General features: G+C 38.3%; 1 protein-coding gene, 1 long non-coding RNA gene and 1 pseudogene across 5 annotated transcripts in view; all 3 read left to right on the top strand.

Moving 5' to 3' along the window:
• The first annotated feature begins 25,711 nt into the window (after positions 1 to 25,711).
• Positions 25,712 to 112,779, top strand: CYSLTR1 (cysteinyl leukotriene receptor 1). 4 transcript variants are annotated; one of them, XM_077989488.1, is made up of 4 exons: positions 25,737 to 26,251; positions 63,491 to 63,573; positions 102,230 to 102,316; positions 110,468 to 112,779. In XM_077989488.1, exon 4 carries the CDS (start codon positions 110,495 to 110,497, stop codon positions 111,506 to 111,508), a length of 1,014 nt encoding a protein of 337 aa, XP_077845614.1. In that variant the 5' UTR covers positions 25,737 to 26,251; positions 63,491 to 63,573; positions 102,230 to 102,316; positions 110,468 to 110,494; the 3' UTR covers positions 111,509 to 112,779. The 4 variants fall into 4 exon arrangements, with proteins under 4 accessions (XP_028697784.2, XP_001100982.2, XP_077845614.1 ...); XM_028841951.2 differs by lacking the exon at positions 63,491 to 63,573 and having other exon boundaries at positions 25,712 to 26,251; XM_001100982.5 differs by lacking the exons at positions 63,491 to 63,573; positions 102,230 to 102,316 and having other exon boundaries at positions 25,735 to 26,251.
• LOC706771 (E3 ubiquitin-protein ligase XIAP pseudogene) lies at positions 50,078 to 51,750 on the top strand (annotated as a pseudogene).
• Positions 112,780 to 134,751: 21,972 nt separating the features above from the next.
• LOC144338776 (uncharacterized) overlaps positions 134,752 to 144,179 on the top strand; it is a 13,082-nt gene continuing 3,654 nt past the window's right edge. Inside the window, exon 1 of the long non-coding RNA XR_013413156.1 lies at positions 134,752 to 134,906. This is a non-coding gene — a long non-coding RNA (uncharacterized LOC144338776). The remainder of the gene's footprint in view (positions 134,907 to 144,179) is intronic.

Raw genomic sequence — 144,179 nt, 5'->3', positions numbered from 1 at the left:
AAAACAACCGGTACCAGCCATTGCAAAAACATGCCAGAATCTAAAGACCATTTAGGCTAGGAAGAAACTGCATCAACCAACGAGCAAAATAACCAGTTAATATCATAATGGCAGGATCAAGTTCACACATAACAATATTAACCTTAAATGTAAATGGACTAAATGCTCCAATTAAAAGACACAGACTGGCAAACTGGATAAAGAGTCAAGACCCATCAGTCTGCTGTATTCAGGAGACCCATCCCACATGCAGAGACATACATAGGCTCAAAATAAACGGATGGAGGAAGATTTACCAAGCAAATGGAGAACAAAAAAAAGCAGGGGTTGCAATCCTAGTCTCTGATAAAACAGACTTTAAACCATCAAAGATCAAAAGAGACAAAGAAGGCCACTACATAATGGTAAAAGGATCAATTCAACAGGAAGAGCTAACTATCCTAAATATATATGCACCCAATACAGGAGCACTCAGATTCATAAAGCAAGTCCTTAAAAACTTACAAAGAGACTTAGACTCCCATACAATAATAATGGGAGACTTCAACACTCCACTGTCAACATTAGACAGATCAACAAGACAGAAAGTTAACAAGGATATCTAGGAATTGAACTCATCTCTGCAGCAAGCAGACATAATAGACATCTAGAGAACTCTTCACCCCAAATCAACAGAATATACATTCTTCACAGCACCACATCGCACTTATTCCAAAATTGACCACATAATTGGAAGTAAAGCACTCCTCAGCAAATGTACAAGAACAGAAATTATAACAACCTGTCTCGCACACCACAGTGCAATCAAACTAGAACTGAGGAATAAGAAACTCAATCAAAACCGCTCAACTACATGGAAACTGAACAACCTGCTCCTGAATGACTACTGGGTACATAAGGAAATGAAGGCAGAAATCAAGATGTTCATTGAAACCAATGAGAACAAAGATACAACATACCAGAATCTCTGAGACACATTTAAAGCAGTGTGTAGAGGGAAATTTATAGCACTAAATGCCCACAAGAGAAAGCAGCAAAGATCTAAGATTGACACTCTAACATCACAATTAAAAGAATTAGAGAAGCAAGAGCAAACACATTCGAAAGCTAGCAGAAGGCAAGAAATAACTAAGATCAGAGCAGAACTGAAGGAGATACAGACACAAAAAACCCTCCAAAAAATCAATGAATCCAGGAGTTGGTTTTTTGAAAAGATCAACAAAATTGACAGACTGCTAGCAAGACTAATAAAGAAGAAAAGAGAGAAGAATCAAATAGATGCAATAAAAAATGATAAAGGGGATATCACCACCGACCCCACAGAAATACAAACTACCATCAGAGAATACTATAAACACCTCTACGCAAATAAACTAGAAAATCTAGAAGAAATGGATAGTTTCCTGGACACTTACACTCTTCCAAGACTAAACCAGGAAGTTGAATCCCTGAATAGACCAATAGCAGGCTCTGAAATTGAGGCAATAATTAATAGCCTACCAACCAAAAAAAGTCCAGGACCAGATGGATTCACAGCTGAATTCTACCAGAGGTACAAGGAGGAGCTGGTACCATTCCTTCTGAAAGTATTCCAATCAACAGAAAAAGAGGGAATCCTCCCTAACTCATTTGATGAGGCCAACATCATTCTGATACCAAAGCCTGGCAGAGACACAACAAAAAAGAGAATTTTAGACCAATATCCCTGATGAACATCGATGCAAAAATCCTCAATAAAATACTGGCAAACCAGATTCAACAGCACATCAAAAAGCTTATCAACCATGATCAAGTGGGCTTCATCCCTGGGATGCAAGGCTGGTTCAACATTCGCAAATCAATAAACATAATCCAGCATATAAACAGAAACAAAGACAAGAACCACATGATTATCTCAATAGATGCAGAAAAGGCTTTTGACAAAATTCAACAGCCCTTCATGCTAAAAACGCTCAATAAATTCGGTATTGATGGAACGTACCTCAAAATAATAAGAGCTATTTATGACAAACCCACAGCCAATATCATACTGAATGGGCAAAAACTGGAAAAATTCCCTTTGAAAACTGGCACAAGACAGGGATGCCCTCTCTCACCACTCCTATTCAACATAGTGTTGGAAGTTCTGGCTAGGGCAATCAGGCAAGAGAAAGAAATCAAGGGTATTCAGTTAGGAAAAGAAGAAGTCAAATTGACCCTGTTTGCAGATGACATGATTGTATATTTAGAAAACCCCATTGTCTCAGCCCAAAATCTCCTTAAGCTGATAAGCAACTTCAGCAAAGTCTCAGGATACAAAATTAATGTGCAAAAATCACAAGCATTCTTATACACCAGTAACAGATAAACAGAGAGTCAAATCATGAATGAACTTCCATTCACAATTGCTTCAAAGAGAATAAAATACCTAGGAATCCAACTTACAAGGGATGGAAAGGACCTCTTCAAGGAGAACTACAAACCACTGCTCAGTGAGATAAAGGAGGACACAAACAAATGGAAGAACATACCATGCTCATGGAGAGGAAGAATCAATATCGTGAAAATGGCCATACTGCCCAAGGTAATTTATAGATTCAATGCCATCCCCATCAAGCTACCAATGAGTTTCTTCACAGAATTGGAAAAAACTGCTTTAAAGTTCATATGGAACCAAAAAAGAGCCCGCATCTCCAAGACAATCCTAAGTCAAAAGAACAAAGCTGGAGGCATCACGCTACCTGACTTCAAACTATACTACAAGGCTATAGTAACCAAAACAGCATGGTACTGGTACCAAAACAGAGATATAGACCAATGGAACAGAACAGAGTCCTCAGAAATAATACCACACATCTACAGCCATCTAATCTTTGACAAACCTGAGAGAAACAAGAAATGGGGAAAGGATTCCCTATTTAATAAATGGTGCTGGGAAAATTGGCTAGCCATAAGTAGAAAGCTGAAACTGGATCCTTTCCTTACTCCTTATACGAAAATTAATTCAAGATGGATTAGAGACTTAAATGTTAGACCTAATACCATAAAAATCCTAGAGGAAAACCTAGGTAGTACCATTCAGGACATAGGCATGGGCAAAGACTTCATGTCTAAAACACCAAAAGCAATGGCAGCAAAAGCCAAAGTTGACAAATGGGATCTCATTAAACTAAAGAGCTTCTGCACAGCAAAAGAAACTACCATCAGAGTGAACAGGCAACCTACAGAATGGGAGAAAATTTTTGCAATCTACTCATCTGACAAAGGGCTAATATCCAGAACCTACAAAGAACTCAAACAAATTTACAAGAAAAAAACAAACAACCCCATCCAAAAGTGGGCAAAGGATATGAACAGACATTTCTCAAAAGAAGACATTCATACAGCCAACAGACACATGAAAAAGTGCTCATCATCACTGGCCATCAGAGAAATGCAAAGCAAAACCACAATGAGATACCATCTCACACCAGTTAGAATGGCGATCATTAAAAAGTCAGGAAACAACAGGTGCTGGAGAGGATGTGGAGAAATAGGAACACTTTTACACTGTTGGTGGGATTGTAAACTAGTTCAACCATTATGGAAAACAGTATGGCGATTCCTCAAGGATCTACAACTAGAAGTACCATATGACCCAGCCATCCCATTACTGGGTATATACCCAAAGGATTATAAATCATGCTGCTATAAAGACACATGCACACGTATGTTTATTGCAGCACTATTCACAATAGCAAAGACTTGGAATCAACCCAAATGTCCATCAGTGACAGACTGGATTAAGAAAATGTGGCACATATACACCATGGAATACTATGCAGCCATAAAAAAGGATGAGTTTGTGTCCTTTGTAGGGACATGGATGCACCTGGAAACCATCATTCTTAGCAAACTATCACAAGAACAGAAAACCAAACACCGCATGTTCTCACTCATAGGTGGGAACTGAACAATGAGATCACTTGGACTCGGGAAGGGGAACATCACACACTGGGGCCTATCATGGGGAGGGGGAGGGGGAAGGGATTGCATTGGGAGTTACACCTGATGTAAATGACGAGTTGATGGGTGCTGACGAGTTGATGGGTGCAGCACAGCAACATGACCCAAGTATACATATGTAACAAACCTGCACATTATGCACATGTACCCTAGAACTTAAAGTTTAATAATAATGATAAAAAAGAAAATAAAAAAAAGAATGCCACAAGAAGAGAAAATTACAAGCCAATATCCCTGATTAACATAGATGCAAAAATTTTCAATTAAATACCAGCAATTCAAATTCAACAGCTCTGAAAGATTTATACACCATGATCAAGTGGGATTTTCCCTGTGATGCAAAGATGATTTAACACATGCAAATCAGTAAATATGATACACCACATTAACAGAATGAAAGATAAAAATTATATAATAATTTCAACAGATACAAAAAAATGACAAAACTTAACATCCTTTCATGATAAAACCTCTTAATAAAATAGGTATAGAAGGAATGTCTCTCAACACAATAAAAGCCATATATGACAAGCCCACAACTAAGATAATACACAATGGTGAAAAAAGATCAGAAACAAGACAAGGATGCCTTTCTTGCCACTTCTATTCAACATAGTGTTGGAAGTCCTAGCCAGAGCAATTAGGCAAGAAAGAGAAATAAAAGGCATCCAAATTGGAAAGAAAGAAGATAAATTGTCTCTCTTTGCAGATGACATGATCTTATATATACAAAATAAGCAACAGAAGCCAAGATAGTGGACTAGAAGCAGCTCATGTACAACACCCTCACAGAGAGGAAACAAAAGGACTAGTGAACACTGACCTTGCAGGCCAATAATCTCAGAAACCAAGTCAAGATCCATCAAAAAAGCAGTGGGAAACACAGAGGAGAGAGGAGTAAAGCCTGTTTGAGCTCAGTGCAGAGCCAGGAGCCAGGAGACCCTCCCCAACATGGGAAAGGTTGGGTGAGTGAGACCCCCCTCCCAAGGCATTCACACTCGCCACAAGAACCTGTGCAAGACTGGGAATGACAGAATCTCCATGGCCCCCTTCATACACCCCACACTTTCCATTGTACTTCTGGACGGAGAAAAAGAGCCACCTGGATTTTCTGTGCAGTCAACCCTTGAGTCCAAGGGGACTTCTACAAGCCCTGGGTTTGGAGCAGACCAGCACCAGTGCCATAGCGCCAGTAGAGGCCACAGTCATGGTACGTGGGAGCAGTAGGAGCTCTAGACCCCTCACCAGACAAGACTCGGTGCTTGCTTTCAGCCCAACAGTACCACTTCTGCATGTACTCAGCCAGCAGTCACAGCTTCCTGTTGTTCTGGGAAGGACCTGGACAGCAGAGTGGGAAATACCACCTATATCCACCACTGGTAGCCAGTCAGACAATGCCTGCTGGAACTTCTAGTCCAGGAATCCCACTTCTGTTTGAATTCAGCAAGTGGGCACAGCCTTCTGTTGTCCTGAAAAGCATGCAGATGACAGGGTGGGTGACTCCACCTACCCCTGCCACTTATAGCCAGGCAGGCAATACCTGCTAAAGCTTCTAACCCAGCAGTCCCACTTCTGTGTGGACTCAGCCAGTGGGCACAGCCTCCTCCTTTTGTCCCAGGAAGCACCCAGAAAACAGGGCAGGTAATTCCACCCCCCACCCCCTGTCTCTAATAGGCAGTTGAACCATGCCTGCTACAGCTTCCACCCCAGTGGTTCTACCTCTGCCTGAAGTTGCCAGTGGGCACAGCCTCCTGTTGCCCTGGAAACACCAAGACAGCTGGGAAGGCAACTCCACCCTCCTCTCATAGCCAGAAGGATCACACCCACTAGAGCCTTCAGCACAATGGTCCTGCTTCTGCCTGAACTTTGCAGGCAGGCACAACCTCATGATCCCTCAGGAAGCACTCAGACAGCAGACTAGAACTGACCCAGCAAGGACATAATCTGTCTACCAATTGTATCCCCTACCAGATAAAGCCCCATAGACTAGAACACCCAGCAAAAGAAATGCGAGCACAGAGACAATAATCAGAGCGTATCCTCTAAGACCCCGGTGTGGACTAAAATTAAAGCCAGGTGACTGAACCCACCTTATCAACCAACAATCAAACCCCCAATGAAATCAAAAATGATAAAAGAAAAAAACTCAAAAGGCAGAAACTTTGAAAACAAGGAATATAAGCCCACACAGATGAGGAAAACAAAATATGCAAGAATTTTGGCAACTCAAGAAGCTACAGTGTCTTCTAACCTCCAAGCAACTGCACTAGTTTCCCAGCGATGGTTCTTATCCAGGCTGACATGGCTGAAATGTCAGAAATATAATTCATAATATGGATAGGAACAAATATAATTGACATTCAGGAGAAAGTTGAAACCCAATCCAAAGAACTTAAGAAATAAAAACAAACACTAGAGATAAAAGTTGAGATGATCATTTTAAGAAAAAAAAAAAAAACAGATGATAGAGATGAAACACTCACTTCAGTAATTTTATGATATAATAGCAAGTATTAACAGGAGACTCAATCAAGCCAAGGAGACTCAATCAAGCCAAGGAAACAATCTCAGAACTTGGAGAACAATTTTTCAAATAAACTCAATCAGACAGAAATAAAGAAAAATCAAAAAGAATAATAAAGAGAACATATAAGAAACATGGGATTATGTAGAGAGAAAAAATCTATGACTCACTGGCATCTCTGAAAGAGAGGGAGAGAAACCAAGCAACTTGGGAAATATACCCAAGGATACCATCCACAAAAATTTCCCCAACCTCACTAGGGAGGCCAACATTTAAATCTAGGAAATGCAGAGAACCCCATCAAGATACTATACAAGATAACCATTCCCAAGACACAAAGTCATCAGATTCTCCAAGGTCAATATGAAAGAAAAAATATTAAAAGCAGCTAGAGAGAAGGAGCAGGTTACCTACAAAGGGAACCTTATCAGGTTAACAGTGGACTTCTCATCAGAAACTCTATAAGCCAGAAGAGATTTGGGGCCTATATTCAGCATTCTTAAAGAAAAGAAATTCCAATCAAGAATTTTCTATCAAGTCAAAATAAGAATCAAAAGTGAAGAAGAAGTAAGATCCTTTTCAGACAAGCAAATGCTACATGCATTCATTATCATCAGACCTGCCTTATAAGAAGTCCTTCAAGGAGTGCTAAATATGGAAAGGAAACACTGCTACTTGCCACCACAAAAATATACTTAAGTATGAAGACAATGGACACTATAAAGCAACCACACAATCAAGTCTGTTTAATAACCAACTAACAATACAATAACAGGATCAAACCTACACATATAAATATTAACCTTGAATTTAAATGGGCTAAATATCCCAATTAAAAGGCACAGAGTGGCAAGCTGAATAAAGAGGCAAGATCCAACTGTATGTTATCTACAAGAGACCTATCTCACGTGCAGTGACATCCACAGCCTCAAAGTAAAGGGATGGAGAAAATTCTACCAAGCTAATTGAAAACAGAAAACAGCTGGAGTTCCTATTCTAACTTCAAACAAGTCATACTTAAGACCAACAATGATCTAAAAAAACAAGGGCATTACATAATGATAAAGGTTTCAATTGAATAAGAACACCCAACTTTCTTAAATATATATGCACCCAATACGAGAGCACCCAGATTCATTAAGCAAGTTCTTAGTGACCAACAAAGACACTTAGATAGCCATACAATAACTGTGGGAGATGTGAACACCCCACTGATGGTATTAGATCATTGAGGCAGAAAACTAACAAAGATATTAAAGATCTGAACTCAACATTTGACCAAATGAACATCTACAGAACAGACCAAGTAGACTTCTACAGAACTCTCTACCTCAAAACAACAGAATATACATTCTCTTCATCTGCACAGGGCATTGACTCTAAAACTGAACACACAATTGGCCATAAAACAATCCTCAGCAAATTCAAAAAACAAAACAAAACAAAACAAAATCATACCAAACACATTCTTGTACCACAGTGCAATAAAAATAGAAATCAATAATAAGAAAATTATTCAAAACCATACAATTACATAAAAATTAAACGACCTACTCCAGAATGATTTTTGGGTAAACAATGAAATTAAGACAGAAATCAAGACATTCTTTGAAATTAATGAGAACAAATACATAATACATCAGAATCTCTGTGACACAGACAAAACAGTAAGAGGGAACTTTATAGCACTAAATGCTCACATCAAAAAGTTAGAAATATCTCAAATTAACAACCTAACATCACACATAGAAGAACCAAGAAAGCAAGAGCAAACCAACCCCAAAGCTAGAAGAAGACAAGAAATAACCAAAATCAGAGTTGAACTGAAGGAAATTAAAATGAAAACAAAAAACAAATTTAAAAGATCAATGAATCCAGGGGTTGCTTCCTTGAAACAATTAAGATTTTTAGATTACAGAACACTAGTTAGATTAATAAAGTATAAAGAGAGAAGATCTAAATAAACATAATCAGAAATGACAAAAGGGACATTATCACCAACCCTACAATAATATGGAAAACCCTCAGAAACTACTACAAACACTTCTATACACACAAATAGAAAACCTAGAAGAAATGGATAAATTCTTCAAAAGATACAAGATCTCAAGATTGAACCAGGAGGAAATTATATACCTGAACAGACCAAAAATGAGTTCTAAAACTGAGTCAGTAATAAAAAACCTGCCAACCAGAAAATGCCCAGGACCATGTGGATTTACAGCTGAATTCTACCAGATATATAAAGAAGAGTTGGTACCATTCCTACTGGAATTATTCCAAAAAGTTGAGAAGGAGGGATTCCTGTCTTAATTCATCCTGTGAGGCCAGCATCATCCTGATACCAAAACCTGGCACAGACACAACAACAAAAGAAAACTTCAGGCCAATATTCTTGATGAACATATATGTAAAAATACAAAAAAAAAAAAAAAAAAAAGTACCTGGTGTCTTTTATTAAGAATTTACTCCCCCCATTTCTCACAGAGAATAACAGTCGGGAGTCATTGTCACAATATAATAGAAATGTTAGCAACCAGATTCATGTAAGGACTAAGTGCTCCTCATGAATTGCATTAAGACTCTGTACTGCTCATATTACACTCCATCCTCTCTGTAGTTTGCTGGGTAGTGGAGGGGGTAAGCTAAATCGTAGTTTCTGACAATAACTGGGAAGGATTTTTCTTAAATAACGATGGAATTGGTATAATTGGGATTGAAAACCAAAACTTGGAACTAAGATAGAGAAGATGGAGTGTATGTAGAAGGGCTGTTAAAAATGTAAACCTTGGTTGCATTATTTGTGGAGGCTCAAACTTGTGAAGGTTAAATACCATAATTTTTCCATTTGTTCTGCATTTTGATTCTGAAAAGAAAGCTGGCTTTGCCCATTTCTTATTAAAAAAACTTGTTGTAAATCCAGTTGTCTAATGGGATCTATATGAAGTTAGCCATGTCTGTATGCCCTTCTCCCACAAAATACTGTATAACTAGTGTGCTTGTAGTAGTTAACTCCACCATCTTTGTAAGCTAATGAAATTGTGAGTCACCCATTTATATCTTAATTTTTAATCATGTCAGTTCTTGAATGGGTATCTCCTTAGCCTGCTGATTTCTTTTTCTTTCTAAAGAAAGTGGGTGGAGAAATTAATTTAGACGTTTGTTTGCAATAAAAAGAATTCATTTAAAAAAAAAATTCTAGGAAACAAAATCCACCAGTACATCAAAAAGCTAGTCCAACATGACCAAGTAGGTTTTCTCCCTGGATGCAAGATTGGTTCACCATACACAAATCAAAAATAGTGATTCACCACATAAACAGAATGAAAAACAAAAACCACCTTATCATATCAATAGCTGCAGAAAAAGCTTTTGATAAAATTCAACATCCCTTCATGTTAAAAACCCTCTACAAAGGAGGCATTGAAGAAACATACCTCAAAATAATAAGAACCAACTATGACAAACCCATAGCCAACATCATACCAAATGGGCAAAACCTAGAAGCATTCCCTTTGAGAACCAGCACAAGACAAGGATACCCACTGTTACCTCTCCTATTCAACATAATACTGGAAGTCCTGGACAGAGCAATCAGGCAAGAGAAAGAAATAAAAGGTAACCAAATAGGAAAGGAAGAAGTCAAGCTACCTCTCTTTGCAGATTATATAATTTTATACCAAGAAAACCCTGTAGTCTCTCCCCCACAGCTCCTATCTCTGATAAACAAACTTCAGGAAAGTCTCAGGATACAAAATCAATGTACAAAAATCAGTACCATTTCTATACATCAGCAACATCCAAGCTGAGAGTCAAATCAGAATGCAATCCCATTTACAATAGCCACAAAAAGAATAAAATACCTAGGAAAAAAGCTAACAAGGAAGATGAAAGATCTCTACAATGAGAATTACAAAACACTGCTGAAAGAAATCAGAGATGACACAAATGGAAAAACATTTCATGCTCATGGATAAAAAGAATCAATACTGTTAAAATGACAATACTGCCCAAAGCAATTTACAGTTTCAATGCTATCCATATCAAATTCCCAGTGGCAGTCTTCACAAAATTAAGAAAAAAACATTTTAAAATTCATATTGAAACAAAACAGAGCCCAAAACCCAAGGTAATCCTAGGCAAGAAGCACAAAGCTGGAGGCATCAGATTACCAACTTCAAACTATACTACAAGTAACCAAAAGAGGATGGTACTGGTACAAAAATAGACACATAGAACAATGGAACAGAAAAAGAGAGCCCAGAAATAAAGCCACAGACCTACAACTATCTGATCTTCAACAAAGTCAAGAAAAACAAGCAATGGGAGAAGGAGTCCCTATCCAACAAATTGTGCTGGGATAACTTGCTACCCATATGCAGAAGAATGAATCTGGATTCCTTTCTTAATCCATATACAAAAAGCAACTCAATATGGATTAAAGACTTAAACATAAGACCTAAAACTATAAAAGCCCTGAAAGATACCTAGGAAATACCATTCTGGACATAGGCCTGGCAAAAATTTCATGATGAAGATGCCGAAAGTAATTGCAACAACAACAACAACAAACAGACAAACGGAACCTAATTAAACTAAAGAGCTCCTATACAACAAAAGGAAAAGGAACTATCAACAGAGTAAACAGCCAGTCTACAGAAAGGGAGAAAATATGCATTCAACAAAGGTCTAACATACAGAATCTATGAGAAACTCAAACGAATTTACAAGCAAAAAACAAGCAACTTCATTAAAAAGTGGTCAAATTAAATGTGTAGACATTTCAAAAGAAGACTTACATATGACCAACAAGCATATGAAAAAATGCTCAATATCACTAATCATCAGAGAAATGCAAATCAAAACTACAATGGAATACCATTTCACACCAATCAGAACGGCTGTCTTTAAAAAGTCAAAAAATAACAGATGTTGGTGAGGTTGTGGGGAAAGGGGAATGTTTATATGCTGTTGGTGGGAATAAAAATTAGTTTAGCCATTGTGGAAAACAATGTAGAGATTTCCCAAAGAACTTAAAACAGAACTACCATGTGACCCAGCAATCCCATTACTGGGTACATACCCAAAGGAATGTAAACCATTCTTCCATAAAGAATATAAACCATTCTTCCATACACATAGGCATGCCTATGTTCATCACAGTACTAGTCACAATAGCAGAGTCATGGAATCAATGTAAATGCCCATCAACAGTAAACTGGATAACAAAAACATGGTGCATATATGCCATGGCAGCTGTAAAGAAGAATGAGATCATGTCCTTTGCAGCAATAAGGCTGGACCTGGAGGTCATAATCCTAAGTGAACTAAGGCAAAAACAGTATACGAAATACTGCATATTCTCACTTATAAGTGGGAGTTAAAACTTGAATACACATAGACACAAAGAAGAGAACAACAGACACTGGGGCCTCCATGACTGTGGAGGGTGGGAGGAGGCAGAAGATCATAAAACAACCTATCTGGTACCATGCATATTACCTGAGTGATGAAATAATGTGTACATCAAATCCCCATGACACATAATTTACCTATATAACAAACCCGCAAATGTACCCCTGAACCAAAATTAAAGTTAAAAATAAAAGAAAATTTTTGAAAAGGAAACCATAAAGAGTCCATGAAAAAACTGTTAAACAAATTCAGTAAAGTTGTAGAATATAAAATCAACATACAAAAATCAGTTGTATTTCTACATACTAACAATGAACCCTCTGAAAAAGAAATTAAGAAAACTATCCTGTTCATGACAGCATCGAAAAAATGAAATACTAAGGAATAGATTTAACAAAGGAGGTGAAAGATCTGTATAGTGAAAATCTATACAACATTGATGAAAGAAATCAAAAAGACAATTAAATGGAAAGATAGCCTATTTTCATGGATTGAAAGAATTAATATTGTGAAAATATCCATAATACCCAAGTGATCTACAGATTCAGTGCAATCCCTATCAAAATCTCAATGGTATATCCACAAAAAAATTTTTTTAATTCTAAAATTTCTATGGAACCACAAAAGAGCCCTAATAGCCACATCCTGAGAGAGAAGAAAAGGGCTGGAAAGATTCCACTTCCTAATTTCAGACTATATTACAAAGCTATAATAATCCAAACAATATAATATGGGCACCAAAACAGACACATAGACCAATGGAACAAAATAGAGTGCCCAGAAATAAATCCAAGCATATAAAGTCAACTAATTTTTGACAATGTTGCTATGAATACACAAAAGGGAAAATAAATTCTCTTCAATACGTAGTGCTTGAAAACTGGACACCCACATGCAAAATAATTAAATTGGACCCTTGTCTTACATCACATACCAAAATTAATTCAAAATGAACCACAGACATAAATGTAAGACCCTGAAACTGTAAAAATCCTAGAAGAAAACATTGGTCTTATGAATTATTTTTTAAATATGACACAAAAAGCACAGGTAACAAAAGCTAAAATAAATGAGTGAAACTACAATAAATGAAAACATTTCTGCACTGGAAAGGAAACAATCAACAAAAGGAAAAGGCAGCCTAGAAAATGGGAGAAAATACATGCAAACCATATATCCAAAAAGGGATTAATGTCCAAATTATAAAATGAAGTCATACAACTCAATAGCAAAAAAACAAATAACTTGACTAAAATATGGGCAGAGAGCCTGAATAAACATTTTTCCTAAGACATAAAATGGCCTCCAGGTATATGACAAGGTACTCAACATCACTAGAGAAGTACAAATCAAAACCATAATGAAATATCATGTCACAGTTATTAGGATGGCTATTATTGAAAAGACAAGAGATAATAAGTGTTGGTGAGGATGCAGAGATAAGCAAACCCTTGTACACTGTCGCTGGGAATGTAAATTGGTACAGCCATTATGTAAAACATTATGGGTGTTCCTCAAAACATTAAAGATAGAACTATTATATAATCCAGCAATTCTACTTCTAGGGATATATCCAAAGGAAATAAAATCAGTATCTCAAAGAGATACCTACCTGCCCCCATTTTCATTGCAGCACTATTCACAGTAGCCAAAATATGGAAACAACCTAAATGTTATCCACACTGGATAAAGAAAATGCAATATATGTATATATGATATATTTATCTATATATATATAGTGTGAGTATATATACCATAATATACATAGTATATGCTATATACTAAACTATATACTACGTAGTATATGCTATATACTATACTATATACTATGTAGTATATGCTATATACTATACTATATATGCTATATAGTATACAGTGTACACACACACACACACACAATGGGATACTATTCAGCCATAAAAAGGATATCTTGTCATTTGCAACAACATGGATGAACCTGGAGGACATCATGCTACTGAAATAATACAGACAAAGAAAGGCACATAATGTATGATCTCACTTGTATTTGCCATTTAAAACAGTAGAACGTATACAGAGTAGAAGGGTGGTTGCCAGGGACTGGGAGGGTGAGGGAAATAGGGAAATGTTAATCAAATGATACAAACTTTCAGTTATAAGAAGAACAAGTTCTGGGGACCTAATGTACTGCATGAATGATGATGGCCGTGTTAATTAATTTGATTACAATAATCATTATATAATACATATGCATTGTGTAATGCATATACACAATTTAAGTTAAATCATCGTGTTGTATACATTGGATATATACAATCTTTATTTGTCAATTAAATACTTTAAAATTAAAAAAGAAAAAAGAAAATGAGCAAAGGAGATGAACAGATATTGCACTAAAGAAGACATACAGATGACAAATAAGCACATAAGATGTTCAACTTTATTAGCCTTTAGGAAAATGCAAATTTAAACAATAAAATGTCACTAAACACCTGTCAGAATAGCTAACATAAAAATAGTGACAACACCAAATGCCAGTGAGGATGCACAGAAATATTGCTGGTGGTAATGTAAAATGATATAACCACTCTGGAAAGCACTTTGGCAATTTCTTACAAATCTAAACATGCAACTGGTATACAACCAAACAACTAGACTCTTGGGCATTTATCTCAGAGAAATGAAAGCTTATGTCCACACAAAAATCTATACACAAGTGTTCATACAGACTTGTTTATAATAACCCCAAACTAGTGACAACCAAAACGTTCTTCAATGGCTGAATAATTAAACAAACTGGCATATCAGTATCATGGAGTAGTACTCATAAATAAAAAGAATCAAACTGTTGATCCACATGACTTGAAGTTCCAGGGAATTATGCTGAGTGGGAAAAAAAAAGACAATCCCAAAATGTTGTATACCATATTATTCCATTTATATGACATTCTTGAAATGATAAAATTATCAGAGCAGAGAAGAGATTAATGGTTGCCCAGAATTAAGGAGGGATATGGTGAGACACAAGTGGATGTGGCTTTACAAGGGCAACATGGATCCGTGTAGTGTTGAAAATCTTCTGTATCTGATTACATCAATGTCAATAACCTGGTTGTCTTATTGTGCTGTAGTGCTACAAGATGTTATCATTAAGGGAAACTTGGTAAAGGGCACACAGCATCTCTCTGTATTATTGCTTAAAACTGCATAAGAATCTTCGATTATCTCAACATAACATTTTAATTTTTAAAATTTTAGAAGAAACTGAGACAGAGAGAATTTATTTAATGTTATAGAAATCAATTTATAATGTATTGTTAAATAAAAATAGGTTGCAGGCCGGCCCCGGTGGCTCATGCCTGTAATTCCAGCACTTTGGAAGGCCAAGGCAGGTGTATTACCTGTGCTCAAGAGTTTAAGACCAGCCTGATCAACATGGAGAAACCCCGTCTCTACTAAAAATACAAAATTAGCCAAGTGTGGTGGTGTATGCCTGTAATCCCAGCTACTCGTGAGGCTGAGGCAGGAGAACTTCTTGAACCCGTGAGTCGGAGATTTTGGTAAGCTGAGATCATTGCACTCCAGCCTGGGCAACAAGAGTGAATCTCCGTCTCAAAAAAAAAAAAAAAAAAAAAAAAAAAAAAAAAAAAAAAGGTTGCAAAACAATATATATAAAAAACTCATTTTGATGAATATTTTATGTATATATTTGAAGAAATAAAGAATAAAAGGCTATACACATAAACTTTAAGAATGGATGGTATCATGGATAATTTTTATTGATTTTATTTTCACTTAGTGATATTTTGTAATTTCTTATAACTAAAATAAAATAAAGTCATTTTAGAAAAAAATTTATTTACACCGAATCATTAGTGACTTCTCAAATCCACTTCCTTCAGTTGAATCTCAGTCAGCATAAGAATAGAAGCACTGGTTATAAAAATAGGACAAGTTTGTTGAAAGGTATGAAGTTCATCTTTTGAAAATTAAACATATGGCAGTTATGAAGCATATCATGCACAGAACAAAATAAAAGCAATGTTGGTCCAGGTTTTGAAGAATTATAGTGACCTGTTATTTTAGAAACATAGTATGGATAGAAATAGCACAATAACTTAAATCAAGAAAGTAAAGTGGACTTAGAATTTTTTCTTAGTTTCATTTTATTGTATTTCATAAAAATGTTTACAATGATGATATTTTAAATGGATAAATCAAAGCATATTTTATTTATGTAGGGTATATTTTTAGTTATAATTTAAAGAGTATGACATGACATCTAAAATAACGACTATAAGGCAGAATTATTCTCAGGTGCATGTATAGTAAACATAATTAAGTAAACAACTGTACTTTTCAGTTTGTAGACTAGACATTTTCTTTTAACTAAAATAATCTTTACCTGATTGCCTCATATTCTTTTTGATTTGCATTTGGAGGATGTAAAGCCACCAGGTGACCAGTAATTCTAAATGATATTTTCAGTACTTCATATGCAGCTGTACAAAAGATTATATTTTAAAGAAATGGATATAGTATAGATTCTAGAAACATTAACTGTAATGAACATTTAAATAATCATCACAGAGATCAGATATAGTATTAATTTTCTAAAGAAAATAAATTTCCCAGATTGAAGTTAATGAATGTATTTTTGTTGGTATACCAAAATAAGTTTCCAATTAAAAAGTAGAAAATACGCATGAATGAAGTATAATGTGATTAATCAATTAAAAGTATTGGAGAAATCATTTTTTTACCTCAGTATGTGTAAAGCAAGCACTAAAAGTGATGTTGTGATAAGTATCTCATACCGAAAGAGTGTGATGGTTAATATTGAGTGTCGATTTGATTGAAAGATGCAAAGTAGTGTTCTTAGGTGTGTCTGTGAGGGTGTTGCCAAAGGAAATTAACATTTAAGTCAGTGGACTGGGAGAGGCAAACCCATCTTCAATTTGGGTGGGCACCATCTAGTCAGTTGCCAGCGTGGCTAGAATAAAGCAGAAGGAAGAACGTGGAAGGACTTCACTTGCTGGGTTTTGCGACCTTAATCTTTCTCCCATGCAGGATGCTCCCTGCCCTCTAACATCAGACCCCTAGTTCTGCAGCTTTTGGACTCTTGGACTTACACCAATGGTTTGCCAGGGGCTCTTGGGCCTTTGGCCACAGACTGAAGACTGCACTGTCTGCTTCTCTACTTTTGAGGTTTGGGGACTCACACTGGCTTCCCTGCTCCTCAGCTTACAGATGCCTGTTGTGGGACTTCACCACAACAGTGATCCTGAGAGTCGATATTCCTTAATAAACTCCCTTTCATACACACATCTAGCCTATTAGTTCTGTCCCTTTAGAGAACCATGACTAATACAAAAAGACAAATAGAAAATGAGCAGAAGCACTGGATGCCTGGGCAGCAGAAGGTATAAAAGGGAGAAAAATAGCTATTAATAAAAGAGAAGTCAGGAAGAACTCATTTCAATTATTTTCTAATTGTCTTCAGGGTGGGCCCTGTTGGACTGACAAGTTTAGAGTTAGTGTCACACATGTAGCAGACAAACCATACTTTCAAGAAGACATACACAGGGTGGAGGAGATATTTCGAGCCCTTTTTCTGCATTTACAAAACACTTCTGACTGACTCTTGTGAGAACCTATTACGTGCAACAAGACTATCTGAGGCACTCTTCAAAGTCTGAAAGGAGACAACCATTATGCAACATGGAGTACTTATTTATGTAGAATGCTACCAGCACTTCCTGCTTAAAACAGGAAGGAAGAGAAGAACTGACAGTTATAAACCCAAAATGAGTAAAATGAGGCCTTTTAATCTCAGGAACAAAAAGACAGACTCTTACAGCTACCATTTTGACTACTCATGACTGCAGCTTGTTTGTTAGTTTGTTTAACTTATATTGGACTCAAGACATCCTGGAGATTGAATAATTGTCGGATTCCAGAACGTGCTTCATTTAGAAATCAATGTTAGAACCATTTCAGAGGAGAAAAGATGCCAATAATATCTTGCTGCAAAAAAAAAAAAAGTTCCATGTTATCTAACAAGAGCATTCCATAACAGACACTAAGCTGATAAATAATAATCTTAGAATTTTATACTGCATTCCCATTTTCAAAGTGCTTTCACAGACCTCATTTCATCAGTAGTGAGAAACATAAAAGCAATAGTTGAGGTTCTATGTTAAGAGATGTGACAAAAGTTATCAGTTTGAGTGCCTGAACACCATAATCCTTCACTCCTCATCCTGTTAAGTGTGTTTTCCTATTCTCCTGGTTCTATTATTTCTGTAAAGGAAAATGTTCAACCAACCAGTAACCACATATTTGCCCCCCGAGCAGTACACAACACACAACTTGGCCCACGGTTTTTCTGTATGGGTGAGAAATAAATTGTTAGGCACAACTTCACGGAACAAAAGGCAATTTATAAACTGACAAAATGAATTTGAGGCTGATTCACAGATGCATGACCCAAATCAGAAATGATGAAACTAAACAAGCCGAGCCCTTGTTCCATAACCATAGCTATTATACTTCTAGGGATTCAGCTCAGCCCTATGAGACACATATTTTTTGTGTGTTCTCTGAAGTCCAGGAAAAAATATCTTCATTTTTGTTTGTTTTAGTCAAGGTCAAAGCCTTGATCAGGCAATACAGGCTCCAACTGGCCAGTTGTGAGGAGCTCCTGAACAGAACAGGGATGTACATATTTATTAGGAAATAATCAACATCAAGAAAAGCACTTCTGATCATCTGTAAGCAAAACCAAAAGAAAAATCACCAAAAAAGTATAAAGCGAAAGGCCTGTGGAAATATTATCCCCCCCAAAACATCAAGATTATATTTTGTATTCAAATTTGTAACCAATGTTCCCTGAAGACTCACCTGTACAAACTACCAAGTCAGCAGAGTTAAGATGTAGGAAAGTTCTTAATGCTACAAACTGGAAATCATTCTTTCAGACAGTGTCTAATTCCAGTCTGGCAACTTTAAAATATAAATAACTCTGAGAGAGCAAAACCATAGTGTAAATAAAAATAAAGCTACATTTACTGGAAACATAATTTGTGCCAGGCACTGCTACATTTAAGGCTTTTAACCACACCATAAGGTAGTCAAATTATTGGCCCCATTTTACAGACAAGGAATCTGGGGAATCAAGGGCTGAAAGTTGCATAACTTGTCCAAAATCACAACCAGTAAATGGTGAAACAAAGATTCAGCCCAAATCTATTTACCTCCCAAGCATAAGCTATTAACAACTAGGACATACAACCTCTCAGAATACTGTTTCTTCTGCAGAACTCTACCTCCTCTAGGAGAGGGGATGCTGAAATGAAAAAACAAAAAGAGGGAGTAGGTGAAAATATATTTGATTTGCTTCAAAAATTTTGCCCCAAGCTAGTACTGTTGGTATTTTTTGAAAACCAGGATGTTTCAGCAAGAGAGGTGAAGCTAGGTTAAGGGCTGGGCCCTAAAATCAAATATTTAAATCAATTTCCCTTGGCTGGAGGGTTAGCTGGTCCCTGCTGAAGTAAAGGAAATATGCCAAAGACAACTTCAGAGCATGTCTCTGGGGAATTTCCCCTGTTACAAGGAAACAACCGAGAGGTTGTTTTTACAGCTATTTACAGATCATAAGCACTTTCATGTGCATTAGCTCACTGTTCCCAGTGCAGTACAGGGTGGAGAGCATTATCCCTTTAGTCTTATTAATTACAAATGAGAAAACTGAGACTCACAAGGTTTAAGTGACTTGCTCTGCCCCAGGTCATACTAAAAGTGATGGAGCCAAAATAAACCTAGGTCTTGGGATTCCAATTTCAAGCCAAATGAATGTTTTCCGTTTACCTTCAGCGAACTCCAATAGCTAAGGCAGTTTTACAAATAGTACTTCAGTTGTCCCTAAGCCTTGTTCTTACACCACTCCCTAACACACAAAAACAAGCAGGAAATACATACAAATAACACCTGGCAGATGCTGCCATTGTGGTAAACATGGTTCCATATGTTAAAGTGGTCCTTTGCAACTAGATACTCAATGGCAATAATTCCCTGCCCTGGTAGTATAACACCCTCCAAGACCCCAAGTTATCTCAAAGTTACCCAAATATGTCTCTCCAAGAAAATATTTATAAGAAGGCATGCAGTATTTTGGGTGAGAGGAGGCATTGGGTAGGAGAGGAGGATGAACACATAGGCAATAAAATAATTTTATCTGAATAATACCTTATAGTTTATAAAGCCCTTTCATGTCTTTCATATTATTTGATTTTTAAATTCTGTGAAATAAACAGAGCTGAGATTATTGTGATCATTTTTTCTAATAAGAACACTAAGACTCAGAATGATGGAATAATCTATCCAAGGATGGAAAAAAAATCATCTTGAGATAGCCTTAAGGCTTTTGAGGGATCCTCTCTGGATTCAGTTTCCTCATCTATAATATGAAAGGGTGGGACTAGATTTATTTATTCAACAAATCAAACAAAGCAACACTACAACTAATTTGCATCATGTTTCCTCATGTGTAGAATAAGAGGAAGACATGGATGCTCTCCCTGGTTCTCTTCAGCTCTAACATTCTATGGAAATAGAATCTGCAGGACTCTAGAACTCACCCAGATTTGCAGGGCAAGCTGAAATTTGGCCCAGGCTCTCTGTCTCCCAAGCCTGCCTTGTGAGTAAGAGTTGGGGGTTGACTCTATAATCTAAACATCTTCTCTGTATCCTTCCCATGCCCACCAACCCAGGGCGTTAAAGTCACCATTACCTCCATCTTCTCATTGTATAATCCATGGTATGTTTTTCACATCCAATTCTCCCATCGATAGTGGATGACCTCTCCTATGACAGTCAGTCTTTGGGCCACTTCTCTTTAATGAATCTGAATTTTTTCAGAATTCTTTTTTTTACTTTTATATTTAGGTTCAGGGGTACATGTACAAGTTTGTTACATGGGTAAATCATGTGTTGCTGAGGCTTGGTGTACAAATGATTTTGTCACCCGGGTAGTAAGCATAGCACCTGGTAAGTAGTTTTTTGACCCTTGTCCCCTCCCAAACTCCCCGCTCAAGTAGTATCCAGTGTCTATTGTTCCTATCTTTATGTCCATGTGTATTCAATGTTTAGCTCCCACTTATAAGTGAGAACATGCATTATTTCTAAACTTGACACATTTCTAAGTCATTGTAGACAGTCTCCCTAATTAAGGAAAGGCCTAGCTCTCACTGAAGGTCTTTGCCTACTTCCTCCATTACTGGTCCTCTCTTGTAGCAAAAGATGAGGTAAGAGCAACTGGCTCCAGTCTAACTGGCTCCAATTCCTAGGCTTGGAGACCGTGAAGCAGGTTTCCTGACCACACACACCCAGAAGACTCTCTGTCACCTCATCTGCCAAAATTTCCTCCAACCCAGCCCACCTCCCCATCCATAGCCATCTCCAGCTGAACTCAGGGGCAAACACTAAGCAGCAGGAAGTAAAGCTGGAGCTCATCATAATCATGACACCTCTCATTTGTATAACTTTTTTTATTTTATTTTTTTGTTGTTGTTATTTTGTTTTTTTGTTTTTTTCATTGAACCTTTATGTATATTTTCTCTTTTGGTCCTGTCAGGAAAGAAAGGCAAGAACTGCAAAAATTTATGTAAAGGAGCTCCCTCATCCATGCTAACCAGGTCCGACCCCCCCCCCAAAAAAAACACTTTAAAGCCCACAAATAGTCACACACACTCAATGTGCTTGAACCATGCTCAGAGATCCACACTGAATATAAATAAATATATAGAGGTAGAAATAAATCTGCTTCCTCTTCATTAGACACCAAAAAACCTGGGTTCTTCTCCCGACTTTGACACTTAGTTATATGAACTTGTACTGATATTCTTTACCCCAAGCTAGGTATTAATTTTAACATCTGTCCTAACTTTGTGCTGTTCAATGCAGAGCCACATTCACATGTGGCTCTACTACTGAGTGTCTGAAATGTGGCTAGTGTAATTAAAATACAGAATTATTTATTGTATTAATTTACATTTAAATCTAAATAACCGGGTGTGGCTAGTGGTTACCACATGGCTAGTGGTGACAGCACAGAATAATGTACGGGGTAATGTAACATTACTTAGATGATCTGTACCATCTCTCCTAGGTAGTCTATGCTATTTTGTTCACAGGGTTCATTCAACCTCATCCAGCACTCTCAGTTAGAGGGCCCTTGCCTCACTAAAAATGACAATCCAGGGTTGTTTTATACCCATGGAATAGGCCCTGGGGCAGGAAAAAGGAAAGTTGTAATAGCCATATTTCCACAGCCAGCCTGACTTTTTTTTTTCATTGTCTCCATGTTTCTATAAGCTGGAACTGAAAGGTGAATCATAGCTATCCTAGTCTCTGTGAATGAGTGTGATAAAAGAAAAGCCTTAGACAAATTAAAGTTAACAGAGTTTAATTGAGCAAAGAACAATTTGTGAATCAGGCCATCTCCGAACCAGAAAAGGTTCAGAGAGGCTCCAGCGCTGAGGTATGGTTGAACATCTATAGATAGGAAAAGGAAAGTGACGTACAGCAAGTCAAAGTGAAATACACAAACAGTTGGATTGGTTACAACTTGACGTTTTCCTTATTTGAACATGGTTGGAACAGTTGATTACCTTTGTTTGGTCAACCTTAATGATTGACACAAGAGTAGGTTACAGTCTGTTTATACTTCAAGTTAGGTTGTAGTTCACTATGTACGGAGAAACCTTTAGGCTGAACTTAAAGTATTTCCAGAAGACACCTTTAGACTAAAATTAATTTAACAAGCATATATGTCTGTATAGAGCTGGGCTTTGAGTATAGTCATGCTCTTTACCCTTCCAAAGTGCAATTAGTATTGGCTGTGAAAAAATTTCAATCCTGGAGAAAGAAAAATTACTCTTTTTGATTTTGTGGTAAAATAATGGCATCTTGAGAGAGCCTCTTTCTAGCCTGTTTTTTCATCTATAATATGAAAGAGTTGGACTAGATTTATTTACTCAACAAACCAAACAAGGCAATGAGCTAACGGCTGAGGACACGATGATGAATCAGACATGTCATACCCTCAGGAATTCAATTTAATATAAAGTCTGAACCAGATGATGATTTTTCATTACCTCTTTCAGCTCTGACTCCACATAAGCTATGGATCCTGTCACTTATGTGTGAATACTGTTGCGACTGAAAATTATTTATCCTTCTACCCAAGTCTTAGTTCATTGAGACAGATTTCCCATCCAACTACGTGTTATCCCCACTCTCCCTCACCACTCCCTATTTGGTCTTCCCTATCTCAATAAGAAAGTAAGAACTGAAGGAGTCTGGGAAAATGAGCAAGAGTAGAGAGACAGCAGCAGATAGGTATCATTCTGGGCTCTTCAACCTTTCCTAAAGTGAAAGAGAATGTGAGAGTAGATATGTAATGAAGATGGATGGATGGGAAGAGAAAAGATAAAGAGATGAAGAAAGGATACAAGGAGTCTGATGTCATTTATAGCAAATGTGGTGTAAATTGATCCAGCTGTACAAGGCAAAGACCCATTTGGGAATGGGTGCATCACTGCATTTCCCATTGTTCAGGAACACAGAATTAGCTAATGAAAGAAACAAGTAGGGGAGCACAAAGAAGAACCACAAGAAACACCCTCTCTGCCACAGCTATTTTGGTGCCAACTTGAAGCTCAAGGATTGAAGGGGGCCTGCCCCTCCACACCTGTGGGTATTTCTCGTCAGGTGGGATGAGAGACTGAGAAAAGAAATAAGACACAGAGAAAAAGTATAGAGAAAGAACAGTGGGCCCAGGGGACAGGCACACTCAGCATGCGAGGACCTGCACCGGCGCTGGTCTCTGAGTTCCCTCAGTATTTATTGATCATTATTTTTACTATCTTGGTGAGGGGAGTGTAGCAGGGCAACAGGTGGGGAGAAGGTCAGCAGGAAAACATGTGAGCAAAGGAATCTGTATCATGAATAAGTTTAAGGAAAGGTACTGTGCCTGGATGTGCACGTAGGCCAGATTTATGTTTCACTTTACACAAACACCTCAGTGTAGCAAAGAGTAACCGAGTAGTATTGCTGCCAGCATATCTCGCCTCCAGCCACAGGGCGGTTTTCTCCTATCTCAGAATAGAACCAATGGGAATGGTTGACTTTACACCGAGACATTCCATTCCCAGGGAGGAGCAGGAGACAGAAGCCTTCCTCTTATCTCATCTGCAAACAGGCCTCCTTCTTTCACTACTACTCTTCAGCAGAGACCCTTTATGGGTCGGGCTGGGGGATGGTAAAGTCTTTCCTTTCTCACGAGGCCATAACTCAGGCTGCCTCAGTGGGGGAAAATCTTGGACAATACTCAGGCTTCCTTGGGCAGAGGTCCCTGCGGCTTTCTGCAATGTATTGTGTCCCTGGTTAATCGAGAATGGAGAATGGTGATGACTTTTACCAAGCATACTGCCTGCAAACATATTGTTAACAAGGCACATCCTGCACAGCCCTAAATCCATTAAACTTTGATTCAATACAGCACATGTTTCTGTGAACACAGGGTTGGAGCTAAAATTACAGGTTAACAGCATCTCAAAGCAGAAACAATTTTTCTTGGTACAGATCAAAATGGAATTTCTTATGTCTTCTTTTTTGACATAGACACAGTAGCAATCTGATCTCTCTTTCTTATCCCCACAAAGGATCTAGTCCCTTTCTCTTTTCTTCATTTCTTAAGTATGAATTGCCCTTCCACTGTAGCTCAAAATGGCTATAACATTTCAGACTGGAGGAAAAGTGATAATTCACTCTTTGTCTCACTTATAAACTTTCCTATAGATCTTTGGGGATCCAAACTCAGTTGAAGAAATACTAGTTTGAATGTCAGTTTAGTTACTAAAACTCCCTAGGAGAGGATTAGAAAGTCTAGTCTTGAATCCAAATGTTATCATCCCTTCTAATGTGGTTGGATAGCCTTTTCCTCCAACTATCACCATCACCACCACAATCCAGAACTCTGTGAAAAGAGATAAAGATTCAAGGGGCCTTAGAGCGATTGTCCCAGGTTGGTTGTGAGGTAATTCTTGTACCTAAAGATACAAAGTTTGGGTAAATGACTTTGTCCCTACGGCAGGTAGCAAGCCAGAAGGCTACTGCTGGGCTCATATTTTACAAGTACATAAAACTAGTTGTTAGTTATGGGGCATGTTTACAAAGTGTTAAAATCAACATATTTATGCCCATCTCCATATAGAATCTTCTTAATATAACTCAAGATAATTGATGTAACAAATTCACATCAGGGTCTTCTCAATTTGGTTTTTAACAATGAAGTGCTTACCCAGGCTTCAATCAGCACATACCAGACTGCTATGTCCCTATTCTCCAGAAGCCATACTGAGCACCCCAGAGCTCTAACACCTCAGAGCCTAGCCAAAGACCAAGAACACTTGCCTGATCCCCCAAATTTCCAACACAGGACCACTGACAGCAAGCCCAGTCATTCCAGATCATCTTCAGTGGGACAGAAAAAGAAAAAAAAAAAACAGTTTTAATCCAATGGAGGCAATTTATTGTTATGAAGACTTCGGGAAACAAAGCTCAAAAAGTAACCAGAAAGGAAAAGGCGTTTTAGAATGTGGATAGAGCCACAGGTGTCATTAAGGAAAGAGAGTGAGAAACAGAGAGATGAAATTTACGTTGCTTAAGATCAAGTTTCACATAATGCCAGTTATATTAGCATATACTGGCATGATTATCTTTCCCCACTTACAAATAGTCTAATGACTCACAGTCATAGAAATCAGAGAGAACTAAGCTGAAGAGAGAACACTCCCCTCTGCTTCCCATCTTAAAGCAGCAGAATAATTTCCTGAGAATTCTATTCCTGAAGCTAGGAAGAAAAGCTTATTTATACATACACGCAACCTGCAAGCCTCCAGTTTCTATTCTTCCTTCCTCTCTGACCCTTCCCCTCCCCCACTTTGCACCAGAGAAGTCAGACTCCGGGAGTGCTTTAACAGTTTGAAGGCTAATCTGAAAGAGGAAGAAGAATCTGTATATCTGTATATATTGGCTAGCAAATGTGCCCTGCCCTCTCTCCTCTGAAAAATAGCAGCAACCCATCTTTGCAAAGAAGCTTGCCTATAGAGCAGGCACTCTGTGAATGGACTGTGCTTTTATGACCCTACAGGGTATCCAGATACTGTGCAGCTCACCAACAAGGATTAGTTGCAAGGACTGGTAGATCAAATTTACTGAAGACTTGGAGCTTGCTGCTGAGAAAAAACGCAAAGGACAGTAAACTGTGGACCTTGAAGTTAGCAGGTAAGGAAACTCAGTATTCAGTACTGAGACCAGAACAGTATGTAGTAAAACGTTACTGATGGTAAATTTTAGCAAATTCCCAGGAGTTTGGGGATAAGTTATCTGCCTTGCTTGCTTTAAGTTTGGGTGCTAGTATGAATTCTTTCTGCTTTATTTCTTAGCCAGAGATCTGATTATATGATCAGTCTGTCAACAAATATTGCTCAGTGCTTCTTCTAGGGCTCAATGTGGCAATATACAGAGGAGACACACTCTGCAAGCCTCTAGCACCTTTGCAATTAAGCCAGAAATGTGAGATATGTTTTCAAATCCCATTTTGAGCGTTCAGTGGAGTTTCTCTAATGTAGTGATATTTTCCTTCAATATGGAAAATAAATATGTAGTGATTACTGAAGGTAAACCAGTGGAGAGTAAAATTTTCATAAGGTAGTTTCACATTTATTATCCCACCCGAACCTTTCAACACCCTATAATTTAGACAAGGTAGGTGTTACTGTCCGTGTTTATGAAAGAGAAAATAGACTGAGAGAGGCTAAAAAAAATTCTTGAAACACACCGTACAACTAGAAAGTAGCCAGTTCTGGCCAGAGACTGTAAAAATAAAGCTCTCTCAACTATAACTGAATAGAAGAAAATTGCACGATCTATTTAGCAACTTAGACTCATCTGGCGTAGACTAAGTTTACACAGAGCCAAAAATTCATACATTTTAATAAAATCTTTAGCCAGTAACATTTTTCTACTTAGCGGCAAAAAAGCTGTTTTCAAGAGGAAACAAATGGGTTGGTGAGCTCCACCTACTGAATTCAGTGGTTCTGCTTTCCAGTATTCTGATTATTTTGAAACCTAGAGAGAAGCTATGATACCATACGTCTAACAAATGATTATTTTAAAAGAAACTGTAACTAAATCTGAACTAGACTGTACACTATTTTAAATACAAAAAAAAATGTATTTTTACAATGCATTACAAAATACAAAGGACTGCATTACATTTGAAATACATTAGGAAAATTTGTTCCTAGACAATTTTAACTTTATTGCAAGAAGTCTTAATCATTCAAAAATGGTTTCTGTTGTTGTTTTACTATTAATGGCTTAATTAGAACTAAAAGCTATCTGTTTTTACATCATAAACAACTTCAAGTGCTATATTTACATTCATCCATAAATAAATAAAAATTATTTATTTTTAATAAAAAATTGTTCCCCTGTTCCCCTAAGTATTGACTACACCAGCCAATCAGGGTTCCTCCTAATGAAATAAGTCAGTTTGGGAGTCAGTAAGCACACAGATAATGGTAGGTTAAGAAAAGTTTGCAATTTGCTTTTAGACTTAATCTAGCATGTTAGTGTATTCCTAACCCAGAATCATCAATTCTCATTTTCCACTACCTTCCCTTAATGAAATTTTGATGCATTTAGAAACTATTTATCTGTCATAAAAGCAAGATTCTTCCACAGTATAGAAAATTATAAGTTTGTATTTTCAGTATAATTGGCCGATAATAAAGGGAAGGTGCTGATTCTTAAGGTACATACCCAACCTTGTGAATTCGATACTGTGAATGGTAACTATCATAATCTCCCAAATAACATTGCCCAGTATGGACCTCTACTTTGGTCCATTTTGTTGTTCTCATGTTCTTAACACCTAACAGTGGCTGCTCTAAACTATCTTGCTGCGTGGATTTCAATGGGAGATAAACTGGGTAACTGGGATCACTGGGAGTTCACCCTAGCTTTGACATGTAAACAGCTGGGTGTTCTCTGGCAAGTTAATGGCCATTAGTATTTCTTGGTTCTTTTGTGTATCTAATGCAGTAATGAGCTAATAGGAATATTTTCTAAATCTCTTAAAATGATAAATATAAAATCTGAAAGCAATTTGAAAACACAAACCACCATCAGAAGGATTTTGTTTAAATTCCATTCATTCCAGTAGGATAAAACACATAACAAAACTGATTGCATGGGGAGAGAGTAGAGCTAGATACTTTCTACTCCCTAGACTGTATTTCTAGGTCAGGGACATCACTCTAAGTCTCAGCAACTTCATCCTACTCTTAGGACCTGTCAGTAGCATCAAACACTCTGGATTATAGTTGTCACTAGCCCTACAATACTTATGCACACCCTCAATGTGAACTCTAAAAGGAGTAAAACTATTTAAGAGTAGTATTTAAGAAGTATTTCTGTGAAAGCACTATCCACTTTTTATTGTTACTACTTTAACCAAGCCCATTGATTCTTAGGATTATATGCTAAGGATTAAAATAGTTTTTTGCACCAAGTTTTGAATGCAACACAATATCCCACTACTCTTTCATAAAACCACTAGTTCAATCACAGATTTGGTTATAATACAAATCATGTTTTTAAAATATGTATGTGTAGTTGTGTGTGTGTGTGTGTGTGTGTGTGTCTAAAATAAAAAGACCTAAAGTCACTTTTATCTCTCACTCCAGTGTTATTTGCATTTCAGGCCACATGAACACCTATGTGGTATGATTTAAGGGTCAGTGAGAAAAGTTTTCCCAGTTCAATCAGATATGAACAAACTGTTGAAAGATATATTTATATCAGTCAACCCTACAAAAGATAGATTAGTCAGTATGTCAATTTGTTGCTTTGCAGTGCAGAAATAAAACTGTTGACTGTGTGTGGTGGCTCACGCCTGTAATACCAGCACTTTGGGAGGCTGAGGTGGGTGGATCACAAAGCTAAGAGATTGAGACCATCCTGGCCAATATGGCGAAACCCCATCTCTACTAAAAATACAAAAATTACCTGGGTGTGGTGGTACCTGCCTGTAGTACCAGCTACTTAGGAGGCTGAGGCAGGAGAATCGCCTGAACCCAGGTGGCAGAGGTTGCAGTGAGCCGAGATAGAGCCACTGTACTGGAGCCTAGCGACACAGTGAGACTCCGTCTTAAAAAAAAAAAAAAAAAAAAAAAAAAAAAAAAAAAAAAACTGCAAGGAAGCCTGATAGACTCATAGCAAGAAGTACATATCCTCATCCTTACAGAAAAGGCAATAAAGTCATTCCTTTTACCTAATTTGATTAGATAAATCCAGACATCTTAGGTCCATTAATTCATGTTACAATCAAGGTGCTAAAACACCATCAGATGACAATTACTTTTGCCTTTAATTAAGAATTCTTTATGGATTAGTAGAAAAGGCCACTGTATAAATTATTCTATACTGCTGCTTCATTCTGTCTCATCCCACTCCATCTCATCATGACATGACCTCTCCTTTCTTTGTGCCCCACAGTCCTTCTTCTAGACTAGGGGTGGGGGGTACATAGGGAAGAAAAGAGAAAGAAAAATATTTTAAATTTGGGGGATAAGTTAGGAAGAGGTCCTTATAGAAATAGAGGAAAAGAGACAGAAGAGTAAACATAAGCCCTTGGACATTTAACACATAGTTGATTTTCCTTTTGATGAATAAAATGTCATTATCTTGTTTAGAGTGCTTTCAGAATCAATATAACCCAGACATTTGAGCTCCTACTTAAATGTAACTGATAGAAAAGAAACAGGAGTTCAGATCTAGACTTAGGGTCCTTGAGCTAAAGAAAAAATAGGAGATATTTGGACATTGTTTTATTTTTCATCAATCCCTTTTCCCTAAAAGGGAAAGAAAAATCCAATTTTGAATAGCATTTCAAGATGTCTAAAGTATAAGACTTGTTAAGATTTCTCATAAATTTCACATTAACAGTGTTTGTTTCTAGAAATGGTTGTCTTTGTGTTGTCATGGATTCAACAAGCTCAATGGAATTGAGCTAATACTAACAACACTCAAACATCTCAGATGTGTCTTACATACTTATTCCAAAGTTCCTAGAAAATGTTCAGGCCTCAGAAGGTAATAAAGCTTCTTTTCATTCCAAATTGGTTACCATTTGTGGTTGATCTGAATTTGAATTCTTACTTAAGACAAAGGGCCTTAAATAAAAAGCAATCTCATAGAGAACAATTATTTGGCAAGAACCAGACATCTAAATGCCAAGATAATAGAAGCAGGCCTCAGAGTTAGCTGAGAGCAATGACCTCAGAACATCAGAGGATTCCAAGCTGCTAGGAATTAGGTAGAGAGTTATAGAGGTATTCCTGGAAAAAGGCCCTCTAGTTAGTGCTTTACAAGAAGTTCAAAAGTATGTATGTAAGTTGCAACACATTTCTATCATCCAAACTAGGGGTGAAAGTATCCTGCACTATACACTGTCGCACGCACTCATGCACTCCTCAAGATCTCTATTGCCTTTTGGTAACTTTCATTTCCCTTAAGGTCTGGTCTTATGCATCCTTTTAATCTGGTTATACAGGATAAAGCATTTTTGGCACAGTACAATGGAAGGAGACACACTGTCACTAGTTCTGAATGCCACAGTCCAAGGTCCTTTTTGGTTTGACAGTGTCATATAAAGTTTAGATTCCAACTGTCTGACAACAGAATGGCCTGAATTGATGGGTTTGACGTTCTCCTCTTAAGGAGAATAAGAGACTACAGAAGAAACACCTGAGAACTGTCAGCAACGAAGTATCAGTCCCCCCATAGTTTTAAATACCAATGAGAATACATATCCTTGGAAATGTATTCCCAAAAAGCATATCCCTGTGAGCAACACATCCCTGGAAATATAAAGTAAGAAAGCTACTTATTGTAATGATAGGGCTAAAGTGATCACAGACAGAAGGGTCATTCTGCCATCTTCCCCCAAATCCTTCACTACGATGGAAGAAAGTCACTGGGATTATTAGTATAGCCTGATGGTTTGTAGATTAAGTCTCCATAGAGAATGAGTAGCTTTACTCTAGTCAATCAATAAACAATCACTCAATAAACATCAATTCCACATTTTCCTATGTGCAAAGAGAGATATGACTGTGGGGTGGTGTGGTCAAAGTAGGTGAGCCTTATATGAATAAGAAAGAGAGTAATAAAAATTTAAATTTTAAAGAGCTTTGTAATTTACAAAACACTCATATTTGTTGACTCTCCTATTCATTCAGATATTGATTCAACAAACATTAATGAGTGCCTACTGTATCAAAAGATTAATACAGCATTGTCCCTAACCTCCCTGAGCTCAGACTTACAGGATGGCACAACCAACTTTTTTTCATTTGACAGTAATAGGCTACATGGAGAGGAGGAAAGAGGGCACTGGGGAGTTGGTCAAATAAAAACAGTGCTCCACTGAGCTGCACCCTCTTAAAATATGTTTTCTGCATCCTGCCACTGCTCAGCAGCAGAAGAGGAAGTATCAGTTTTAGGAACCCTGAGTCCCAGCCTCCCCACTTCCTCTTCTGCTTTGGCCCTGCCTTCATCACCCCACTCCTGTTGGCAGTCCTCCAACACATACAGACTATCTGGTGCATGCTAGTATTTACTAGAAAGGTAAAGGAAATCTTGGCAGACATATAACTTAATAGAATCATAAAAGTACATCCAGATACTGATTTAATCATATTGTCTCTGCTGTTGGTTCAATCCAAAAATACCCATCAGTCTCATTCAAACCCTATAATCAAACATATCCTTGAGTCTTTGGATTTCCATTAGTCTCTGACCTATGGCACTTTTGAACTCTCCTCCAGCCCCACCAGACCATTTATGGTTTTTTGTTTTTTTTTTTTTTTTTTTTGAGACAGAGTTTCACTCTTGTTGCCCAAGCTGGAGTGCAATGGCGAAATCACGGCTCACCACAGCCTCTACCTCCTTGATTCAAGAGATTCTCCTGCCTCAGCCTCCTGAGAAGCTGGGATTATAGGCATGTGCCACCATGCCCAGCTAATTTTGTATTTTTAGTAGAGACAGGGTTTCTCCATGTTGGTCAGGCTGGTCTCAAACTCCCGGCCTCAGGTGATCCACCCACCTTGGTCACCCAAAGTGCTGGGATTACAGGCATGAGCCACTGCTATGCCTTCTTTGTTTTAAGATCTTTGCCTCCCTTTCTGCCGAAATGTGTAGATTCAATCTGCTCCACCCTCTTTCCTTTCTTCTCTGGTGATTTGTAAAGTGTCCATCCATGAGCCATGGTCCCCTGCACTCTGCGAATTTTCAGGTTTCTTTTAAATAGATTCTACCCCGCTCAATGTATCCACATTTTACTATCACTTTACATCATTATTTAGATTCTTGCATAACAGCACCTGTGCTTACACACACACAGACACACACACACACAGAGAGAGAGAGAAAGAGAGAAACATGCTCCTTCCTCTGATCCTAGACATCCACCCTGGAAAATTACATACTCTATTACTCAACAGCTCTTAAAACCACACAGTTACTCTTCAAAGTTGCCCAATTCGGAGAGGAAAAGAGCAAAAAATGAATAAAGCAATTCACTGCCACTAATGAGCTATGAGCTTACTGTCTAAATGGGTGTGACAGGCATGTAAGCAAAAAGAGTAATTACAGCACTGTAATAAACGAAAGAATAGAACTATGCACATGGGAGTATTCATAGAGAGTGATAACTTCAACATAAATCTTGAAGTGTAAGTAGAAATTTGCCAGGTTCACCTCTTGATTATTTAAGTGTGAAAGAGGATGCATAGATCACCGTGAAGTAGCTAAGGCATAACAAGATAAGGATGCTGAACTAAGTCGTTGAAAGAAAGAAAGAAAGAAAGAAAGAAAGAAAGAAAGAAAGAAAGAAAGAAAGAAAGAAAGAAAGAAAGAAAGAAAGAAAGAAAGAAAGAAGAAAGAAAGAGAAAGAAAGAAGGAAAGGGTCAGGAGGCATTGCAAAATAAGAATCAACAGGACTTGATGAGGGATAAAATAAGGATAGGGTGGAGTCAAAGATGACTGCCAGGTCCTATGCCTGACTGACTGGAAGACTCTTACTGTCATTGAAGAAACAGAAATATAAGATGGGGAAGTTAATGTTGAAGAGAAGGTTGTATTTGTCTGAAAATATGCTTGAAATTTTTTAAAAGACAAGATATCGAAGTAGAGCAATCTAATAAGCAGCTGAAAATGAGAGACTAAAGTTTAGGTAAGTCATTTGTGGCTGTAGTGGACAGAGATTTGAGTCATCTGCATGAAAGTTTTCTTTTTATTTTTAACTTCTTAAGTTCAGGGGTACATGTGCAGGATGTGCAGGTTTGTTACATAGGTAAATGTGTGTCATGGGGTTCGTTGTACAGATTTTGTCACCAAGGTATTAAGCCTAATATCCCTTAGTTATTTTTCCTGATCCTCTCCCTCTTCCCACCCTCCTACCTCCAACAGGCCCCAGTGTGTGTTGTTCCCTTATATATGTCCATGAGTTCTCATCATTTAGCTCCCATTTATAAGTGAGAACATGCGGTATTTGATTTTCTGTTCCTGCATTAGTTTGCTAAGGATTGTGGGCTCCAGTTCCATCCATGTCCCTACAAAGGACGTAATCTCATTCCTTTTTGTGGCTTCATAGTATTCTATGGTGTATATGTCACACATTTTCTTTATTCAGTCTATCATTGATGGGCATTTAGGTTGATTCCACATCTTTGCTATAGTGAATAGTGCTGCAATGAACATATGTATGCATGTGTCTTTATAATAGAAAAATTTACATTCCTTCAGGTATATACCCAGTAATGGGGTTACTGGGTTGAATGGTATTTCTGTCTCTAGGTCTTTTAAATTTAATTTTAATAGTATTGGGGGAACAGGTGGTTTCTGGTTACATTGATAAGTTATTTGGTGATGATTTCTGATATTTCAGTGCTCCCCTCACCCAAGCAGCGTACACTGTACCCAATGTGTAGTCTTTTATCCCTCACTCCCTTCCCACCCTTGCCTGAGTCCCCAAAGTCCATTATGTCATTCTTATATCTTTGCATCCTCATAGCTTAGCTCCCACATATAAGTGAGAACATATAAATGTTTGGTTTTCCATTCCTGAGCTAGTTCACTTAGAATAATGGTCTTCAACTCTATCCAGATTGATGCAAATGCCATAATTTCATTTATTTGTATGGCTGAGTAGTATTCCATGGTGTAGATATACATTTTTATACAGTCATTGATTGATGGGCATTTAGGCTGATTCCATATTTTTGCACTTGTGAGTTGTGCTGCGATAAACATGCATGTGCATGTGTCTTTTTCATATAATGACTTCTTTTCCTTTGGATAGAAACCCAATAGTAGTATTGCTGGATCAAATGACAGTTCTACTTTTAGTTCTTTAAGTAATCTCCATACTGTTTGCCATAGTAGTTGTACTAGTTTACATTTCCTCCAGCAGCATAAAAGTGTTCCCTTTTCACCACACCCATGCCAACATCTATTATTTTTTAATTTTTTAATTAATTCTTGTAGGAGTAAGGTACTATCTCATTGTGGTTTTAATTTGCATTTCCCAGATAATTAGTGATGTTGAGTATTTTGTCATATGTTCATTGGTCATTTTTATATCTTCTTTTGAGAATTGTCTATACATGTCCCTTTTCCACTTTGTGATGGGATTATTTGGTTTTTTCTTGCTGATTTATTTGAGTTGTTGTAGACTCTGTATATTAGTTGTTTGTCAGATGCATAGTTCACAAATATTTTCTCCCATTCTGTGGGTTGTCTATTTACTCTGCTAATTATTTCTTTTGCTGTGCAGAATTATTTTAGTTTAATTAGGTCTTATCTATTTATTTTTGTTTTTGTTGCATTTGTTTTTGGGTTCTTGGTCATGAAGTCTGCCTTAGCCACCATCTAGAAGAATTTTTCCAATGTTATTTTCTAGAGTTTTTATGGTTTCAGGTCTTAGATTTAAGTCTTTGATCCATCTTCAGTTGATTTTTTGTGTAAAGTGAAAGACAAGGATCCAGTTTCATTCTTCTACATGTGGCTTGCCAATTATTTCAGCACCATTTGCTGAATAGGATGTCTTTTCCCAGTTTATGTTTTTGTTTGCTTTATTGAAGATCAGTTGAATGCAAATATTTGGCTTTATTTTGGGGTCCTGTATTCTGTTCTGTTGGTTTATGTGTTTATTTTTATACCAGTACCATGCTGTTTTGGTAACTATAGTCTTGCAGTATTGTTTGAATTTGGGCAATGTAATGCCTTCAGATTTCTCCTTTCTGATTAGTCTTGCTTTGGCTATGCAGGTTCTTTTTTGGTTACATATAAATTTTTGGATTCTTTTTCTAGTTCTGTGAATAATGATTATGGTACTTTGACAGGAATTGTGTTATATCTGTAGATTACTTTTGGCACTGTGGTCATTTTCACAATATTGATTCTACCCATCCATAAGCATGGGATGTGTTTCCATTTGTCTGTGTTATCTATGATTTCTCTCAGCAGTGTTTTGTAGTTTTCCTTATAGAGATCCTTCACCTCCTTGGTTAGGTAGATTTCTAAGTATTTAATTTTTGCTGCTGTTGCAAAAGGGATTGAGCTCTTGATTTGATTCTCAGCTTGGTCATTGTTGGTGAATAGCAGCACTACTGATTTGTGTACATTGATTTTGTATCCTGAAACTTTACTGAATTCATTTATCAGATCTAGGAACTTTTTGGATGAGTCTTTAGGGTTTTCTAGGTATACAATAATATCATCAGTTAACGGCGACACTTTGACTTCCTCTTTACCAATTTGGATGTCTTTTATTTCTTTCTCTTGTCTGATTGCTCTGTCTAGGACTTCTAGTACTCTGTTGAATAGAAGTGGTGAAAGTAGGCATCCTTTTCTTGTTCCAGTTCTCAGGGAGGATGCTTTCAAATTTTGCCATTCAGTATAATGTTGGCTGTGGGTTTGTCATAGGTAGCTTTTATTATCTTAAAGTATGTTCCTTCTATGCCAATTTTGCTAAGGGTTTTCATTCCTAAATGAATGCTGGATTTTGTCAAATGTTTTTTCTGCATCTATTGAGATAATTATATGATTTTTGGTTTTAATTCTGTTTATATGATATATCACATTTATTGATTTGTGTATGTCAAACCATCCCTGCACCCCTGATATGAAACTCACTTGATCATGCTGTATTTTCTTTTTGTTATGCTGTTGGATTCAGTTAGCTAGTATTTTGTTGAGGATTTTTGCATGTATGTTCATTAGGGATATTGGTCTGTAGTTTTCTTTTCTTATTATGTCCTTTCCTGGTTTTGATAGCAGAGTGATACTGGCTTCGTAGAATGATTTAGGGAGGACTTTCTCTTTCTCTATCTTTTAGAATCGTTTCAGCAGGATTGATAACAATTCTCCTTGAAATTTCTGGTAGAATTCATCTGTGAATCCATCTGGTTCTGGACAATTTTTGTTAGCAATATTTTTATTACTGTTTCAATCTCCCTACTTGTTATTGGTCTGTTCAGAGTTTCTATTTCTTTCTGATGTAATCTAGGAGGGTTGCATATTTCCAGAAATGTATCTATATCCTCTAGATTTTCTAGTTTGTATGTATAAATGTGTTCACAGTAGGCTTGTATTTTTTTTTTTTTTTTTTTGCATTTCTGTGGTATTGGTTGTAATATCTCCCATTTCATTTTTAGTTGAGTTTATTTGGATCTTCTCTCTACTTTTCATGGTTAATCTTGCTAATGCTCTGTTAATTTTGTTTATCTTTGTGAAGAACCAGCTTTTTATTTAATTGATCTTTTGGGGTTTTTTGTTTCAATTTTATTTAGTTCTGCTCTAATCTTTGTTATTTCTTTTCTTCTGCTGGGTTTGGGTTTGGTTTGTTCTTGTTTCTCTAGTTCCTTGACGTGTGATCTTAGATTGTCTCTTTGTGCTCTTTCAGATGTTTTTATGTAAGCATTTAATGCCATAAGCTTTCCTCTTAGCACTGCTTTTTCTGTATCTGCAAAGCTCTGATAAGTTATGGCACTATTATTCTGTTCAAATAATTTTTTAATTTCCATCTTGATTTCATTGTTTACCCAAAGATTCTTCAACAGCAGATTATTTAATTTCCATATGTTTGTATAGTTTGGAAGGTTCCTCTTGGAGTTAATTTTCAGTTTTATTCTACTGTGGTCTGAAAGGATACTTGATGTGTTTTGATTTTCTTAAATTTTTTGAGACTTGTTTTGTAGCCTATAATATGGTCTCTCTTGGAAAATGTTTCATATACTGTTGATAAGAATGTATATTCTGCAGTTGTTGAGTAGAATGTTCTGTAAATATTTCTTAAGTCTATTTGTTCTGGTGTATAATTCAAGTCCATTGTTTCTGTGTTGACTTTCTGTCTTAATGACATGTCTAGTGCTGTCAGTGGAGTATTGAAGTCCCCCACTATTATTATGTTGCCATCCATCTCATTTCTTAGGTCTACTAGTAACTGTTTTATGAGGTTGGGAGCTCCAATGTTAGGAGCATACATATTTATGATTGTGATATTTTTCTGTTGCACTATTTTATCATTATATAGGGTCCCTCTTTTCCTTTTTTTTTTTTAACTGTTATTGATTTAAAATCTGATTTGTCTAACATAAGCCTAGCTACTCCTGCTGGCTTTTGGTTTCTATTTGCATGGAATATTTTTCCACTCCTTTACCTTAAGTTTATGTGAGTATTAATATTTAGGCGTTAGATGAGTATCTTGAAGACAGCATATACTTGGTTGGTGGACTTTTATCCATTCTGCCATTCTGTATCTTTTAATTGGGGCATTTATGCCTTTTACATTCAATATTAATATGGAGATGTGAGGTACTGTTCCATTCATCATGCTAACCTGTTGCCTAAATACCTTGTTTTGTTTTGTTTTGTTTTCATTTTGTTAGTGTTTTATAGGCCCTTTGAAATTTATGCTTTAAGGAGGTTCTGTTTTGATGTATTTTGAGGTTTTGTTTTAACATTTAGAACTTCTTTCAGCGTTTCTTGTAGTGCTTGGTAGTGGAGAGTTCTCTCAGCATTTCTTTATCTGAAAACCACTGTATATCTCCTTCATTTATGAAGTTTAGGTTTGCTGGATACAAAATTTATGGCTGAAAATACTTTTTCTCAAGGAGGCTAAAGATAGGACCCCAATCCTTTGTGGTTATAAGGTTTATGCTGAGAAATCTGCTGTTAATCTGATAGGTTTTCCTTCATAGGTTACCTAATGTGATGATCTTTTTGCAATTAACTTCCCAGGAGTTCTTTGAGCTCCTTGTATTTGGATGTCTAGATCTCTAGCAAGACCAGGGAAATTTTCCTCAATTATATCCTCAAATAAGATTTCCAAACTTTTAGATTTCTCTTCTTCCTCAGGAACACCAATTTAACATAACCTCAAATTTCGTGGAGGCTTTGTTCGTTTTTTTATTCTTTTTTCTTTGTCTTAGTCTGATTCATTAATTCAAAAGCTGTGTCTTCGAGTTCTGAAGTTCTTTCTTCTACTTGTTCTAGCATATTGTTGAGAGTTTCCACTGCATTTTGTATTTCTCTAAATGTGTCTTTCATTTCCAAAAGTTGTGATTGTATTTTCTTTAAGATATCTATTTCTCTGGAGAATGTTTTATTCATATCCTGGTTTTTTTTTTAATTTAAGTTTATTTTCACTTTTCTCTGGTATCTCTTTGCATAGCTTAATAATGAATCTTCTGAATTCTTTATCTGGCAATTCAGAGGTTTCTTCTTGCTTTGGATCTATTGCTGCAGAACTAGTGTGAACTTTTGGGGGTGTTATAGAACTCTATTTTGTCATATTACCAGAATCACTTTTCTGATTTCTTCTCATCTGGATAGACTGTTTCTTAAAATTGTTATTGAATTTATTTTTTATTGAACTGTGGTTTTTTGGATTTTTGGGGTTTTGTCCCTCTTAAGGATCTGACTTCAATGTTTATTTTACCCTAATTTGCTTTTGATGCTCACTCTGTATGAGATCCTTAGTTATAGTGTCTTTGTGCATTGGCTTTTCCCAATGCTGGTTGTAGTAGTTAGATTCTTGGTGTGTGGTCATATTTACTGTCTCCTATGGAGTTAAAATGGCAGGGATCTCTCAAAGCTTATCACATTCTCTCATGATATACACTTTATTTATTCATTTAATTTTTTCCACGTGTTTTATTTACTGAGTTGATGATTCAGGTTTCAGGCCAGTCAGGGAGGTAACCCTGGGTAGGCACCAGTTGTGGCTAAGGCAAGCAGGTAGATGTAACATCCAACAGTGGGCCAAGGTCTCAGCCTTGAGGAAGGTGTCTGGGGGACCTCTCAATTAGATGTGCTAAGGTTTTATCATGATGAAGAGTGGGAGCTACCTTACCTCTTCTGCTAGGTCTTCAGGAAAGCTATTCACTTCACAACCTCACTCCTGTTCTAGTGTTTCAGTTATTCAGATCAGACAGGCATTTCCTTTCATCTATAGAAATGTTGATATTTCAAGTAGGAAGGAATTGTGACTGCCTCTTTTGCAGGCCTGAATCTGGAGTGTGCTCCTTCTGTGGGGCTGTGCCCACCCTGGATTTTTCCAGAAAGGTTGTCTATAGGTGACTCCACACTGCATTCCTGTGGGAGAAGCCCCAGCTGTGTCTGCAGTGGAGTGCCAGAGGGGAACAAGAACCCCTTCTCCAAGTCCCTTCATGATCACAGAGATTACCAGCTTGTTGGGGTATAAGTGCAGACTTCCCCTACTGCACCCAGCACTGCAATTGTGCCTCTGCTGTGAGAAACTACCCACCAGTGGAAAGATCTGAACTCAAGTCCTGCTGTTCAGATTCTTTTGCACTACAAGGTGATCCATTGATGTGGTGTTCTCTCCCTTCCCCTAGGAATGGGGCTTTATGAGAGCCAAACTGCAGAGGTTGTTACTGCTCTTCTGGGTCTATCCACCCAGTAGAGATACCAAGCTCTAGGGTGGTGCTGGGAAATATCTGCAAAGAATCCTGTGAGGTTATCTGTCTTCAGGTCTCCCAACCATGGATACCAGCACCTGCTGTGGTTGAGGTGGCAGGGGAGTGAATTAGACTCTGTGAGAGTCCTTGGTGTAGATATGATTAGTGTGCTGGCTTTCTCAAATGCTGGTTATGCTAGCAGTGAAGTTGTACAGTGAACACACCCAAGACCTCTGGTTAGCCGGGACATTGCAGGTGGTGATATTTTCTGTTGTTTTCTTCTTCCCAGGAGCAGGGTTATTCTGCCACGTGTTCCTGTAATGGCCTGAATTGGTTGGCCTCCAGCCAGGAGGTGGTGCTTGCAAGAGAGCACCAGCTGTGGCATTAGCAGTGGGATATAAGCTTGCCCTATGTTGGCTGTGGGAAGTATTCTCGTTACTCAGGTGATGGGCAAGTCCATAAAGCTCCCAAGAGTGTATGTCTTTTGTGTTCATCTACCAGGGCAGGTAGAGAAATATCATCAGCTGGGGGTAGGCTTAGGTGGGTGTGAGCTCAGACTCTCCTTGGGCAGGGCTTGCCAAAGCCTCCGTGAGGAATGGGAATGTGGTTCTCAGGCCAACAGGATTATGTTCCAGAGGGGATTATAGCTGCTTTGATTGTGCCATATAGTTCACCAAAGAAGTGGGGGATAGTTGGTAGTGAAAGGCCTCACCCACCTCCCACACAGTTGGCAAGGCCAGCCTCACTCCCATAGTGCTCCGCTAATGGTGCCAAGCTTAGATCCAGGCAGCTTGCTTGTGCAGAACTCAGAACTTGTCCAAGACCATAAACTTCCCCGCTGAGCAAGCAAACTTGGCATTCAGGTCTCACCCCTCCCTATCTGCCCACAATGTTAGCTGTGGCTCCTGCATTCATATCTTCAGCAGTTCCCATTTGCTCCCTGGCTTCTGTTCAAGAAAGTTAGTGCCCAGTTGTAATTGCAAAATTCAGTTGGAAACTTCTTACACCCTGTGACTCCTCCCTAATTCCACTGGGTGCCTTTCCCAAAGGCCCCTGTGAGATATAGTCAGGGATGGCTTCACTGGGCTCAAGCTGGATAATGGGAGTGCCTATAAGGCTCTTCCCACTACTGCTTTTACTTTTATATTTCACATGGCACCCTAAATCCATTCCAGTTCTAGGAAAGGTTAAATCCTCTTGTGATCTGGACTTTCAGATTCCCCAGTGGGGATGTCTGTTCAGAGGCAGGTTTTCACCCAATCACACTTTGAGAACTCACAGTTTTTCACCTAACTCACGGAATTTGTAGTGGCATGCCAGTTCCTTCAAAGGATCTCTGAATTATTCTGGTTTTCCCAGTATGTTCCTGCAGTGGTTCTTGGAGCAAAAGTTTGTGGTATGAGTCTCCGTACACTGTTCTGTCCATCCAAGTGAGATATGCACATTAGCCCTGTTTTCTATCTACGATCTTCTTCGAAAGTTATCTTTTTAAACCAGGAAAGTTGATAACTATTCCAAGGGAAAGATAGAAGCAAATAACTGAGGACCAACTCTTGACCTTTCACAGATTTTGTCTGCAGTGATTACCTCAATTGACTCTCTGAAAAATGTGTCATTAATGAAGGGAAATCAAAAGGAAGAGTGAGAATGAGGGTGGCAGTATGGTAGTAGAACTGGTCTGATGGCCATAATGCCTGGGTTCTACTCCCAGCCCTAGCTATGTGCTCTTAAAGAAGTCATTACCACTACAATCTCATCACCAGGTTTTGAATCTTGCTTTTTCACATGTTAAAAGTCTATTGGTACAAGATCTCAAAGGTCCCTTCTGACTCAAACTGGCAACTATCCTTAGAATAACAAATGGCATGTTCTACTGACATGAGTTAAAAATATAATGTTCTCTATAAAGAAAGACATAGAATCTCACTAGTCATTTATTGTTTTCCTGCTGTACATGCAAATTACTATGCAAAGTGCTATAGAGAGAAAATGAGAAAGTGTAAGGGGAAGTAAAATACTTGAATGAGAAGATGTGAAGACAAAATTCCTCCTTACAAGGAATTTGCAATCTAGTTGAACCTACTGGCCTTACTTTCAGCTGATTCCCAGTAAATCATAATTCAGCTTTTAGACATAGCTATAACTTTTGTTGGATGAAGAACAAACAGCTTAAATTTCGATCTTGTATGAAGTTCTGCTCATTAATTTTTGCTTTGGTAGAATGTTCTGAAAAAACAATTCTCTTACTTTTTCAAGAATTACACCAAAAGAAAGAAAAGAAAATAATATAATAAATGGCATATATGTCTAATGTGCCTCAATAAAACAATCCTGATATGAGTTAGTCTGATTAAACACATTTATTTGGCACCAAGTATAATGTTCCTTCCTAAGTTCTGCAGAAATTGTACATATTAATTAGATCTGACATTGATTCTCTCAAAATAATAACAGCTATTTATGACAAACCCACAGCCAATACCATACTGAATGGGCAAAAACTGGAAACACTCCCTTTGAAAACTGGCACAAGACAGGGATGCCCTCTCTCACCACTCCTATTCAACATAGTGTTGGAAGTTCTGGCTAGCGCATTCAGGCAAGAGAAAGAAATAAAGGATTATAAATCATGCTGCTATAAAGACACGTGCATACGTATGTTTATTGCAGCACCATTCACAATAGCAAAGACTTGGAATCAACCCAAATGTTCATCAGTGACAGACTGGATTAAGAAAATGTGGCACATATACACCATGGAATACTATGCAGCCATGAAAAAGGATGAGTTTGTGTCCTTTGTAGGGACATGGATGCAGCTGGTAACCATCATTCTTAGCAAACTATCACAAGAACAGAAAACCAAACACCGCATGTTCTCACTCATAGGTGGGAACTGAACAATGAGATCACTTGGACTCGGGAAGGGGAACATCACACACCGGGGCCTATCATGGGGAGTGGGGAGGGGGGAGGGATTGCATTGGGAGTTATACATGAAGTAAATGACGAGTTGATGGGTGCTGATGAGTTGATGGGTGCAGCACAGCAACATGGCACAAGTATACATATGTAATAAACCTGCATGTTATGTACATGTACCCTAGAACTTAAAGTACAATAATAATAATTTAAAAAATTAAAAAAATAAAAAATAAAAGAAATAAATGGTATTCAATTAGGAAAAGAAGAAGTCAAATTGTCCCTGTTAGCAGATGACATGATTGTATATTTAGAAAACCCCATCATCGCAGCCCAAAATCTCCTTAACCTGATAAGCAACTTCAGCAAAGTCTCAGGATACAAAATTAATGCGCAAAAATCACAAGCATTCTCATACACCAGTAACAGGCAAGCAGAGAGCCAAATCATGAATGAACTTCCATTCACAATCGCTTCAAAGAGAATAAAACACCTAGGAATCCAACTGACAAGGGATGGAAAGGACCTCTTCAAGGAGAACTACAAACCACTGCTCAGTGAAATAAAAGAGGACGCAAACAAATGGAAGAACATACCATGCTCATGGATACGAAGAATCAATATCGTGAAAATGGCCATACTGCCCAAGGTAATTTATAGATTCAATGCCATCCCCATCAAGCTACCAATGAGTTTCTTCACAGAATTGGAAAAAACTGCTATAAAGTTCATATGGAACCAAAAAAGAACCCAAATTGCCAAGACAATCCTAAGTCAAAAGAACAAAGCTGGAGGCATCACACTACCTGACTTCAAACTATACTACAAGGCTACAGGAACCAAAACAGCATGGTACTGGTACCAAAACAGAGATATAGACCAATGGAACAGAACAGAGTCCTCAGAAATAATACCACACATCTACAGTCATCTGATCTTTGACAAACCTGAGAGAAACAAGAAATGGGGAAAGGATTCCCTATTTAACAAATGGTGCTGGGAAAATTAGCTAGCCATAAGTAGAAAGCTGAAACTGGATCCTTTCCTTACTCCTTATACGAAAATTAATTCAAGATGGATTAGAGACTTAAATGTTAGATCTAATACCATAAAAACCCTAGAAGAAAACCTAGGTAGTACCATTCAGGACATAGGCATGGGCAAGGACTTCATGTCTAAAACACCTAAAGCAATGGCAACAAAAGCCAAAATTGACAAATGCAATCTAATTTAACTAAAGAGCTTTTGCACAGCATAAGAAACTACCATCAGAGTGAACAGGCAACCTACAGAATGGGAGAAAATTTTTGCAATCTACTCATCTGACAAAGGGCTAATATCCAGAACCTACAAAGAACTCAAACACATTTACAAGAAAAAATCAAACAACCCCATCAAAAAGTGGGCAAGGGATATGAACAGACATTTCTCAAAAGAAGACGTTCATACAGCCAACAGACACATGAAAAAATGCTCATCATCACTGGCCATCAGAGAAATGCAAATCAAAACCACAATGAGATACCATCTCACACCAGTTAGAATGGCGATCATTAAAAAGTCAGGAAATAACAGGTGCTGGAGAGGCTGTGGAGAAATAGGAACACTTTTACACTGTTGGTGGGATTGTATACTAGTTCAACCATTATGGAAAACAGTGTGGTGATTCCTCGAGGATCTAGAACTAGAAGTACCATATGACCCAGCCATCCCATTACTGGGTATATACCCAAAGGATTATAAATCATTCTGCTATAAAGACACATGCACACATATGTTCATTGCAGCACTATTCACAATAGCAAAGACTTGGAATCAATGCAAATGTCCATCAGTGACAGACTGGATTCAGAAAATGTGGCACATATACACCATGGAATACTATGCAGCCATAAAAAGCATGAGTTTGTGTCCTTTGTAGGGACATGGATGCAGCTGGAAACCATCATTCTCAGCAAACTACCGCAAGAACAGAAAAGCAAACACCGCGTGTTCTCACTCATAGGTGGGAACTGAACAATGAGATCACTTGGACTCGGGAAGGGGAACATCACACACCGGGGCCTATTGTGGGGAGGCGGGAGGGGTGAGAGATTACATTGGGAGTTATACCTGATGTAAATGATGAGTTGATGGGTGCTGACGAGTTGATGGGTGCAGCACACCAACATGGCACAAGTACACATATGTAACAAACCTGCACGTTATGCACATGTACCCCAGAACTTAAAGTATAATCATAATAAAAAAATTTAAAAAAATAAGTTACCCAATCTCAGGTATTTATAGCAGTGTGAGAATGGACTAATGCACTGTCCTTCTACCCTCTATCTCCATAAGTTCAATTGTTTTGATTTTTGGATCCCACAAATAAGTGGGAACATGCGATGTTTTTCTTTCTGTGCCTGACTTATTTCACTTAACATAATGGACTCCAGTTCCCTCCATGTTGTCACAAATGACAGGATTTCATTTTTTTATGGCTGGATAGTGCTCCATTGTGTATATGTACTACATTTTCTTTATCATTTCATCTGTTAATGGACACTTAGTTTACTTCAAAATCTTGACTACTGTGAACAGTGCTGCAAAAAATATGCGAGTGCAGATATCTCTTTCATATACTAATTTCCTTCCTTTTGGATAGCTGTGGCATTGCTGGATCATATGGGAGTTCTATTTTTACTTTTATGAGTAATCTCCAAACAGTTCTCCATAGAGATTGTACTAATTTACCTTACCACCAATGGTGTATAAGGGTTCCCTTTTCTCCACAACTTACCAGCACTTTGTTATTGCCTGTCTTTTGGATATAAGCCATTTTAACTGGGGTGATATTATATCTCATTGTAGTTTTGATTTGCATTTCATTGATGATTAATAATGTTGAGCACCTTTGCATATGCCTGCTTTCCATTTGTATGTCTCCTTTTGAGAAATGTTTTTTCAAGTATTTTGCCCATTTTTAATTATATTATTAGATTTTTTCCTGTAGAGTTTTTGAGCTCCTTATATATATATGGTTATTAATTTCTCATCAGAAGTAGCTTGCAAATATTTTCTTCCATTCTGTGGGTTGCCTCTTCACTTGCTTGATTGTTTCCTTTGATAGGCAGATGCTTTTTAACTTGATGTAATTCCATTTGTCCGTTTTTGCTCTGGTTGCCTGTGCTCTTGGGGTATTACTCAAGAAATTTCTCCCACACCAATGTCCTGGAGAGTTTCCCCAATGTTTTCTTGTAGTAGATTTGTAGTTTCAGGTCTTAGATTTAACGTTTTGATTCATTTTGATTTGATTTTTGCATATGGGAAGAGATAGAGGTCTAGTTTCATTCTTCAGTACATGTATATCCAGTTTTCCCAGTCCCATTTATTGAAGAGACTGTCTTTTCCCCACGGTATGTTCTTGGTATCTTTGTCAAAAATGAGTTCACTGTAGATGTGTGGATTTGTTTCTGGGTTTTTAATTCTGTTCCATTGGTGTATGTGCCTGTTTATATGCAGGTACCATGCTGTTTTGGTTACTATAGCTCTGTAGTATAATTTGAAGTCAGGTGAGGTGATTCTTCCAGTTTTATACATTTTGCTTAGGGTACATTTGGCTATTCTGGGTCTTTTGCAATTTCACATAATTTTAGTATTTTTGTCTATTTCTTTGAAGAATGTCATTGGTATTTTGATAGGGATTTTATTGAATCTATAGACTGCTTTGGGTAGTGAGGACATTTTAACAATATTGGTTCATCCAATTCATGAATACGGAATATCTTTCCATTTTTTAACATCTTCTTCAACTTCTTTCATCAATGTTTTATAGTTTTCATTATACAAAGTTAATGGTTGGTTAAATTCCTAGGTATTTAATTTTATCCATGGCTATTGTAAATGAGATTACATTTTTGTTTTATTTTCAGGTTGTTTACTGTTGGCATATAGAAATGCCACAAATTATTTTATGTTGATTTTGTATCCTGCAACTTTACTGAATTTTTTTGTCAGTTCTAATGGTTTGTTGGTGGAGTCCTTACATTTTTCCAAGTATCAGATCATATCATCTGCAAACAGGAATAATTTGACTTCTTCCTTCCCATTTTGGATGTCTTTTGTTACTTTCTATTGTCTGATTGCTCTAGCTAGGACTTCCAGTACTATGTTGAATAATTGTGGTGAAAGTGGGCATCCTTGTCATGTTTTAGATCTTAGAAGAAAGGCTTACACTTTTGACCGAATTAAATAAGATACTAGCTGTGGATCTGTCATATATGGCTTTTATTAGATTGAGGTGTGTTTCTTCTATCCCTAGTTGTTTGACAATTTTTATTAAAAAGGGATATTGAATTTTAGCAAATGCTTTTTCTGTGTAAATTGAAATGATCATATTGTTTCTGTCCTTTATTCGTTGATATGATGTACACATTGAATGACTTGCATATGTTGAACCATCCTTGCATCTCAGGGATAAATCCCACTTGGTCTTGATGAAGGAACTTTGTAATACACTGTTGAATTAGGTTTGCTAGTGTTTTGTGAGGATTTTTGCATCAATATTCATCAGAGATATTGGACTATAGTTTTCTTCTTTAGATATGTGTTTGGTTTTGGTATCAGGGTAATACTGGCCTTATATGTGTTCATAGACACTTCCTTCTCCTCTATTTTTCAGAATAGTTTGAGCAGGATTAGTATCAGTTCTTCTTTAAATGTTTGGTAAAATTCAGCAGTGAAGCCATTGGATCCTGGGCTTTATTTTACTGGGAGACATTTTATTATGACTTTGATCTCATTACTTGTTATTTATCTGTTCAGATTTAGGATTTCTTCATGGTTTGTTCCTGGTAGGTTTTATGCATCTAGGAATTTATTCATTTCTTCTAGATTATCCAGTTTAATGACATACTTGCTCATAATATCCACTGTTCATCCTTTGAATTGCTGAGATATCAGTTGTAATGTCTCCTTTTTTATCCCTAATTTTCTTTATTTGGATTTTCTCTTTTTTTCTAGTTGGCATGCCTAAAGTTTTGTCAATTTTGTTTAACTTTTCAAGAAACCAGAATTTTGTTTCATTAATCTTTTGTTTTATTCATTTCAATTTTATTTATTTCTGCTCTGATATTTATAATTTCTTTTCTTCTCATAATTTGGGGTTTGTTTGCTCTTGCTTCTTTAATTCTTTTTTTTTTTTTTTTTTTTTTTTTTTTTTTTTTTTTTTTTTTTTTTTGAGACTGAGTCTCGCTCTGTCGCCCAGGCTGGAGTGCTGTGGCCGGATCTCAGCTCACTGCAAGCTCCGCCTCCCGGGTTCACGCCATTCTCCTGCCTCAGCCTCCCAAGTAGCTGGGACCACAGGCGCCCGCCACCTCGCCCGGCTAGTTTCTTTTTTGTATTTTTTTTTTAGTAGAGACGGGGTTTCACCGTGTTAGCCAGGATGGTCTCGATCTCCTGACCTTGTGATCCGCCCGTCTGGGCTTCCCAAAGTGCTGAGATTACAGGCTTGAGCCACCGCGCCCGGCCGCTTCTTTAATTCTTTAAGATACATTATTAAATTGTTTATTTGATGTTTTTCTTCTTATTTGATGTAAGAACTTATAGCTATAGACTTCCCTCTTAGTACTGCTTTTGTCATATCACATAGGTTTGTGTATGCTGTATTACCCTTATCATTAGTTTCAAGAAACTTTTCAATTTACTTCTTAATTTATTCATTAATGCACTGGTCAATCAGGAGCATATTGTGTAATTTCCATGTATCTGCATAGTTTCCAAAATTTATCTTGCTATTGTTTTCTAGTTTTATTCCATTGTGGTCAGAAAATATACTGGAAATTACTCCAATTTTTTTGATGTTTTAAGACTTGTTTTGTGACCTAACATATTTTCTATCCTTGAGGATGATCCATGTGCTGAGGAAATAAATATACATACTAAAACCATTGAATGCAATATTGTGTAAATATCTATTAGACCCATTTGCTCTATAGTGGAGATAAAGCCTGCAGTTTCTTTGTGTTTTTTCTGTCTTGAAGATTTGTCCAATGCAGAAAGTGAGGTGCTGAAGTCTCCAGCTATTATTGTATTGGTGCCTATCTCTCTATCATTGATAATATTTGCTTTATACCTCTGGGTGCTCCAGTGTTGGGTGTATATATATTTAATATTATTACATCCTCTTGCTGAATTGATCCCTTTATCATTATATAGTAATCTTGTTTGTCTCTTCTTATAGTTTTTTTCTTGAAATCTCTTTTGTGTGATATAAGTATGCCACTCCTGCTCTTTTTTGTTTTCTAATAGTGTGGAATATCTTTTCCATCCCTTTATTGTTAGTCTGTGTGTGTCTCTGTAGGTGAAGTATGTTTCTTGTAGGCAAGATACCATTGAGTGTTGCTTTTTTATCCACTCAACCACGCTACATCTTTTGATTGGAGAGTTAAGCCCATTTGCATTTATTGTTATTTTATATAAGTAAGGATTTACTCCTGCCATTTTTTTATATTTTTCTGGTTGTTTGGTAGTTTTCTCTTCTTTCTTTCTTTATTTACTTCCTGTCTTCCTTTTATTGAAGGTTATTTTCTCCGGTGATGTGATTTAGTTTCTTGTTTTTTACTTTTGTGTGCCCATTGTATGTAGTTTGCTTTGAAGTTATCATGAGGCTTGCAACTCCTATTTTATAACGCATTATTTTAACCTGATAACAACTTAACGCTGTTTGCATAAATAAACAAGTAAACAGAAAACTAATAAAAACTCTATGCTTTAGCTTAATTTCCTCATTTTTTTACCTTTTTGTTATTTTGATTTATATTTTATTGTACTGTCTATCTCTTGAAAAGTTGTAGTTGTTATTTTTTATTTGTTCATCATTTAGTCTTCCTACTTAGTATAACAGCAGTCTACACATCATAGTTACAGTGTTATATTTTATTTTCTCCTGTGTGCTTACTATGACCAGAGAGTTTTGTACCTTCAGGTGATTTCTTATTACTCATTAAGAGCCTTTTCTTTCTAATTGAAGTCCTCTCTTTAGCATTTCTTGTAGGACAGGTGTGCTGTTGATGAAGTCTCTCAGCTTTTGTCTGTCTGGGAAAATCTTTGTTTCTCTTTTATATTTCAAGGATATCTTCACTGAATATAATATTCTAGGTTAAAAGTTATTTTTTCGGCCCACCTGGCAGGGGTGGCCTGGCCCAGGCTGCTTGCCCACTTTCCCTGGACTGCCAATGGAAGTCATGGGTGGGTGGGTGACTTCAAGCCCCTCAGGACTGCCTTCCTAAATCCTGTGACACCTAAGTAAAGGTGGACAAGTCCTATTTCCAAGAGATGACTTTTAACAGTTTTTAAGGATCTAAAACGTGTGTACCTTCATCAATAAGGATGAAAAATTTGTAGAAGAGTTTAGATTAAAAACTTTTGCTAATTTTCCAAGTAGTAGTCCTGTTTCAGCATCAACACTGGCACAAGCAAGGTTTCCTTATACGAGTGAAGGAGATACCATGCAGTGCTTTAGTTGTCATGCAGCCATAGATAGATGGCAATATGAAGACTCAGCAGTTGGAAGACACAGGAAACTATCCCCAAATTGCAGATTTATCAATGGCTTTTATTTTGAAAATAGTGCCACACAGCCTACAAATCCTGGTATCCAAAATGGTCAGTACAAAGTTGAAAACTATCTGGGAAGCAGAAATCGTTTTGCTTTATACAGGCCATCTGAGATGCATGCAGGTTTTAGATGCATCTTTTGAGAACTGGGCAGGTTTTAGATGTATCAGACACCATATACCCAAGGAACCCTGCCATGTATAGTGAAGAAGCTACATTAAAGTCCTTTCAGAACTGGCCAGACTATGCCCACCTATCCCCAAAAGAGTTAGCAAGTGCTGGACTCTACTACACAGGTATTGATGACCAAGTGCAGTGCTTTTGTTGTGGTGGAAAACTGAAAAATTGGGAACCTTGTGATAGTGCCTGGTCAGAACACAGGTGACACTTTCCTAATTGCTACTTTGGGGTCAGAATTTTAATATTCAAAGTGAATCTGATGCTGTGAGTTCTGATAGGAATTTCCCAAATTCAACAAATCTTCCAAGAAATCCATTCATGGCAGATTATGAAGCATGGATCATTACTTTTGGGATGTGGATATACTCAGTTAACAAAGGAGCAACTTGGAAGAGCTGAATTTTATGCTTTAGGTAAAGGTGATAAAATAAAGTGCTTCCACTGTAGAGGAAGGCTAACTGATTGGAAGTTCAGTGCAGACCACTGAGAACAACATGCTAAATGGTATCCAGGGTGTAAATATCTGTTAGAACAGAAAGGACAAGAATATATAAACAATATTCATTTAACCCATTCACTTGAGGAGTGTCTCATAAGAACTACTGAGAAAACACTATCACTAACTAGAAGAAATGATGATATCATCTTCCAAAATCCTATGGTACAAGAAGCTATACAAATGGGGTTCACTTTCAAGGACATTAAGAAAATAATGGAGGAAAAATTCAGATATCTGGGAACAACTATAAATCACTTGAGGTTCTGGTTGCAGATCAACTGAATGCTAAGAAAGACAGTCCACAAGATGAATCAAGTCAGACTTCATTTCACAAAGAGATTACTACTGAAGAGGACCTAAGGTGCCTGCAAATGAAGGAGCTTTGCAAAATCTCTATGTGTAGAAATATTGCTGTCATTGTTGTTCCCTATGGACATGTAGTCAGTTGTAAACAACATGCTGAAACAGTTGACAAATGTCCCATGTGCTACACAGTCATTACTTTAAAGCAAAAAAATTTTATGTTTTAATATAACTCCATACTAGGCATGTTATGTTCTTCTTTTTTTTGTTATATTAATTTTATTTAAATTATATGTATGAATTTATTTATGCATTTTAATTTATTTTTTATTATTATTATACTTTAAGTTCTAGGGTACATATGCATAACGTGCAGGTTTGTTACATATGTATACTTTTGCCATGTTGCTGTGCTGCACCCATCAACTCGTCAGCACCCATCAACTCATCATTTACATCAGGTATAACTCCCAATGCAATCCATCCCCCCGCCCCCCTCCCCATGATAGGCCCCGGTGTGTGATGTTCCCCTTCCCGAGTCCAAGTGATCTCATTGTTCAGTTCCCACCTATGAGTGAGAACATGCGGTGTTTGGTTTTCTGTTCTTGTGATAGTTTGCTAAGAATGATGGTTTCCAGCTGCATTCATGTCCCTACAAAGGATACAAACTCATCCTTTTTCATGGCTGCATAGTATTCCATGGTGTATATGTGCCACATTTTCTTAATCCAGTCTGTCACTGATGGACACTTGGGTTGATTCCAAGTCTTTGCTATTGTGAATAGTGCCGCAATAAACATACGTGTGCATGTGTCTTTATAGCAGCATGATTTATAATCCTTTGGGTATATACCCAGTAATGGGATGGCTGCGTCATAAGGTACATCTAGTTCTAGATCCTTGAGGAATCGCCATACTGTTTTCCATAATGGTTGAACTAGTTTACAATCCCACCAACAGTGTAAAAGTGTTCCTATTTCACCACATCCTCTCCAGCACCTGTTGTTTCCTGATTTTTTAATGATCGCCATTCTAACTGGTGTGAAATGGTATCTCATTGTGGTTTTGATTTGCATTTCTCTGATGGCTAGTGATGATGAGCATTTTTTCATGTGTCGGTTGGCTGTATGAATGTCTTCTTTTGAGAAATGTCTGTTCATATCCTTTGCCCACTTTTTGATGGGGTTGTTTGTTTTTTTCTTGTAAATTTGTTTGGGTTCTTTGTAGGTTCTGGATATGAGCCCTTTGTTAGATGAGTAGATTGCAAAAATTTTCTCCTATTCTGTAGGTTGCCTGTTCACTCTGATGATAGTTTCTTTTGCTGTGCAGAAGCTCTTTAGATTAATTAGATCTCATTTGTCAATTTTGGATTTTGCTGCCGTTGCTTTTGGTGTTTTAGACATGAAGTCTTTCCCCATGCCTATGTCCTGAATGGTACTACCTAGGTTTTCCTCTAGGGTTTTTATGGTATTAGGTCTAACATTTAAGTCTCTAATCCATCTTGAATTAATTTTCGTCTAAGGAGTAAGGAAAGGATCCAGTTTCAGCTTTCTACTTATGGCTAGCCAATTTTCCCAGCACCATTTATTAAATAGGGGATTCTTTCCCCATTTCTTGTTTCTCTCAGGTTTGTCAAAGATCAGATGACTGTAGATGTGTGGTATTATTTCTGAGGACTCTGTTCTGTTCCATTGGTCTATATCTCTGTTTTGGTACCAGTACCATGCTGTTTTGGTTCCTGTAGCCTTGTAGTATAGTTTGAAGTCAGGTAGCGTGATGCCTCCAGCTTTGTTCTTTTGACTTAGGATTGTCTTGGAGATGCGGGCTCTTTTTTCGTTCCATATGAACTTTAAAGCAGTTTTTTCCAATTCTGTGAAGAAACTCATTGGTAGCTTGATGGGGATGGCATTGAATCTATAAATAACCTTCGGCAGTATGGCCATTTTCACGATATTGATTCTTCCTCTCCATGAGCATGGTATGTTCTTCCATTTATTTGCGTCCTCTTTTATTTCACTGAGCAGTGGTTTGTAGTTCTCCTTGAAGAGGTCCTTTACATCCCTTGTCAGCTGGATTCCTAGATATTTTATTCTCTTTGAAGCAATTCTGAATGGAAGTTCATTCATGATTTGGCTCTCTGTTTGTCTGTTACTGGTGTATACGAAAGCTTGTGATATTTGCACATTAATTTTGTATCCTGAGACTTTGCTGAAGTTGCTTATCAGCTTAAGGAGATTTTGGGCTGAGACAATGGGGTTTTCTAAATATACAATCATGTCATCTGCAAACAGGGACAATTTGACTTCTTCTTTTCCTAACTGAATACCCTTGATTTCTTTCTCTTGCCTGATTGCCCTAGCCAGAACTTCCAACACTATGTTGAATAGGAGTGGTGAGAGAGGGCATCCCTGTCTTGTGCCAGTTTTCAAAGGGAATTTTTCCAGTTTTTGCCCATTCAGTATGATATTGGCTGTGGGTTTGTCATAAATAGCTCTTATGATTTTGAGATACGTTCCATCAATACCGAATTTATTGAGCGTTTTTAGCATGAAGGGCTGTTGAATTTTGTCAAAAGCCTTTTCTGCATCTATTGAGATAATCATGTGGTTCTTGTCTTTGGTTCTGTTTATATGCTGGATTATGTTTATTGATTTGCGAATGTTGAACCAGCCTTGCATCCCAGGGATGAAGCCCACTTGATCATGGTGGATAAGCTTTTTGATGTGTTGCTGAATCCGGTTTGCCAGTATTTTATTGAGGATTTTTGCATCGATGTTCATCAGGGATATTGGTCTAAAATTCTCTTTTTTTGTTGTGTCTCTGCCAGGCTTTGGTATCAGAATGATGATGGCCTCATAAAATGAGTTAGGGAGGATTTCCTCTTTGTCTATTGATTGGAATAGTTTCAGAAGGAATGGTACCAGCTCCTCCTTGTACCTCTGGTAGAATTCAGCTGTGAATCCATCTGGTCCTGGACTTTTTTTGGTTGGTAAGCTATTAATTATTGCCTCAATTTCAGAGCCTGCTATTGGTCTATTCAGGGATTCAACGTCTTCCTGGTTTAGTCTTGGAAGAGTGTAAGTGTCCAGGAAATTATCCATTTCTTCTAGATTTTCTAGTTTATTTGCGTAGAGGTGTTTTTAGTATTCTCTGATGGTAGTTTATATTTCTGTGGGGTCGGTGGTGATAACCCCTTTATCATTTATTATTGCGTCTATTTGCTTCTTCTCTCTTTTCTTCTTTATTAGTCTTGCTAGCGGTCTGTCAATTTTGTTGATCTTTTCAAAAAACCAGCTCCTGGATTCATTGATTTTTTGGAGGGTTTTTTGTGTCTCTATCTCCTTCAGTTCTGCTCTGATCTTAGTTATTTCTTGCCTTCTGCTAGCTTTTGAATGTGTTTGCTCTTGCTTCTCTAGTTCTTTTAATTGCGATGTTAGAGTGTCCATTTTAGATCTTTCCTGCTTTCTCTTGTGGGCATTTAGTGGTATAAATTTCCCTCTACACACTGCTTTAAATGTGTCCCAGAGATTCTGGTATGTTGTATCTTTGTTCTCACTGGTTTCAAAGAACATCTTGATTTCTGCCTTCATTTCGTTATGTACCCAGTATTCATTCAGGAGCAGGTTGTTCAGTTTCCATGTAGTTGAGCAGTTTTGATTGCGTTTCCTAGTCCTGAGTTCTAGTTTGATTGCACTGTGGTCTGAGAGACAGTTTGTTATAATTTCTGTTCTTGTACATTTGCTGAGGAGTGCTTTACATCCAATTATGTGGTCAATTTTGGAATAAGTGCGATGTGGTGCTGAGAAGAATGCATATTCTGTTGATTTGGGGTGGAGAGTTCTGTAGATGTCTATTAGGTCTGCTTACTGCAGAGATGAGTTCAATTCCTGGATATCCTTGTTAACTTTCTGTCTTGTTGATCTGTGTAATGTTGACAGTGGAGTGTTGAAGTCTCCCATTATTATTGTATGGGAGTCTAAGTCTCTTTGTAAGTCTCTAAGGACTTGCTTTATGAATCTGGGTGCTCCTGTATTGGGTGCATATATATTTAGGATAGTTAGCTCTTCCTGTTGAATTGATCCCTTTATATTATGTAATGGCCTTCTTTGTCTCTTTTGATCTTTGATGGTTTAAAGTCTGTTTTATCAGAGACTAGGATTGCAACCCCTGCTTTTTTTTGTTCTCCATTTGCTTGGTAAATCTTCCTCCATCCCTTTCTTTTGAGCCTATGTATGTCTCTGCATGTGAGATGGGTCTCCAGAATACAGCAGACTGATGGGTCTTGACTCTTTATCCAGTTTGCCAGTCTGTGTCTTTTAATTGGAGCATTTAGTCCATTTACATTTAAGGTTAATATTGTTATGTGTGAACTTGATCCTGCCATTATGATATTAACTGGTTATTTTGCTCGTTAGTTAATGCAGTTTCTTCCTAGCCTCGATGGTCTTTACATTTTGGCATGTTTTTGCAGTGGCTGGTAACAGTTTTTCCTTTCCATGTTGAGTGCTTCCTTCAGGGTCTCTTGTAAGGCAGGCCTAGTGGTGACAAAATCTCTAAGCATTTGCTTATCTGTAAAGGATTTTATTTCTCCTTCACTTATGAAATTTAGTTTGGCTGGATATGAAATTCTGGGTTCAAAATTCTTTTCTTTAAGAATGTTGAATATTGGCCCCCACTCTCTTCTGGCTTGGAGAGTTTCTGCCGAGAGATCTGCTGTTAGTCTGATGGACTTCCCTTTGTGGGTAACCTGACCTGTATCTCTGGCTGCCCTTAATATTTTTTCCTTCATTTCAACTTTGGTGAATCTGGCAATTATGTGTCTTGGAGTTGCTCTTCTCGAGGAGTATCTTTGTGGCATTCTCTGTATTTCCTGGATTTGAATGTTCACTTACCCTACTAGGTTGGGGAAGTTCTCCTGGATGATATCCTGAAGAGTGTTTTCCAACTTGGTTCCATTTTCCCCCTCACTTTCAGGCACCCCAATCAGACGTAGATTTGGTCTTTTCACATAATCCCATACTTCTTGCAGGATTTGTTCATTTCTTTTTCTTCTTTTTTCTTTTGGTTTCTCTTCTCACTTCATTTCATTCATTTGATCCTCAATCGCTGATACTCTTTCTTCCAGTTGATCGGGTCGGTTACTGAAGCTTGTGCGTTTGTCACGTATTTCTCGTGTCATGGTTTTCATCTCTTTCATTTCGTTTATGACCTTCTCTGCATTCATTACTCTAGCCATCAATTCTTCCACTTTTTTTTCAAGATTTTTAGTTTCTTTGCACTCGGTACGTAATTCCTCCTTTAGCTCTGAGAAGTTTGATGGACTGAACCCTTCTTCTCTCATCTGGTCAAAGTCATTCTCCATCCAGCTTTGATCCGTTGCTGGCGATGAGCTGTGCTCCTTTGCCGGGGGAGATGCACTCTTATTTTTTGAATTTCCAGCTTTTCTGCCCTGCTTTTTCCCCATCTTTGTGGTTTTATCTGCCTCTGGTCTTTGATGATGATGGTGATGTACTGATGGGGTTTTGGTGTAGGTGTCCTTCCTGTTTGATAGTTTTCCTTCTAACAGTCAGGACCCTCAGCTGTAGGTCTTGGAGATTGCTTGAGGTCCACTCCAGATCCTGTTTGCCTGGGTGTCAGCAGCAGAGGCTGCAGAAGATAGAATATTGCTGAACAGCGAGTGTCCCTGTCTGATTCTTGCTTTGGATGCTTCCTCTCAGGGGTGTACTCCACCCTGTGAGGTGTGGGGTGTCAGACTGCCCCTAGTGGGGGATGTCTCCCAGTTAGGCTACTCAGGGGTCAGGGACCCACTTGAGCAGGCAGTCTGTCCCTTCTCAGATCCAACCTCCGTGTTGGGAGATCCACTGCTCTCTTCAGAGCTGTCAGACAGAGTCGTTTGCGTCTGCAGAGGTTTCTGCTGCTTTAGTTGTTGTTTACTGTGCCCTGTCCCCAGAGGTGGAGTCTACAGAGGCAGGCAGGTTTCCTTGAGCTGCTGTGAGCTCCACCCAGTTCGAGCTTCCCAGTGGCTTTGTTTACCTACTTAAGCCTCAGCAATGGCGGGCGCCCCTTCCCCAGCCTCGTTGCTGCCTTGCCGTTAGATTGCAGACTGCTGTACTAGCAATGAGGGAGGCTCTGTGGGCTTGGGACCCTCCCAGCCAGGTGTGGGATATAATCTCCTGGTGTGCCTGTTTGTTTAAAGCACAGTATTGGGGTGGGAGTTACCCGATTTTCCAGGTGTTGTGTGTCTCAGTTCCCCTGGCTAGGAAAAGGGATTCCCTTTCCCCTTGCGCTTCCCAGGTGAGGCAATGCCTCGCCCTGCTTCAGCTCTCGCTGGTCGGGCTGCAGCAGCTGACCAGCACCGATTGTCCGGCACTCCCTAGTGAGATGAACCCAGTACCTCAGTTGAAAATGCAGAAATCACCGGTCTTCTGTGTGGCTCGTGCTGGGAGTTGGAGACTGAAGCTGTTCCTATTTGGCCATCTTGTTATGTTCTTCTTACTACCCTGATTGAATGTGTGATGTGAACTGACTTTAAGTAATCAGAATTGAATTCCATTAGCATTTGCTACCAAGTAGGAACAAAAATGTACATGGCAGTGTTTTCATTAGCAATATAATCTTTGAATTTCTGGATTCTTCAGGGTATTAGCTGTATTATTTATCTAATTTTTTTGCTGTAATTTAATTGAAACCCTAGGCCAAGAAGCATCATATTATAAGTGATCACAATGTGTATTCATAGTATACTGACTTGATTTCTAAGTGCAAGTGAATTAATCATCTGGATTTTTTATTCTTTTCAACTAAGCTTAACAAATGGAGCATTCTGCATATAAACGTGGAGATTAGAGAGTTAATATCCCCAATCACGTAGTTTGTTTTTGTGTGAAAAAAGAATAAATTGTTCCACACTGGTGGAAAGATAGAGATTATTTTTGGAGGTTTGTTGTTGTGTTTAGGATTCTGTCCATTTCCTCTTAAAATTATAAACATATTCTTGTGTGAATGATTTTTTAATGTGATTTGCCATTTTTGAAAGGGTATTTAATGATAGAGTACCATTGAGCCAACATGTACTGACATGGAAAGATGTCAAAGATATATTAAGTGTAAAATGCAAGTGGCAAAATGCTATGTATATTCTGAGCCAAATCAAAGTATGTAAGTTTTTTAGATGTATAGAACAAAAGATTTGGAAATTTATGCACCAAACTGTTAAAAGTGGTTTCTCTTCAGGGGGTGGGGGGTGGGGCCCCACAAGGGTTTTATAGGGGCCTTTCACTTTTCTATTTTTTTCATATTGTTCTGTTTGAGTTTTTTATAAGTATGTATTACTTTTGTAGTCAGAATTTTTTGAAAGTATTTTACTGATTTAAAGGCTTAGGCATGTTCAAATGCCTGCAAAATTACTTATCACTCAGCTTTAGTTTTTCTAATCCAAGAAGGCAGGGCAGTTAGCCTTTTTGGTGCCAGTGTGAAATGTCAATGCTTTTATGTTTTTCCTGCTTCGTGGATGAAAAATATTTCTGAGTGGTAGTTTTTTGACAGACAGACAGACCATGTCTTCTTATCTTGTTTCAAAATAAGTATTTCTCATTTTGTAAAATAAAATATAAAATATGTCTCAGATCTTCCAATTAATTAGTAAGGGTTCATTCTTAATCCTGGCTAGTTTAAGCCTGCCTAAGTCCATTTACTAAAAGATATTTGTTAACCCAGTATTTTAAACATCTGTCAGCTTATGTAGGTAAAAGTAGAAGCATGTTTGTACACTGCTTGTAGTTATAGTGACAGTTTTCCGTGTTAAGAGTCTCATATCATCTTGTATCTTAAAGCTTCACGTGAGTTTTTAATGTTAGGATGATTAAGATGTATATAGGACAAAATGTTAAGTCTTTCCTCTACCTACATTTGTTTTCTTGACTAGTAATAGTAGTAGATACTTATGAAATAAATATTCTCTCAAAATTCTTAAAATCTCTTGGAAATTATAAAAATATTGGCAAGAAAAGAATAGTTGTTTAAATATTTTTTAAAAGACACTTGAATAAGAGTCGGTAGGGTATAAGCTAGAAGTTTAAAAATGCTTCATAGAACATCCAGGGTTTACATTACAAGATTCTCACAACAAACCTATTGTAGAGGTGAGGAAGGCATGTTACTACAGAGAAAAGTTTGAGAGTAAAACTGTAAAAAATTATATTTTTGTTGTACTTTGTAAGAGAAAGAGTGTTGTTGTGTTCACCTATCTTCAGTTGATCACTACTTTAAGTGGTATTTATTTAAAACATTGCAAATTTATTTTATTTATTTATTTTTCTTTTTGAGATGGAGTCTTGCTCTGTTGCCCAGGCTGAAGAGCAGTGGCTTGATCTTGGCTCACTGCAACCTCTGCCTCCCAGGTTCAACAGATTCTCCTGCCTCAGCTTCCTGAGTAGCTGGGATTACAGGCGAGCACCACCATGCCTGGCTAATTTTTGTATTTTTAGTAGATGGGATTTTACCATATTGCCCAGGCTGGTCTCAAACTCCTGACCTCAAGAGATCTGCCCACCTTGGCCTCCCAAAGTGCTGGGATTACAGCCTTGAGCCACTGCGCACCCAGCCAGAATGTTGCAAATTTAAATCAGGGTTTTAAAAATTAAATAATGACTGCCCTGCTTATGTTTTAGTATGTAAATCCTCAGTTCTTCACCTTTGTACTGCCTGTCACTTAGTTTGGTTATACAGTCATTAACTTGAATTTGATCTGTATAGTCTAGACTTTAAGTTTAAATTTAAAGTGTTCTGCAAGGGGAGAAAAGTGTTAAAATTTTTAAAATATGTTTTCCAGGACACATCAGCTCTAAATCAGGTAGGTAGTTCAATCTAGTTGTTAGTTAAGGACTCCAGGAATAAATTGTTTTAGCATAAGGCTTTTCCTGTTCTGGGAGCAGCAGTTTATTAAAATTCTTCTTCTAAAACTTGTGTGTTTAGAGTGAAGAAAGACATTTTTTTTCTTCTCTGTGAGTTGTGAAATTTAATGCACAACACTGATGTGCTAACAAGTTTATTTTAAGAATTGTTTAGAAATGCTGTTGCTTCAGGTTCTTAAAATCACACAGCACTCCAACTTTTAATCAAATTTTAGGAGACTTACCAGCATTTGTCTGTGTTTGAACTATAAAAAGCACTGGATATTTTCCATCTAATTCTGCAAAAATGATCATCTGCAAAGTCAAAACTATAACTATATCCAAATCTTTTCCCCTTCCCAAGAGTTCTCAGTGTCTACAGGTAGACATTCCTTTCCTATATAAAGTTCACTCTAGGATTTCAAGTCACCACTTATTTTACATTTTAGTCATGCAAAGATTCAAGTTGTTTTGTAATAAGTACTTATCTTTATTTGTAGTAATTTAGTCTGCTGATCAAAAGCATTGTCTTAATTTTTGAGAAATGGTTTTAGCATTTACAAACTAAATTCCAGTTATTTAATTAATGGCTTTATAGTGCCTTTCCTGCTACATTTGTTTTATTCCCCTGTCCCTTTGATTATGGGCTAAGGTAGGGTAGAGTGGGTGTAGTGAGTGTATATGATGTGATTTGGCCTTGTGTATTATGATATTTTGTTATTTTTGTTGTTATATTATTTACATTGCAGTAGTTGTTTTTTCTGTTTTCATCTTAGTGGATAAAATTTGTATTTTGGACAATGAAAAAAAATCATTTTTTTCTTCAGCACCTTAAATATGTTATGCCACTATCTCCTGGCCTGTAAGGTATCCAGTGAAAAGTCTACTGCCAGATTTATTGGAACTCCACTGCATATTATTTGCTTATTTTCTCTTGATGATTTTAGGATATTTTCTTTATCTTTGATTCTTCAGGATTTGATTATTAAAACCCTTAAGGTAGTCTTTTTGAGTTAAATCTGCTTAGTGTTCTATACACTTATTCTTTTTGGATATGGATATCTTTCTCTAGGTTTGGAAAGTTCTCTGTTATTATGCCTTTGAATAAAATTTCTACCCTTATGTGTTTTGCTACCTTCTTTTTAAGGCCAATAATAACTCTTAGATTTGCCCTTTTGAAGCTATTTTTCTAGTAAGCCTGCTTCATTGCTTTCTGTTCTCTTTTCCTTTGTCTCCTGTGACTGTGTAGTTTTAAATAGCCTGTCCTCAAGCTCACTAATTCTTTCTTCTCCTTGATAAATTCTGCTATTAAAAGACTCTGATGCAAATTTTAGTATACCAACTGCATTTTTTGCAGTTGTCATACTAAATTGCAGCTCCAGAATTTCTGCTTGATTATTTTTATGTATTTCAATCTCTTCATTAAGTTTATCTGATACAATTCTGAATTTTTTCTCTGTATTAGATTGCTTTTTCCTTTTTTTTTTTTTTTGTTTTTTGTTTTTTGTTTTTTTTTTTTTTTTTTGTTTCCTCAAAACAGCTAGTTTGAATTCTTTGTCTGAAAGGTCACATATTTCTGTTGCTAAAGCATTTGTCCCCGGTGACTTATTTATTTCATTTGGTGAGGTAATGTTTTCCTGGATGATCTTGATATTTGTAGATGTTCATCTGTGTCTGCGAATTGAAGAATTTGGTATTCATTGTAGTCTTTGCAGTCTGGGCTTATTTGTATCTGTCCTTCTAGGGAAGGCTTTCTAGATATTCAAAAGGATGTAGGTGTGTGATCTAAGCTGTATCTGAATCTTGGGGCACCACATGCCCAGTAATGCTGTGACTCTTGCAGACTCATAGAAGTTCCACCTTGATGGTCTTGGATAAGATGTGGGAAAATTCTACAGATTGCCAGGCAGAGATTCTTGTTCTCTTCCCTTACTTTCTTCCAAACAGATGTAGTCTCTCCCTCTCTCCATTGTGAACCACCTAGAGCTGAGGGTAGAGTGACACAAGCATCCCTGTGGCTACCACCACTGTGACCCCAGGCCTGCTGTAACCACTCCCTGGCTACTGTCTATGTTTACTCAAGGCCCTGGGGAATCTATAATCAGCAGGTGGTAAACCCAGCCAGGCTTGTGTCCCTTTCTTAATAGTAGCAAGTTTCCCCATTCTTTGTGTGGGTCCTGTGGTGCCATTCAGGAGTCAGGGACTAGAATCAAAATCCTTAGGTGTCTACCTGGTGTGCTATTGCACTGCACCTGAGTTGGCACTCAAATTACAAAATGCAGTCCTTCCCACTCTTCCCTCCCCTTTCCAAAGCAGAGAAGCCTCATCCCATGGCCACCATAACCATAGGCCCATGGAGACTACTGTCAGACTACTACCAATGTTCCCTTAAATGCCAAGTTCCCTTTAGTCAGCTTGTAGTCAATGCTGCCCAACATGGGACTCACCTACAGAACGGTAGGTTCCCTTCCAGCCCAAGAAACATACAGAAATGCCATACAAGAGCCATATTATTGATTTGAGGACCCTGAGAGGTCATTTGGTGGTCTGCCTCCCTGTGGCCAAGCTGATATATAAGGTATAAGACCAAATCCCGTTCACCTTTTTCTCTCCCTTCAGAAGCAGAAGGAATCTTGCCTCAACCACTAGAGCTTGGAATATGCTGAGTTTCACCGGAAGCCAGCAGCTCTCAGTGTCACCAAAAGCCATCAGCAATGTACCTGGATATCATTTCAGGTTATTCAGGGCCCAAGGGCTCTTCAGTTGGCCGGTGATGAGTGTTGCCAGGACTGGGTCCTTCCCTTCAAGGATGTCTAGAAATGTCATTCAGCACACCAACATGGCACAAGTATACATATGTAACAAACCTGCACGTTATGCACATGTACCCTAGAACTCAAAGTATAATAATAAAATAAATAAATAAATAAATAAATAAATAAGAAATGTCATTCAGGAGTTAGGGCCTGGAAAGGGAGCCTCATTGCTCTAACAGGTGCCCTATCCTGCTATGGATGAGGTGGCATCCAAGATGCAAGATAAAGTCCTCCCCACTTTTCTCTTTTGTCTCTTCAAGCAGGAGGAAGGCGTCTATTTTGGACTTGCAAGCTGTGCAGGCTGGGATAAGAAGAAGGATGATATGAGCACTCCCTTGGCCTGGTTGGTGTCTCAGTAGATCACATGTCCCTCTAGTCCACTGTATCTGGGCACAGTTTAGAACTAGGACTTTCCTAGAAGTTGCAGTCCTTGCAGCCTAGGCTGCCTTTTAAGATTATTTAGAGCCCCAGGGCACTTTACCCCTGGTGGCAAGACATGCAGGAACTCAAGTTCTGACTGCTGGAGTTAGTAATTCTCCCCTGACTAAGGTTGGTTTAAATGCTCTCTCTGTGGGCAGGTGTTAGCTGAGTTTCATCCAGTTTTTCTTTCTGCTCTAATAGGACAGCACTGAGTTCGATGTCTCACGATTGCTGCACTCTCCCTCTCTGGCACACAGAAACACTCTTCCCACCACTCTGTCACTCCTACTCACTGCTAGGGAATAGGAGAGTAGTGGCATTGGTAATTCAAAGCTGTTGTTTCTACCTTTTTAGTGCCTCTATCTGCAATATGAACTTAAAACCAGGTACTATGAGTACTCACCTAATTTTTGGTTCTTATGAAGGGTGATTTTTTGTATTTTTGTAGCTGGTTGTTAAAGTGATGTCCCTGCAGGGAAGACAATTGGTGGAACTTTCCATTCTGCCTTCTTGCTCCATCCTCTGATACAATTACTATTTTTAAAAAGTACAAAGAAGAGCTAGAGACAAATTAAGTAAAAATAGAAATTTGAATTCTGTGGTTGAACCATCAACTCTCTAGTCAACTGTTCTCCAAGGTTCTAACATTGTGAGAATACACTGTACTTCCTTCCTTCTAATTCTTCCACATCTGACCTTTCTAACCCTTTATTTACTGTGCCTTGTGGAACACACTTTCCATTATGAGTAAGTTATCCTATGTCCTAAACCTCTACAGAGAATTCTCTCACCATGTCCTTGCCTTAAGCTAACCTTGGTCTTTCTCATCAAAAGTATGCTGCTTATTTCTCTACATCCCATATACTGTGAGCCAGAGTCTATCAGCTGTCTCTTGGCTTCCTGATGCTACTCTAAATCATTACTTTTCTACCAAAATGCAAAAAGACATTCATCTATGTCATCCTCTAATCTTTCTTATTCACATCATCTGTCAACCTCCTAGACAGTTCTCCTTTCTACCCCCTAAGTTCTATGATCACACTGGTAACTTCATCTTCCATGTGAACAACCAACCCAACAAGCTGACTTCAATTTTTACCACCTTATCTGAAACAATGTCCATTCATATTCCACCTTGGTTACTCATTCCATGCTCATGCCCAGGGCCTTATTTATCACCACAGAACTGAAATTTGGAACTCCGGTGTACAACACTCTGACTAAAGCCCATAGGATTTCAGATCTCTCACATCCCTTTTACCACTACACCAGTTCATACATCTCAGTGAGTCTTCAAGTCTTTTGTGCCCTCCCTTTTCTGCCAATCTATTAAACTTCTTCATAATTTTACTTTTAACTATTATTTTGGTTGCATTCTATTGTTGCTAGTTTTATTTTTTATAGTTTCAACTTTTATTTAGATTAAGGGGTACACTGTGCACTTTGTTACATTAGTATACTGCATAATGCTGAGGTTTGGGGTACAAATGATCTCAACACCCAGGTAGGGAACACAGTACCCAATAGGTAGTTTTTCAGCCCATGCCCACTTCCCTTCCTCCCCCATCAGGTAGTCCACAGTGTCCATTGTTCTAATCTTTATGTCTATATGTATTCAATATTTAGCTCCCACTTGTAAGCAAGGAAGTGTGGTATTTGGTTTTTGGTTCCTATGTTAATTGCTTAGGATAATTGCCTCCAGCTCCATCCATGTTGGTTTGTTTTTTATATAGCTGCATAGTATTTCATGGTATATATGTACCACATTTTCTTTAACCAGTCTATCATTGATGGCCATTTAGGTTGATTCCATGTCTTTGCATTGTGAATAGCAGTTTGATGAACATGTGCATGGATGTGTTTTTTGATAGACTGAATTATTTTCCCTTGGCTATATAGCCACTAGTGAGGTTGCTGGGTCAAATAGAGTTCCATTTAAAGTTTTTCAACAAATCTCCAAACTGCTTTCCATAGCGACTGAGCTAGTTTGCATTCCCACTAGCAGTATATAAGCACTCTTTTTTCTCCACAGCCTCACCAGCATCTTTTATTTTTAACTTTTTACTAATTGCCATTTTGACTGTTGTGAGATGGTATTTTACTGTGGTTTTAATTTGCATTTCTCTGGTGATTAGTGATGTTGGGTATTTTTTATGTTTGATGGTCATTTGTCCAACTTCTTTTTTTTGTGTGTGGATCTATTTCTTTTTTCTTTTTTATTTATTATTATTATTATACTTTAAGTTCTAGGGTACATGTCCATAACATGCAAGTTTGTTACATATGTATACTTGTGCCATGTTGCTGTGCTGCACCCATCAACTCGTCAGCACCCATCAACTCGTCATTTACATCAGGTATAACTCCCAATGCAATCCTTCCCCCCTCCCCCCTCCCCATGATAGGCCCCGGTGTGTGATGTTCCCCTTCCCGAGTCCAAGTGATCTCATTGTTCAGTTCCCACCTATGAGTGAGAACATGCGGTGTTTGGTTTTCTGTTCTTGTGATAGTTTGCTAAGAATGATGGATTCCAGCTGCATCCAAGTCCCTACAAAGGACTCAAACTCATCCTTTTTTATGGCTGCATAGTATTCCATGGTGTATATGTGCCACATTTTCTTAATCCAGTCTGTCACTGATGGATATTTGGGTTGATTCCAAGTCTTTGCTATTGTGAATAGTGCCGCAATAAACATACGTGTGCATGTGTCTTTATAGCAGCATGATTTATAATCCTTTGGGTAGGGTCTGTTCCTGTTCTTTGCCCATTTTTAAATTGGATTATTTTGTGCTTGTTGATTTATGTTCCTTATAGATTCTGGATATTAGACCTTTGTCAGGTGTACAGTTTGCAAATATTTTCTCCCATTCTGTAAGCTGCACATTTACTCTGTTGGTAGTTTATTTTGCTTTGCGGAAATTCTTTAATTAAATTAAGTTCTACTTGTCTATTTTTGTTTTTGTTTGAATTGATCTTTGGGACTTAGCCATAAATTAATTTGCCAAAGTCAGTGTTAAGAAGGGTATTTCCTAGGTTTGCTACCAATATTTTTAAAGTTTGAGGTTTTCCATTTAAAACTTTAATTCATCTTCAGTTAATTTTTGTATATAGTGAGAGGTATAGGGTCCATTCTTTTGCATATGGCTAGCCAGTTATCCCAGCATCATTTATTGAATAGGGAGTCCTTTCCCCATTGCTTATTTTTGTCAGTTTTGTCAAAGATCAGATGGTTGTAGGTGTGTACGTTTATTTCTGCGTTCTATATTGTGTTCCACTGGTATGTGTCTGTTTTTGTACCAGTATCATGCTATTTTGGTTACTGTAGCCTCATAGTATGGTTTGATGTTGAGTAATGTGATGACTCAAGTTTTGTTCCTTTTGCTTACAATTGCTTTTGTAAATCAGGCTTTCTTTGGTTTCACATAAATTTTTAGAATTCATTTTTCTAACTGTGAAAAATGACATTGGTATTTTGATGGGATAACATTAAATCCATAAATGGCTTTGGACAGTATGGCCATTTTAACAATATTGATTCTTCCATTCTATGAGCATGGAATATGTTTCCATTTATTTGTATCATCTCTGATTTCTTTTAGCAGCATTTTGTTATTCTCTTTGTATAGATCTTTAATCTTCTTGATTAGATAAATTTCTAGCTATTTCAACATTTGTGGCTATTGTAAATGGAATTGTGTTCTTGATTTGGTTCTTAGCTAAAATGTTTTTGGTGTATACAAATGCAACTGATTTTTGTACATTGATTTTATATTCTGAAACTTTACTGAATTTTTTTTATTAGTTCTGGGAGGTTTGTTTTGCAGTGTCTTTAAGGTTTTCTATGTATATAATCAGCAGCAGCAGAGAGATAGTTTGACTTCTTTTCCTATTTGAATGCCTTTTATTTCTTTGCCTTGCCTAATTGCTTGGGCTAGAACTTCTTTGGTAGCATCCTTAACTTCCTTACTCCATTGTCCTTTCATAACATTTGCCCTGTGGCCCCCAGTTTTAGATCAATTGAAACATTTGTATATTTTCTCTCCTACACCCAGGGTGCTTGCTGAGCACTACTGGAATAAATCACACAATCATGCAGACTGGGGCTGTTAAAAATTCACATTCTCAAACCTCAATTGGGCCGTCAGTCCCTTCTTGGTCATATTTCTCTCCCATTCTCCAGAGTCAATTATTCCAACCTCCACCAATCTTTCAATGAGCTGAACCCTACTGCAGCCCATTTTTTTCTCAGCAGATAATATTGCCTCTTATTTTATCAAGAAAATTAAACCACTCAGGGATGGACAAACTATATTTACAGCCCTACTTCCTCTTTCCCTTATATATCAGTATTCTTTTCTCACTCTGCATCTTCTAGTAACTTGCAATTCCCTAGAAGACAAACTCAAATTATCTAGAATGGTATATAACACCCTTTATGATCTACTTTCTACATTTCTTTTATACCTAATTTCTCACTTTTAAGCCCTGAAGTCCAATCACACACAGACACACACACACCCAAACACACACACATGCACACACATACAACTTTCATCTTGTATTTTAGCCATATCAAAATGTTAGATGTTCCTTAAATATGTCAGGCTACTTTGCACCTCCATTCCTTGCTCATTCTACTTTTTCCCCCTACTTAGGATACTGTTCCCCATATGCCCCACCCTTCTCTCTTTTATAAAGCCTTTTCTACAAATGCATGCACCCATTTACTACTTTTATGCTCTGTGTCCTTTATCAACTTCTATCACAGCAGCTGCAATAATGCAGTGCATTTATTTGTTAACATATCTGTGTCTCCCTCTAGTAGACCGTAAGCCCTTAGTGGGCAAGGTCTATGTCTTGTTTTCCAAATATCTAGCACAGAATTGATACATATTAAGTGGCTAATCCATCCCCTTTAATATAACTACTATTTCAAAGTAATACAGAGCATCTAGAAAGTTTTTAGGGAAGAGAGGATGTAAGAGATTGTCTTAATGATGGTTAGAATTACATATAATAGTGATGAGGACAAAGGGCATTTTATAAATGGCAAAACAAAACAGCATTTTTGCCATCCTTAAAATGCCCTGAGCAAAGAAAAAGAGACAAAATGAGAGATGGAGCTGTTCATAGCATCATTTGCATGATACACATATGGTAAACAACAGGAAAGTAACTCTTTGCAGTCAGGAGGGAATATTATTGTAGTCTTGAATAGTTCTTTGAGCTTAATTAATAGGCCACTGAAGACCTTTGAGAGGGAAAGGATATGATTAAAACTGTACTTTAAGAATAATTCAGCATAAGTGATAAGGACAGATTGAACAGAAGATAAATAAGAAAAAAAGAAATTTGTGATTTGTAAATTCAGCAAACAATATTCGCATGTTGTAAACAAAGAGCAAAAATAATGGATCAATCCTTGCCTTTTGTGCAGTCCTTTGCACAACAGTTTATTTAACGGTCATGATTTGTAGCAGTATATGAATTTATCTTGTGCCAGTGTCTATTGAAAGGCTTTGTGGAATCTGAAACTTAATTATATGCTTTAGTGAAAATAGCACTGGACTGTCAGTGAGGTGTCTTTACACTGCCACTAATTCTGTCTGTTACTTCCGGCAGTCATTTTAACTTTCTGGGTCATGAAGGGAGGGTATTAGATGTTCTCCAAGTGCTCTTCCATCCTAACATTCTATAAAACTAAGTCATTCAATCCCAAACAGAGATTTTTATAGCCTCTTATGGTAGCTTCCTTTCACTGAGTAACTCCGCTTGATAATTGTTTTGAGTAACCTGATACATACTCCTTTTATTACCTGTTCAAAGTGACTTGGTTCACCTCACAGTTGTGTGGGAACATAGCTGTCATCTCTTTTCATATTACTCACTTTGTGATCATATTTGGTCTCAAATCCTCATGAAAGTCTGAACACCAGGACACTGATAAGTTACTCTTTGTCATACCATTTCTTATTCTAAAGGGTGCCCAGGAATTACTGGAAGAAGTTTTCAAAGAACTGAATACACCTTAGAGAATCAAATTTCGTATTATGCTAATAGGTTTATAGTAACAGAAGGGGTCCTGAGAAGTCATTCAGTACCATCTAATGGGACAGGAATTATCCCCTTTCCTGTAAACAACAAGGAGCTTCTAAAAAGGGAGAAGGTGTGATCAATGTGGTGTTCAATCAGGACTACCTCTTCATTGCTGATATACTTTTCACACTTAACACCAATTTTTGTTCTCTCTCTCCCGCCTTCTCTCTCTAGCTCTACTTGCAACTAAACAGTACATTTTGATATACTTTTCACACTTAACACCAATTTTTGTTCTCTCTCTCCCGCCTTCTCTCTCTAGCTCTACTTGCAACTAAACAGTACATTTTTTGACTGGTATTTGATAAACTACAAAAATTTACTTGGCATTCACCTTAGTTATACCTCAACTTTTCAAAGTTATTCAGATTTTTAACTCCCATCCACCAGTTGACAACATCTGCATAAAATGACTCTCTTTCCTTGCCTATAATTGAGGATATTAATAATGCAGTGATAGACAAAGGCCAATCCTGTGAAATATAGCTATATCTCTCCCAGGGAAACACAGATCAGGTGTCATCCTCACACATAATCCCTGCCACCAATTCAATGCCAAGCAGTAACATCTAGTGAGGGCTTACTATGTGCCAAGCCCTGGGTTAAGCTCTAAGAGAGGACAAAGATGAGTGAAACCTGCTCCCTGTCCTAAGGAGTTTCATTTAAGAAGTGTTAAGCCAAGTACATAAACGGATAAAATAGAGGCTTAGAAAAATATTTTTCAATGAATGCATATAATATAATACTAGGCAGAAAGTAGTAAGTTCTATGGTTAGACCATTTTTTTTCTGTTTTGTTATGAAGAATAGAATTTAAAGTTTCAAATCAGGCTGGTGGGCTCTTTACAATTCCAGTTTGATTTCTTCTTAGTACATCTTAATATTTAATATAAGCTGATCTTGTCAGTATCTTTACCAAAATCTTCCTAGATATAAAAATTAAACTTAGAGGCTCCATTTCCAGTCCTATTATTTAAACTTTCACTTGAACCTCGGTAAATTTAGCTGAATTAATTAAGTTAATAGTTTGGGGTAATTAAGGCTCAGGTAAACAAGGCTCAGCAGATATTTCATTTTATATATGACAAAACCATAAACTATTAATCATATAATCAAAATCCATTTAATTCAATTCAATTTAATTCAATTAATAACTTTTCATGTACCATTTACCTACACAGTTATAAGGTCACCTCCCTTTCATTCTACTCACTAAGAATGGATACATAGCTATGTATTTTTAAGAGGAATGTAACTACATTACTGTTTTTTGCAACACTTGGGGAAATAAGGTACAGTCTGCTCCTGCACACCAAGAATACCTAATATCAGGCAACTGGACAGTTTTGTTTCCCCATTGACTCCTTCCTTAATGGTACCGTGTGCTTTTTTTTTCAAGAGCTTCTTTCAGCACTACAAAAACCTGCCTTTACCTGGGAAACCTCAACTGCTTCCCCAGATTTTACTATACTTTGGCATAGAAACCTCACCTGGACTCAGGCCACAGATCCCTGATAAACTCTTTCTGTTTGGAGCATTTACATGCAGACTCTACACTGTTTCACTCCCACCTTGCCAAAAATATGTCTGAGATAAGTAAATATTCACCTGAAGCACCTTGACTAATCACTCAAACATTTTTATTTACAAGTCCACACTTCTGCTGCTGCCACTGTTAAGGATTTTTATAGCTTGGCTTTAGACCACATTTTCCTCCTTAGAAAATCACCACAGGCCTCCTAATTACCAAGTCCAATTGCCATTTTACAAACCTCATTCTCTTTGGTCTTTTGGAACATTTCAAACCAATGACCACATTCTTTCTTAAAAACCACTCCTTTGGATTCTACAATACTACACATTTTTCATTTTTTTTCCTCTCTGATACCCTTTTGCTGTCTTTCTCCTTTATTATCTTCATTTTCCAGATGAAGAAACAGTATCAGAGAAGTTAAGTAACTTGCCCAAGGTTACACAGCTAAGTGAAGAAACAATGATTCAAACTCAGATCATTCTTGGACAAAGACTATTGTGTTATAGCTGCTTTACCCATATTGTCTTTGCTTCATTAGAAAATTAAACTAATTTTTCTCCTTTCTTAAAGGAGAAGTGATTTAGTATAACTAAAAAGAAGTCTTTATTATAAAACAGGGCACTTACCATAAATAAGAGATGGCATAGAATAAAACTAGAAACCCTCAATGGAGGCTGGCTGTAGTGGCTCATGCCTGTAATCCCAGCACTTTGGGAAACTGAGGCAGACAGATCACCTGAGGTCAGGAGTTCGAGACCAACCTGGCCAACATGGTGAAACACGGTCTCTACTAAAAATACAAAAATTAGCCAGGTATGGTGGCAGGCACCTGTAATCCCAGCTACTCGGGAGGCTGAGGCAGAAGAATTGCTTAAACATGGGAGGTGGAGGTTGCAGTGAGCCAAGATCACACCATTACACTCCAGCCTGGGTGACAGAGTGAGACATCCTCAAAAAAAAAAAAAAAAAAAAAAAGGAAGGAAGGAAGGAGGAAAGAAAGAAAGAAAGGAAGGAAGGAAGGAAGGAAGGAAGGAAGGAAGGAAGGAAGGAAGGAAAAACCCTCAACGACCATGAGTTCAAGTGTTTTGATTTTTAAATCCCACAAATAAGTGAGAACATGTGATGTTTGTCTGGCTTATTTCACTTTTCACTTAACGTAATGATCTCTAGTTCTATATATGTTGTTGCAAATTACTGGATCTAATTTTATGGCCAAATAGTATTCCACTGCGTATATGTACCACATTTCCTTTATCCATTCATCTGTTGATGAACACTTAGGTTGCTTCCAAATCTTAGCTATTGTAAATAGTTCTGCCAATTGTCCTGATGAATAGGCAAAGAAAAGGTGGTATATGCATAAAATTGAATATAATCCAGCCTTTAAAAAAAAGAAGGAAATTCTGTAATATGCAACTGCATGGATGAGCCTTGAGGATGTTATGCTAAGCAAAATAAGCCAATCACCGAAAGATAAATACTGCACTTATTCCACTTAAATGAAATATCTAAAATAGTCAAATGTATAGAATCAGAAACTAGAATGGCACTTGCCAGGGGCTGCTGGGAAAGTGAGGAATGGGCATAAAATTTCAGTGAAGCAAGATGAATAAATCTTAGGATTATCTTCTAAGCAATGAAATATCCATTTTGATGTTGCTATTTATCCAATCTAGAAAAAAGTAACTTTTTTTCCTTATAAGTAATATCTTGGAAGGTACTCAAGTATATCTGATGTCTCCACCAACCCTAATCAGGGGATCTGTCAGGACCACTTCGATCAGTATGGTGAGGGTGGTAGTTTGTTTGCTTTTAGGCATTTGGACTCTAAAACAATCTCAAGAGATTGCCTTAAGTCTGGAATTTGGTTCCCAGAAGACTATGAGAAAATTTTGAAAAATATACAAAAAAGAACAGCTGTCTTACTAAAGTCAAAGGTTTAATTTATTGCACTTCGTTGGAGTAAAACAAATTACAAACATTTTTACTTGGGGCAAAGAGGACTCATTTGTTTAGGTTATTAAAGGCCCAAGAACCAAAATGGTCCACATTAAGGAAGTGATGTGCTTTCCTAGGAATCAAAGCCTGTTAGAAACTCTGCAGAGTTTAGATCCCAATAAACTTGTTTGTGGAGGCCTGGGGAGTTTCTTAATCTAAATGGGTCTAGGTGCTGGGGTGATTACCCTCATCTTGTCTCCTGCTAAATCGTGGAGGTTTGGGGGGCTCCTTTAGATCCCAATAAACTTGTTTGTGGAGGCCTGGGGAGTTCCTTCAGACCCCCAATAAAGTTTGTTTAATCCTAAATGAGTCCTGTTAAGAATTCCTTCATTATTTTGTCATGTTTAAGGCCCAGGAAAAGCCTAGGCAAAACCCTTGGTGGACTCTTTGTTAAATTCCAGCCTTCACATAAGGGCACTGGCTTTTAATATTTAACTTAACCACTCAGTCAGTACTGAAACAGTTATTATGGAGGCCTGTGTTAGTGAAACCTGGCATGCCACAATACGATAGGGCAGGATGGGCTTCTCATAAAACAAATGATAAAAATGAGCTATCAAATATGATTTCAGGAGTTTCTCTCTTAGAAGACCTGAAGAATGGTAGTCCTATAGTAAGAACCAGAGGTGGCATAACTTGTAAAACAAAAAGGATAAGTCCAGGGAGAAAGACCTGTGGGATTTGACAAGTGAGAAAACTTTAAATCATAAATTTAGCACTTTGTTTAGAAATCACTTTCAAATCTAGAACAACTGTACTGCCTTTACAGTGCCTGGCCAAGCCTGTATTCTGAGCACAGCTAATACACTCAAAGAATTGAGTCTTTCCCTCAGATATCACCTGGAAGAAGTTCAGGGAACATCTAGTAGTCGTAAGTCAAGATCACAAACAACTTATGTCCATGTTTCTCTTCATGGAAGCTATAAATCTCTTATCCTACAGCTCTCAAAAAACAGAAATACCCTGATTCACATATTTATAGTATGGTAGACTAGAAGGGACATCAGAGATCATATAATTCAAACCCTATTGTATTATAGATAAGTGAAAAGGTCACAAAAAAGAAGTGATTTGCCCAAGATCACTCAATTAATCATCCACTGAAGCCTGAGGTATAATCCAAATCTTCAGCCTAACAGTCCTATGAATTTTCCACCATGTTCATTGTCTTTCTACATGCAAGAATTATCACTGATTTTGATAAGACATCAATTAAATGATACAGAAAATGGATTAACTCAAATAAATTAATATTTAAAAGGCACTGTACTACATACAGCAGGATATACCAAAAGAATGACTTATTCATTGCTTTGACTGTCTAGTGGGACTGGGGTAGGATTAATGGGGAAGTTTACATTGAATGACCAGGGACTGGAGGTGGAGCAAGATGGTAAAATAGAAGGCTCCACTGATTGTCCCCACCACACCTCACAAGGACATCAATTTAACAATTATCTACATACAAAAAAACCACCTTTGTAAGAACCAAACATCAGGTGAGCACTCACAGTACCTGATTTTAACTTTGTAATGCTGAAAGAGGCACAGAAGAGGCAGAAAAAACAGTCTTGAATTGCCAACACATTGCTATGTTTTAGCAAAGAGACTGGTGGCATTTTGCCCCTGCCCTAGAGATTCGTGAAACTCTGAACTTGAGGGAGATAATTTAGGGTATCTGGTAGAAGAAATTTCTAAGCAGCAAAGCATTCAAGAATTTACTTGGGTGCTGTTAAAAGCATTCAGTTTTAAAAGGGAAACAGAGCATAAAGGGTCAGAAAATTTGCAGCCTGATGATGCAATAGTAAAGAAAAACCCATTTTCTGAGAACAAATTCAAGTCATCTGCAGAAATTTGAATAAGTAATGAGAAGCCAAATGTTAATCACCAAGACAATGGGGAAAATGTCTCCAGAGCATGTCAGAGACCTTTGCAGCAGCCCTTTCCATCACAGGCCCAGAGGCTTAGGAGGAAAAAATGGTTTCATGGACCAGGCCTAGGACCCCCCTGCTTTGTGAAGCCTAGAGACTTGGTGTCCTGCATTCCAGCCACTCTCGCCATGGCTAAAACTAGCCAAGGTACAGCTTAGGCTGTGGCTTCACAGGGTGCAAGCCCCAAGCCTTGGCAGCTTCCATGTGGTGTTGAGCCTGTGGGTGGGCAGAAGTCAAGAATTGAGGTTTAGAAACCTCCAGTTATATTTCAGAGGATGTATGGAAATGCCTAGATGTACAGGCAGAAATTTGCTGCAGGGGCAGGGCCCTCATGAAGAACCTCTGGTTGTGAGAGCTTGTACAGGGGAACTCGAATTTAGAAAACCATCAGATTTCATGAGACTTATTCACTATCATGAGAACAGCATGGGATAGACCTGCCCTCATGATTCAATTACCTCTCACCAGGTCCCTTTCACAACACATGGGAATTATGGGAGCTACAATTCAAGATGATATTTGGGTGGTGACACAGCCAAACTATATCACTGTTTGTTTGGAAGAAAGTAAAGGAAGAGAACAAGAGTCTTTGGTAATCTAGAGAATTCTCCTGGATCTTGCACAAGATCATTACAAGGAACTTCTATGTGTCTGAAAGAATCAAAACATTGCTGGGCTTAGGGTGCCCCCTAAAGCAGATACAGTTTAGATTTCAACACCCAAGTACTTTCAAATATCTGGAAAGCCTTCACAAGAAGGGCAGGTAAAAACAAGCCCAAACTGAAAATGCTGAAATAAATGCCTAATTTTTCAATGCCCTGACACAGATAGATGAACATCCACAGGTATCAAGACCATCCAGGAAAAAGATTTAAATTATAGTCATTGGCAAATGATAAAACAAAAAAGTATTTACGTGATTAAAAATGTGGATCTTTTTTTTATGAGTTGATACTTAATTCTCTAGAACTGTCTTAGCTTTAAAATGGATAGCAGTAAGAATGGATTGCAGTAAAATGAGAATTCCAGAAATAAAATACCCTAGGCACTAGCAAAGCACCAAGTGATACAGAGGAAATCTCAGCATAGATTAGTTGATACCATATTCAGAAAGAAAGAGATCATGAAATTACTTCACTCTTAAAACATCCCTCTGCAATCCATATTCTGTCACAACTGACTCCTGAGAATTCTCTCACAATCTCTTCTGGCACTCTTCTTCCTTCTAATCAAGAGGAAAATAGCACAACATTTTATCAACATGACATCCCCTCTCATCGTTTTCCAATTCTCCATTTATGTGCTGATTAAACTAGATTCTGCTAATATCTGTTTGGCTCAAATTAAGCAGGCTCCTTTTGTGGGGAAATAAAGGGAATTTTTTTTCTTTTCTTTTCTTTTTTTTTTTTTTTTTTTTTTTTTTTTTTTTTTTTTTTTGAGACTAGAATCTCACTCTGTCTGGCCCAGGCTGGAGTGCAGTGGCACGATCTCGGCTCACTGCAACCTCCACCTCCTGGATTCAAGTGATTCTCCTGCCTCAGCCTCCCCAGTAGCTGGGATTACAGGCCTGCGCCACCATGCCTGGCTAATTTTGGTATTTTTAGTAGAGATGGGGTTTCACCATGTTGGCCAGGCTGGCCTCGAACTCCTAACCTCAAGTGATCTGTCTGCCTTGGCCTTCCAAAGTGCTGGGGATTACAGGCGTGAGCCACCGTGCCCAGTGGATTTTTTTTTTCATAATTATGTTTGATCCTAATTAGCCCTACTTCTGTCACAATTAATTTATTCAATAAAGCTCAGCTTGTTGGCAAAAAAAAAAAAAAAAAAAAACCATCCAGGAGATCATGACTTTGCCAAATGAACTAAATAAGTTTCCAGGGACGAATATTGGAGCAACAGAGATATGTGACCATTCACACAGAGAATTCAAAATAGCTTTGTTGAGGAAACTCAAAGAAATTCAATATAACACAAGAAGAAATTCAGAATTCTATTAGACAAATTTAACAAAGATTAAAATGATTTAAAAGAATCAAGTAGAAATCCGGGAGCTGAAAAATGAAATAGATATATTGAAGAATGCATCAGAGTCTTTTAATAGCAGAATTGATCCAAGGAAAGGATTAGTAAACTTCAAGACAGGTTATTTGAAAATATATAACCAGAGGAAACAAACGAAAAAAGAATAAAAAACAATGAAGCATGCCTACAGGATCTAAAAAATAGCCTCAAAAGGGCAAATTTAAGAGTGATTAGCTTTAAAGAAGAGGTAGAGAAAGAAAGAGTTAGAAACCATGTTCAAAGGGATAGCATCAGAGAACTTACTACATCTAGAGAAAAATATAAATATCCAAGTACAAGAAAGTTATAGAACACCAAGCAGATTTAACCCAAATAAGACTACCTAATGACATTTAATAATCAAAATTTTCAAAGGTAAAAAATAGAGAAAGGATATGAAAAACAATAAGAGAAAAGTAACAAATAACATACAATGAAGCTCCAATACCTCTGGCAGCATACTTTTCAGTGAAAATCTTACAAGGCAGGAGAGAGTGGCATTAGATATTTAAAGTGCTGAAGGAGAAAAAATCTACCATAAAATAGTGTACCTGGTGAAAATATCCCTCAAACATGAAGGAGAAATAAAGACTTTCCAGACAAAAAGAAAAGCTGAGAAATTTTATTATTATCAGACCTGTCCTACAAGAAGTGTTAAAGGGATTACCTCAATTATGAAAAAAGGACATTAGTGAACAATAAATAATCATTTGAATGTACAAAACTTACTGGTAATAGTAAGTACACAGAAAAACACATAATATTATAGTATTGTAACTCAGTGTGTGAACTACTCATATACTAAGTAGAAAGATTAAACAATGAACCAATCAAAAATAATAACTACAATAACTTTTCAAGACATAGTCAGTACAATAAAATATTAATACAAACAACAAAATGTTAAAAAGTTGGGGGATAAAGTTAAGGCATAGAGTTTTTATAAATATTATTCTTGCTTTTTTATTTGTTTATGCAAATAGTGTTAAGTTTTTATCAGGTTGAAATAATAAATTATAAGATAGTATTTACAGGCCTTGTGGTAACCTCAAACCAAACAACGTACAATGGATACACAAAAAACAAAAAGCAAGAAGCAATCATATCACCAGCAAAAATCACCTGCACTAAATACAGGAAGGAAAAAAAGAAGGAAGAGAATAACATAAAACAACCAGAAAACAAATAACAAGATGGCAGGATTAACTCCTTACTTATTAATAATAACATTGAATGTATATGAACTAAACTCTCCAATCAAAAGACATAGACTGGCTGAATGGATGAACAAACAAGATCTGATGCTTACAAGAAATACACTTCGCTTATAAAGGCACACATGGACAGAAAATAAAAGAATGGAAAAAAGACATTCCGTGCTAATAAAAAACCAAAAGGAGCAGGAGTCACTATACTTACATCAGACAAAATAGATTTCAACCTAAAAATATAAGAGACAAACAAAGTCACTATATTATCATAAAGGGGTAAATTCAGCAAGAGGATATAACAATTTTAAATATATATGCATCCAACAAGGGAGCATCCAGATATATAAAGTAAATATCATTAGAGATAAAAAGAGAGATAGGCCCCAGTACAATAATTGTTGGAGACTTCAGCACCACAATTTCAGCATTAGACAGATGCTCCAAACAGAAGATCAACAAAGAAAATCAGACTTAATCTGCACTACAGACTAAAAGGATCTAACTGATATTCACAGAATGTTTCATCCAAGAGCTGCAGAACACACATTATTTTCCTCAGTACGTAGATTATTCTAATGGATAAACCATATGTTAAGCCACAAAACAAATCTTAAAACATTCAAAAAATTGAAATAATATCAAGAATATTCTCCATCCACAATGGAATAAAACTGGACATTAATAACAGGAGGAATTTTGGAAACTATACAAACACATAGAAATTAAGCAATACGCTCCTGAGTGACCAGTCTGTCAAGGAAACAATTAAGAAGGAAATTGAGAAAATGTTTGAAACAAATGATAATGGAAACACAACATATCAAAACCTAGGGGATATAGCAAAAGTGATACTAAGAGGGAGGTTTATAGCTACCAGTGCCTACATTATAAAAAAGGAAAACTTCAAATGAGCAATCTAACAATGCATCTTAAACAACTAGAAAAGGAAGAGCAAAGCAAACCCAAAATTAGCGGAAGAAAAAGAATAATAAAGATCAGATCAGAAATAAATGAAATTGAAATGAAAAAACAATATGAAAGATCAATGAAACAAAAAAATCAGTTTTTTGAAAAGTTAAACAAAATTAATAATCCTTGAGCTAGACTAAGAAAAGAGAGAGATCCAAATAAATAAAATCACAAATGAAAAAGGAGACATTATAACTGATACTGCAGAAATTCAAAGGATTATTAGTGACTACTACGAACAAGTATATGCCATGAAATTGGAAAATCCAGAAGTAATGGACAAATTGCTAGACACACGAAACCTACCAAGATTGAACCAGGAAGAAACCCAAAACCTGAACAGATCAATAACAAGTTTGAAGTTATAATAAAAAGTTTACCGGTAAAGAAAAGCCTGAGACCTGAAGTCATTACTGATTAATTCTACCAAACATTTCAAAAGAACTCATACCAATCTTCTTCAAACTATTCCAAAAAATAGAGGAGGATAGAACACTTCCAAACTTATCCTAAAAGGCCAGTATTATCTTGATACCAAACCAAACAAACACACATCAAAAAAGAAAACTACAAACCACTGTCTCTGATGAATATTCATGCAAAAATTATCAATAAAATACTAGCAAACCAAATTTGACCAATACATTAGAAAGATCATTCATCTTGACCAACTGGGATTTATCCCTGGAATTCATGGTTCAACATATGCAAATCAATCAATGTGCTACATCATGTAAACAGAATAAAAGACAGAAAACATACAATCATTTTAATTTTATGCTGGAAAATTTTTTTATAGAATTCAATATCCTTTCATGATCAAAACTCTCAAAAAACTAAGTAGAAGAAACATGCCTCAAGTAATAAAAGCCCTATTACAACAGACTCACAGCTAGAATTTTATTGAATGAGGAAAAACTAAAAACTAAAAGTGTTTCCTCTAAGATTTGGAACACAACAAGGATGCCCATTTTCACCACAATTATTCAACATAGTACTGGAAATCCTAGCTAGAGCAATCAAAAAAGAAAAAGAAATAAAGAGTATGTAAGTTAAAAAGGAGTAAGTCAACTTATCCTTGTTTGTAGATGATATAATCTTATAGTTAGAAAAACCTAAAGATTCCACCAAAAAATCAATAGAACTGATAAATAAATTCCATAAAGTTGCAAGACACAAAATCAACATACAAAAATCAGTAGCATTTCTATAAGCCAACTGTGAACAATGTGAAAAAGAAATTTTGAAAGTAATCCTATTACAAGAACCACAAATAAAATTAAATACCTAGGAATTAACCAAAGAAGTGAAAGATTTCTATAAGAAAACTATAATATACTGGTGAAAGAAATTGAAGAGGATACCAAAAAATAGAAAGATATTTCATTTTCATGTTTTGGAATAATCAATAATGTTAAAATGTCCATACTACCCAAAGCAATCTATAGATTCAATGCAATTTCTATCAAAATATCAATGACATTCTTCACAGAAATAGAAAAAACAATGCTAAAATTTATATGGAAACACAACAGACCCAGAATAGCCAAAGCTGTTAAGCAAAATAAGAAAACTGGAGGAATCACATTACCTAACTTGAAATTATACTATTAAACCATAGTAACCCAAACAGCATGGTACTGGTGTAAAAACAGACAGGTAGACCAATGGAACAGAATAGAGAACCCAGAAACACAACCACTCACCTACAGTGAACTCATTTTCAACAAAGTTTCCAAGAACATGCACTGGGGAAAAGACACACTCTTCAATGAATGGTGCTGGTTAAAATAAATATTCATATGCAGAAGAAAAAAACGTGACCCCCATCTCTTACCATATACAAAAATCAAATCAAAATGGATTAAAGACTTAAATCTAAGACCTCAAGCTTGAAACTACTACAAAAAAACATTAGGGAAACTCTCCAGGACATTGTTCTGGGCAAAAAAAAAAAAAAAAATTATTGAGTAATACCCTACAAGCACAGGCAACCAGAGCAAAAAATGGACAAGTGGGATACTATCAAGTTAAAAATCTTCTACATGGCAAAGGAAACAATCAACAAAGTGAACAGAAAACCCACAGATTGGGAGAAAATATTTGCAAACTACCCATCTAACAAGAGATTTATAACCATAATATATAAGGAATTCAAACAATTGTATAGGAAAAGAAATCTAATAACTTAATCAAAAATGGGCAAAAGATTTGAAAAGACATTTCTCAGAAGAAGACATACAAATGGTAAATAGGCATATGAAAGGGGTTCAACATCATTTATCATCAGAGAAATACAAATCAAAACTGCAATGAGACATCATCTCACCCCAGTTAAAATTGTTTATATACAAAAGACAGGCAGTAAAAATGCTGGTGAGAATGTGAAGAAAAGGAATGTCTTACACACTGTTGATGAGAATGTAAATTAGTACAACCACTATGGAGAACAGTTTGGAGGTTCCTCAAAAAACTAAAAATAGAACTCCCATATGATCCAGCACTCCCACTGCTGGATATATACACTACCGCCTCCTTCAACCTGCTGAAAAAAAAAAAAAAAAAAAAGGAATCAGTATATCAAAGAGATATCTGCACTTCTGTTTGTAACAGCACCATCACAATAGCCAATATTTGGGAACAACCTAAGGGCCCATCAATAGATGAATGGATAAAGCAAAAGACGGTACATATACACAATGGCGTACTATTCGGCCGTAAAATAAAGAATTTAATCCTGTCATTTGCAACAACATGGATGGAACAGAAGATCATTATTTTAAGTGACATAAGCCAGGCACAAAAAGATAAACATTGGTTCTATTCCAAGATGGCCAAATAGGAACAACTCTGGTCTGCAGCTCCCAGCATGATCAACAAAGAAGATGGGTGATTTCAGCATTTCCATCGAAGTACCTGTTTCATCTCACTGGCACCAGTTGGACAGTGGGTGCAGCCCACCGAGGGCGAGCCAAAGTGGGGTGGGCATCACCTCACCTGTGAATTTCGAGGGGTCAGGGGATTTCCCTTTCCTAGTCAAGGGAAGCTGTGATAGACTGTACTTGGAAAATCAGTACACTCCTGCCCAAATACTGTGCTTTTCCCACAGTCTTAGCAACTGGCAGACCGGGAGATTCTCTGACATGCCTGGATCGGTGGGTCACACGCACGCAAAGCCTTGCTCACTGCCAGCACAGCAGTCTGAGATTGAACTGTGAGGCTTCCACCCGGTGGATGGAGGGGCAGCCGCCATTGCTGAGGCTTCAGTAGGTAAACCACGTGGCTGGGAAGCTCAAACTGGGTGGAGCCCACCACAGCTCAGCAAGGCCTACTGCCTCTATAGACTCCACCTCTGTGGACAGGGCATAGCTGAACAAAAGGCAGCAGACAACTTCTGCAGACCTAAATGTCCCTGTCTGACAGGCCCAATGAAAGCAGTGGTTCTCCCTGCTTGGAGTTTGAGCTCTGAGACTGGACATACTGCCTCCTTATGTGGGTCCCTGACCCCCATGTAGCCTAACTGGGAGTCACCTCCCAGTAGGGGCTGACAGACACCTCATACAGGAGGGTGCCCCTCTGGGATGAAGCTTCCAGAGGAAGGATCAGGCAGCAATATTTGCTGTTCTGCAATATCTGCTGTTCTGCAGCCTCCACTGGGGATACCGAGGCAAACAGGGTCTGGAGTGGACCTCCAGCAAAGTCCAACAGACCTGTATCTGAGAGACCTGTTAGAAGGAAAACTAACAAACAGAAAGTAAGAGCATCATCATCAACAAAAAGGACATCCACACCAAAACCTCATCTGCAGGTACCAATATCAAAGACCAAAGGTAGGAGAGGTTCCAAGATGGCCGAATAGGAACAGCTCCAGTCTACAGCTCCCAATGTGAGTGACGCAGAAGACAGATGATTTCTGCATTTCCAACTGAGATACCGGGTTGATCTCACTGGGGCTTGTCAGACAGTGGGTGCAGGATAGTGGGTGCAGTCCACGGACTGAGCTGAAGCAGGGTGAGGTATTGCCTCACCTGGGAAGTGCAAGGGGTCAGGGAATTCCCTTTCCTATCCAACGGAAGCCATGACAGACAGCACCTGGAAAATTGGATCACTCCCACTCTAATACTGTGCTTTTCCAATGGCCTTAGCAAAAGGCACACCAGGAGATTACATCCTGTACCTGGCTCAGAGGGCCGCACGCCAACAGAGCCTTCGTCACTGCTAGCACAGCAGTCTGAGATTGAACTGCAAGGCGGCAACAAGGCTGGGGAAAGGGCATCCGCCATTGCTGAGGCTTGAGTAGGTAAACAAAGTGGCCAGGAAGCTCAAACTGGGTGAAGCCCACCACAGCTCAAGGAGGCCTGCCTGCCTCTGTAGACTGCACTTCTAGGGGCAAGGCATAGCTGAACAAAAGGCAGCAGAAACATCTGCAGACTTAAATATCCCTGTCTGACAGCTTTGAAGAGAGCAGTGGTTCTCCCATGAGGGAGTTTGAGATCGGAGAATGGACAGACTGCCTCCTCAAGTGGGTCCCTGACCCCCGAGTGCCTTAACTGGGAGGCACCTCCCAGTAGGGGCTGACAGAAACCTAATACAACTGGGTGCCCCTCTGCGACGAAGTTTCCAGAGGAACGATCAGGCAACAACACTTGCCATTCTGCAATATTTGTGGTTCTGCAGCCTCTGCTGGTGATACCCAGGCAAACAGGGTCTGGAGTGGACCTCCAGCAAACTGCAACAGAACTGCAGCTGAGGGGTTCTTGACTGTTAGAAGGAAAACTAACAAACAGAAAGGACATCCAAACCAAAACCCCATCTGTACATCATCATCATCAAAGACCAAAGGAAGACAAAATCACAAAGATGGGAAGAAACCAGAGCAGAAACGCTGAAAATTCTAAAAATCAGAGCACCTCCTCTCCTCCAAAGGAAGGCAGCTCCTCACCAGCAACAGAACAAAGCTGGATGGAGAATAACTTTGACGAGTTGAGAGAAGATGGCTTCAGAAGATCAGTAATAACAAACTTATCCGAGCTAAAGGAGGATGTTCGAACTAATCGCAAAGAAGCTAAAAACTTTGGGAAAAGATTGGACGAATGGCTAACTAGAATAAACAGCATAAAGAAGAACTTAAATGACCTGATGGAGCTGAAAACCATGGCACGAGAACTACATGACACATGCACAAGCTTCAGTAGCCGATTCAATCAACTGGAAGAAAGGGTATCAGTGATTGAAGATCAAATGAATGAAATGAAGCGAGAAGAGAAGTTTAGAGAAAAAAAAAACAGTAAAACGAAATGAACACAGCCTCCAAGCAATATGGAATTATGTGAAAGACCAAATCTATGTCTGATTGGTGTAACTGAAAGTGACGGGGAGAATGGGACCAAGTTGGAAAACACTCTTCAGGATATAATCCAGGAGAACTACCCCAACCTAGCAAGGCAAGCCAACATTCAATTTCAGGAAATACAGAGAATGCAACATAGATACTCCTTGAGAACAGCAACTCCGATACATATAATTGTCAGATTCACCAAAGTTGAAATGAAGGAAAAACTCTTAACGGCAGACAGAGAGAAAGGTCAGGTTGCCCACAAAGGGAAGCCCATCAGACTAACAGCAGATCTCTCAGCAGAAACTCTACAAGGCAGAAGAGAGTGGGGGCCAATATTCAACATTCTTAAAGAAAAGAATTTCAACACAGAATTTCATATCCAGCCAAGCTAAGCTTCAAAAGTGAAGGAGAAATAAAATCCTTTGCAGACAAGCAAATGCTGACAGATTTTTTCACCACCAGGCCTGCCTTACAAGAGCTCCTGAAGGAAGCACTAAATATGGAAAGGAAAAACCAGTAACAGCCACTGTGAAAACATGCCAACTTGTAAACACCATCGATACTAGGAAGAAACAGCATCAGCTAATGAGCAAAATAACCAGCTAACCTCATAATGACAGGATCAAATTCACACATAACAATATTAACCTTAATTGTAAATGGGCTAAATGCTCCAATTAAAAGACATAGACTGGCAAATTGGAAAAAGAATCAAGACCCATCAGTATGCTGTATTCAGGAGACCCATCTCACGTGCAGAGACACACATAGGCTCAAAATAAAGGGAGGAAGATCTACCAGGCAAATGGAAAACAAAAAAAAAGCAGGGGTTGCAATCCAGTTTCTGATACAACAGACTTTAAACCAACAAAGATCAACAGAAACAAAGAAGGCCATCACATAATGGTAAAGGGATCAATTCAACAAGAAGAGATAACTATCCTAAATATATACGCACCCAATACAGGAGCACCCAGATTCATAAAGCAAGTCCTTAGAGACTTACAAAGAGACTTAAACTCCCACACAATAATAATGGGAGACTTTAGCACCCCACTGTCAACATTAGACAGATCAATGAGACAGAAACTTAACAAGGATATGCAGGAATTGAACTCAACTCTGCACCAAGTGGAACTAGGAGACACGTACAGAACTCTCCACCCCAAATCAACAGAATATACATTCTTCTCAGCACCACTTAACACTTATTCCAAAATTGAACAATATAGTTGGAAGTAAAGCACTCCTCAGCAAATGTACAAGAACAGAAATTATAACAAACTGTCTCTCAGACCACAGTGCAATCAAACTAGAGCTCAGGATTAAGAAACTCACTCAAGTCTCTGGTTTGGCCGGGAGCGGTGGCTCAAGCCTGTAATCCCAGCACTTTGGGAGGCCGAGACGGGTGGATCATGAGGTCAGGAGATCGAGACCATCCTGGCTAACATGGTGAAAACCCGTCTCTACTAAAAAATACAAAAAACTAGCTGGGTGAGTTGGCGGGTGCCTGTAGTCCCAGCTACTGGGGAGGCTGTGGCAGGAGAATGGCGTAAACTGGGGAGGCAGAGCTTGCAGTGACCTGAGATCCAGCCACTGCACTCCAGCCTGGGCAACAGAGCGAGACTCTGTCTCAAAAAAAATAAATAAGTAAATGAATGAATGAATGAATAAATAAATAAATAAATAAATAAACTCAAAACAGTTCAACTACATGGAAACTGAACAACCTGCTCCTGAATGACTACTGGGTACATAATGAAATGAAGGCAGAAATAAAGATGTTCTTTGGAACCAATGAGAACAAAGATACAACATAACAGAATCTTTGGGACACATTTAAAGCTGTGTGTAGAGGGAAATTTATAGAGCTAAATGCCCACAACAGAAAGCAGAAAAGATCTAAAATTGACACTCTAACATCACAATTAAAAGAACTAGAGAAGCGAGAACAAACACATCCAAAAGCTAGCAGAAAGCAAGAAATTTCTAAGATCAGAGCAGGACTGAAGGAGATAGAGACACAAAAAAAAACCTTCAAAAAAAATCAATGAATCCAGGAGCTGGTTTTTTGAAAAAATCAACAAAATTGATAGACCACTAGCAACACTAATAAAGAAGAAAAGAGAGAAGAATCAGATGCAATAAAAAGTGATAAAGGGAATATCACCACTGACCCCACAGAAATACAAACTACCATCAGAGAATACTATAATCACCTCTATGCAAATAAACTAGAAAACCTAGAAGAAATGGATAAATTCCTGGACAGATATACTATTACAAAACTAAACCAGCAAAAAGTTGAATCCCTGAATAAGCCAGTAACAGGTTCTGAAATTGAGGCAATAATTAATAGCCTACAAACCAAAAAAAGTCCAGGACCAGACGGATTCACAGCCCAAATCTACCAGAGGTACAAGAAGGACCTGGTACCATTCCTTGTGAAACTCTTCCAATCAATAGAAAAAGAGGGAATCCTCCCTAACTCATTTCATGAGGCCAACATCATCCTGATACCAAAGTCTGGCAGAGACACAACACAAAAAGAGAATTTTAGACCAATATCCCTGAAGAACATCGATGCAAAAATCCTCAATAAAATACTGACAAACCGAATCCAGCAGCACATCCAAAAGCTTATCCACCATAATCAAGTGGGCTTCACCCCTGGGATTCAAGGCTGGTTCAACATATGCAAATCAATAAACATAATCCAGCATATAAACAGAATCAAAGACAAAAACCACATGATTATCTCGATAGATGCAGAAAAGGTCTTGGAAAAAATTCCACAACCCTTCATGCTAAAAACTCTCAATAAATTCGGTATGCATGGAATGTATCTCAAAATAATAAGAGGTATTTATGACAAACCCAGGGCCAATATCATACTGAATGGGCAAAAACTGGAAGGATTCCCTTTGAAAAATGGCACAAGACAAGGATACCCTCTCTCATTACTCCTCTTCAACATAGTTTTTGAAGTTCTGGCCAGGGCAACAGGCAGGTGATTGAATAAAGGGTATTTGATTAGGAAAAGAGGAAGTCAAATTATCCCCATTTGCAGATGACATGATTGTATATTTAGGAAACCCCATCATCTCAGCAAAAAATCTCCTTAAGTTGATAAGTGGCTTCAGTAAAGTCTCAGGATACAAAATCAATGTGTAAAAATCACAAACATTCCTATACACCAATAACACACAAACAGAGAGCCAAACCACGAGTGAACTCCCATTACAATTGCTTCAAAGAGAATAAAATACCTAGGAATCCAAATTACAAGGGATGTAAAGGACCTCTTTAGGAGAACTATAAACCACTGCTCAAAGAAATAAAAGAGGGGGGGTGGAGCAAGATGGCCGAATAGGAACAGCTCCAGTCTCCAACTCACAGTGCGAGCGACACAGAAGATCGGTGATTTCTGCATTTTCAACTGAGGTACTGGGTTCATCTCACTAGGGAGTGCCGGATAATTGGTACTGGTCAGCTGCTGCAGCCCTACCAGCGAGAGCTGAAGCAGGGTGAGGCATCGCCTCACCTGGGAAGTGCAAGGGGAAAGGGAATCCCTTTTCCTAGCCAGGGGAACTGAGACACACAACACCTGGAAAATTGGGTAACTCCCACCTCAATACTGCGCTTTAAGCAAACAGGCACACCAGGAGATTATATCCCACACCTGCCCGGGAGGGTCCCACGCCCACGGAGCCTCCCTCATTGCTAGCACAGCAGCTGCGATCTCGCTGAAAGGCAGCAGCGAGGCTGGGGGAGGGGCGCCCGCCATTGCTGAGGCTTAAGTAGATAAACAAAGCCGCTGGGAAGCTCGAACTGGGTGGAGCTCACAGCAGCTCAAGGAAACCGGCCTGTCTCTGTAGACTCCACCTCTGGGGACAGGGCATAGTAAACAACCACAAAAGCAGCAGAAACCTCTGTGGAAGCAAACGACTCTGTCTGACAGCTTTGAAGAGAGCAGTGGATCTCCCAACACGGAGGTTGAGATCTGAGAAGGGACAGACTGCCTGCTCAAGTGGGTCCCTGACCCCTGAGTAGCCTAACTGGGAGACATCCCCCACTAGGGGCAGTCTGACACCCCACACCTCACAGGGTGGAGTACACCCCTGAGAGGAAGCCTCCAAAGCAAGAATCAGACAAGGACACTCGCTGTTCAGCAATATTCTATCTTCTGCAGCCTCTGCTGCTGACACCCAGGCAAACAGGGTCTGGAGTGGACCTCAAGCAATCTCCAACAGACCTACAGCTGAGGGTCCTGACTGTTAGAAGGAAAACTATCAAACAGGAAGGACACCTACACCAAAACCCCATCAGTACGTCACCATCATCATCAAAGACCAGAGGCAGATAAAACCACAAAGATGGGGAAAAAGCAGGGCAGAAAAGCTGGAAATTCAAAAAATAAGAGCGCATCTCCCTCAGCAAAGTAGCGCAGCTCATCGCCAGCAATGGATCAAAGCTTGACGGAGAATGACTTTGACGAGATGAGAGAAGAAGGGTTCAGTCCATCAAACTTCTCAGAGCTAAAGGAGGAATTACGTACCCAGCACAAAGAAACAAAAAATCTTGAAAAAAAAGTGGAAGAATTGATGGCTAGAGTAATGAATGCAGAGAAGGTCATAAACGAAATGAAAGAGATGAAAACCATGACACGAGAAATACGTGACAAATGCACAAGCTTCAGTAACCGACTCGATCAACTGGAAGAAAGAGTATCAGCGATTGAGGATCAAATGAACGAAATGAAGCGAGAAGAGAAACCAAAAGAAAAAAGAAGAAAAAGAAATGAACAAAGCCTGCAAGAAGTATGGGATTATGTAAAAAGACCAAATCTACGTCTGATTGGGGTGCCTGAAAGTGAGGGGGAAAATGGAACCAAGTTGGAAAACGGAACCAAGTTGGAAAACACTCTTCAGGATATCATCCAGGAGAACTTCCCCAACCTACTAGGACAGGCAAACATTCAAATCCAGGAAATACAGAGAACGCCACAAAGATACTCCTCGAGAAGAGCAACTCCAAGACACGTAATTGCCAGATTCACCAAAGTTGAAATGAAGGAAAAAATCTTAAGGGCAGCCAGAGGGAAAGGTCGGGTTACCCACAAAGGGAAGCCCATTACACTAACAGCAGATCTCTCGGCAGAAACTCTACAAGCCAGAAGAGAGTGGGGGCCAATATTCAATGTTCTTAAAGAAAAGAATTTTCAACCCAGAATTTCATATCCAGCCAAACTAAGTTTCATAAGTGAAGGAGAAATAAAATCCTTTACAGATAAGCAAATGCTTAGAGATTTGGTCACCACTAGGCCTGCCTTACAAGAGACCCTCAAGGAAGCACTAAACATGGAAAGGAACAACTGGTACCAGCCATTGCAAAAACATGCCAAAAGGTAAAGACCATTTAGGCTAGGAAGAAACTGCATCAACTAATGAGCAAAATAATCAGTTAGTATCATAATGGCAGGATCAAGTTCACACATAACAATATTAACCTTAAATGTAAATGGACTAAATGCTCCAATTAAAAGACACAGACTGGCAAACTGGATAAAGAGTCAAGACCCATCAGTCTGCTGTATTCAGGAGACCCATCTCACATGCAGAGACATACATAGGCTCAAAAGAAAGGGATGGAGGAAGATTTACCAAGCAAATGGAGAACAAAAAAAAGCAGCGGTTGCAATACTAGTCTCTGATAAAACAGACTTTAAACCATCAAAGATCAAAAGAGACAAAGAAGGCCATTACATAATGGTAAAAGGATCAATTCAACAGGAAGAGCTAACTATCCTAAATATATATGCACCCAATACAGGAGCACCCAGATTCATCAAGCAAGTCCTTAGAGACTTACAAAGAGACTTAGACTCCCATACAATAATAATGGGAGACTTCAACACTCCACTGTCAACATTAGACAGATCAACGAGACAGAAAGTTAACAAGGATATTCAGGAATTGAACTCATCTCTGCAGCAAGCAGACCTAATAGACATCTATAGAACTATCATCCCCAAATCAACAAAATATACATTCTTCTCAGCACCACATCGCACTTATTCCAAAATTGAAAACATAATTGAAAGTAAAGCACTCCTCAGCAACTGTACAAGAATACAAATTGTAACAAACTCTCTCTCAGACCACAGTACAATCAAACTAGAACTCAGGACTAAGAAACTCAATCAAAACCGCTCAACTACATGGAAACTGAACAACCTGCTCCTGAATGACTACTGGGTACATAATGAAATGAAGGCAGAAATAAAGATGTTCTTTGAAACCAATGAGAACAAAGATACAACATACTAGAATCTCTGGGACACATTTAAAGCAGTGTGTAGAGGGAAATTTATAGCACTAAATGCCCACAAGAGAAAGCAGGAAAGATCTAAAATTGACACTCTAACATCACAATTAAAAAAAAACTAGAGAAGCAAGAGCAAACGCATTCAAAAGCTAGCAGAAGGCAAGAAATAACTAAGATCAGAGCAGAACTGAAGGAGATAGAGACACAAAAAACCCTCCAAAAAATCAATGAATCCAGGAGTTGATTTTTTGAAAAGATCAACAAAATTGACAGACCACTAGCAAGACTAATAAAGAAGAAAAGAGAGAAGAATCAAATAGACGCAATAAAAAATGATAAAGGGGATATCACCACCGACCCCACAGAAATACAATCTACCATCAGAGAATACTATAAACACCTCTACGCAAATAAATTAGAAAATCTAGAAGAAATGGATAATTTCCTGGACACTTACACTCTTCCAAGACTAAACCAAGAAGAAGTTGAATCCCTGAATAGACCAATAGCAGGCTCTGAAATTGAGGCAATAATTAATAGCCCACCAACGAAAAACAGTCCAGGACCAGATGGATTCACAGCTGAATTCTACCAGAGGTACAAGGAGGAGCTGGTACCATTCCTTCTGAAACTATTTCAATCAATAGAAAAAGAGGGAATCCTCCCTAACTCATTTGATGAGGTCAACATCATCCTGATACCATAGCCTGGCAGAGACACAACAAAAAAAGAGAATTTTAGACCAATATCCCTGATGAACATCGATGCAAAAATCCTCAATAAAATACTGGCAAACCGGATTCAGCAGCACATCAAAAAGTTTATCCACCATGATCAAGTGGGCTTCATCCCTGGGATGCAAGCCTGGTACAACATTCGCAAATCAATAAACATAATCCAGCATATAAACAGAACCAAAGACAAGAACCACATGATTATCTCAATAGATGCAGAAAAGGCTTTTGACAAAATTCAACAGCCCTTCATGCTAAAAACGCTCAATAAATTCGGTATTGATGGAATGTACCTCAAAATAATAAGAGCTATTTATGACAAACCCACAGCCAATATCATACTGAATGGGCAAAAACTGGAAAAATTCCCTTTGAAAACTGGCACAAGACAGGGATGCCCTCTCTCACCACTCCTATTCAACATAGTGTTGGAAGTTCTGGCTAGGGCAATCAGGCAAGAGAAAGAAATCAAGGGTATTCAGTTAGGAAAAGAAGAAGTGAAATTGTCCCTGTTTGCAGATGACATGATTGTATATTTAGAAAACCCCATTGTCTCAGCCCAAAATCTCCTTAAGCTGATAAGCAACTTCAGCAAAGTCTCAGGATACAAAATTAATGTGCAAAAATCAGAAGCATTCTTATACACCAGTAACAGACAAACAGAGAGCCAAATCAGGAATGAACTTCCATTCACAATTGCTTCAGAGAGAATAAAATACCTAGGAATCCAACTGACAAGGGATGTAAAGGACCTCTTCAAGGAGAACTACAAACCACTGCTCAGTGAAATAAAAGAGGACACAAACAAATGGAAGAACATACCATGCTCATGGAGAGGAAGAATCAATATCGTGAAAATGGCCATACTGCCCAAGGTTATTTATAGATTCAATGCCATCCCCATCAAGCTACCAATGAGTTTCTTCACAGAATTGGAAAAAACTGCTTTAAAGTTCATATGGAAGCAAAAAAGAGCCCGCATCTCCAAGACAATCCTAAGTCAAAAGAACAAAGCTGGAGGCATCACGCTACCTGACTTCAAACTATACTACAAGGCTACAGTAACCAAAACAGCATGGTACTGGTACCAAAACAGAGATATAGACCAATGGAACAGAACAGAGTCCTCAGAAATAATACCACACATCTACAGCCATCTGATCTTTGACAAACCTGAGAGAAACAAGAAATGGGGAAAGGATTCCCTATTTAATAAATGGTGCTGGGAAAATTGGCTAGCCATAAGTAGAAAGCTGAAACTGGATCCTTTCCTTACTCCTTATACGAAAATTAATTCAAGATGGATTAGAGACTTAAATGTTAGACCTAATACCATAAAAACCCGAGAGGAAAACCTAGGTAGTACCATTCAGGACATAGGCATGGGCAAAGACTTCATGTCTAAAACACCAAAAGCAACGGCAGCAAAAGCCAAAATTGGCAAATGGGATCTAATTAAACTAAAGAGCTTCTGCACAGGAAAAGAAACTACCATCAGAGTGAACAGGGAACCTACAGAATGGGAGAAAATTTTTGCAATCTACTCATCTGAGAAAGGGCTAATATCCAGAACCTACAAAGAACTCAAACACATTTACAAGAAAAAAACAAACAACCCCATCAAAAAGTGGGTAAAGGATATGAACAGACATTTCTCAAAGGAAGACATTCATACAGCCAACAGACACATGAAAAAATGCTCATCATCACTGGCCATCAGAGAAATGCAAATCAAAACCACAATGAGATACCATCTCACACCAGTTAGAATGGCGATCATTAAAAAGTCAGGAAACAACAGGTGCTGGAGAGGATGTGGAGAAATAGGAACACTTTTACACTGTTGGTGGGATTGTAAACTAGTTCAACCATTATGGAAAACAGTATGGCGATTCCTCAAGGATCTAGAACTAGATGTACCATATGAGCCAGCCATCCCATTACTGGGTATATACTCAAAGGATTATAAATTATGCTGCTCTAAAGACACATGCACACGTATGTTTATTGCAGCACTATTCACAATAGCAAAGACTTGGAATCAACCCAAATGTCCATCAGTGACAGACTGGATTAAGAAAATGTGGCACATATATACCATGGAATACTATGCAGCCATCAAAAAGGATGAGTTTGCGTCCTTTGTAGGGACATGGATGCAGCTGGAAACCATCATTCTTAGCAAACTATCACAAGAACAGAAAACCAAACACCACATGTTCTCACTCATAGGTGGGAACTGAACAATGAGATCACTTGGACTCGGGAAGGGGGACATCACACACCAGGGCCTATCATGGGGAGGGGAGAGAGGGGAGGGATTGCATTGGGAGTTATACCTGATGTAAATGACGAGTTGATGGGTGCTGACGAGTTGATGGGTGCAGCACACCAACATGGCACAAGTATACATATGTAACAAACCTGCACGTTATGCACATGTACCCTAGAACTTAAAGTATAATAATAATAAATAAATTACAAAAATAAATAAATAAATAAAATAAAATAAAATTACAAAAAAAATAAAAGAAATAAAAGAGGACACAAACAAATGGAAGGACATACCATGCTCATGGATAGGAAGAATCAATATCATGTAAATGGCCATACTGCCCAAGGTTATTTATAGATTCAATGCCATCCCCATCAAGCTACCAAAGACTTTCTTCACAGAATTGGAAAAAATGACTTTAAAGTTCATATGGAACCAAAAAAGAGCCTGCATTGCCAAGACAATCCTAAGCCGAAAGAACAAAGCTGGAGGCATCACGCTACCTGACTTCAAACTATACTACAAGTCTACAGTAACGAAAACAGCATGGTACTGGTACCAAAACAGAGATATAGACCAATGGAACAGAACAGAGTCCTCAGAAATAATATCACACATCTACAACCATCTGATCTTTGACAAACATGACAAAAACAAGAAATGGGGAAAGGATTCCCTATTTAATAAATGGTGCTGGGAAAACTGGCTAACCATGTGTAGAAAGCTGAAATTGGATCCTTTCCTTATGCCTTATACAAAAATTAATTCAACATGGATTAGAGACTTAAATCTTAGACAGAAAACCATAAAACCCCTAGAAGAAAACCTAGAAAATAAGATTCAGAACATAGGCATGGGCAAGGACTTCATGTCTAAAACACCAAAAGCAATGGCAACAAAAGCCAAAATTGACGAATGGGATCTAATTAAACTAAAGAGCTTCTGCACAGCAAAAGAAACTACCATCAGAGTGAACAGGCAACCTACAGAATGTGAGAAAATTTTTGCAATCTACCCATCTGAGAAAGGGCTAATATCCAGAACCCACAAAGAACTCAAACAGATTTACAAGAAAAAAACAACCCCATCAAAAAGTAGGCAAAGGATATGAACAGACATTTCTCAAAAGAAGACATGTACAGCCAACAGACACATGAAAAAATGCTTGTCATCACTGGCCGTCAGAGAAATGCAAATCAAAACCACAATGAGATACCATCTCACACCAGTTAGAATGGTGATCATTAAAAAGTCAGGAAACAACAGGTGCTGGAGAGGATGTGGAGAAATAGCAACAGTTTTACACTGTTGGTGGGACTGTAAACTAGTTCAACCACTGTGGAAGACAGTGTGACCATTCCTCAAGGATCTAGAACTACAAATACCATTTGACCCAGTCATCTCATTGCTGGGTATATACCCAAAGGATTATAAATCATGCTGCTATAAAGACACATGAACACGTATGTTTATTGCAACACTATGCACAACAGCAAAGACTTGGAACCAACCCAAAGGTACATCAATGACAGACTGGATTAAGAAAATGTGGCACATATACACCATGGAATATTATGTAGTCATAAAAAAGGATAAGTTCATGTCCTTTGTAGGGACATGGATGCAGCTGGAAACCATCATTCTCAGAGAACTATCGCAAGGAGAGAAAACCAAACAACATGTGTTCTCACTCATAGGTGGGAATTGAAAAATGAGAACACTTGGACACAGGAAGGGGAATATCACACACCAAGGTCTGTCATGGGTGGGGGTAGGGGGGAGGGATAGCATTCAGAGATATACTTAATATAAATGATGAGTTAATGGGTGCAGCACACCAACATGGCACATGTATACATATGTGACAAACCTGCACATTGTACACATGTACCCTAGAACTTAAAGTATAATAAAAAAGAAAAGACCAAAGGTAGATACAACCACAAAGATGGGGAGAAACCAGAGCAGAAAAGCTGAAAATTCTAAAAACCAGAGGGGCTGTTCTCCTCCAAAGGAAGGCAGCTCCTTGCCAGCAATTGAACAAAGCTGGACGGGAATGAGTTTGACGAGTTAACAGAAGTAGGCTTCGGAAGGTCAGTAATAACAAAATTCTCCGAGCTAAAGGAACATGATCTAACCCATCACAAGGAAGCTAAAAACCTTGAAAAAAGGTTAGATGAATGGATAACTAGAATAAATAGTGTAGAAAAGAACTTAAATGACCTGATGGAGCTGAAAACCCTGGCACGAGAACTTTGTGATGCACGCACAAGCTTCAATAGCCAATTCAATCAAGTGAGAGAAACGATATAAGTGATTGAAGATCAATTTAATGAAATAAAGTGAGAAGACAAGTTAAGAGAAAAAAGAGTAAAAAGAAATGTACAAAGCCTCCAAGAAATATGGGACTATGTGAAAAAACCTAATCTACGTTTGATTCGTGTACCTGAAAGTGACAGGGAGAATGGAACCAAGTTGGAATACACTCTTAAGGATATTGTCCAGGAGAACTTCCCCAACCTAGCAAGGCAGGCCAACATTCAAATTCAGGAAATGCAGAGAACACCACAAAGATACTCCTCAAGAAGAGCAACCCCAAGACACATAATTGTCAGATTCACCAAGGTTGAAATGAAAGAAAAAATGTTAAGGGCAGACAGAGAGAAAGGTCGGGTTAACCACAAAGGGAAGCCTCAGACTAACAGGGGATCTCAGCAGCAACCCTACAAGCCAGAAGAGAGTGGGGACCAATATTCAACATTCTCAAAGAATTTTCAATCAAGAATTTCATATTCAGCCACATGCACACATATGTTTATTGTGGCACTATTCATAATAGCAAAGACTTGGAATCAACCCAAATGTCCATTAGTGACAGACTGGATTAAGAAAATGTGGCACATATACACCATGGAATACTATGCAGCCATAAAAAAGGATGAGTTCGTGTCCTTTGCAGGGACATGAATGAAGGCAGAAACCATCATTCTCAGCAAACTATCACAAGGACAGAAAACCAAACACCACATGTTCTCCCTTGTAGGTGGGAATTGAACACTTGGACACAGGGTGGGGAACATCACACACCAGGGCCTGTCAGGAGGTGGGGAGCTGGGGGAGGGGAGGAATAGCATTAGGAGAAATACCTAATGTAAATGACGAGTTGATGGGTGCAGTGAACCAACATGGCACATGTATACCTATGTAACAAACCTGCACGTTGTGCACATGTACCCTAGAACTTAAAGAATAATTTTAAAAAAAGATAAACATTGCATATTCTCACTTATTTGTGGGATATAAAAACCAAAACAATTTAATTCATGGATATAGACAGTTGAAGGGTGGTTACCAGAGGTTTGGAAGGGTAGTGGGGAGGAGGTGGGGATGGTTAATGGATACAAAAACATTAATTAGAGAGAATGAATAAGACTCAGTATTTGACAGAACAACAGAGTGACTATAGTGAATAACAACTTATTTGTACATTTTAAATAACCAAAAAGAGTAAAATTGGATTGTTTGTAACACAAAGGACAAATGCTTGAGGGGAAAGATACCCTATTCTTCATGATATGATTTTTATGCATTGCATGCTTGTATCAAAACATTTCATGTACCCTATAAATATATACAGCTACTATGTTCCCACAGAAATGAAAAATTAAAAAAAAATTAAAAACATAAATTGAATGACCACAGAGAAGCAATGAATGGAATTATCAAGAAATGTACAGACAAAATACTGTAGCATTTCAAAGGAGAGAAATGTAAAATTGGGTTAAAAGGATCAATAATGGCTTACTATTTCACTAGGAACAAAAAAGAAGTATTATTACAATTTCATTTAGTAGAAGATACCAGTCTGGGGACTACCTGGGGACACTTTTGGATCACTAGCTGTTCCTGGACCTCACTTAACACAATAGTATATAATTGATTCTTGTTCATACAATTCTATTGCAGCAACAATATAGTTGTATGGTATATGTGTTGGCACCTTTTTTTTTTTTTTTTTAAGAGACAGGCTGTTGGTCTGTCACCAGGCTGGAGTGCACTGGTACAATTATGACTCACTGCAGCCTTGACCTCATGGGCTCAAGCAATTCTCGCCCCTGAGCCTTCTGAGTAGCTAGGACTACAGGCACTATGCCACCATACTTGGCTAATTATTTTATCATATTTTTTTTGTTCTTTGTTTTTTTCTGAGAGAACTAATTTTTTAAAATTATCTTACCATTCATGTCCCTTAAAAACAGCTGTACTGAGGTAGAACTGACATGAAGTAATCTGCACACATTTAAAGTGCACAATTTGATGAGTTTTCACACATGTATATACTTATGAAACCATCATCATAATCAACATAGTGAATATATCCATCACCCCAAAATGTCCCCTTTGTAATTTCTCCCTCCTGTCTCTAGTTATGGGCTCTCCCCTTCCTACCCTGTTCCTATTCCCAGGGATCTGCTGATTTACTCTTCATCACTATGCACTAGTTTATCTAGAATTTTATATAAATGGAATCACACAGTATGGATTCTTTTTTGTCTGGCTTCTTTCACTCAGTATAATTGTTTTGAGATTCATCCACATTGTTGACTGTTTCAATAATTTCTTCATTTTTAGCGAAAACTCAAGGTATAATTTATACATCATAAAATTCACCTATTGTAAGTGTACAATTCAATTATAGTAAATTTCCAGAAGTGTGCAGTCATCACCACAATGCAATTTTAGAACACTTTCACCACCCCCCAGAAGATCCTTTGTGTCCAGTTGCAATCACTCCCTGCTCCCACGTGTGGATTCAGGCAGCTATCACCTATCTCTATAGGTTTGTCTTTTTGGGATATTTCAGATAAATGGAATAAGCAAAATGTGGTCTTTTACATATAGCTTTTCCATTTAGCAAATATTCTTGAGTTGATCCATGTTGTAGCATCTATCAGCACTTCCTCATGACTTTGAGTAAAGAAAAAATTTCTTAGCTATGGCACCAAAATCACAATCTATAAAAGAAAAGTTGATAAATTGGATGTCATCACAATGAAAACTTCTGTTGTTTGGAAGGCACTGTTAAGAGAGTAAAAACGCAACCCATAAAATAGTAGCAAATATTTGCAAAGCATTTATTTGATATAGGTATTGTGTCCAGAACATATAAAGAACTCTCATACACAATAATAAGAAAATAAACATCCTAATGAAAAATGTGTGAAATATTTGAATAAACATTTCACCAAGGGAAACATATGTATGGCAAATAAGCACATGAAAAGGTGCTCAATATCATTCATCATTAGAAAAATGCAAATCAAAATCAAAACGAGATATCACAACACACATATTAGATGGATATAATTTAAAAGACTGACCATACCAGGTGGTAGCATATGGTGATATGGAGGGGATACCAAGTAGTATACCCACATTACCCACCTTAAAAAGCAGTTTTCAGTTTTTTAAAAAGTTTAACATACACCTACCTTATAATCCAGCTACCCAAGAAAAGTGAAAACATGCCCATATAGAGACTTGTATATAAATGTTTGTGGCAGTTTTATTTGTAATAGTCAAAACCTGAAAGCAACTCATATGTCCATCAATGAGTAAGTGTATAAACAATTTGTATATCTATATAATGAAATCCTATTCAGCAACAATTTTTTATTTTTTGTAAAGGAGTGGTCTTGCTGTTTTGCCCATGCTTGTCTCGAACTTCTGACCTCAAGCAATCCTCCCATCTCACCCTCCCGAAGCACTAGGATTACACAACTAACCTGGGGTCTGATATTCTTAGAAAACCTCTGGGCTCTCTTATTTACCTTGTACACTAGAGCTTGACCAGGTTATAGGTTCAATAGATGCTAAGGACTGATGCAGAAAACGTATCCTCTTCCTTATAAAAATAGGGGCTCCTTAAATATTTGTTAACCTGAACTGAATTGGTCTTAACATGAGCTGAATAAAAGATCTGAGTAGCTCTTGAATTAAACAATTAAAATCAAAATCATACAACCACATTTGACTTCATTAACTCACCTTTACCCTCCTTATCACCCAGATAACAATGGTAGAGCCCAATATTGGCAGAGCTCCTGTCAGAGACAAGAGTCCTCAAGGAACTGAAAAGGAAAGAGAAGGAAGGAGTGAAAGTATTGAGTGCCTACTACGTGCAAGGCTAATTCATAAAGGAACCATAGAAGACCCTTCAGAATCCCGAACTTGAAAAATACTACATTGTTGCCCAGACAATGTGACATTTACTCACTTGTGTATGTGAAGATTGGACTAAATTGTAATTGCACAGTCACTATGGAAATGGATAACCAGATAGTGCATTAAGCTGGTAATATTAAACTTCTCATAGGTGGGTCTTAGAAATTCATAAACTTTCTTTCTTGTCCCACACTAGGGGAAAAAAAAGCTTTGTCTAAACACAAAACCAGGACAGAGCCAAGTTAATTTTCTTCACAGATGAGTAGAGTCATATAATTTCAGGATCAGAAAGGATTTTTATACATTCAACGTTCAGTCACTAGATTTTTATTGATGTACGGAGACCCAGGACAAGCTAAACAAACTTAAAAAATATGTTTATTGCCTGATTGACAAAATATAAAAGACAACTCTGAGTAATTTTGCACCAGCAACACACACTTTACCCAGAGTGTAGTAGGTTACATATGTCAACTTCTTACCTAGAGAAGAAGGAACAATTTGGAGAGGGAGAAGAAAGTGGAGAAGATCTAAGAAATGATTATCTGAGTACAATGGGGGTTCAAATGGCAATATTGCAGCAGTAGGTTCAGGTTTCTACTTTTAAAACTAGACTATATTTTTCATTTTTGCATTTCTTTTATTTTCCTTTTGATTTTCTTTTTTTTTTTTAGTAGAGTTCCTTTAGAAAGTCCCAGCCTATTTCTACTGATTAAGAATAAACTGAAGGGGCCGGATGTGGTTGCTCATGCCTGTAGTCTCAGCACTTTGGGAGGCTGAGGCGAGCAGATTACCTGAGGTCGGGAGTTTGAGACCAGCCTGGCCAACATGGTGAAACCCCATCTCTACTAAAAATACAAAAATTAGCTGGGTGTGTTGGTGCATGCCTGCAATCCTAGCTACTCAGGAGGCTGAGGCAGGAGAATTGCTTGAATCTGGGAGGCGGACGTTAGAGTGAGCAGAGATCATGCCACTGCACTCCAGTCACTCCAGCCTGGGCAGAGTGAGACTCTGTCTCAAATAAATAAATAAACAAACAAACAAACAAACTGAAGGAAAGTGTTTATTTTGTTAGCGCTTGGACCACGGATAAAGGAATAGTAGCTAGGCTCTGGAGGCCTTGCAGGCAGGAATTAAAGTTGCCATAGGACAAGAAAAACTTAGAAGAAAAGCATTCAGGTTGCTCCTCCTTCAAGAAAGCCCATCTCTGCTCATTTCTTGGAGATTTGTTATACTTTCTTAGATTATTGAGTATAATTTAATTGAGGAGAAGTGATATATGCTTATGAAAAGTTAACTATATAAAGTTGATCTCCAAATGTATATAATATATGCCAAATTAGTGATATAAGCATTACATGCTATTATAGTTTATAAGGAGAAGAGTGCAAGGTTCTTTAAGCCATTCGTCCTTTAAGGAAAACTATTTCTAAGCCATCCCAGACAGATACACTTGATATTTTTAATGTTCTAACACCTATTCGTAGCAATCCAGATCCCTGGATGTAAAGTTCCAAATTACTTCCCCTCTTAACTTTATAACCAAGTGTTTAGAAGAGAAGATAGAGGAAATACCCTGGTTTCATAGAGAGAGGAATATTTTATAATAGTGTGTTCATTTTAGACAGAGAAGCTACAAGCACACAGCAGCAAATATCTGTGACCAGCCCTTGTCTGTGTTCCAAGTTTCCCCCTGGGAATGTAAAAACAGATGGAGAAAAAAAGGAGACACAGAATTCAGTGACTAGCCCTAAATCTGTCAGTAAAGCTTTGATGCCCCATTACACACTCTGGATCTATAAATAAGGCTGCTAAGTTCTCATGACCCTTCCGGACTGCTTCTACAGTTGTTAACTTCCTTTTCAATCTTATGATTTCAGCGTGGGCTTCCTCTGATATTACACCATAAAAAGCATTGATCACCATAAGAAGGAACATTTGTGAAGGTACTCCAGTGCCAGAAAGAGGTATACCTGAATTTTCCAAATGAACTTTGCTTTTTCAACTTGCAATTATCTTAACAAAGTAACTTACTTCATTATTCTCATGGAAATAACATCAGTTCTATTTATGTTTGTTGCTAGCTTTTATTAACCCATTTGTTTTCTGCTAAGACGGCTTTTACAATGCTGTATTGTAACCCCTTCACACTTCTAAGCTATCATTCCTATCCCCCACTAGAATATGAGCTGCTTGAAGGCAGGGATGAGGTCTAAAGTATCTTAGATTTCCAAAGAAACTCTCTGTATTCATCTAGTGGAGGGTAACATTATTGGGGGATCACAGTAAATTCTAAAAAGCAAATTAAATGCTGTTTCAGCCAAGTAAAGCCATAATCTGTGAAAAGAGTGGCTTGTACTAAATGATCTCTACCACTCTAGGATTCACCACTTGCTTGAAAGTTTTACAATCTTCTTTTTATGGCTTAATACAAATTGTTGACTTCATTATAAATAGACAACTGAATCTAAATATTTAGATTTTTAGAAAAGTTTATTTTGGTCTGCAAGGACTGGGACGTTATTAATGAGACTACAGACCATCTGCTTCTTTGTATATTTTTATAGTTATTTATCAGTTTTATTTAGCATCTTTCAAAGATGTGAGAATTTCAAACTTAATTATAACATGTAATGGACAAATGATTAGTCTATATCAATGATATGGGTGGGATTTTTTTACTTTTTAGATACAAGGTCTCACTGTTTTGCCCAGGCTTATCTCGAACTCCTGAGCTCAAGCAATCCTCCTGCCTCAGCCTCTTGAGTAGCCGGGATTACAGGCATGTGCCACCACAACTGACATTATCTGTGCTTTTTAACATTATGGTTAGCCTTGTGACTTAGTACTTTCCTTGATATATTGGGAAGCAACTTTACTTACACAGCAACTTCGGACTCTGACATTGGAAAGATTTTAATTTATATTGGAATGAGAAGATAACTCCAAATGGTTTTAAATGACAAATACTTTCAAATGTTAAACTTGCCCTATCATTAATTTAGTATTCACTCAACACTTACTGAGCACTTATGGGCAAGGTACATATGTGCTAGGCCCTGTGTGGGCTGCTTTTTTATATATCAACCAGACAGTCTAGGAGATAAGATATTTATACAAATCATTGATTTGCAAGATTGATTTAAGTTCCTCTAGAAGTTCATCAAAGATAGAAATTACTTCAGATAGAGGCTGAGGGAAGACTTAGTCAAGAAAGTGTAATTTGAGCTGAATGATGAGTAGTTTTTGTATATGCAAAGAAGGAGGAAAGGGCATTTCAGGAAGGAGGAAAGGCCATTCAAGAAGAAAAAAGACAGTGAAAAAAGACAGCCAGGTGGGTAAGCTTATGGCACATGTCACTGGTATACTGAAATAGTTGTTCCTTCTAACTATACAGTGTACAAAAGAGAGCAGTGAGAGAGAAACTTGGAAAGGTAAATTGCACCCAGACTATAGAGAGCCTTAAATATCAGGCCAGGAAGTCTAGATGTTATTCTGAAGGCATTCTAAATCACTGAAGATTTTAAGGAAGACATGTCATGATTGAAAGCTACAATGTGTAAAGAATTATTCCAGAAAGGGTTTGTAGCAAGGTAGATTGAAAGTTGATAGTGGTGGGAAGGCCTGCTGGTAATTATCTAATACCTTTCAAGTGTGGCTCATCTATAATACGAACAAGTTCTGAGGAGTTAAGGTACAGTATGGTGGCTATAGTTAATATTATATTATTTACTTGAAATTATTATATTATTTACTTGAAATTTGATAAGGAAGATCTTATTTCAAAACCACAATGAAATACCATCACACACCAGTTCAAATGGCTATTATTTAAAAATCAAAACATAAGGCAGGCCAGGCATGGTGGCTGACACCTGTAATCCCAGCACTTTGGGAGACCAAGGCAGGCAAATCACCAGAGGTCAGGAGTTCAACACCAGCCTGGCCAACATGGTGAAATCTGGTCTCTACCAAAAAAATACAAAAATTAGCCAGGTGTGATGGCAAACGCCTATAATCCCAGTTATTCGTGAGGTTGAGGTGGGAGAATAGCTTGAACTCGGGAAGCGGAGATTGCAGTGAGCCGAGATTATGCCATTGCACTCCAGCCTAGGTGACAGAGTGAGACCCTGTCTCAAAAAAAATAAATAAATGAAACATAATAAAACATAACAGGTGCTGGTGAGATTGTAGAGAAAACAACACTTATACACTGTTGGTGGGAGTGTAAATTAGGTCACCCATTGTAGAAAGCAGTGTGGCAATTCCTCAAAGAGCTAAAAACAGAACTGTCATTCCACCCAGAAATTCTGTTACTGGGTATATACCCAAAGGAATATAAATCATTCTACCATAAAGATGTGTGTATGCATATGTTCACTGCAGCACTAGTCACAATAGCAAAGACATAGAAACAACCTAAATGTCCCTGAATAGAAGACTGGATAAAGAAATTGTAGTATGTATGCACCATGGAATACTATGCAGCCATATAAAAGAATGACATTATGTCCTTTGCAGGAACATGGATGGAGCTGGAGGCCATTATTCTTAGCAAACTAACACAGAAACAGAAAACCAAATACCACATGTTCTCACTTATAAGTGGGAACTAAATGATAAGAACACATGGACACAAAGAGGAGAACAACAGACACTGGGACCTACCTGAGGGTGGAGGCTGTGAGGCAGGAGAGGATAAGAAAAAATAAGTAATGTGTACTAGGCTTAACACCTAGGTGATGAAATAATCTGTACAACAAATGATTGTATAGATTTAAAAAAAAATCACATGACACAAGTTTACCTATATAACAAACCTGCACATGTACCCCTGAACCTAAAATAGAAGTGAAAAAAAAAGAAAGTAGATCTTAAGCATTCTTACCTCTCCCCCCGCCCCCACCCACCCAACACACACACACAAATGGTATATGAGGTAATGGATGTGTTGATTAACTTTGTTAGATAAATGATTTCACAGTGTATACTTACATGAAATCATCACATTGTACACCTTAGAATATGCAATTTCTATTTGTCAATTATATCTCAAAAAAGCTGAAATGGGTTATTACCAAAATTTTCAACAGCACTATCTAGTGTATTACAAGATAATACTGCTTAGTTTAGAAAAAAACCCTTGACATGGAACTAAGGAAAAGGTTAACTTTAGGCAGTTTTTTTTTTTTCTTCCACAACTGCACCTGAGTTCACAACCAATGGTGAATGAGCCAGGTAACTAGAAAGCAAACTGAGAAATAATGCAGGAGTTTGAAATAGGCGTCACATTTTTCTCTATGGCTTCAGCATGATTGTTCTTCAATTTTGGGGGTTGGGGAGGATTCAGGGGCTACATGTGCAGGTTTGTTACATGGGTATATTGTGTGATGCTAAGGATTGGGGTATGAATGGTTCCATCACTGAGGTAGTGAGTATAGTGCCCAATAGGTAGTTTTTCAGTCCACAATCCTCTCCCTTCCACCCTACCTCCTATGATAGTCTCCAATATATACGTTCCCATCTTTATGTCCATATATACCCAATGTTTAGCTCCCATTTACAAGTGAGAACATACAGTATTTGATTTTCTGGTCCTGCATTAATTTTCTTAGGATAATGGCCTCCAACTGCATAAATGTTGCAGCCAAGGACATTATTTAATGCTTTTTTATGGCTGCCTAGTATCAAATAGTGTATACATACCATATTTTCTTTATCAGTCCACCATGGATGAGCATCTGAGTTGATTCCATGTTTTTACTATTGTGAATTGTGCTGCAATGAACACATGAGTATATGCATCTTTATAGAAAAACAATTTATATACCTGTGGGTATTTATCCAATAATGGGATTGTTTGGGTAAAATGGTAGTTCCGTTTTAAGTCTTTTCAGAAATCTCCAAACTGCTTTCCATAGTAGCTGAACTAACTCACATTCCCACCAGCAATGTATAAGTGTTCCCTTTTCGCAACCTCACCAACATCTATTATTTTTGTTACTTTTGAATAACAGCCATTTTCACTGCTGTGAGATTACCATCTCACTGTGGTTTTGACTTGCATTTCTCTGAATAGTTACGTTGAGCATTTTTTCATATGTTTGTTGGCTGCATCTATGTCTTGTTTTGAGAAGTGTCTGTTCATGTCCATTGCCCATTTTTTAACAGGGTTGTTTTCAGAATGTTGATTTAATTTTCTTATAGATTCTGGATATTAGACCTTTGTTGGGTGTATTGTTTGCAAATATTTTCTCCCATTCTATAGGTTGTCTGTTTGCTCTGTTGATAGCTCCTTTTGCTGTGTGGAAGCTCTTTAGTATAATTAGATCCCAATTGTTAATTTTTGCTTTTGCTGCAATTGCTTTTGATATTTTCTTCGTGAAATCTTTGCTAGGTACTGTGTCAAGAATGGTATTTCCTAAGTTTTCTTGTAGGGTTTTTATACTTTTAGGTCTTATGCTTAAGTCTTTCATTCATCTTGAGTTTATTTTTGTAGATGGTGAAAGGATGTGGTCCAGATTCAATCTTCTGCGTATGGCACTAGCCAGTTATCACAGCACCATTTTTTGAATAGGAAGTCCCTTCTCCATGGCTTGTTATTATTTACTTTGTTGAATATCAGATGGTTGTAGGTGTGCAGATTTATTTCTGGAATCCCTATTCTGTGTCATTGGTCTATGTGTCTATTTTCATACCCGCCTTATGCTGTTTTGTTACTCTAGCTTTGTACTGCAGTTTAAAGTAGTTTGATGCCTCCAGCTTTGTTCTTTTTGCTTAGTTTGCTTTGGGTGTTCAGGCTCCTTTCTGGTGCCATATGAATTTTAGAGGTGATTTTCTTAATTCTGTGGAAAGTGATGTTGGTAGTTTCATAGGAATAGCATTAAATCTGTAAATGGGCAGTATGGCCATTTTAACAATATTGATTCTTCCCCTCCAGGAGCACAAAATGTATTTCTATTTGTTTATGTCATATCTGGTTTCTTTGAGCAGTGTTTTGTAATTCTCATTGTAGAGATCTTCCACCTCCCTTGCTAGCTGTATTCCCACGAATTTTACTCTTTTTGTGGCTATTGTGGATGGACTTGTGTTCCTGATGTTTTCCATGTTGCTTGCTCTCTCTCCCTGTCTTTCTGGGATGCCAATGAGTCATGGGTTCAGTCTATTTACATAATCCCATATTTCTCAGAGGTTTTGTTCTTTCTTTATTTTTGTCTGACTGAGTTATTTCTGAGAACTGATCTTTGAGCTCTGAGATTCTTTCCTCACCTTGGTCTGTTCTGCTGTTAATATTTCCATTTGCATTATGACATTCTTAAAGAGAGTTTTTCAGCTCTAGAAGATCAGTTTGTTTCTTTCTTAAAATGGCTATTTTATCTTTTAGCTCTTGTATCATTTTATTGGATTCATTAGCTTGAATTCTGTTGCAGCTTTCTCCTGAATTTCAATGAGCTTTGTTGCCACACAGATTTTTTAATTCTATGTCTGTCATTTCAACTATTTCAATCTGGTTAAGAGTCATTCCTCAGGAGCCAGTGTGGTCATTTGGAGATAAGAAGATACTCTGGATTTTAGAATTGTCAGAGCTCTCCCACTGGTTCTTTCTTATTTGTGTGGGCTGATGTCCCTTTAAGGTTTGAAGTTGCTCTTCTTTGCATACGGCTTTTTGCTTTTATATTCTTTGATGCCCTTGAGGGTTTGACTGTGGTATAACTTAAGTTTAGTCAATTGACTTTGTTTCTGGATAATTTCAGGGGTCCAAGTTTCAGCCCCGTCCTCCTGAGCTGTGTGTTTTAACCTTGGTGGACTGGGACCAGGTCCACAGTTTTTCGCTGGTCCTTCAAGATTAAGGACCTGCTGTGCTGGAGGAACCAAGGTGTTCCCAGTCTACTGACAACAACACGTCAATAGGGACTGCCAGCAAAACCACTTCAGGGTGGTGGAGGGTGGCAGTGGGGTCTTTGCACATGTACTGGTGAAGTGGTGGGGAGAGAATTGCATGCTAGTGGGAGTCTATCTACAAAAGCTCTCTGACTGTTATGCAGGGTCATCTGGTGAAAGAGCTAAGGTGGTGTCTGCTAGCAAGTTATTTGGCTGGGCAGCTGAGGCTGTGCTGCAAGCAGGTGTGGCCAGGCAGGGACCCTGGGAGAGTCCAGCAGACAAGGGTATCCTCAGATCAGACTACCGCTATCCTATGAGCAAGATAGCCCTGCTCTGTCCAGGTCTGGCAGTCAACAAAGGATGAAGCTACTTAGAGGAGTATGGCGATCCTTGGGGTATGTGTAACCATGGCCATGCTCCACTATAGTCATTCTGGTGCCAAATACTCTGGGCTCTGTGAAGGCTGGATTTCTGTCTCTGCCAACTCTCTGAGCAGTTCTCCCTGCTAGCTCAAATGTCCATGGAGAACATGGGGTCTCCTGCAGTTAAGATTCCAAATGTCCATGGCCCGCATGTCCTTGCGGCACTCCATGCCTGTTTCACTCATCTCTTCCCCAGGAGCTGCTCTGGGCCAGGAATGAGTCCTAGTACTTGGTACCCCTGTGCAGTGTTCTCAGTTTCCTCCCCTTTCAGCCCAGGGTCTCCATCCTCCATCTGTCCACTTTCAATGCCTTTTTTACAAGGATCAATTTGGAGTGTGCCAATCTTCTTCACAGTCTGGTCTTTTGGTGGAAGAAGCTCTTTCTGACTGCATATAATTGGCCATCTTGGCTCAGATAATCCATCCAATTTTTATCTTATACCAAAGGTTCTTGGTAACAATAATACAAATGGCATTTTTTAATGAAAGGGGGAAAATGGAACAACTTGCTGGGATGGATAGACGGATGGACACTGCATCCACAACAGCAAATATAATTGTTAGCAGTAGTAAACCTGGGAAGTTATATCCTACCTGCCACAACTACCATAGCTATCTGTTTCTGTATCCCTAGTAAAGATCAGTCCCCTTCATGGCTGGCAGTTTTTGCATACTCAAGCAGTCTTCCCACCTTACAAACCCCAATACCTCTCTTACAAGGGAGCAGGAGTTGTGTAAAAGGCCAACATTAGACTTCAATCAAAGATTATCTGACATGTTACATATTGAGTCTCTTCAACCTTTGTAAAGAATAAAAGAGGATAATCTAGAGAAACATGAGAGACATCACTACTTCTACACTACAATATCTCACCTCAAGCCTTCTCTGATCAGAACTTATTGACTGCCCTCAGTGACATAGCTGAAATAGACTACAGCAAGTATCAACTACAAGAGAAATTCTTCCTATAAGAGAAATAACTATATATTGCTAAACAGTAAAGTCTATAAAGTTTAGAAAGAGAACAAGAATGAATGGCTACAACATTTTTCTCACCCGACAAGTATATTCCAACTACTTGTACTACATCTTTCTTCAGAGATTTAAATACTGGTGCAGATTTTAGAAATGTATTTTATCACTCTGGAACATTTTTCTCATCATTAAAACAACTATATGTCTTCTAAGGTTTCTTTTGCCATGGAGTTCTGCAGTTATAGGTGGAGTCAACCATGTTCTAGATTAATACTCTCCCCCAGGGGAGGGAGTTTCATTAACAGCAAATTAGATTATTTTCCACAGGTGTGGGCGGCACTCAACAGATATTAACAAGGAAGTCCTCTTCCTGAGGGAACCAAGCATTTTCATCCAGATTTTATTCTCTAAAATATTTCAGAGATTTTCCAATAAATAGATAGATATAGATATAGATACATTCATACATGTGAAACTGCTATCTTAAAGCTTTTCTCTAATAGAAAAACAAGTTCATTTGAAAGGATAACCTACCAAATTGTACTAGAGTAATACGATTTAAAATACAGGAGGGCTGTTTTACCTAGGTCTTGAAGATTTAGAGGAAGTCCATCAGAAAAACATGGGAAGGAAAGGACAAAAAATGTTTTTGGATGCCTGTAGGATGCAAACTCTTCTCCAGAGGGTAAGGTACAGATGAATCCCTCTTCAATGCCTCACTACTCTTGCTTGCTGCTGTGGTCAAAAAGTATACATAGTGACACTATGAAATGAAACATTAGTACTTCCTGTAATTTATGGTCTAGTTAAAATTGACAATTTTTTTTTTATTTATTGTAGGCACAAAGCAGACATTCCTAGAGAAACATGGATGAAACCGCAAATCTGACAGTATCTTCTGCCACATGCCACGACACTATTGATGACTTCCGCAATCAAGTGTATTCCACCTTGTACTCTATGATCTCTGTTGTAGGCTTATTTGGCAATGGCTTTGTGCTCTATGTCCTCATAAAAACCTATCATGAGAAGTCAGCCTTCCAAGTATACATGATTAATTTAGCAGTAGCAGATCTACTTTGTGTGTGCACACTGCCTCTCCGTGTGGTCTACTATGTTCACAAAGGCATTTGGTTCTTTGGTGACTTCTTATGCCGCCTCAGCACCTATGCTTTGTATGTCAACCTCTATTGTAGCATCTTCTTTATGACAGCCATGAGCTTTTTCCGGTGCATTGCAATTGTTTTTCCAGTCCAGAACATTAATTTGGTTACTCAGAAAAAAGCCAGGTTTGTGTGTGTAGGTATTTGGATTTTTGTGATTTTGACCAGTTCTCCATTTCTAATGGCTAAACCACAAAAAGATGAGAAAAATAATACCAAGTGTTTTGAGCCCCCACAAGACAATCAAACTAAAAATCATGTTTTGGTCTTGCATTATGTGTCATTGTTTGTTGGCTTTATCATCCCTTTTGTTATTATAATTGTCTGTTACACAATGATCATTTTGACCTTACTAAAAAAATCAATGAAAAAAAATCTGCCAAGTCGTAAAAAGGCTGTAGGAATGATCGTGGTCGTGACCACTGCCTTTTTAGTCAGTTTCATGCCATATCATATTCAACGTACCATTCACCTTCATTTTTTACACAATGAAACTAAACCCTGTGATTCTGTCCTTAGAATGCAGAAGTCCGTGGTCATAACCTTGTCTCTGGCTGCATCAAATTGTTGCTTTGACCCTCTCCTATATTTCTTTTCTGGAGGTAACTTTAGGAAAAGGCTGTCTACATTTAGAAAGCATTCTTTGTCCAGCGTGACTTATGTACCCAGAAAGAAGGCCTCTTTGCCAGAAAAAGGAGAAGAAATATGTAAAGTATAGTTTAAACCCATTTCCAGTCCAAACCAATGAAAATAGTTTCCCAAATATTTTGCCAAATCATTTACAAAAAAATACAATTTTTCATTAATATTTTACAAATACTTAACTATTTGGGTTTACAAATCTATCTCATTTTTGCATTCACATGATTAGATATTTATAGATATTTTAAGTGCTAAAAATTCAGTCCACAACTATGAACTAAATTATAAATAATTTTGACCACTTACCAGAATTTGGAGAATATTTGTATGTTTGCACTATAAAATATGTCTTATATTAAAGTTTTCCTTTTCAAATAAAAGCTTTACAAAGGATAAAATACATAAAATTAGTCAATATAAAATATATGTAAGCTAAAAGTTACAAAATATAGAAATAGATATAAAATTGGCAAAGAGTTTTCAATCATTCTAACATATTCCTTTGCATGCATGCCATCGGATGAGAACTGGAGATGACTCAGAAGCTAAATAAAATGTACTGTCAGCTTTCTTTGTAGTACTGATTGGCTGGGCAAATTAGGGTCATTTCTTCCAAAAGAGAATTTAAAAGTGCTAGAACAGACTAGTATTCAGCTAAATGGTCCTAAAGGCACCATACAATGTTCAATATGGAAACAGGAGAAATCTGGTCAAAAGCCAGTTTGTCTCCAGTTTTCTTCTGCCTTTGCCTCAGGCTCCCAAAATTGAATAGTGGAGTTTTAGCTGCTCAGTGAGGTTCCTGTAGAGAATTCTCTCCATCCATGACATAAAATTCTTCCTTAAGAAGCCAGACAACTGGCAGTCCCTTATATAAACAGAAGTAATTAAAAATTTATCTGAAGAAGAGGAAAGGAAAAGGAATCTACTTTTCTATATGCTAATTGCTGGGATCAAAATAAACTACAAGGGATTGATGAAGAAAATTGTGAATGTTCATGTTACAAATTATTTTAAGAAGTGCATACATTTATGTATATGTATTCAACAACTTTATGTAAGAGATTTTCCTCTATGATATGCATTATGGCTGAAAGTTCACTCTAAGTTTTATTATTGTTTTATTACTTTTTATTGGTATGTTGACAGGAATATCATGGATATATTTACAGTGACTTTTATATTACAGTGGATGCTTTGATCTTAAAACAGTCACAACAACTCATCTAGGGCTGAAATATAATATTCGTGGACAAGTTTTTGCTGAAGTGTAGTGTGTCCTTTAGCTTTGCCTTTCAAGAGGTACATTACCTCAGAGGAAATAAATGATAACTATAAAGAAAAAAGAAAGCTTTGGGAAAATTTTCTATCTGAATCTGCCATGGGTACATTATTTCTATTTCATTTCTAATGTTGTAGCCCCTTGGGGAAAAAATTACAAAACGTAAACAGAAAGGACTTCTAAGGCATAGTAATAGCTTGTGCCCACTTACTTTTAATATACCTGTGACCTGGCCATCCCTATACTCTTACCCTATACTATTTTTCCCCTGCTGGAGACAAAGATCAAACATAATATTTATCACAAAATTCAATCCTCATTTCTCATTTACTGGGCCTTCTGCTATTCAGCAAGTAGCATAGTATGGTAGAAGAGCACTAGATTGGAATCCAGAAGACCTGGATGCTAACCTGGTCTCTATTGCTTACTAGTTATGTAATTCTAAGCAAATGACATAAACTCTAATCCTCAGCTTCCTCATTTGTAAAATGGTAATAATAATATTTATCTTGCATTTTTACAGGGCATTTGTGAAACTCAAATGAGATCAGGAATGTTAAAGTTTTTAAAAATATATAACAAGATATAATTTTTAAGTATTTAGTGGTACTTCTGTTACTTAAAATTACTGAGTCATATTTACTACATAAATTCTCAGATTTGAAAGAATTTGAACAAAAAATGGCCATAGTTAAATCCTCCTCCACATCAAAGAATCTTGTGGGTTATTTATTTCTTCCAGGCTTTTGTCTATGTTGTCATTTCCAATCATAGTCCCACTTCCTCCCATACAGCAACATACCATAAAATCTTCAATTACTTGCAAGCCCACCATAAATTTGCTTTTTTTTCGTGTCTTATGTATTTATAGCCTCTACCACACTGCATAGTACTTAATGTTTTCACCAATTTTTCCACGTGTTAATATTGTCTCCCAAAGTGGAGTTATCACTTTGTGGAATTATAAATTCCTTGAGGTTGAAAATTATGTATTTAAGTGGTAGTGTCTAACATTTAATAAACTCTAACTATATACTATATTCTATTTTAAGTGCTTTGCCCATATCAATTCATTTTATGCTTACAACTGCCCTGCAAGTTATGTACCATTATTATGCCTGCTTCGCTGAATTAAAAACTGAGGTGAGGTTATGTAACTTGCTCAGTCAGTCAGCTAGTAAGCACTGGAACCAAGGTTAAAACCCAGGCAATGTGATTTCACAACCCATGTTCTTAATTTGCTATAATATCCTGCTGGACCATTTTCAGGCAAAAAGCTTCAGCTGTGAGAGAGAAATAGGTTCTACAGATGTGTTTTTCAACGTTGAGCCTATAGTTAACAGTACAATATTATATATTTAAAAGTTTGTTAAGAGAATATATTTCATCTTAGGTGCTTTTACCACAGTAAAAGATATACAAATACAGAGAGAAAGAGAAATATAGAAAATTAAAGTTTATTTTTTAATGATGTTTAAATTATTTATTCATTTATTTTTAAAACTAGGTTTAATTAAACCACAGGCTTATATTTTTTAATTATATAAACACATGAACCATGACCTAAAGCCTATTATTTTAGTTGGAAGAACATCTTAAGAATATTATATCCTGGCCCAGCATGGTGGCTTACGCCTGTAATCCCACCACTTTGGGAGACAAAGGCAGGTGGATCACAAGGTCAGGAGTTTGAGACCAGCCTGGTCAACATGGCGAAAACCCGTCTCCACTAAAAATACAAAAATTAGCTAGGTGTGGTGGCACACACCTGCAATTCCAGCTACTAGGGAGGCTGAGGCAGGAGAATTGCTTGAACCGAGGAAGTAGAGGTTGCAGTGAGCCAAGATCACACCACTGCATTCTAGCCTGGGTGACAGAGCAGGCCTCTGTCTCAAAAAAAAAAAAAAGAATATTATATCGTAGAACATTGACATTAAAAGGAGCTTCGCATTTGTGATTCCTAATGGCCTTCACACACATTCTTTTGGTTGTAAACGGTCCTTTCAAATATTATCAGCTATCTAAACTCTCATTATATACTTAGTTTTTTATTTTGTTCAGCCAATATGCTTTCTGTATATCAAAAAAATTTCAAATATTGAAAGAATACTCTGCATTTTCTCCTACAAAATAAACATAAATGGTTCTGTGTACTCAGACTGTAAACTTTGGTTTTCTTGGTTGTCAAAACCTCCTAGTCTTTCACCTTAGTGACATAATTTTGCATTTTAATTGTCCTTTTAAGAAAATTAAATATATATTTCAATATCTACTTCTTACTAACACTTTAGTGACTCCAAAGTTAGAAAATTCGGGGGGTGGTCGGAGCAAGATGGCCGAATAGGAACACCTCCAGTCTCCAGCTTCCAGCGTGAGCGACACAGAAGACAGGTGATTTCTGCATTATCAACTGAGGTACTGGGTTCATCTCACTGGGGAGTGCCGGACAATCGGCACTGGTCAGCTGTTGCAGCCCGACCAGCCAGAGCTGAAGCAGGGCGAGGCATCGCCTCACCTGGGAAGCACAAGGGGGAAGTGAATCCCTTTTCCTAGCCAGGGGAACTGAGACACACAACACCTGGAAAATCGGGTAACTCCCACCCCAATACTGCACTCTACCAAGGATCTTAGCAAACGGGCACACCAGGAGACTATATCCCACACCTGGCTGGGAGGGTCCCACACCCACGGAGCCTCCCTCATTGCTAGCACAGCAGTCTGCAATCTCACCTCAAGGCAGCAGCGAGGCTGGGGGAGGGGCGCCCGCCATTGCTGAGGCTTAAGTAGATAAACAAAGCCGCTGGGAAGCTCAAACGGGGTGGAGCTCACAGCAGCCCAAGAAGTCCTGCCTGTCTCTGTAGACTCCACCTCTGGGGACAGGGCACAGCTAAACAACAACAACAACAACAAAAAGCAGCTGAAACCTCTGCAGACACAAATGACTCTGTCTGACAGCTTTGAAGTGAGCAGTGGATCTCCCAACATGGAGGTTGAGATCTGAGAACAGAAACACTACCTGCTCAAGTGGGTCCCTGACCCCTGAGTAGCCTAACTGGGAGACATCCCCCACTCGGGGCAGACCAACACCCCACACCTCACATGGTGGAGTACACCCCTGAGAGGAAGCTTCCATAGCAAGAATCAGACAGGTGCACTCCCTGTTCAGCAATATTCTATGTTCTGCAGCCTCTGCTGCTGACACCCAGGCAAACAGGGTCTGGAGTGGACCTCAAGCAATCTCCAACAGATCTACAGCTGAGGGTCCTGATGGTTAGAAGGAAAACTAACAAACAGGAAGGACACCCACACCAAAACCCCAGCAGTACGTCACCATCATCAAAGACCAGAGGCAGATAAAACCACAAAGATGGGGAAAAAGCAGGGCAGAAAAGCTGGAAATTCAAAAAATAAGAGCGCATCTCTCCCTCCAAAGGAACGCAGCTCATCACCAGCAACGGATCAAAGCTGGATGGAGAATGGCTTTGATGAGATGAGAGAAGAAGGCTCCAGTCCATGAAACTTCTCAGAGCTAAAGGAGGAATTACATACCCAGCACAAAGAAACTAAAAATCTTGGGGAAAAAAGTGGAAGAATTGATAACTAGAATAATTAATGCAGAGAAGGCCATGAACGAAGGACAGAGATGAAAACCATGACACGAGAAACACGTGACAAATGCACAAGCTTCAGTAACTGACCCGATCAACTGGAAGAAAGAGTATCAGCGATTGAGGATCAAATGAATGAAATGAAGCGAGAAGAGAAACCAAAAGAAAAAAGAAGAAAAAGAAATGAACAAAGCCTGAAAGAAGCATGGGATTATGTAAAAAGACCAAATCTATGTCTGATTGGGGTGCCTGAAAGTGAGGGGGAAAATGGAACCAAGTTGGAAAACACTCTTCAGGATATCATCCAGGAGAACTTCCCCAAACTAGTAGGGCAGGCCAACATTCAAATCCAGGAAATACAGAGAACGCCACAAAGATACTCCTCGAGAAGGGCAACTCCAAGACACATAATTGCCAGATTCACCAAAGTTGAAATGAAGGAAAAAATCTTAAGGGCAGCCAGAGAGAAAGTCGGGTTACCCACAAAGGGAAGCCCATCAGACTAACAGCGGATCTCTCGGCAGAAACTCTACAAGCCAGAAGAGAGTGGGGGCCAATATTCAACATTCTTAAAGAAAAGAATTTTCAACCCAGAATTTCATATCCAGCCAAACTAAGTTTCATAAGTGAAGGAGAAATAAAATCCTTTACAGATAAGCAAATGCTTAGGGATTTGGTCACCACTAGGCCTGCCTTACAAGAGACCCTGAAGGAAGCATTAAACATGGAAAGGAACAACCAGTACCAGCCATTGCAAAAACATGCCAAAATGTAAAGACCATCGAGGCTAGGAAGAAACTGCATCAACTAACGAGCAAAATAACCAGTTAATATCATAATGGCAGGATCAAGTTCACACATAATAATATTAACCTTAAATGTAAATGGACTAAATGCTCCAATTAAAAGATACAGACTGGCAAACTGGATAAAGAGTCAAGACCCATCAGTCGCTGTATTCAAGAGACCCATCTCACATGCAGAGACATACATAGGCTCAAAATAAAGGGATGGAGGAAGATCTACCAAGCAAATGGAGAACAAAAAAAAAAGCAGGGGTTGCAATATTAGTCTCTGATAAAAAAGACTTTAAACCATCAAAGATCAAAAGAGACAAAGAAGGCCATTACATAATGGTAAAGGGATCAATTCAACAGGAAGAGCTAACTATCCTAAATATATATGCACCCAATACAGGAGCACCCAGATTCATAAAGGAAGTCCTTAGAGATTTACAAAGAGACTTAGACTCCCATACAATAATAATGGGAGACTTCAACACTCCACTGTCAACATTACACAGATCAACAAGACAGAAAGTTAACAAGGATATCCAGGAATTGAACTAATCTCTGCAGCAAGCAGACCTAATAGACATCTACAGAACTCTCTACCCCAAATCAAGAGAATATACCTTCTTCTCAGAACCACATCACACTTATTCCAAAATTGACCACATAATTGGAAGTAAAGCACCAGTAACAGACAAACAGAGAACCAAATCATGAATGAACTTCCATTCACAATTGCTTCCAAGAGAATAAAATACCTAGGAATCCAACTTACAAGGGATGGAAAGGACCTCTTCAAGGAGAACTACAAACCACTGCTCAGTGAAATAAAAGAGGACACAAACAAATGGAAGAACATACCATGCTCATGGATAGGAAGAATCAATATCGTGAAAATGGCCATACTGCCCAAGGTAATTTACAGATTCAATGCCATCCCCATCAAGCTACCAATGAGTTTCTTCACAGAATTGGAAAAAACTGCTTTAAAGCTCATATGGAACCAAAAAAGAGCCCGCATCTCCAAGACAATCCTAAGTCAAAAGAACAAAGCTGGAGGCATCATGCTACCTGACTTCAAACTATACTACAACACTACAGTAACCAAAACAGCATGGTACTGGTACCAAAACAGAGATATGGACCAATGGAACAGAACAGAGTCCTCAGAAATAATACCACACATCTACAGCCATCTGATCGTTGATAAACCTGAGAGAAACAAGAAATGAGGAAAGGATTCCCTATTTAATAAATGGTGCTGGGAAAATTGGCTAGCCATAAGTAGAAAGCTTAGACTGGACCGTTTCCTTGCTCCTTATACGAAAATTAATTCAAGATGGATTAGAGACTTAAATGTTAGACCTAATACCAGAAAAACCCTAGAAGAAAACATTGGCAATGCCATTCAGGACATAGGCATGGGCAAAGACTTCATGTCTAAAACACCAAAAGCAACGGCAACAAAAGCCAAAATTGACAAATGAGATCTAATTAAACTAAAGAGCTTCTGCACAGCAAAAGAAACTACCATCAGAGTGAACAGGCAACCTACAGAATGGGAGAAAATTTTTGCAATCTACTCATCTGACAAAGGGCTAATATCCAGAACCTACAAAGAACTCAAACACATTTACAAGAAAAAAACAAACAACCCCATCAAAAAGTGGGTAAAGGATATGAACAGACATTTCTCAAAAGAGGACATTCATACAGCCAACAGACACATGAAAAGATGCTCATCATCACTGGCCATCAGAGAAATGCAAATCAAAACCACAATGACATACGATTTCACACCAGTTAGAATGGCAATCATTAAAAAGTCAGGAAACAACAGGTGCCGGAGAGGCTGTGGAGAAATAGGAACACTTTTACACTGTTGGTGGGATTGTAAACTAGTTCAACCATTATGGAAAACAGTATGGCGATTCCTCAAGGATCTAGAACTAGAAGTACCATATGACCCAGCCATCCCATTACTGGGTATATACCCAAAGGATTATAAATCATTCTGCTCTAAAGACACATGCACACGTATGTTTATTGCGGCCCTATTCACAATAGCAAAGACTTGGAATCAACCCAAATGTCCATCAGTGACAGACTGGATTAAGAAAATGTGGCATATATACACCATGGAATACTATGCAGCCATAAAAAAGGATGAGTTTGTGTCCTTTGTAGGGACATGGATACAGCTGGAAACCATCATTCTCAGCAAACTACCGCAAGAACAGAAAATCAAACACCGCGTGTTCTCACTCATAGGTGGGAACTGAACAATGAGATCACTTGGACTCGGGAAAGGGAACATCACACACTGGGGCCTATCACGAGGAAGGGGGAGGGGGGAGGGATTGCATTGGGAGTTATACCTGATGTAAATGATGAGTTGATGGGTGCTGACGAGTTGATGGGTGCAGCACAGCAACATGGCACAAGTATACATATGTAACAAACCTGCACATTATGCACACGTACCCTATAACTTAAAGTATAATAAAGAAAAAAAGAAAGCTAATAGTAATCATCCAAAAAACTATTTCAAAATACTGAGGAGAAAGGAATTCTCCATAAGCCAGTATCACTATGATACCAAAACCAGGCAAGAACATACACAAAAGAATAAAACTGCATGCCAATATCTCTAATAAACATGGGTGCATAAATTATCAATAAAATACTACCAAACTGAATCCAACAGCACCTCAAAAAGATAATACACCATAATCAAGTGTGTTTCTTCCCAGGAATGCAAGGTTGGTTCAAGGTATGCATATCAATAAATGTAATACAACACATGAACAGAATCAAGGACATAAACCAGATGATAATCTCAATAAATGCATAATAAGCATGGATGAGATTATTTTATATTTAGAAAACACTAACGACTCTGCCAAAATAAAACATAAAAAAATCTTAGATTTAGCATATCACTTCAGTGAAGTTTCAGGATGCAAAATCAATGTGCAAAAATCAGTAGCATTTCTATATGCTAATAATGATCAATATGTGAAAAAACTCAAGGAGGCACTCCCACTTACTAAAGCTACAGAAAAATACCTAGGAATATATTTAATCAGGGAGTTGAAAGAGCTCTACAATAAAAACTACAAAACACTGATAAAAGAAATTATAGATGAAAAAAACAAATGGAAAAAATATTCTTTTTCATGGATCAGAAGAATTATTGTAAAAATGAACATACTGCCTAAAGAAATCTACAGATTCAATGCAATGTCTCTAAAAACCAATGTCATTTATCATAGAATTAGGAAAAACAATCCAGAAATTCATATGGAGCCAAAAAGAACTCAAATAGCCAAAGCAATCCTAAGAAAAAAAGAAAAAAAATAACTACAGGCATTCCATAGCCTGACCTCAAATTGCACTTCAAAGCTAGGGTAATTATAACAGCATCATGCTGGCATAAAAATAGATGCATAGATCAGTTGAACAGAATAGAAAACCAAGAAATAAAGTCACATGAATAGAGCCAACTGATCTTTGACAAAGTTGAAAAGAACATAAACTGAGGAAAGGATGCCCTTTTTAATAGGTGCTGGGAAAATTGGATTGCCATAGGCAGAATAATAAAACTGGACCCCTATTTCTCACCATGCACAAAAGTCGACTCGAGATGGATTAAAGACCCAAATGTAAGACCTGAAACTATAAAAGTACTAGAAGAAAACCTAGGAAAAGCTCTTCTGGACAAAAAAATTACGACTAAGATCTCAGAAGCACAAGCAATGAAAACAAAAATAAGTAAATGAAACTTAAACTCAAAATATTCTGCACAGCAAAGGAAACAATAAACAGAGTTAAGAGACAACACACAGAATGACATAAAAGATTTGCAAACTAAGCATCCAACAGGGGACTGATATCCATAATTTATAAGGAACTCAACAACAAAATAAAAACAACCTCATTAAAAAGTTTGCAAACAGAATGAATAGATATTTTTCAAAAGAATACATACAAATAACCAACAACCATATGACAAAAATGTTCAACATCACTTATTATTATAAAAATGCAAACTAAAACCGCAATGAGGTATCATCTTATAGGACTTAGAATGGCTCTTATTAAAAATGACAAAAAAAAATAACATGTTGGAGGATTTGAAGAAAGAAAATGCCAATACACTGCTGGTGGGAATGTAAATTAGTACAGCCTCTATGAAAAACAATATAGAGATTCTCAAAGAACTAAAAATAGGACTACCAATTAATCCAGCAATACCACTACTGGGCATTTACCCAAAGGAAAAGAAATAATTATATCTAAAAGATAGCAGCATCTATATATTTGTAACAGCACTATTCACAATAGCAAAGACATAGAATCAACCTTAATATCCATCAATGGATGACTGGGTAAAGAAAATGTGGTATATATACACAACGGAATACTATTCAGCCTTTAAAAATAATGAAATAATGTCTTTGTCTGTAACACGGGTGGAACTGAAAGCCATTATCTTAAGTGAAACCACTCAAACACAGAAAGACAACAATCACATATTCTCACTTATAAGTGGGAGGTAAATAATGTGTACATGTGAATGTAGAATGTGGAATGATAAGACAATGGAGACTCAGTGATAAGGGGGTTTGAGGCAGTGAAGAATGGGAAATTACTTAATAGGTACAATGTACGTTATTTGGATAATGGACACTCTAAAAGCCCTGACTTCACCACAACACAATCTATTCATGTGATAAAATTACACTAATACTCCATAAATTTATATAAGCAAATATTATTACTATTACAATTTAGAGTTTTAGTGTCAATTTTAATTAATATTTTATAGGTCATTTATGGATTTATAACATAAGCCACTAAAAATCAATAATTAAAGCAGATACTAAACCTTTCATCACTAAGCCATTTAAAGAGTTATTTCATCTTTATTAACTATTTAAAAATTATTTTAGTCCACAGAGACAACACACTATTCATTTTGACTTAAATGTTTTAAGATTTAAAATTATTTTATTGTAGTGTATCGACAATACTTGTAAAATTTTTTGAATAGTTAATGCACTCATATGGTTCAAGAATCAAAACATAGAATGAGTATTTGGTGCATAGTCTTCGCCACCTCTCTGCCCAGCCACCCATTTTCCCCTTCTGGAAGCAGACAATGTGGTCAGTCACCTGTGTATCTTTTCACAAACATATTAGTGAATGCCTACATATATATGTTTTTATACATTTACTCTTTATACCTTTTTCAGAAAAACTGGTAGAAGACTGTAAATGTTTCCCAATTTGTACATGTGTGTTCAATTAACAATGTACCTTTTTTAACTTTTTTTTAACTTTTATTATAGTCAGGCGTACATGTGCCGGTTTGTTACATAGGTAAACTACTGACTCAGGGGTTTGGTGTACAAACTATTTCATCACTTGGGTACTAAACATAGTACCCAACAGGTTTTTTTTTCCCCCAAACCTCTTTCTTCTCCTTTCTAACATTTCTACAATGGTAGAAAGCACTGTGGCAGAAAGCTTATACACCAGCAATGTATAAACGTTCCTTTTTCTCTGTAACCTCACCAGAATCTGTTATTTTTGTCTTTTTAATAATAGCCATTCAAACTGTGTGTGAGATGGTATCTCATTGTGGTTTTGATTTGCATTTCTTTAATGTTTAGTGATATTGAGCATTTTTTCATATCATTCTTAGCCGCATGTATGTCTTCTTTTGAATGGTGTCTGTTCATGTCCTTTGCCCACTTTTTAATAGGGTTGCTTGTTTTTTGCTTGAATGTTTCAGTTCCTTATAGATTCTGAAAATTAGACCTTTGTCAGATGTATAATTTACAAATATTTTCTTCCATTCCGTAGGCTGCATGTTGACTCTGTTGATAGTTTCTTTTGCTGTGCAGAGCTCTAGAGTTTAATTAAGTCCAATTTGTCAATTTTTGCTTTAGTTGCAATTGCTTTGACATTTTAATTATGAAATCTTTGCCAGTTCCTATGTCCAGAATGGTATTTCCTAGGTTATATTACAGGTGTTTTATAGTTTTGAGTATTATATTTAGGTTCTTGATTCATCTTGAGATGATTTTTGTATATGGTGTAAGGAAAGTGTCCAGTTTCAGTCTTCTGCATTGATAAGGTTTGGCTCTCTGTCCCCACCCATAATCCCATCTCGAATTGCAATCCTCACATGTCAAGGGAGAAACCTGTAATCCCCACATATCAAGGGAGGGAGGTGATTGGATCATGGGGACAGTTTCCCCCATGCTGTCTTTATGATACTGAGTGAGTTCTCGTGAGATCTGTTGGTTTTATAAGGGTCTGGCATTTCCCTTCCTTGCATTTTTCTTTTCTGCCACCACATGAGAAAGGTCCTTGCTTCTCCTTCACCTTCCACTATGATTGTAAGTTTCCTGAGGCCTCCCTAGCCATGTGGAACTGTGAGCCAAATAAACCTCTTTCCTTTAAAAATTACCCAGTCTTGGCTGGGCTCATGCCTGTAATCCCAGCACTTTGGGAGGCCAAGGCACGCAGATCACCTGAGGTCAGGAGTTTGAGAACAGCCTGGCCAACATGGTGAAACCCTATCTCTACTAAAAATTAAAAAAATTAGGTGGATGTGGTGGCATGCACCTGTACTCCCAGCTACCCAGGAAGCTGAGGCAGGAGAATCGCTGGAACCCTGGAGGCAGAGGCTGCAGTGAGCCAAGATTGCACCACTGCACTCCAGACTGGGTGACAGAACAAGACTCATTTCTTCCCCCCCACCCGACCAAAAGGAAAAATTACCCAGTCTCGGGTACTTGTTTGTAGCAGTATGAAAACAAGCTTTACATGCATATAGCTTGCCAGTTATTGCAGCACCATTTATTTAATAGGGAGTTCTTTCCCCATTGCTTGCTTTTGTCAGCTTTGCTGAAGATCAGATGGTTGTAGGTGTGTGGCATTATTTCTGGGTTCTCTACACTGTTCCATTGATCTATGTATGTTTGTGTACCAGTTTTGATCTATGTGTATGTTTTTGTACTAGTACCATGCTATTTTGATTACTGCAGCTTTGTAGTACAGTTCGAAGTCAGGCAATGTGATACTTCCAGCTTTGTTCTTTTTGCTTAGGATTACCTTGCCTATTTGGACTCTTTTTGGGTTCCAAATGTATTTTAGAATAGTTTTTCCGACTTCTGTGAAGAATGCCATTGGTAGTTTGATAGGAATAGCATTGAATTTGTATATTGCTTTGCTTTGGACAGTATCGCCATTTTGATTATATAATTTTTCCTATCCATGGGCATGGAATGTTCTTCCATTTGTCTATGTTATCTTTCATTTCTTTGAACAATGTTTTGTAATTCTTATTGTAGGGATCTTTCATCTCCCTGGCTACCTGTAGTCCTAGGTATTTTATTCTTTTTGTGGCAATTGTAAGATTTCACTTCTGATTTGGCTCTTGGCTTGGGGGTGTTCGTGTATAGAAATGCTACTGATATTTGCCCATTAGTTTTGTATCCCAAAACTTTGCTGAAATTTCTTATCAGCTCAAAGAGCTTTTGAACTGAGACTGGAGTTGAGGGGGTGGTTCTTGGTATAAAATCATGTCATCTGCAAACAGGGATAGTTTGACTTCCTCTCTTCTTATTTAAATGTTGTTTCTTTCTTTGTCTTGTCTGATTGCTTTGGACAGAACTTTCAATATTATGTTGAATATTATGTTGAATATTATGTTGAATTGAATATTATGTTCAATTTATGTTGAAAACTTGTCTTGTGCAGTTTTCAACAGGAAAGTTTTCAGATTTTGCCCATTCAGTATGATATTGGCTGTGGGTTTCTCATAGATGGCGCTTACTATTTTAAAGTATGTTCTTTCAGTGCCCAGTTAATTCAGGGTTTTTAATGAGAACAGATACTGAATTTTACTGAAAGTCTTTTCTGCATCTATTGAGATAATCATATAGTTTTTGCCTTTAGTTCTTTTATGTGATGAATCACATTTATTGATTTGCATATAGTGGATTAACTTCTTCATGTGCTGCTGGATTTAGTTTGCTAGTATTTTGTTGAAGATTTTTGCATTTATGTTCATCAGGGATATTAACCTGAAGTTCTCTTTTTTGTTGCATCTCTACTAGGTTTTGGTATCAGAATGATGCTGGTCTCATAGAATGAATTGCAAATGAATTTCTCATCCTCAATTTTTTTGAATAGCTTTAGTAGGAACGTTACCAGCTTTTTTTGCACATCCGGTGGAATTTGTATGTGAATCCATCTGGTCCTAGGCTTTTTTTATTTGGAAGGATACTTTTTAAAATTTTTTTTTACTATTATACTTTAAGTTCTAGGGTACATGTGCACAACGTGCAGGTTTGTTACATATGTATACATGTGCCATGATAGTGTGCTGCACCCATTAACTCATAATTTACATTAGGTACATCTCCAAATGCTATCCCTCTCCCCTCCGCCACCTCATGACAGGCCCTGGTGTTTGATGTTCCCTGCCCTGTGTTCAAGTGTTCTCATTGTTCAATTCCCACTTATAAGTGAGAACATGCGGTGTTTGCTTTTCTGTCGTTGCAATAGTTTCCTAAGAATGATGGTTTCCAGATTCATCCATGTCCTTACAAAGGACATGAACTCATCCTTTTTTATGACTGCATAGTATTCCCTGATGCATATGTGCTACATTTTGTTAATCCAGTCTATCATTGATGGGCATTTGCATTGGTTCCATGTGTTTGCTATTATGAGTAGTGCCACAATAAACATACGTGTGCATGTGTCTTTATAGTAGCATGATTTATAATCCTTTGGGTATATCCCCAGTAATGGGATGGCTGGGTCAAATGGTATTTCTAGTTCTAGATCCCTGAGGAATAGCCACACTGTCATCCACAATGGTTGAACTAGTTTACATTCCCACCAACAGTGTAAAAGTGTTCCTATTTCTCCACATCCTCTCCAGCACCTGTTGTTTCCTGACTTTTTAATAACCACCATTCTAACTGGTGTGAGATCACATCTCATTGTGGTTTTGATTTGCATATCTCTGATGGCGAGTGATGATGAGCATTTTTTCATGTGTCTGTTGGCTGCATAGATGTCTTCTTTTGAGAAGTGCCTGTTCATGTCCTTCGCTCACTTCTTGATGGGGTTGTTTGATTTTTTTGTGCAAAGTTGTTTAAGTTCTTTGTAGATTCTGGATATTAGCCCTTTGTCACATGGGTAGATTGCAAAAATTTTCTCCCATTCTGTAGGTTGCCTGTTCACTCTGATGGTAGTTTCTTTTGCTGTGCAGAAGCTCTTTAGTTTAATTAGATCCCATTTGTCAATTTTGGCTTTTGTTGCCATTGCTTTTGGTGTTTTAGACATGAAGTCCTTGCCCATACCGATGTCCTGAATGGTATTGCCTAGGTTTTATTCTAGGGTTTTTATGGTTTTAGGTCTAACATTTAAGTCTTTAATCCATGTTGAATTAATTTTTGCATAAGGTATAAGGAAGGGATTCAGTTACAGCTTTCTACTTATGGCTAGCCAGTTTTCCCCGCACTGTTTATTAAATAGGGAATCCTTTCCCCATTTCTTGTTTTTGCCAGGTTTGTCAAAGATCAGATAGTTGTAGACGTGTGGTGGTATTTCTGAGGCCTCTCTTGTGTTCCACTGGTCTATATCTCTGTTTTGGTACCAGTGCCGTGCTGTTTTGCTTACTCTAGCCTTGTAGTGTAGTTTCAAGTCAGGTAGCATGATGCCTCCAGCTTTATTCTTTTGGATTAGGATTGTGTTGGCTAGGTGGGCTCTTTTTTGGTTCCAAATGAACTTTAAAGCAGTTTTTTCCAATTCTGTGAAGAAAGTCATTGGTAATTTGATGGGGATGGCATTGAATCTATAAATTACCTTGGGCAAGATGGCCATTTTTACGATATTGATTCTTCCTATCCATGAGCATGGAATGTTCTTCCATTTGTTTGTGTCCGCTTTTGTTTCGTTGAACAGTGGTTTGTAGTTCTCCTTGAAGAAGTCCTTCATATCCCCTGTAAGTTGGATTCCTAGGTATTTTATTCTACTTGAAGTAATTGTGAATGGGAGTTCACTGATGATTTGGCTCTCTGTTGATCTGTTATTGGTGTATAGGAATGCTTGTGATTTTTGCACATTGATTTTGTATCCTGAGACTTTGCTGAAGTTGCTTATCAGCTTATGGAGATTTTGGCTGAGACAATGGGGTTTTCTAAATATACAATCATGTAATCTGCAAACAAGGACAATTTTACTTTCTCTTTTCCTGATTGAATACCCTTTATTTCTTTCTCCTGACTGATAGCCCTGGCCAGAACTTCCAACACTATGTTGAATAGGAGTGGTGAGAGAGGGCATCCCTGTCTTGCGCTGGTTTTCAAAGCAAATGCTTTCAGTTTTTGCACATTCCATATGATATTGGCTGCGGGTTTGTCATAAATAGCTCTTATGGTTTTGAGATACGTTCCAGCAATACCGAATTTATTGAGAGTTTTTAGCATGAAGGGCTGTTGAATTTTGTCAAAGGCCTTTTCTGCATCTATTGAGATAATCATGTGGTTTTTGTCTTTGGTTGTATTTATATGCTGGATTATGTTTATTGATTTGCAAATGTTGAACCAACCTTGCATCCCAGGGATGAAGCCAACTTGATCATGGTGGATAAGCTTTTTGATGTGCTGCTGAATCCGGTTTGCCAGTATTTTATTGAGGATTTTTGCATCGATGTTCATCAGGGATATTGGTCTAAAATTCTCTTTTTTTGTTGTGTCTCTGCCAGGCTTTGGTATCAGGATGATGCTGGCCTCATCAAATGAGTTAGGGAGGATTCCCTCTTTTTCTATTGATTGGAATAGTTTCAGAAGGAATGGTACCAACTCCTCCTTGTACCTCTGGTAGAATTCAGCTGTGAATCCATCTGGTCCTGGACTTTTTTTGGTTGGTAGGCTCTTAATTATTGCCTCAATGTCAGAGCCTGTTATTGGTCTATTCAGGGATTCAGCTTCTTCCTGGTTTAATCTTGGGAGAGTGTAAGTGTCCAGGAAACTATCCATTTCTTGTAGATTTTATAATTTATTTGTGTAGAGGTGTTTATAGTATTCTCTGATGGTAGTTTGTATTTCTGTGGGGTCGGTGGTGATATCCCCTTTATCATTTTTTATTGCGTCTATTTGTTTCTTCTCTCTTTTCTTCTTTATTAGTCTTGCTAGCAGTCTATCAATATTGTTGATCTTTTCAAAAAACCAACTCCTGGATTCATTGATTTTTTGGAGGGTTTTTTGTGTCTATATCTCCTTCAGTTCTGCTCTGATCTTAGTTATTTCTTGTCTTCTGTTAGCTTTTGAATGTGTTTGTTCTTGCTTCTCTAGTTCTTTTAATTGTGATGTTAGAGTGTCAATTTTAGATCTTTCTAGCTTTCTCTTGTGGGCATTTAGTGCTCTAAATTTCCCTCTACACACTGCTTTAAATGTGTCCCAGAGATTCTGGTATGTTAATATCTTTGTTCTCATTGGTTTCAAAGAACATCTTTATTTCTGCCTTCATTTCGTTGTGTACCCAGTAGTCATTCAGGAGCAGGTTATTCAGTTTCCATGTAGTTGAGCAGTTTTGATTGAGGTTCTTAGTCCTGAGTTCTAGTTTGATTGCACTGTGGTCTGAGAGACAGTTTGTTATAATTTCTGTTCTTGTACATTTGCTGAGGAGTGCTTTACTTCCAATTATGTGGTCAATTTTGGAATAAGTGTGATGTGGTGCTGAGAAGAATGTATATTCTGTTGATTTGGGGTGGAGAGTTCTATAGATGTCTATTAGGTCTGCTTGCTGCAGAGATGAGTTCAATTCCTGGATATCCTTGTTAACTTTCTGTCTCATTGATCTGTCTAATGTTGACAGTGGAGTGTTGAAGTCTCCCATTATTATTGTATGGGAGTCTAAGTCTCTTTGTAAGTCTCTAAGGACTTGCTTTATGAATCTGGGTGCTCCTGTATTGGGTGCATATATATTTAGGATAGTTAGCTCTTCCTGTTGAATTGATCCCTTTACCATTATGTAATGGCCTTCTTTGTCTCTTTTGATCTTTGATGGTTTAAAGTCTGTTTTATCAGAGACTAGTATTGCAACCCCTGCTTTTTTTTTTTGTTCTCCATTTGCTTGGTAGATCTTCCTCCATCCCTTTATTTTGAGCCTATGTATGTCTCTGCGTGTGGGATGGGTCTCCTGAATACAGCAGACTGATGGGTCTTGACTCTTTATCCAGTTTGCCAGTCTGTGTCTTTTTATTGGAGCATTTAGTCCATTTACATTTAAGGTTAAGATTGTTATGTGTGAACTTGATCCTGCCATTATGATATTAACTGGTTATTTTGCTCATTAGTTGATGCAGTTTCTTCCTAGCCTCGATGGTCTTTACATTTTGGCATGTTTTTGCAATGGCTGGTACCGGTTGTTCCTTTCCATGTTGAGTGCTTCCTTCAGGGTCTCTTGTAAGGCAGGCCTAGTGGTGACAAAATCTCTAAGCATTTGCTTATCTGTAAAGGATTTTATTTCTCCTTCACTTATGAAACTTAGTTTGGCTGGATATGAAATTCTGGGTTTAAAATTCTTTTCTTTAAGAATGTTGAATACTGGCCCCCACTCTCTTCTGGCTTGGAGAGTTTCTGCTGAGAGATCTGCTGTTAGTCTGATGGGCTTCCCTTTGTGGGTAACCCGACCTTTCTCTCTGGCTGCCCTTAAGATTTTTTCCTTCATTTCAACTTTGGTGAATCTGGCAATTATGTGTCTTGGAGTTGCTCTTCTAGAAGAGTATCTTTGTGGCGTTCTCTGTATTTCCTGGATTTGAATGTTGGCCTGCCCTACTAGGTTGGGGAAGTTCTCCTGGATGATATCCTGAAGAGTGTTTTCCAACTTGGTTCCATTTTCCCCCTCACTTTCAGGCACCCCAATCAGACGTAGATTTGGTCTTTTTACATAATCCCATACTTCTTGCAGGCTTTGTTCATTTCTTTTTCTTCTTTTTTCTTTAGATTTCTCTTTTCACTTCATTTCATTCATTTGATCCTCAATCGCTGATACTCTTTCTTCCAGTTGATCGGGTCAGTTACTGAAGCTTGTGCATTTGTCACGTATTTCTCGTGTCATGGTTTTCATCTCTGTCAGTTCGTTTATGGCCTTCTCTGCATTAATTATTCTAGTTATCAATTCTTCCACTCTTTTTTCAAGACTTTTAGTTTCTTTGCGCTGGGGACATAATTCCTCCTTTAGCTCTGAGAAGTCTGAAGGACTGAAGCCTTCTTCTCTCATCTCATCAAAGTCGTTCTCTGTCCAGCTTTCATCCGTTGGTGGCGATAAGCTGTGTTCCTTTGGAGTGGGAGATGTGCTCTTATTTTTTAAATTTCCAGTTTTTCTGCCCTGCTTTTTCTCCATCTTTGTGGTTTTATCTGCCTCTGGTATTTGATGATGGTGACGTACTGATGGGGTTTTGGTGTGGGTGTCCTTCCTGTTTGATAGTTTTCCTTCTAACCATCAGGACCCTCAGCTGTAGATCTGTTGGAGATTGCTTGAGGTCCACTCCAGACCCTGTTTGCCTGGGTGTCAGCAGCAGAGGCTGCAGAAGATAGAATACTGCTGAACAGCAAGTATACCTGTGTGATTCTTGCTTTGGAAGCTTCCTTTCAGAAAGGTATGGGGTGTCGGTCTGCCCCTAGTGAAGGTTATCTCCCAGTTTGGCAACTCAGGGGTCTGGGACCCACTTGAGCAGGCAGTCTGTCCGTTCTCAGATCTCAGCCTCCATGTTGGGAGATCCACTGCTCTCTTCAAAGCTGTCAGACAGGGTCGTTTGCGTCTACAGAGGTTTCAGCTGCTTTGTTGTTGTTGTTGTTGATGTTTAGCTGTGCCCTGTTCCCAGAGGTGGAGTCTACAGAGACTGGCAGGCCTCCTTGAGCTGCTGTGAGCTCCACCCAGTTCTATCTTCCCAGGGCTTTGTTTCCCTAATTAAGCCTCAGCAATGGCGGGCGCCCCTCCCCCAGCCTCGCTGCTGCCTTGCAGTTAGATCACAGACTGCTGTGCTAGCAATGAGGAAGGCTCCGTGGACGTGGGACCCTCCTGGCCAGGTGTGGGATATAATCTCCTGGTGTGCCTGTTTGCTTAAAGCGCAGTATTGGGGTGGGAGTTACCCGATTTTCCAGGTGTTGTGTGTCTCAGTTCCCCTGGCTAGGAAAAGGGATTCCCTTCCCCCTAGCACTTCCCAGGTGAGGTGATGCCTCGCCCTGCTTCAGCTCTTGCTGGTCGGGCTGCAACAGCTGACCAGCACCGACTGTCTGGCACTCCCTAGTGAGATGAACCCAGTACCTCAGTTGAAAATGCAGGAATCACCCGTCTTCTGTGTCGCTCGCGCTGGGAGCTGGAGACTGGAGCTGTTCCTATTCGGCCAACTTGCTCTGCCCCCTAGTGTCCTCCCTTGATGCCAACATTACAAAGATATGAAAGCAATTATTTTTATACCTGAATATTTATATCTCATTTAAGCTTATTCCTAGACACTGTTCTGTATATGAAGTAATTTTGATTCAATGTATTGTCATATCTGCATTGTAATAGTGACAGGTTTCAGGCTAAACATCAAGAATTCATAGTGGATAAGAGCTAAGCTTCTTAACATTACATATATAGGTCTCCATGATCTGACTCTGCCTAACTCTCCAGCCTCATCTCTCACCTTCTGCTTCACACTTTAAAACTCCAGTGAAACTCAACTGCTTACATTACCTCTGCACATATACAGTACCTCCCTTCTAAATTTTTGCTCATATTTCTCCCTCCATCCCTCCACACCACAATTTCAAGGTAATGCTGGCATTAGGGAATGAGGTAGAGTGTTTTCTACTCTTGGCCGGGCATGTTGGCTCACGCCTATAATCCTAGAACTTTGGGAGGCCAAGACAGGCAGATCACGAGGTCAGGAGATCGAGACCATCCTGGCTAACACGGTGAAACCCCGTCTCTACTAAAAATACAAAAAAAAATTAGCAGGGCTTGGTGGCAGGCGCCTGTAGTCCCAGCTACTCGGTAGGCTGAGGCAGGAGAATGGTGTGAACCCAGGAGGCATCGCTTGCAGGGAGCCGAGATCACACTACTACACTCCAGTCTGGGCAACAGAGCATGACTCTGTCTCAGAAAAAAAAAGAAAGAAAGAAAGAAAGAAAGAAAGAAAGAAAGAAAGAAAGAAAGAAAGAAAGAAAGAAAGAAAGAAAGAAAGAAAGAAAGAAAGAAAGAAAGAAAGAAAGAAAGAAAGAAAGAAAGAAAGAAAGAAAGAAAGAAAGAAAAAAGAAAGAAAGAAAGAAAGAAGAAAGAAAGAAAGAAAGAAAGAAGAAAGAAAGAAAGAAAGAAAGAAAGAAAGAAAGAAAGAAAGAAAGAAAGAAAGAAAGAAAGAAAGAAAGAAAGAAAGTAAGTGTTTCCTACGTTTGAGGCTGACGAGATGGCCAAATAGGAACAGCTCCGGTGTGCAGCTCCCAGGAAGATCATCCCAGAAGGCAGGTGATTTCTGCATTTCCAAGTGAGGTACCCGGTTCATCTCACTGGGGCTGGTCGGACAGTTGGTGCAGCCCACGGAGGGCAAGCTGAAGCAGGGTGGGGCATCACCTCACCCAGGAAGTGCAAGGGTTCAGGAAATTTTCTCCCCCACCCAAGGGAAGCCATGAGGGACTGAGTCTGGGAAACTCTGGCACAGATTCTGCGCTTATCCCAGGGTTTTCACAACCTGCAAACCAGGAGATTCCCTCAGGTGCCTACCCCAGGAGGGCCCTGGGTTTCAAAGAAAAAACTGGGCGGCCATTTGGGCAGACACCAAACTAGCTGCAGGAGTTCATTTTTTCCGTACTCCAGTGGCACCTGGAAAGTCAGCATGACAGAACCATTCACTCCCCTGGAAACCGGTGCTGAAGCCAGGGAGCCAAGTGGTCTGGCTCGGCAAGTTCCACCCCCATGGAGCCCAGCAAACTAAGATCCACTGGCTTGAAATTTTTGCTGCCAGCACAGCAGCAGTCTGAGATCTACCGGGGACGCTGGAGCTTGGTAGGGGGAGGGGCGTCCACCATTGCTGAGGCTTGAGTAGGTGGTTTTACACTCACAGTGTAAACAAATCCACTGGGAAGTTCCAATGGGACGGAGCCCACTGCAACTCAGCAAGGCTGCTGTGGCCAGATTGCCAGATTTCCCTTCTCTGGGCAGGGCATCTCTGAAAATAAGGCAGCAGCGCCAGTCAGGGACTTATAAACAAAACCCCCAACTCCCTGGGACATAGTACCTGGGGAAATGGGCGGCCGTGGGCACAGCTTCAGCAGACTTGAACGTCCCTGCCTGACAGCTCTGAAGACAGCAGTGGACCTCCCAGCAGTGTTTGAGCTCTGCTAAGAGTCAGACTGCCTCCTCAAGTGGATACCTGAACACCGTGTATCCTAACTGGGAGACACCTCCCAGTAGGGGCCGACACATACCTCATACAGGAGAGCTCTGGCTGGCATCTGACAGGTGCCCCTCTGGGACGAAGCTTCCAGAGGAAATATGAGGCAGCAATCTTTGCTGTTCTGCAAACTCCACTGGTGACACCCAGGAAAACAGGGTGGGGAATGGACCTCCAGCAAACTCCAGCAGACCAGCAGCAGAGGGGCCTGACTGTCAGAAGGAAAACCAATGAACAGAAAGAAACTAACCAACCATTCAAAGATCCCATTCGAAGGTCACCAACATCAAAGCCTAAAGGTACATAAATTCACAAAGATGGGGAGAAACCAGCACAAAAAGGCTGAAAATTCCAAAATCCAGAACACCTCTTCTCCAAAGAATCACAACTCCTTGCCAGCAAGGGAATAAAACTGGATGGGAGAATGAGTTTGACAAATTGACAGAAGTAGGCTTCAGAAGGCAGGTAATAAGAAACTCCTCCGAGCTAAAGGAGCATGTTCTAACCCAATGCAAGGAAGCTAAAAACCTGAAAAAAAGATTAGATGAATTGCTAACTAGAATAACCAGCTTAGAGAAGAACATAAATGACCTGATGGAGCTGAAGAACACAGCACAAGAACTTCGTGAAGCATACACAAGTTTCAATACCCAAATCAATCAAGCAGAAGAAAGGATATCAGTGATTGAGGATCAACTTAATGAAATAAAGCATAAAGACAAGATTAGAGAAGAAAGAATTAAAATGAAAGAAAAAAGCCTCCAGGAAATATAGGACTATGTTAAAAGACCAAACCTACATTTGATTGGTGTACCTGAAAGTGACAAGGAGAATGGAACCAAGTTGGAAAACACTCTTGAGGATATTATTCAGGAGAACTTCCCCAACCTAGCAAGACAGGACAACATTCAAATTCAGGAAATACAGAGAATACTGTAGAGGACTGTGTGCTCGCAAACGAGATGTTCCCGATAAGCCCTGCTCTTGCAAACAAAGCAGGACATTCCTTCTCTGCAAACAAGAAGGATAAAGGAGCCAGCTGTAAACAGTGGGCTCTGGGAACTGGTCAATGTTTACTGATCTTGCGAGTCAAGGAAAGGTCAGAGAAGCAACACATGTCCCGTGACTTGGCAACATTCCACAAACGGCTGGATAAAATAAAGCAGAGTGTGCCGTTCGGGGCAGCCGCCATGTATGTCTTGTCCTGCGTTGTCTTGTGTGTTCATTCCTTTGTTTAGGAAACACGCGGACCCCAACAACTGGCGCAGCAAGCAGGGTCCGTGGCTCCAAGAGAGCAAGGAACCGGAGGGGGAGCACCCCGGGTGTGTAAGTACAGAAGGGGGACCCATGGGATAATTATGGGGAATTCCACCTCTCTGGCCTCAATATTTATGGCTGCTTCAAGGACTGTTGCTGTCTATAGGAGTAGAAGTGAAAGAAAAGACGTTGAAGTGATTGTTTGCCCATGTTGAACAACATTGTTACTGGTTTCAGTATCAGATTAAAGTACAGCTGAATCAGAGAGAATGGTTACAGGTAGTAAAAGCTCTGCGTAGAGCTCACCAGTTAGGGGATACTATGCCTCTAAATTTGTGGACCTTGTGTAACTCTGTCACTCAGGCATTAGAGTTACTTAAGACTGATTCAGAGTGTGGTGATGTAGCCACAGGAGGAAAGTCATCTGAGGATTTGGGAAAAAATAAATCTAAAATGGAGCCCATTTATGCCAGGGTAACAGGGGATGGGGGGTAGCAAAAGGGGGAAGAGAGGAAGAGCCAACTCTTCCTTCTTCTAAGGGAAATTCTGACATGCAGCGTCTTATGGAAATGCTTCAACAGATATTACAGATACATTCTTCTAATTCAGCTTTGCGAGCTTTCCCTGTTTCTTTTCCTTCTGCCCTGTTAGAAGGGGATTTTCCAGTGCCTCCAACCCCCCAGCTTCCTTACCTTTGTCTGGCAAAGTTTTCTCAGTGCCTTTCCTGCCATTGGGGGAGGAAAAAAAAAAAAAGATAAAAAAATTTGAGGAGCTGGATCTGTTTCCAATTATTCGTGCTCCTTTTGCTCCTAATGCTCAGTTTCCAAATGGTGGCAATGATGTCCAATTTACTGCCTTACAATTTAAATTTTTAAAAGAAATATAAGCGAGGGCAGAGCAAGATGGCCGAATAGGAACAGCTCCAGTCTCCAACTCCCAGCGCGAGCGACACAGAAGACCCGTGATTTCTGCATTTTCAACTGAGGTACTGGGTTCATCTCACTGGGGAGTGCCGGACGATCGGTGCTGGTCAGCTGCTGCAGCCCGACCAGCGAGAGCTGAAGCAGGGCGAGGCATTGCCTCACCTGGGAAGCGCAAGGGGGAAGGGAATCCCTTTTCCTAGCCAGGGGAACTGAGACACACAACACCTGGAAAATCGGGTAACTCCCAACCCAATACTGCGCTTTAAGCAAACAGGCACACCAGGAGATCATATCCCACACCTGGCCGGGAGGGTCCCACACCCACGGAGCCTCCCTCATTGCTAGCACAGCAGTCTGTGATCTACCGGCAAGGCAGCAGCGAGGCTGGGGGAGGGGCGCCCGCCATAGCTGAGGCTTAAGTAGGTAAACAAAGCTGCTGGGAAGCTAAAACTGGGTGGAGCTCACAGCAGCTCAAGGAAACCTGCCTGTCTCTGTAGACTCCACCTCTGGGGACAGGACAATAACAAACACAGCCGAAACCTCTTCAGACGCAAACGACTCTGTCTGACAGCTTTGAAGAGAGCAGTGGATCTCCCAACACGGAGGTTGAGATCTGAGAAGGGACAGACTCCCTGCTCAAGTGGGTCCCTGACCCCTGAGTAGCCTAACTGGGAGACATCCCCCACTAGGGGCAGTCTGACACCCCACACCTCACAGGGTGGAGTACACCCCTGAGAGGAAGCTTCCAAAGCAAGAATCAGACAGGTACACTCGCTGTTCAGAAATATTCTATCTTCTGCAGCCTCTGCTGCTGATACCCAGGCAAACAGGGTCTGGAGTGGACCTCAAGCAATCTCCAACAGACCTACAGCTGAGGGTCCTGACTGTTAGAAGGAAAACTATCAAACAGGAAGGACACCTACACCAAAACCCCATCAGTACATCACCATCATCAAAGACCAGAGGCAGATAAAACGACAAAGATGGGGAAAAAGCAGGGCAGAAAAGCTGGAAATTCAAAAAATAAGAGCGCATCTCCCCCGGCAAAGGAACGCAGCTCATCACCACCAACGGATCAAAGCTGAACGGAGAATGACTTTGACGAGATGAGAGAAGAAGGCTTCAGTCCATCAAATTTCTCAGAGCTAAAGGAGGAATTACGTACCCAGCGCAAAGAAACTAAAAATCTTGAAAAAAAAGTGGAAGAATTGTTGGCTAGAGTAATTAATGCAGAGAAGGTCATAAACGAAATGAAAGAGATGAAAACCATGACACGAGAAATACGTGACAAATGCACAAGCTTCAGTAACCGACTCAATCAACTGGAAGAAAGAGTATCTGCGATTGAGGATCAAATGAATGAAATGAAGCAAGAAGAGAAACCAAAGAAAAAAGAAGAAAAAGAAATGAACAAAGCCTGCAAGAAGTATGGGATTATGTAAAAAGACCAAATCTACATCTGATTGGGGTGCCTGAAAGTGAGGGGGAAAATGGAACCAAGTTGGAAAACACTCTTCAGGATATCATCCAGGAGAACTTCCCCAACCTAGTAGGGCAGGCCAACATTCAAATCCAGGAAATACAGAGAACGCCACAAAGATACTCCTCGAGAAGAGCAACTCCAAGACACATAATTGCCAGATTCACCAAAGTTGAAATGAAGGAAAAAATCTTAAGGGCAGCCAGAGAGAAAGGTCGGGTTACCCACAAAGGGAAGCCCATCAGACTAACAGCAGATCTCTCAGCAGAAACTCTCCAAGCCAGAAGAGAGTGGGGGCCAATATTCAACATTCTTAAAGAAAAGAATTTTCAACCCAGAATTTCATATCCAGCCAAACTAAGTTTCATAAGTGAAGGAGAAATAAAATCCTTTACAGATAAGCAAATGCTTAGAGATTTTGTCACCACTAGGCCTGCCTTACAAGAGACCCTGAAGGAAGCACTAAACATGGAAAGGAACAACCGGTACCAGCCATTGCAAAAACATGCCAAAATGTAAAGACCTTCGAGGCTAGGAAGAAACTGCATCAACTAGGGAGCAAAATAACCAGTTAATATCATAATGGCAGGATCAAGTTCACACATAACAATCTTAACCTTAAATGTAAATGGACTAAATGCTCCAATAAAAGACACAGACTGGCAAACTGGATAAAGAGTCAAGACCCATCAGTCTGCTGTATTCAGGAGACCCATCTCACACGCAGAGACATACATAGGCTCAAAATAAAGGGATGGAGGAAGATCTACCAAGCAAATGGAGAACAAAAAAAAAAAAGCAGGGGTTGCAATACTAGTCTCTGATAAAACAGACTTTAAACCATCAAAGATCAAAAGAGACAAAGAAGGCCATTACATAATGGTAAAGGGATCAATTCAACAGGAAGAGCTAACTATCCTAAATATATATGCACCCAATACAGGAGCACCCAGATTCATAAAGCAAGTCCTTAGAGACTTACAAAGAGACTTAGACTCCCATACAATAATAATGGGAGACTTCAACACTCCACTGTCAACATTAGACAGATCAATGAGACAGAAAGTTAACAAGGATATCCAGGAATTGAACTCATCTCTGCAGCAAGCAGACCTAATAGACATCTATAGAACTCTCCACCCCAAATCAACAGAATATACATTCTTCTCAGCACCACATCGTACTTGCTCCAAAATCGACCACGTAATTGGAAGTAAAGCACTCCTCAGCAAATGTACAAGAACAGAAATTATAACAAACTGTCTCTCAGACCACAGTGCAATCAAACTAGAACTCAGGACTAAGAAACTCAATCAAAACCGCTCAACTACATGGAAACTGAACAACCTGCTCCTGAATGACTACTGGGTACATAACGAAATGAAGGCAGAAATAAAGATGTTCTTTGAAACCAATGAGAACAAAGATACAACATACCAGAATCTCTGGGACACATTTAAAGCAGTGTGTAGAGGGAAATTTAGAGCACTAAATGCCCACAAGAGAAACCAGGAAAGATCTAAAATTGACACTCTAACATCGCAATTAAAAGAACTAGAGAAGCAAGAGCAAACGCATTCAAAAGCTAGCAGAAGGCAAGAAATAACTAAGATCAGAGCAGAACTGAAGGAGATAGAGACACAAAAAAACCCTCCAAAAAATCAATGAATCCAGGTGTTGGTTTTTTGAAAAGATCAACAAAATTGACAGACCACTAGCCAGACTAATAAAGAAGAAAAGAGAGAAGAATCAAATCGATGCAATTAAAAATGATAAAAGGGATATCACCACCGACCCCACAGAAATACAAACTACCATCAGAGAATACTATAAACACCTCTACACAAATAAACTAGAAAATCTAGAAGAAATGGATAATTTCCTGGACACTTACACTCTTCCAAGACTAAACCAGGAAGAAGTTGAATCCCTGAATAGACCAATAGCAGGCTCTGAAATTGAGGCAATAATTAAGAGCCTACCAACCAAAAAAAGTCCAGGACCAGATGGATTCACAGCTGAATTCTACCAGAGGTACAAGGAGGAGTTGGTACCATTCCTTCTGAAACTATTCCAATCAATAGAAAAAGAGGGAATCCTCCCTAACTCATTTTATGAGGCCAACATCATCCTGATACCAAAGCCTGGCAGAGACACAACAAAAAAAGAGAATTTTAGACCAATATCCCTGATGAACATCGATGCAAAAATCCTCAATAAAATACTGGCAAACCGGATTCAGCAATACATCAAAAAGCTTATCCACCATGATCAAGTGGGCTTCATCCCTGGGATGCAAGGCTGGTTCAACATTCGCAAATCAATAAACATAATCCAGCATATAAACAGAACCAAAGACAAGAACCACATGATTGTCTCAATTGATGCAGAAAAGGCTTTTGACAAAATTCAACAGCCCTTCATGCTAAAAACGCTCAATAAATTCGGTATTGATGGAACGTACCTCAAAATAATAACAGCTATTTATGACAAACCCACAGCCAATATCATACTGAATGGGCAAAAATTGGAAAAATTCCCTTTGAAAACTGGCACAAGACAGGGATGCCCTCTCTCACCACTCCTATTCAACATAGTGTTGGAAGTTCTGGCTAGGGCAATTAGGCAAGAGAAAGAAATCAAGGGTGTTCAGTTAGGAAAAGAAGAAGTCAAACTGTCCCTGTTTGCAGATGACATGATTGTATATTTAGAAAACCCCATTGTCTCAGCCCAAAATCTCCTTAAGCTGATAAGCAACTTCAGCAAAGTCTCAGGATACAAAATTAATGTGCAAAAATCACAAGCATTCTTATACACCAGTAACAGACAAACAGAGAGCCAAATCAGGAATGAACTTCCATTCACAATTGCTTCCAAGAGAATAAAATACCTAGGAATCCAACTTACAAGGGATGTAAAGGACCTCTTCAAGGAGAACTACAAACCACTGCTCAGTGAAATAAAAGAGGACACAAACAAATGGAAGAACATACCATGCTCATGGATAGGAAGAATCAATATCGTGAAAATGGCCATACTGCCCAAGGTAATTTATAGATTCAATGCCATCCCCATCAAGCTACCAATGAGTTTCTTCATAGAACTGGAAAAAACTGCTTTAAAGTTCATATGGAACCAAAAAAGAGCCCGCATCTCCAAGACAATCCTAAGTCAAAAGAACAAAGCTGGAGGCATCACGCTACCTGACTTCAAACTATACTACAACACTACAGTAACCAAAACAGCATGGTACTGGTACCAAAACAGAGATATAGACCAATGGAACAGAACAGAGTCCTCAGAAATAATACCACACATCTACAGCCATCTGATCTTTGACAAACCTGAGAGAAACAAGAAATGGGGAAAGGATTTCCTATTTAATAAATGGTGCTGGGAAAATTGGCTAGCCATAAGTAGAAAGCTGAAACTGGATCCTTTCCTTACTCCTTATATGAAAACTAATTCAAGATGGAATAGAGACTTAAATGTTAGACCTAATACCATAAAAACCCTAGAGGAAAACCTAGGTAATACCAATCAGGACATAGGCATGGGCAAGGACTTCATGTCTAAAACACCAGAAGCAACGGCAGCAAAAGCCAAAATTGCAAATGGGATCTCATTAAACTAAAGAGCTTCTGCACAGCAAAAGAAACTACCATCAGAGTGAACAGGCAACCTACAGAATGGGAGAAAATTTTTGCAATCTACTCATCTGACAAAGGGCTAATATCCAGAACCTACAAAGAACTCAAACAAATTTACAAGAAAAAAACAAACAACCCCATAAAAAAGTGGGCAAAGGATATGAACAGACATTTCTCAAAAGAAGATATTCATACAGCCAACAGACACATGAAAAAATGCTCATCATCACTGGCCATCAGAGAAATGCAAATCAAAACCACAATGAGATACCATCTCACACCAGTTAGAATGGCAATCATTAAAAAGTCAGGAAACAACAGGTGCTGGAGAGGATGTGGACAAATAGGAACACTTTTACACTGTTGGTGGGATTGTAAACTAGTTCAACCATTATGGAAAACAGTATGGCGATTCCTCAAGGATCTAGAACTAGATGTACCATATGACCCAGCCATCCCATTACTGGGTATATACCCAAAGGATTATAAATTATGCTGCTATAAAGACACATGCACACGTATGTTTATTGCGGCACTATTCACAATAGCAAAGACTTGGAATCAACCCAAATGTCCATCAGTGACAGATTGGATTAAGAAAATGTGGCACATATACACCATGGAATACTATGCAGCCATCAAAAATGATGAGTTTGCGTCCTTTGTAGGGACATGGATGCAGCTGGAAACCATCATTCTTAGCAAACTATCACAAGAACAGAAAACCAAACACCGCGTGTTCTCACTCATAGGTGGGAACTGAACAATGAGATCACTTGGACTCAGGAAGGGGAACATCACACACAGGGGCCTATCATGGGGAGGGGGGAGGGAGGAGGGATTGCATTGGGAGTTATGCCTGATGTAAATGATGAGTTGATGGGTGCAGCACACCAACATGGCACAAGTGTACATATGTAACAAACCTGCACGTTATGCACATGTACCCTACAACTTAAAGTACAATAATAATAAATAAATTAAAAAAAAAAAAAGAAATAAAAGCTGCCATTTCTAACTATGGACCTCAATCTCCTTTTATCCTTGGTCTTCTTGATGCTTTTTCATCAGAAAATTTGATGATTCCTATAGACTGGGAGACTTTGGGAAAGGCTGTTCTTGATCTTTCTCAGTGGTTACAATTACACAGCTGGTGGATGGACAGGGCGCATGTACAGGCTAGAAAAAATACTACATGTGATTCCCCAGGACCCACTGAGGAACAACTCACAGGCACGGGCCAATATGCTACTCTTAATGCTCAGGCTGGTCTAGATGATGTCGCCCTTACTCAAATCAAGACTTTGTTTTTAAGGGCCTAAAATAAGGTAAAAATAGCAGGAAAATCTTCCCTCTCCTTTGTGAAGATTTTACAGGGCACAAATAAACCATATCCAAATTTTGTAGCCCATCTTCAAGATGCTGTCTTAAAAACTGTGAGTGTTGGCCCTCCTTCAAAAATTTTGTTACAAACATTGTCTTTTAAAAATGCTAATGCTGACTGTCAAAAATTGTTGAGACCATTAAAGGCCAGTGGGGCCAATTTAGATAAATATATTAAAACTTGTGCTGGTGTTGGAGGGGCTATTTATAATGCTCAATTATTTGCTGGAGCCCTATCTAAAGCCTTAAAAAAAAATAACAAACAAGGTGTTTGCTTTCAATGTGGTAAACTTAGACAATTCAAGAAAAAATGTCGTAAAAAATTGAACACTTTTATCCCTCAAGGCAGAAAGCTGCCTTCAGAGGTGTGCAAACGTTGTGGCCAAGGTTGACATTGAACAAATGAATGTCGTTCCAAAATTAATAAAAGTAAAAATTTACTGTCTCCTCTCCCGGGAAATGGGAGCTGGGGCCCACAGGCTTGGGGCCCCAACAATTATAATACAAGCCTACTACAATACCCGGTAAGCAATGGCCTATAACATCAAGAAATAAATTCGAGCCCTCCTGAAGGATACCACCCCTTACCCCAGTTTCCCAGCTTTATGCGGCAACTAAGCAGAGTGCCACTACTGACTTAACTATTACTCAGCCTTATACCTTGTCTCCTAATAGAGGAGTATATAAATTAGCTATTGGAGTGTGTGGCCCTTTGCCAAAAGGACATGTAGGACTTTTGTTAGGTCAAAACAACAGTGCTATACGGGGGGTTAATGGTGATTCCAAAAATCATTGATCCTGATGTTACTAATAAAATTCTTATTATGGTACAAGTCTCACAATTTATACGCCTAGAGGCAGGGGAGCGTATTGCACAATTACTTTTATTGCCTTTTTTCCCGTTCCTATCTAGGGAGATATCTCGACAGGGAGGGTTCGGTAGCACAAAAAAACCTGTTTTGGGGGAAACTTTAGTTTCTCATCAAAAGCCCTTATGTTCATTACACATTAATAAAATAGTTTTTAAAGGGTTAATTGACACGGGGGCAAATGTGTCTATCATTTGTTTAAATCAGTGGCCTATACAATAAAAAACAAAACAAAACAAAAAACAAAAAAAAACAAGTTTCAGTTACACTCACTGGCTTGGGTACTACTTCTGTGGTTTATCAAAGCGTAAAACCTTTAACCTGTGTTGGTCCTAAAGGTCAGCAAGGTCAAATGTTTTTTTATATTGTTCCTATCAATATTAATCTTTGGAGACAAAATCTTTTACAACAATTTGGTGCTTTTTTAAACATTCCTCATATTTCTTCAGCTGCCAAAAATATGATGTTCAAAATGGGCTACAATCCTTTAAACTCATAGCCACTGTTCACCAGCCTCAACCTTTATAATTAAAGTGGAAAACTACCACTCCTGTTTGGGTGGAACAGTGGCCATTATCTAAAGAAAAACTTGGGGTTTAAAAGAGTTAGTCAAAAAACAATTGGCCGAGGGGCATATAAAGCCAAGTACTTCTACATGGAATTCCCCTGTCTTTGTCATGTTAAAAAAAAAAAAAAGTAAAAAAAAAAGTAAAAAATGGCGTTTATTAACTAATCTTAAAACTATAAATGTTTACATTCAACCTAGGGGAAGTTTACAGCCTGGTCTTCCTAATCCTGTCCTTATCCCACAAAGTTAAAAATTAATGGTCATAGATCTCAAAAATTGTTTTTTCTCTATTCCATTACAACCTCAAGATTGTAAAAAGTTTGCCTTTACTATTCCTAAATATAATAATGGACAAACCATTCAAAAATATCCGTAAAAGGTTCTTCCCCGGGGTATGCTTAATAACCCTACTTTATGTCAAAAATTCGTACATAGGACTTTAAATCCTGTAAAAAATCAGTTTCC

The sequence above is a fragment of the Macaca mulatta genome, chromosome X (genome assembly GCF_049350105.2).
Source record: "Macaca mulatta isolate MMU2019108-1 chromosome X, T2T-MMU8v2.0, whole genome shotgun sequence".
Classification (NCBI taxonomy): domain Eukaryota; kingdom Metazoa; phylum Chordata; class Mammalia; order Primates; family Cercopithecidae; genus Macaca; species Macaca mulatta.
This window is presented reverse-complemented; position numbering and strand designations above follow the sequence as displayed.

What these genes read in the sequence shown, in the direction of transcription:
- CYSLTR1 (XM_028841951.2), top strand. Translation starts at nt 110,495, where the DNA reads ATGGATGAAACCGCAAATCTGACAGTATCTTCTGCCACATGCCACGAC.